General features: G+C 47.4%; 1 protein-coding gene across 3 annotated transcripts; it reads right to left on the bottom strand.

Annotated features, from left to right (window-relative positions):
* Positions 1 to 41,443: 41,443 nt before the first annotated feature.
* Positions 41,444 to 113,785, bottom strand: LOC135912236 (endothelin-converting enzyme 1-like). Of its 3 annotated transcripts, XM_065444616.1 has the most exons (11): positions 113,666 to 113,785; positions 104,779 to 104,988; positions 103,503 to 103,715; positions 97,887 to 98,072; positions 96,571 to 96,891; positions 77,631 to 77,809; positions 58,876 to 59,072; positions 55,881 to 56,191; positions 53,392 to 53,631; positions 49,928 to 50,218; positions 41,444 to 42,103 (listed from the first exon to the last, which is right to left on the bottom strand). In XM_065444616.1, exons 1-11 carry the CDS (start codon positions 113,699 to 113,701, stop codon positions 41,990 to 41,992), a joined length of 2,298 nt encoding a protein of 765 aa, XP_065300688.1. In that variant the 5' UTR covers positions 113,702 to 113,785; the 3' UTR covers positions 41,444 to 41,989. The 3 variants fall into 3 exon arrangements, with proteins under 3 accessions (XP_065300688.1, XP_065300704.1, XP_065300695.1); XM_065444623.1 differs by lacking the exon at positions 97,887 to 98,072 and having other exon boundaries at positions 41,447 to 42,103; XM_065444632.1 differs by lacking the exons at positions 96,571 to 96,891; positions 97,887 to 98,072 and having other exon boundaries at positions 41,446 to 42,103.
* Positions 113,786 to 144,179: the final 30,394 nt, after the last annotated feature.

Here is a 144,179-nt window from a genome sequence, read left to right as displayed (position 1 = left end):
AAGACTTAGCGAAACCTTTTTCGGGTTTTTTCTTGGTTTCAGACTCTGCACATTGCATTTTAAGGCGTGTTTTCTGTGTTTGTTGCTTTTTCTTTATGGGTAGGGCATGTCAGCATTTTTTACACCATTTCAATTATGTGGTGCCATAGACTGTTCTTAGATGGAGTCTTGGCCTTTCATTCTGTACAATATGATGTTGGTTTTTTGTGTCCAAGGCCGTTTTACAGCGTGATTGTAGCATTTTGCTAAGTTTTGCCTCTGTCACCCAAGCTTGAAAGATTGCTACCCACTGCTGGTGGCATGACACGCCACGTTTCTTTTTCAGTAAAAGGAAGTCTGTCCCTTATTCTGTGCACTGGTTGTCTTTTGTCTCTTTTAATTGCAATTTGTTGCCTATATTTGCTCTTTTGTTGCATTTCAGATTAGGAATGGCAATCATAATTGACATTTAACCATATTGCACACAATGTGGCGTATATGTAATTGCAATATATGGCCACCATAAATATATATAGAAGTTAATTATTCAAGAATAGTGCCTTTGCATGGTAGTGCAGCCATCAATTATGGCTATAAGGTACCAGCGCTGCAGATAGCACTGCTTGTGCAGAATATAGTTCGACTCTACTACTTTCAAACATCATTGTTTTTATCTGCATTTGTAAAGCTCCAGTTTCTGTGAACACACATCTGGTGGAAGAGTGGCTTGCACCTGCAGTTGGGTCCAATGAATAGCCAAATTTCAGCCCGTTTTTATGTTACTAGCCTATTAGTAAAGGCAGCCGTTTTTAAAGTAGCCTGTTTGCCCAGTGTAGAAGCCGCTGCAGGGTGTCAGGATCTCATACACATCTTCAGCTTTGCAGGGGACACAGCATCTGGCACATAGTTTGTCACAGGCCATGTATTCGTGGCAAGTTGAGTTCACTCGCTAGCAAAGGGAGAACCAATTGAGCTTGTCAGATATGAAGTAAACCGCCTATATACTCAGTGGCCTTCTTCATTTCGTGTGACATATGTGGTTTTAATGACCCTTGTTTTAAGCACTTCTTGTCCAGCAGCGGTCGTTTGCTTTTGAAACACTCATGATAGCTTTCAGCAAGATGGACATTAATAACACTGAAAAACCAGCAGATGTTAATTCTAGCACTTATCATGCAAAGCTTCGTACAGTACGATGAGGGCGTAAATAAGTGAGGGTGTTCCTCAAGGCCTTCTAGCACCTGTCACGAGTTTGGAGCAACATGATGTATAGCACTTGTTTGATCGCATGCTATACGTTCAGAAGGTGAGGCCATGGTTGAAGTGCAGTGCAAGGTCAAGGAACCAGATATCGATGAGCAGCACCCTGGTAAAGGAGACTCTGGGAAAACTAGTGGGAAGCCGGTTGAACATCTGGCTGACCCACTTGCTGGCTCCATCAGGCAAAGTATGATAAAGAGAAGGAAGTCATCAACACATCAGAAGATTTTTACAAATAAACACTGTGCTAAGGTCATAACATGCCAAGAAGTCTTAGTGCGCAGGCTATGCACGACCAACTACATATGCATTCTGTTCGGACATTGCTCATTGTTACTAACAAGGATGGAGTGGACAAAAAACAGCAGCTCCATTAGTTTGGTTTCACTGGTATCAACAGTGTTTTGTAAGTGTACATTGCCATGCTCCCCAATGCCTTCTTGGGTGACATCAGCAAGGACCAGCTTGAGTCAAGGGGTAATAGACGCCTCTACAAGCTAAAAATGCAGGCATGCATGGAGAGCACATTGTGTGCAAAAAGTAGGCACTTCACAGGTGCACTGGAGAAGGAACAGGTTATTAGCAGTGGGCAAAGACAAGCTACTAAACACCCAACACTGTTGCCACGTAACAACCTCTTACTTACTCTTACTCAAACCTCTTACTCCTCTTAACAAACCTCTTACCTAACAACCTGTTACTCAAACAATCCCTCTTAATGAGGAAATCACCTTTGTGTATCCATAAAGAGGGCAGATGGCCAAAGCCCCTTCAGTAATGCTGCCAGCTTCAAAAGCCCATTTTGCACATCCTGAACGCGTCCTTCTTAAGACTTTGCTGGGTGCAATTATTCCACAGTCCAAAAGCTGTCACTGAGAGCACTGTTGGTTTGGTGGCAATAAAGTTCAGAAGCAATTGCAACAAACCTCCCTTCCTAGTTGGCCTGGATGCGCACGGTGCTTATGAAGCAGCACCATGAGGCAAGCAAGGTGAACTGATGGCTCCAAGCCCTTGTTCGTTTATCACACTGTTCTGTTCGTAACAACCACGAGACTTGAAACCAACAAGCTCAAGTTCGGCACTCGCATAGTTACTGCGGAGGATACATAAAAAGCACAAGAACAGAAAACTCAAGAGAAAGGATAAAGCACTATTTAACACTTAGTATTGCTACAACGCACGGTCTTCTATTATTTTGTCTGGTCGTGCTACATCTTTTTTCTATAGATAGGCATGAACTTAAGTGATGTTCCCAATCAGTGTCCAATCAGTGTCCAGTGACCAGCACAGTGTCCAAGACTATGTGCTGGTTCAAAGAAGTTCGAAACACTGCAATGGAAGCTTCAAGTAGAAAAGGTGCCCGGAAGAAATGAAGAAAAGCTGTGCTGCAACCATCTCGACAACATCTTGCCCCTTTAATAAAAATTGTGCTTCCTTATTAACTTGAGCCCTCCAGTTTAGAGTAAAGTACCAGTGCACTTATGAACAATTAATCAATTCTCAAAGAGCATGTGCAGTCCAGCCAAAAGCTTCTGGAACATGTCATTCTCAATCGGCTTCAACCTTACCTAGAATCCAGCGACCTTTTTCCCGAAACAATGTTCGGATTCCGGCCCCACCTTTCTACCCACGACATACTTCTTCAGCTGAAGGAACACGTCCTTGAACACGTCTCACCGCACAACACCGGAGTGATTTTAGCACTCGATCTCAAAGGCGCTTTCGACAATGTGGCTCACCATACCATCCTTACAAACCTAAGCCTCACGAACTGTGGTCGTAATACTTACAATTATATACGCGCCTTTCTAAGCAACCGCACGGCCACAATAGGCATTGGCTCACTCAGAACCCCGACGTTACCTACCCGCAACACAGGAACCCCACAAGGTGCTGTTCTATCACCCACCCTTTTCAATATTGCTATGATGAAATTACCTGACAAACTCAACGCAATACCAGGAATCAGGCATGCAATATACGCCGATGACATCACTATCTGGACCACCGCTGGTTCCGAAGGAGAGAAACAAGACGCCCTTCAACAAGCGACCGACGTCGTCCAGCAATATGCAAAATCAAGTGGTCTCCAGTGCTCCCCCGAGAAGTCAGAACTATTAGTCGTTCGACAGAAATCCCGAAGAAAACTCAATGAACTACCAAACATCACACTCATCCTCGACGACAAAGAAATACCCACAGTAAACCGCGTCCGCATTCTCGGACTCCACATACAACAGGACGGCGGAGGCGTATACACCATCCAACGTCTCAAGCAGACCACCTTCCAGATCATGCGAATGGTGAGCCGTATCACCACCAAACAATACGGACTGAAAGAAGACGACATAATACAGCTCGTCCAGGCCTTGATAATTAGCCGCATTGCCTACGCTGCCCCGTACTTGCCCCTCACTCCCAAGGAGATAGATCAATTAGACGTACTTCTTCGGAAAGTCTACAAGCAAGCGCTCGGCCTACCCCCGGGAACAGCGACACTCAAGCTTGAAGCCCTAGGAGTGCATAATACTATAAGAGAAATTATAGACGCCCACCTCACAAGCCAACGAGAACGACTAGCCCTCACACCAACAGGAAGAACCGTCCTAGCGCGCCTAGGCTACCCCACACACAGCAAATGCCACGAACAAGCAATCCATCTGGCCCCCAACTTGCGAGAGCACATCAAGGTAGCCCCTATCCCCAGAAGCATGCACCCGGAACATCATGCCGATCGTCGCCAAGCTCGCGCAAAAGCTCTACAGACAAGATATGGCAGTCTCCCCACCACACTATACACAGATGCCGCGCAGTACCCCCAAAAAGCAGCCATGACGGCCAGCGTTGTCGACTATAACCTACAAGAGGTGGTCTCGATGACTGTCCGCACTGCCAGCGCCCTCGTAGCGGAGGAGACAGCCATCGCCTTGGCCATCACCTCTAGTCTGACCAATGAGTACATCACAATTATTACCGACTCCCGGGCAGCTTGCCGTAGCACGCGAGAGGTCGAATACCTTCAATCGCCCACCGACTCCTCAAACAGGCCTCCGCATTCCCGGACGTTGAAATAGTGTGGACTCCAGGACACGAGTCCCTCCGTGGAAATCAGCGTGCGCACGCTGTAGCCCGAGCTCATGCCACCCGGGCGCCACAAGAGAGGGATACGGACGCATCCATGGAGCCCGTACCTTTACAATACAACGCCATACTACAACACCACGGATTGAACAGACGACAATACCCACCTCCACACAAGACCCTCTCACGTGAAGACGCCGTAACATGGAGACAACTACAAACCAATACATACCCACATTTAAGCAGACTACACGCAATCCACCCTACACTATATTCATACAAATGTCCTTTTTGTAATGATTACGCCTCCCTATATCACACCACATGGGCGTGCCCCAACGTGAAGGCGGCCCCGCAAATACCCTACCCCACACCCGAGCAGTGGGAGGCCGTGCTGACTAGTTCGGACCCTCGTAACCAGCAGCAACTGGTGCGGCGGGCCCGGGAGACAGCAAGAGCCGCAGGAGCCCTGGACTAAGGGCGCCTCCCGCACAAGCGGAAAGACACCTGCTTGTCCTTTCATTTTTTTTAATAAATGTTTCTCCTCCTCCTCCTCCTCCTGTGCAACATCTTGTCCCTTTAATAAAAATTGTGCTTCCACATTAACTTGAGGCCTCCAGTTTAGAGTAAAGTACCAGTGCACTTATGAACAATTAATCAATTCTCAAAGAGCATGTGCAGTCCAGCCAAAAGCAGGGGCAAGAATCCGCATTGTGCTCCTGCATTGAAGGCGAATAACACGTACCATAATGGCGAATGTGCTTAAGTAAGCTACCCTGCAATATGAATTTGTAATGCACAAAGAATTGTCAATGAAGCTTACCACAAGCACAGAAGCACTTGAAAATTATGTCACAGTTGAAAATAATGAGCACAGTGTAAACCTATGTGCCCTTTCCACTCTTAGTATGCTTTAGTGCACGATGCTTATTTACACCTCTGTATGGCAGTGTAGCAAGCTACAAAAGAAACGTTGCATAATGAGGCTTTTTACGATTATCTTTCTCGCAATACACTAATATTTCGCGGTGAAGCATACTAAAAGTGAAAAGGGGCCACTGCCACTGGACCATAATAAGAGTTCTTTAATTATATACTCGCGCACCCGCCGCCTCTCAGGTCGCCTAAGTGGACATACCATACTGGCTGATAACGGCCGCCTCCCACTTTTAGTATGCTTCACCGCGTAACTACAATGTACTGCGGCGAAGAAGCCGTACATTTGTATCGAGTGAATAAACAAATAGTTTTTACAACAATACAGAAATAAACGTGCACCATGCATCAGTCTACCACACGGAAGAGCGTCACAACATACGGTGGCTGATTCACACAGGCCGTGCAGACAACTTATTGGTCGCAAAGGGTAGTATGGTAATTCAAAATTTCAGACACACGTATGTGTTTATGTTTACGTTCGCACTCCTTGCGTAATAAAATTCCCAGAACTTCCACAATAAAAAGTAATTTACAACACACAAACGCAAAGAACACAGACATATGTCTCGCTTTCAACTCGGCCGTCATGCCAATGACATATAGCGCGGAAAAACGTGAACATGCTGTGTGTTAGCGTCGTACACTTCATACTAGGCAAGGAGCTAGCACACCACAATCCAGCGACAGCCGCTAATGAGACCAAAACGGGAGCACGTCTGCGAACGCGCAAACGGAGCACCAAAGCCACTCTGCTCCTCGGCCACCCCCGCTGCATGGCTGCACCATTCGTTTCAAGCACAGCACACCAAACACACATTCAGCGCTTAACAGTGGGCGGTCGACGCAGTTGCATTTACATGACTTATAGCGAGCAGCAGATCCCTCGATGTCCGTTAAGCAAAGTCGGACACGGCGACGCGACATCGTGGTTCGCAGAACTTCGCTGCCGATGCGCTAGGCCACTTCGATATTTCAATTGTCACCACCGCCGGGTTCTCAAGAAAGCACGGGTCACACAACCCAGATATTGTACTGCCACAGCTCACCGAGGCCAAAGCCGCAGTGTCGCACCGCTACTACTCGCGGCTTTCCGCCAAGTAACACAGAACCTGCAACCAACACACAAGCAACCCACGTATATTAACATGAGCAATGTTGAACAACGCGCGGTCCAGAGAACGATCACGCAGAGGACGAACATGCCACGGCGTCGCTGGGCGCCAGCATCGCGCCTTCTCAAAAATCCCTAAACTACGCTGTCCCTAGGCACCTAGGATCAGGTCACGTGAGGGAGTTTTGTACGACAAATAGACGCATGTGTTTCAGTCGCACGAGGTTGCCAGACGAAATATTTGCGGCCAACTCTCTCCGCTGAACACCCACAAAAATATCGATACAATACAAAACATACCTGGTAATGTGTATAGACATATTAGTGGGCTATTGATTGCATAATTTATAATTAAAACACAAGCAAACAACATATAAGCATTGTTCGTTCATTTAGTGGTAGCCAACACATTTTTGCCTTGTCCGGCGACACTGCGGCGGCATTCGCCGGTCGTACACCTAATGTAGCCTGGCCGGCGTGCCGCTAGTGCGGTTTCTTTTTTTTTTTTTGGTGCGCGGTAATCGCAGGGGAAAAACGCCCCATGTAGCCCCCGCTTGAGAGTGTCCGCTCTTGTTGTATTCATTTCTCTATGACGAAACTGACAAAAGTTTCCACGCCGGCCAGTACACGCAGTGAACGCTTCTCGATAACAGCACATAACGAAACATGCAACTTCATGCAGCGCGCTAAATTGGCGCCGTCCCGGCGCCGCGCATGCGTCCCGATGACAGCAGCTAACGAAAATGAAGCGTACGTAGCGGGCTAAGCTGCGCCGGGCTGCTGGCGGGCGCGTGGAGACAGTCGATGGTGAGGGAGTTACGAGGGAGTGATGAAGGAGGGCGATCTAAGAGGAGTTGTTGAGGGGAAGAGCATGGTTACCTGGACCCATGCGCGCCGATCTAGGAGGCCATGCAAGGGGAGCGGGTTTGGGTTTCTGCCCTCCTGATGGATGACGCCAATTACCTCTGCCACCGAAGCCGCGGAGTTGCCCTGGCCGTGTTAAGTCACAAGAGGGGCGTACCACTTTAAGAAAGAAAATATTCAATGATAAAGCGGCTGCCCCGTGTGTATGCGTTATTACCGTGGGCAGCATTTGACGCAGCGCAGGCATTTTTTTTTTCTTTTTTCGGAACAGTGAAGAAGCACGATGTACGGGGCGTGGCTAACAGTGTGATAAAAGACGGAGATAAAAACTACGCTAATTCCGGTCCATCGTAGTTAATCGCAGTCGCCGCCAGCCTGTTCAATCGATTTGCATCGCGAGAGGAATCGCTCTACTGAACGGAGGGAAAGCGAAAATGATGCTGACAAACTTCAGCCAGGAGTTCAAGCACATCAGCAAGGGCACGACGATCGTGTACATTGTGCAAATTGTGAAAAACAGCAATGCGTTTGTCCTCTCGGATAGTGCCGCACCTACTACGACGACAATAGTTCTCGAACCAGACTTCGACATATAAAGTCTCCCCATGATGATGCTGCAACACCTCAGAAGTCTGCTCCGAAGTTACAAAGGTTGCTTTCGGACGTCATGGAGAATTCGACAAGCACCACTCGCAAAGCATTGCATAATCGAAAAGTGCACTCGACCACTCCGCCAGAGCTATTATTGGGTTTCGAAACGAGAATGTGAAGCTATTAGACAACAAGTTAACGAAATGCTCCACGACGACATCATCCAGCCATTGAAAAGCCCGTGGGCATCTCCTGTAGTCTTGGTGAAGAAAAAGGATAGGACCCCATGTTTCTGCGTCGAATATCGTCGACTGAACACGATCACGAAGAAGCACATATACCACCTCCCACATATAGACGACGCATTGGATCCGCTCTGCAACGCTAAATACTTCTCGTCGATGGACCTCAAGTATGGCTACTGGCAAATAGAAGTCGACGAAAGAGATCGCCAAAAGACCACGTTCATCAAGCCTGACGGCCTCTATGAGTTCAAGGTTTTGCCGTCTTGCCAACGTTACAACGCGTGATGTACGCCGCTTTATCAGCATCGAAATGGCAGACGTGTCTTGTTTGCTTGGATGACGTCGTTGTCTTCGCCGCAAATTTCGACGATCACCTTAGACTACTTGGGACAGTAGCATTATGAAACATAGTTCCAGCGCACACTTGGAGACGGAGGAGGAGAGAAAGACAACATGAACGCCGGACTTCAACTGAATTTTATTCATGGAAAACAGGGCTTTATGTACACAGGGGGAGGGGGTGGGGGACTGCTAGTGCGCAGGACCACTCAAAAATATTTCCTTGGTCTAGGCAAAAGTCATCAGAGGTGTCAAAACAAAAATGAAAAAGAAAAACTGGGAAAAGTTTTTCTTTTTTCTTTTTGTTTTGACACCTCTGATGACCTTTGCCTAGACCAAGGAAATATTTTTGAGTGCTCCTGCGCAATAGCAGTCCCCCACCCCCTCCCCCTGTGTACATAAAGTCCTGTTTTCCATGAATAAAATTCAGTTGAAATCCGGCGTTCGTGTTGTCTTTCTCTCCTCGTCCGCGTCCAAATGTGCGCTGGAACTATGTTTCATAATGCTAATCATAACCAACTAGCCCAGCTGTCCATACTTGGGACAGTACTGGCGGCCATCAAGTCATTAGGGCTCACTCTGAAGCCGGAAAAGTGCCGCTTCGCTGACGATGAGCTTCTGTTCCTAGGCCACATCATCAGCAAATATGGAGTCCGCCCCGACCCGCAGAAGACAGCTGCCATCACAAAGTTGCCGCAGCCCATGGACAAGAAGGCAGTGCGTCCATTGCTTGGCATGTGTGCTTACTACAGGCGCTTTGTCAAGGACTTTTCACGTATCACTGAGCCGCTGACAAATATAACTAAATGTGATGTCGAGTTCAAGTGGGAAACGCCGCAAGCCGACGCATTTCAAGAACTGAAACGACTATTTCAGTCACCACCAGTACTGGCGCACTTTCACGAGGTCACCGATACCGAAATCCACACTGACGCCAATAGGCTAGGCCTCGGTGCCCGCATAGTCCAGAGGAAATACGTATTTGGACGAGTGATAGCGTACGCTAGCTGGTCGCTGTCAAAAGCGGAAGGGAATTATTCTACGAGCGAAAAGGAATGCATCGCCATCATTTGGGCTACAGCGAAATTCCGCCCGTACCTATATGGCTGGCCATTCAAAGCCGTCAGCGACCATCACACGTTGTGTTGGCTAGCGAACTTAAAGGACCCTCCACGACGGTTGGCGCGCTGGAGCCTCAGCCTGCGAGAATACGAAATCACTGTAACCTATAAGTCCGGACGAAAGCACTCCGATGCCGATTTCCTATCAAGCGCCCCATTCACCCGCCGCCGCAACATGACGAGGATGACGACGCCTTCCTTGGAAGAATGAGCGCGGAAGACCGCTGAACAGCAACGGGCAGACCCGGAGCTAAAAAGCCTCTTAGAGTATTTGGAAGAAAACTCCGACATTGTCCCTAGGGTATTTTGGCGAGGATTGTCTTCGTTCTCGCTTCAAGACCACCTACTCGTAAAGAAATTATCACCAGTTCGCACCAACTACATTCGTGTTGTTCCTTCAGCGCTGCGTCCAGAAGTACTGCACGCCCTACATGACGATCCGACCACTCCGCACCTTGGATGCTCCTGAACGCTATCGAGGATCCAGAAAAAGTGTTATTGGCCACGCGTGGCAGCCCATCGACCCTCCTTACCAACCATTTCAGCAGATCGAGATGGACTTGGGGTCTTTCCGACGTCAAAAACCGCAAATAAGTGGACTGTCGTGGCGATGGACTACCTCACCCGCTTCGCCAACACGAAAGCTCTGCCGAAAGGTAGCACAGCCCAAGTGTCAAAATTCATCGGGCGATATGGCGCCCCAGAAGTCCTCATCACCGGCAGAAAAATTGCCTTTACAGTGCATATCACCCAGGCCATTCTGCAATACAGCCAGACAAGCCACAGGAGGACAACTGCCCACCACTCGCAGACGAATGGTAATAAGGAGCGCCTGAATAAGACCTTCGCCGACATGCTAGCAATGCACGTCGACGTCGGACACAAGACCTGGGATGCCGTGTTGCCGTACGTAACCTTCACTTACAATACTGCGGTGCAAGAAATAACACGGATCACGCCGTTCAAGCTGGTTTATGGTAGGAACCGAAAGATCACTCTCGATGCCATGCTGCCGCACGTCACCGTCGATGAGAATCTTGACATTGCCACCTATCTGCAGCGCACGCATGACGCCCGACAGCTCACCCGCCTGCGGGTCATGAACCAGGAGATGACTGACAGCCGACACTTTTACCTTCCATGACGCTGCGTCGAATACCTGCCGGGTGACTGTGTTTGGGTTTGGACCCCAATACCTCGACGAGTACTTAAGGAGAAGCTTTTACGCCGCTATTTCGGATCCTACAAGACCATGCGACGCATTGGCGTACTCGACTATGAGGTCGTACCAGACGGCATTTCGCTATCATAGCGGCGCCGCTTACGAACTGAAATCATCCACGTTGTGCGACTTAAGCCGTTCCACTAGCACGCACGAACTTTGAACTCTGGACCTTCATTTTATGGACTGTGTTACCTAGGGCTTTCCTTCTTTATTGTTTTGTTATTTTTGTTCAATAATTGTCCTTTTGCGTTTCGCTTTCTTATATTTGTAGCATAGGGATGATGCTTTTTAAGAGGGGGGTACAGACACGTGTATTCGTTTATCTTTATCGGATGACCACGTTTCACCACCCAACAAATGTTATCCCACAGAGCAGGACGCGCTTGCATGTATCGGAAGTTTCTCTAAAGTTATCGATGATTCTATCCGCTCTCTCTTGTCACCAAACCTATTGTAATCTGATTTCATCGTGCGACGCGAATGATGTAGAACTTTCTGGAAGACACGCGGGCACCAGCGATCACTCTGGAACCTTCGATGACTCATGCATAAAAGCCGACTCGCTTGATCCGCCGATCAGACTTCGACGATCGCCGACTGTGTTTGCCGCTATCATTGTTCTATAAGTGTATCCTGTTTTTGTGGGCACAGCTTCATACAATAAAAGTTAGTTTCGTCTTTCACAGTATTGCTACTGTGTTGTATGCCGTTAATTCCACCATACAGTAGACATACGTCCCATATATTTACTGCAAGGATATGGACGCTCGAGATGCATTGGTGCCCTAGTCGGCGCCGTCGAGCTGTCCTAGTAACGATGATGCAAGCCCAACTTGCACGTGTAGAATTAGGTGGGCTCTATAACAGCGCAGTAGGTTTGGCTGTAGTAGCGACGAAGCCATGTGGACGTCCTTTGACTCTCCATTCAATCGGCTCTGCCGGAGACAGACCAGCGTCCTAGCCGGACTCCGCTGCTGGCATGCGCCTTTCGCACACACAGATTAGCGTTTCTGCTGAGCAGCTCTGTAAGACCACACCGTGGTAAATATAGTGGTATGAGCTGAACGGGCAGTAAAGATCAACGCAAACAGATCTAAGCCTTTCTTTGGATGGTAATAAACACCGATGCTTTCTTTATGTTGCATGTCACGGATCTTTTGACGTGGACGCCTGCAGCATCGCAACGGCTCTACTCATGAGGCCCGCACTCTAATAAGTGTTAAACGCAGCGATAAAACTTCCGGCTACTAATACGACCTTGTATTTTTTTATGTTTATGGATGCGCACATTAGTCTCCCGCCACCCTCAAGATGATGACCACTATAGAGCCCTTAGACACTGAAATATATACACAAATAAAGCTTAAGGTTTCGTCCTTCGAACGAAAATTCCTGTGCTTCGGATATTTGTCGTACGTCAATGTACATACATATTACCTACATTCTTCCCTCTACAAGCTTCATACGTCGCTTTCGTTGTCATGACACAGACAGCTAAGACCTACAAGGGTCGAGGTCTCGCCCTACTGCTGCCACCTCGGTGACTCAAAGATGTTTCACGTCATTAAGATTTAATATTGCAGCGCACTTTGAAACCAGGACGTAACACAGAGTGACCAAATACGAGCGCTCATCGTAAGCGCTCATATCTGTTCACTCTACCAAGTAGCCCCCCAGCATGAGTTCAGCAACGTCATTTAGATTTGCGTAGGATGCTGCGTTCCTATTACAGCCACCCAAAACCTCGTAGCTGAGGGGGCATGAAAGGAAAATATAAGGACTGTGTATGGAAAGCTCAAACATTAAAAATCATGCAAACACTCCACTGGAGTTGTCTAAGTACATGTAATAATTGTTCTAATTGATCATATCCGTGCAGTGAGTTATCATTATCAATCTTATAAAACATGTTCCTACCAGCTCTCAGTTATCGGTCGTTATCAACCTTATCCTACTTGATCCGACCCTTATCAACCCTTATTGGTTATTATCAACTTTACCGGACTCGATGCGACCGTTATCAACTCTTATTGGTCGTTACCTACCTTCTCAAAGTCGATGCGACCCTCATCTACCCGTTTATGCCCTTATCAACATTATCAAATATGATCCGGTTCATACCAATTCTGTCAGTTTTTATCGAACTCGATGGGATCCTTTAAAAACTTACCGGTTTTCATAAACCTTATCAGGATTGCTACGACCAATATAAGCCCGTATTGCTCTTTAGCACCTTATCAATCTGCGTCGAACCTTATCAACCGTGATGACCCCTCATCCCTCCTCACCACACTTATCAACTCAATGACTGCTTACCTGTCTGTGTTGCGCTACACGAACCGCGTGAGCCCTGAGATGGGTGCTATTTGGGTCGATGATGGAATGCCGCAAAGCAAGGTGTGCTCGCGACCACCGAAATGCATTAAAAACGTGGCGTAGTTTGCAATAAATTACGGCAGAACCGGAATTTATCTGATGTTTACATGGCCCTAAGTTAGGTCTACATGTGGTCCTACAGATGGATTTCATTCCACCATCACCAAATATTTCAACAAAGCCTTCGTAGCAACATTTCTCTTAGACACTTGGCTTATACCACCGGTACAACACATTAATATTGTCCAGATATGTTCACCTTGTGCAAGCAAGGTGGTTTATCCGGCAATATAGAAAAAAAGTGAGTGCTTAGCCAAGTTCGCAAAGCACTCGACATTTAAGTGTGGGATCCTAGGTTCGAAACCCGCCAACGTTTCCCTTTTGACTTTAATCTGTTTTTCTTTTCTTTATGGCGCGCATCGTGTTAGGCATGACGGACCGAGAGACAGACAGACGGACGGACGGACAGATTTCTTGAGTATTTCTCCTAAGAATGCTTACTCATTAAAAAGGAACACGATATTAGGTATTCTGGTGATGGCGTGCTGAAAGTGTTTTATAAGTGCCGAAAAACGGGCAAATTGTGAGCCGTAGTGACCTCTAATCGGCAGCTGGAACAGCGAAAAAACCGGTGTTGCCGATGGAAAACCGACGAGGTAGCAACCCTAGTCGAAGAAATGCTTACGAATAGAAATAGTAAAAATTATTAGCCTCATATTTATGACAATGGCAGATTTCCTCTTTTACAGGCAATAATTTCTATGATGTTTAGTTTATAATTTCCTGCCTGGAAGAATATCTGTAACCTACTTTTTCTGCGGGATGCTGTATCGAGCAAGGTAATTGCACAATGACACTATCTGATGATTATTAAAGAAGGATTCCTTCATCAAGAAAAAAGTTTTTTTCTAGGAGACGTCGCTGAAAAAGAAGCACAGGTGGAAGTGAAACTCAAATTTTAAATATAGTAAGCTAGACCTACAGGAGTTATTCTCGGAACTCTTTCTAAGTGTCTTCTGAGCATGGTCTGCTAATGTGAAAGACGCTGCATTTTAACAGCTCTGACGCTTCACGATGCTCAGCAGTACGTACCTTCTGGAACATCTTCAGTGTAAACTTGTACTTGCCGAATACTGGAAGTAAAGATTTGTGCACCATAGCTGCAGCCACTTGTGCCCCTTTTGCTTTTTGAACGATTCCTAGCAGAGGCACGAAAATAGGATGATAAAGGAGAGACCCGAACAAGAAGTAAGGCAGGCGACAAATAATTCAGAAGCTGAAACTTCGCTGCACGAATCTTCGTTCCAATCGATAACACCACGTAAAACTGATAGCGACGAAGCTGAAACCGCGGTAAACGATGGTTTGATTATTTAGACTGTTCATAATCAGTACTTTCGCGAGTGTCGTCCAATATTCCCTCTCTACTGAGGTTAAGACTGAAGCATAAAAATGCTAGATTTATTTATTGTGATTTCTGACGGAATTTTCAATATAGCTAGAGAAATGGCAGCTTAATAAGTGTAAGAAACATCAAGCTTGTTCTGCAGAGCCGCTGCCGTAGGCAAGTGGCTAGGACGTTGCTCTCCTGAGCGCAAGGTGGTGAGTTTAGCCCAAGCCGCGGAGGCTTCCCTCTGGTGGAGTGGAATGGAAAAACATTACTCTACCGTACATTGACTGCACAGTAAAAAATTCGTCAGGGACACTTAAGAGTGATTACCCATGGTATTGCGAAAGAATCAGAGTTCCTTTGGTAAAATGTTTTCTACTGATTCTTTCTACACGCATTAAAGTTCTTTCTGCTGATTCGGTGTGTGCGTTTCCATATATATTGGCCACATACCGCTTCATTTTACACACTTATGACATGTTGTCGAGCGTCAATCGCAGTAGACCCAGTACCGACAAAATGCGAGCAGCAAATGACGCGTGGGAAGCAGCGCGCTCATTTTACAGGCTCAAGACGTGACGCCAGCTCCTCTTCATTGACACTGCCTTCACGTGGCCCCTCACGCACGTACCAGGCCACACTTTTAGTCAGCCAGGCTGCGAAGCGATCTGGGCAATGACATGCGCATTAGGCGCACCCGTATCCAGCTTTTCTTGACACGAGGGTTTAGTCCGCGTGAGTGCTACGATGTGGCGTACCGACCTAGAAACTTCCCGCGGAGACGCGGTAATGACGTCAACAAAAGAGAATTAAAAGAATTAATAGCTTTTCCTGCGCAATGAACTTCGCTACAATGCTTGCCCCACCAGCGTTACCAGTGTTCTTGATAAAGCGTACCTGCTCGTCGGCTGAAAATAACTTATCATCCTAGAGTGCGTAGATGCGACGAGCGTTGATTGATTCTGGCCTGTGATATGGTTCCTCTTTTTTTCTCTTTTCCTTTTTTTTCCATTTCATGCTACGGAGTAAACAAGGTAGGGTAATTGTCCAAAACACTCCGTGGCAGCCTTTCATCAGTCGGCAGGCATTCTTAAAATCCGAACATCGTCTACGAGAGACGCTGTCATGGACAGCTTTTCATTTTGACCTTTCGATCTCGTTAATGTGCATCAAATTATTTCCCTAGCGACTTTTATCCGCAGTCATGGGCTGCCACTGCTGCTGCAAATTGAGATGTGCTTAAGTATTAATGTATAAACATGGTTATGTTAGTTTTGAGCTTTGAGGCAGAAGGCACGACACAAGAATTCTGCAAACTGTCACTTTGTCGTTGTCCGTTAGCATGCTATGGCCGAAGCTGCTCTCAATACTGCGTCAAATTTACTGGCGAGTCGGCCATGTACATCTTTTTGGTATGACATATGCTGTAGTTGCAGTTAGTTCGAAAAGTAGTCTCTTGTCACGGTTGACCACGTGCGTGAAGGAAGACCGCCATTTAAAGTTATTGTCCAGTAATATATGCGGGATTTGGCTGTTCTCCATATTTTCTACCATGTTGCCGTTCCGCCTTTACATTGTAGCCGCAATGTAGACTAGTAGATATCGAATGCCGTAAAGGCTACCCACATGCTCAAAGGCCTCGCGCACAGCTCCTAACACTTTTATTCAAGAGTTGGGCGACTGCCAAGGACATCCTTAAGGAGTGTTAAATAATAAATTATGGAGTTTTACGCGACCTGGAAGGCATGTATGGTTGTGCCAGTTTCAGTCTGCTCGGAAGTGGATGCCTGCGACCGTGTTTTCCACTACGGGAGCACGCATGGTTACACTAGAAACAACGGAGAGACCGCACCGGCGCCACGTAGACCAACTCTGGCCACGGCTCGATGTAGCTCCGAGCAGCCAGTAGCTCATCAAGGTACGGACGCACGGAAAGTCAGCTCACTCTTGAGCAGCTGCTGCAACTAAACAGAACGCATTCTATCCATCTGGTTTTTATACTGCAGCTCGAGATTCTCGCGATTGCTGCTGTCATCTACGGCAGAACATATCTGCGTGATTTCGCTCTGGCGCCTGCATACGCCTTCATTCTATGTACTGCCTGGCAAGGTGCTGAATCAACGGCTTTCCTGGAGACGTACGGTGCCTGTGCTTTTTGGGCTGGAGAGGCAATAATGGGGGACCATTCTGGCACCAGCTTCATTTCTGAGCGGCAGCTGCAACTACACAGGACGCATTCTAACCATCTCCTATTTCTACTGCATGTCAGTTTTTACACTTTTCACTGCTTCCTACGCCATTGTTGCGGCTGCTGCTACCAAGTGTGTCTCTCATTCTTGGTCTCTCTTCTGTGATGCCCACCAACACTGAACTCGCTAAAAATTGGGCATGTCGAATCACTGCTTAACAATAAAGTTGATTCACTTGTCGACAATCTGGCTGCCAAGATTGGGAAGAGGTTTGATGATCAGGGAATTGGCAACCTTGGTTATCACGCTGTAAGTGTGCGTTTCATGAGCGAACAGTATGACACCTTCAAAGCGGCAATTATTGAACTGATAACTACTAACAAAGTGCTAACTTCTCAGAATGAAGCATTAACAGAAAGAATCTCCGACATGGAACAGTACAGCAGGATGAATAACATTAAAATTAAAGGCATTCAGTAATCAAAAGGAAAGGAATGCTCTGCGATCTTGAAGAATGTTGCCGATGCAATTGAGTGCCCAATTTCTTCTGCAGAGATTGACATAATTCATCGCGTGCCTAGCAAGATGTCAGACTGGAACATCATTGTTCGTTATTGTTCACGTGGCAAGAAAGCTTGTCTGTGATGCTCCCAGACTGGCTTTTTTGGTGGTACAGATAGTCCCATTTACATTACCGAACACCTCACAGTGGACAAGTGCTTATTCAGCAAGGCTCTTGCATGAAAGAAAGAGAACAGATGGCATTTTTATGGACTGAGAACTGCCAGAATAAAGCCCGTAAATCAACCGCTAGCACGGTCTTCCGAAGAAACTCGGAGTAGATTTTCGGATGTTCGCGTAGGCGCAGGTTATTGCTACCTTTCATGTCAGCGGACTGATTGCACACTTGTCCGCGAATACTTTTCATCATATATTTACTATCACCAGATGGAGTGAAACCATTGCTTACATCTTCTAAGACCTCTACTTATCATATCAATGCGTGAAGCTTGCGCAAGAACCATGATACCATTTCTGTATTTACTGACTCAGTTAGTCACCCATGTTCATTTATTTGTGCCTCAGCAACATGGCTTGATAATGCGGATAGCAATTTATACGGTTTTTGTCCATACCAAGCAGAATACTGGCATGGTATTTCGGATCAATACGGTGTTTCCACGATATTTGTTTCACTTCACGGCCCTCAATTGGACGAAAACAGAAATACATAAATTGGCCACGCTTATGCGCAAACGTGTCAGAAGGGGAATCGGTGTTCCAATTACGGCTAGCACAGAGAAACTCATGATGTTGGGAGTACACAACACAACTTCGGAGGTAATAGAAGCACGAAGATCAGCACAAATTATTAGATTATCAAACTCCAAAGCAGGCAGAAGACTGCTGGATGCGGCAGGCATCCGTCCTAGCTTCAATCAGGGGGATACCACGCAACTTGATATTCAAACAAGGTACTCCTTTATTGTACGCCCTTTTCCAAGAAATGTCCACCCCCAACAAAATAAAAGTGGAAGGTTAGCGAGGACTAGAACTTTATTAAAGAACATATCTGGAACGGAGACCTTTGTTGACGCGGCGCCACACGCCAGTGCCAACATGTTCTCCATAGCCATAGTAAATGACAGGGAAGAACTCCTCTCGGCAGCCTCGCTGAATACCTCCTCGGTCGATGTGGCACAGAACAGGCTGCTATAGCTCTCGCATTACTGGACTCAAAACGCACTACGGTGTACATATACTCCCGAGCATTCGAATCGGGATTGAAAGCCAAAGAAGCAGCCAGGATTCTGAACGGCAAACACCCCTCTGACATTGTTAACCACATTGTCTGGTTCTCAGCTAACATGGGAGCAGACGTGTTACCGGGTCACCTGAACCCCAATGAAATAGACCACGACCGTGCGCGAGATTTCATATGCCGCGACGGAATGGTGTCTCGGGTGAGTTCGGGAGAGCCCGTGCACAGTGACCCTCTAATCACTTTTCATGAGATCACATCGCATTACAGAGGGAATAGGCAGAGTTTTCCTTTCCCTTATCATAAGCTCAACAGGCCACAAGCTAGCACGCTCCACATGCTCCAGGCGGGGTCCTACCCCTCTAGGGCCTTTCTGAACATGCTCCACCCGGACATTGATCCTCTCTGCCCAGATTGTGGCACTGAATGTAGCTCATTAAGCCACGTGCTCTGGCAGTGCCCTGTGTTACAGGACTTTAACCGAGAAGACTGGACAAAAGCCATCACAGACTCGAAACAAGACGTCCAGCTCCTGGCTGTCCAGAGGGCCCATAAACGAGCAGAGAGGCATGGTCTCTCTGTTCCGACATTGAACTAGCCAACGGCTTGGTAGGGACCTACCTAGGAGGCCCTGCCTAGCTTTTCAGGACCCGAATAAAGTCGTTTACTACTACATGCCTCATATTAAATATAAGCGTAGGCTTCATCTTTCTGTTAATGTAAATCGCTATGAATCGGTATGAATTGAAACTTGCTTACAGCGGAATTCTCATAATAGTAATAGTTCTCTGCTTGGTTGGATATACCTCTCCCCTTCTTGATCTATCCCTCATATTGGGGTGAACTCTCCATCGTTTTGAAAAAAAAACATTTTCCTTGAAAATTAACAAGTCCTAATTGCCGTTGACATTAAAATCAACTTACTTGACGTCGAGAACGGAAGTGTAACAGCTTATACAGACTTTTCCTGGTGTCGGACTGCAATCATTAATTATCTCTCCTATTAGGTATACTACTCATGGTAACAACATGCTTCTTGAACATGCTCTAACTAACATCGCGCCAACTCCAAACTCTTCTTTCATAGACAATCAGATCACAGTCCATTTTCTAATATTTGTCTCCTTTCAGGCCGAAATACCTCAGTACGAGCCTTGCTATTTTTCTTCCAATTTCTACCGCGATAGTTTTCAAACCCTCTAACGAATACTAATTGGTTTGTAATTAACTCTCTGCATGATCCCGATCAACTGTTGAAAAGTTTCGCTCGAACTTTCTAGAAGCTGTTCGCGCTCAGACAACTACCATCAGATGCAGGAAACATTTTAAGTTTCCCAGTAACCCTTGGGTAACGAAAGGTTTAATGACTAGTAGGAGAGGTAAAGAAAACCTATACAAAAAGACAAATAAGAAAACTTTTAATGTACGCTTAGCGGCACGCTACACTCTAAAACAATATTACACCATTTGGGTTGTATCTTGCCACACAACAATAAACATCATCTGTTCTGTCCGCATTTCCTTGCTTTAACGGTACGAGCCCGGTACATTCCAGTAACGAACGGTATGCGCGTTATCAGCATGACAAAGCACTCCCGACACCAAAGTAGTGGGCGCGGTGTTTTCAAAAAATGAAACGCAAGCAAGCAGATGGCGATTATTGTTGTGTGTCAGATATACATCCCCAAGGGTGTACCTTTGGCTAAGAGTGTATAGAATTTATTGTAACATTTCGAATAACTTGCTAAAGTAGTCTAAATGACAGTCACACGATAACTAACTTGCAGAACACAAGAACAATGCCAGAAATCAATGGCAACTTTTTAATGCTTTCATTAACTTACCTAAGTCCGGTAATACTGCTGATAAAATAAATTACAACAATAAAACTCATACTGATTCTTCTAGCATAGCAAGTAGTTTCAGTGACTACTTTTGTACCATACGCTGTAGTTATCATATCACTACTGCTTACCCGCTTTATCACTGCAATCATTCTCGTTTTCTCTTTCCCGTAACATGCAGATGAGGTATGTTCCATGGTATTTGCTCTAAAGAATGCTAGCCCTGGCTTAAGTAACATTTCTATATTTCATCTATAACTTGTTGCGCCACCTATTTATGATACACTTTGTATTATAATTATATGAACGGATGCGTCGGTAGGTGTAGAGTGCAGACGCTCGATGAGTGCTCGCAGCGATAGGTCTCGGTACTGCTCATCGGCAATGTTAGCGAAGGCAGACACAGTGCAAATGCCGTTGGCGGTACTACTGACGGCGTCGGCAGGCTCGTCAACCGGGTAACAAGACAGGCAATCGGCGTCCTTGTGTAGTCGACCAGATTTGTAGATGACAGAATACAAATAATCCTGGAGGCGTAAGGCACAGCGATCACGCCTTAATATAGGATCTTTCAGTGAGCATAACAAGCAAAGTGCTTCATGGTCTGTGACAAAGGAAAACGGTCGGCCATATAAGTATGGGAGGAATTTCGCAACCACCCAAACTAGGGCCACATACTCACGCTCAGTGATGGAATAGTTGCGCTCCGCGGGTAAGAGTAGCCTCCTGGCATAAGCGATAACAGGGTCGTTGCGCGCTGGTGTTGTGCCAGTACTGCGCCAATTCCGTGACCGCTGGCATCAGTACGGACTTCGGTAGGCGCAGAAGGATCGAAATGGGCCAGAACGGGAGGCGTTGTGAGAAGTCGATTAGATGCGAGAATGCAGAGGCCTCGTTGTCGTCCCACTAGAAAGGGCCGTCTTTTTTCACAAGCTTGGTTAGTAATAGTGCTATGGTGGCGAAATTTTTCAAGAAACGAGAGAAGTATGAACAAAGGCCGATGAAGCTGCGCACATCCTTGACATACTTCTGAAGAGGAAAGTGCGGAATAGCATGATCTTGCCTGGGTCCGGCTCCACTCCGTTCGCGTCAACGAGATGCCCAAGGACGGTAATCAGGCGACGGCCGAATAGGCACTCCGATGCGTTCAGTTGCAGTCCGGCTCGACGAAAAACGTCCAGGACTGCCGAGAGGAGTTGTAGGTGCGTAGCAAACACTGGGGAGAATACTATAACGTCGTCCAAGTAGCACAGGCACGTGGACCATTTGAAACCGTGAAGAAGGGAGTCCATCATGCGTTCAAAAGTGGCAGGAGCGTTACGTAGACCGAGTGGCATCACTTTGAATTGATAAAGGCAATCGGGTGTTAAAAAGCAGTCTTCTCGCTGTCGAGATCGTCCACGGCAATCTGCCAGTAGTCGGAGCGAAGGTCAATAGAGGAGAAATAGCGAGCACTGTGGAGGCAGTCAAGGGCGTCACCAATCCGAGGTAGGGGATGCACGTTATTTTTAGTAACCCTGTTAAGGTGCCGATAATCTACGCAAAAGCGCCATGATCCATCCTTTTTTACCTGTAGAAAAGGTGACAACCATAGACTACATGACGGTTCAATAATGTTCTTGGCAAGCATTTTGAGAACTTCTGCGTGAATAACTTCACGCTCAGCCGGTGATGCTCGATACAGGCGGCAATGAATAGGAGGGGCATCGCCGGTATTAATGCGATGGGCCAAATGACTATCGTTAAAGGAAAAAAAAATTGTGGTAGGAAAACAGAACGCGGTAGACCTCGCGAGCGTGCTCCGACGCCATGTCGGATGCTATAATTTTCTCCAAGTCAGAGATTATACAAGTTGCCGACTGCGATAATAGAGGGTGATCGTATGAATTGTCGTCTACTGCCATAGATGCTACTGAGTAATCCTCGAATGAGGAAAGCTGGGTAAGAGACATCCCGCGTGGCAGCACTTGTGTCGTCAAGCCAAACTTTACAACTGGCAGGCAGAAGCAATTCGCCGTAATAGATAAAACTTTATGAGGTACTGTAATCCCGTGTGTAAAGAGGACACCTTGCATAGGAGCCGCAAAGTAGTGACCGTCGGGGACCGGTGGGGATGACACTATGTCAACGTAGGTCAGTGCCGAAGGTGGCAAGCGAACGGAGTCAACGGAACTGAGGCGACTGGGGTGTGGTTCAGCGGGATCCAGAACAGGCAGGTCAAGGCGGAGAATACTGGCGGAACAATCGATGAGAGCAGAATGTGCGGAGAGGAAGTGTAAGCCGAGGATGATGTCGTGGGGACAGTGGGCGGTGACTGTCAATAGCACGATAATGGAGCGACCGGCGAAGCAGTCGCGGGCGGCACACACACCAATTAGGGGGGGCTGTTCCGCCATCGGCGACACGAACAGGCGTCGTGAAGCGAGCGCGTGGAGCCGCCATCTTGGAGAAGGGGCGCGCGCACAGAAGGACGTGGTGGCTGGGGCGCAGCGTTCCAGGAGAAGACGGCCGTAGATCGCCTCTCATACGGGGTCATTCGGGGTCCCCTCCCCCGATAAAATTCAAGGCATAATGCTGAGGAGAAAGCCATGGCGACCCTATTGTAGGACGCAAAGGGGATCCTGCTCATTGAGTATCCTGAATACAGTAGGATGGTTACAGGCGAATCCTACGCCAACGTTCTTTCAAAAACTGTATACAGATATTAATGGCAAGAGGTGTCCTCCCCCTGCATGAAAATGCCCCGGTTCAGAGGTTTCGTGTTGCGCAGGCTTCCATTCGAGAGTGTGGTTTCGAACAGCTGGACTCCTCACCCTATAGTCCCAACCTGGCCACGAGTGATTTCTATTTATATGCGAATTTCAAGAAACACATCAAGGGAACACGGTTTGATGACTGGAACTTACTTCAAACGGCCACAGAGGAGTGGCTTGGCAACCAGGAAGAATTTTTTTTGCAAGGCATCAGAAGCTTTCCAGGAAAATGGGAGAAGTGCATTAGTGTGAGGGGAGATTATGTTGAAAAATCATTTTTTTCAGATGTCCGGCAGTTTTCCTGATATGCGAGCTGCAAAACATTTTGATCACCCTTCGTGCAACAACCTTGGACGCAATGATGTTGCCTAACACATGCACAATTGCTTTCCCGGATGCAAACTACTCCACCGAACGTGTGCAAGAAGCTCGCCAGCTTGCGAGACTGCGTATTCAGTACGGGAACACTTTAATGCCGGTCGTTAGAACGTTGGTGAACGAGAGATACTGTGCAACCTTGGTCGTCAGGTCTGGCTGTGGAGCCCGACACGTCAACAAGGCCTCTCTGCACGTGCACGTAGTTCAGAAGAAGCCCTATTACTCACGATGACTACCTATTCTGCAATCTCGTATGGTCGCTACTTAGGCGCATTTTTCCCGTGCTTTACCTTTTTCTCTTCTCTACTTGTCGTTTTTGTAACCACACTCAATAGTGTATCGGTACTATGCACAATTTAAGGGAAGGAATATTGACACGCGTGTTTACATCTTCATTCGATAATCAACACAATCACATACAGAGGTGTAAACGATTCTAATAATTGCTGAGTATGAACTCTTCTGACCTCACATAGACAATGTAGTCATTACAGTGATCCGGTGAATTAATATGTGATGATTTCCTCTATCGCACGCTTTTACCGATACCATTACAGAATTCTAGCATTTGCACATAAGAGCGATGGTGCAGCAAGTTTTACAATAAAGTTTTTGTAAGCGTCTCTTGGCCATGTTTGTAAACAATTCTGTATCCAAATGAAAAATTATTTTTAGCAGTCGACAATGTTTTGCTCTTCATTTAAATTACAAATATTCTTTTCACAAGTTACAAATAATTCCTTCAGTAGGTGGCATTTGAGTTTATTCATGAAGTTTACGGGAATCAATCTAGGTAGAAACCTTTACCGTGGCCGTAAAATGGTTCAGTTTCTTTTAATTTACGCTATTCCGGCTTAGAAGAATATTTGGTTATAGACAGTCATTGGGATTTATCTGCTGAGCAGCCATAAATATTGTTCAAAGTGGGCTTTGACTGTTGAATCAGCGCGTTTTTTTTTTCAGAAACCGACAGAGCTAGCATAAAATGTCGCAATTAGGGCGAAAAAACACCTTACCAACTCTTTCCGCGCAAACGTCGAAGCTTGGTTTCCTCTTAGACCGCTGTTCTTTACCAGGAGTCGTCTGTATCAGAGTCGTTCCTATAATTAATACGCCGATACTCATTAACTCTACGAAATGCCGCATGTTTCGATGTAGGTATGTAGGCACGATTATCGCAAGGATGGCATGGGCTCTTTTATAGTAGGTACAGAATGCGCCGTCTTCCTGTATGGCCCTCATATTTTGAATAATGGTTGTCAGCTCCCTGTCCGGAAACTCTCGGCAAATAACGCCGCTCGTTTACAGCTGCTAGTCCTTACTCACGGAGCTAGAGGGGAAAAAAGATAGGGCATCAAAACACGAGCAGCTCGATAACCATAATAATAGGGGATATCTTTATAATAGTGACACGGCTGCCGAAGATATATGAAGCATTGAAGTGATGTGATAAAGGAAATTGAGAGCACATTATGAAAAATATAGCGTCGTAGGTGTCTGTGAAATGTGGTCATACTTTCTTCACTAAGGTTTCTTCTATTTCTAGTGTAAAAGTCAATAATTACCGCATTCTGTGGTGCATATGTCAAAATTTTAAAACGCAGGCTACACAAAATCATTTTTGAAAAAAAAAAATATTGGCGCTACTGGAAGGAATGGCGTTAAAGCACTGTGTTTCTTGTGTTGTGCAATATGAGCTGAAAATCGCAATAGCTGGATCGAAGCCCTGGTGAACTGGATAAAAAAATTCCACCAGGAAACACTGACTTGCACACATAGAAGGGATACACACTACGCACGTTGGTGAAAATCCCATTTTCCTGCTCTAGCTAGATACACATTAGCAATAAAATCAGGTGACCCCTCTTTCAGAAGAATCATTCACTATATCACGGAAGTGGAACGATTACTCTAATGAGCACGGGCAGCTTTCGAACCCCGATCTGAAATATGAGTCAATAAATATGCACATTCTTTTGTTAATTACGATTTTCCTCAATGTAGGGATAGAGGTAGCCAGCACGCGATACATGAGCTGCTGCGTTGTTTAAACAGAACCGCGGATGCTGTCAGATGCCGTAAGTGTAAACAGACGCGGTGGTGAGCGCGTTTTTTTGGGAAAACTGCGTTGTTAGAGCTCCGGCGGCATTGCATGAGCGCGGCAACACATTTGTTGGAAGGGAAGCAGACGCGCCTGCTTCAAGCGCACTCATCGAGCAGCATGTTTATGCTCCAAACAACCAGGCGATGAAAAGCGATCAACCAGTTGGCCAATCGTTTTCCTTGGGCTCATCTTTCCAACAGTTTCTAGCGATCCCCCTCTCCCGCTTGTGCCAGCGACTCCTCTCTCCAGTCTGCGTCTCCTCCTGCCATCGTACGAATGTCCCTCTTCCAGCTGTTACCAGCGCACAAACGCACAAAACGGCAACGAGGCGCGAACTTGACATGTGCCAGGCAAGACGCGTGATGGGCATTGCATGAGCTACATGCGCACAACGAACCAATCTTCTGTTGGGGCTGTGATAATGCACATTTGCGAAAAGAATGAGAGCGGAAATATTCCTGCAGAAAACGGTGAAATCGACAAAAGCGACACACTGTATTCCACGTCAATTTAATTTTCACTACTGGGTGTTCTTTATCATAGACCAAAATCTAAGTACACGAGCGTCGTTGTACTCCGCCCAATCGGAACATCGGCTGCCGCGGTCGGGAATCGCACCCACGACCTCTTGCGGAGCAGCAGATGCCATAGCCACTGAGACATTTCAGTGGGTATCTGTTCAGGAGCGCATGCTAGAATTATGACGAGGTTTCGTGATCTTTCTCATAGGACTTCATGGGAAGGGGTTCTATAGCATATGTGGTTAGTGTCGTTTCTTTAAGTACGATGGGTAGCTCTATTTATTATTCAATGCGGTGAGCGAAGAAAATGAAATGTGGTAAATGCCGCGAGCAGACAAGTTCTAAAGACTGGAGGGAAATTGAATTGAATTATGGGGTTTTACGTGCCAAAACCACGATCTGATTTTGAGGCACGCCGTAGTGGGGGACTCCGGAAATTTAGGCCAGGTGGGGTTCTTTAACGTGCACCTAAACTTAAGTACACGGGTGCTTTCGCACTTCGCTCCCATAGAAATGCGGCCGCCATGGCCGGGATTCGATCCCGCCATCTCCATGCTTAACAGCCCAACACTATAACCATTAAGCAACCGCGGCGCGTCTGAAGGGAATAAAGCGACGAAAATAAGGTGTGGTGGCAGAGTATGTCGCTATTGAACTACGTGTGCGCTTTGTGCAGTCCAATCAGCGATGGTCTTCTATTAGCTCCAAAGGCGACAGCACCACTTTTGTGGAGCGTATGCGCAAAAAGGTGTAGTGGCAAGTCAACCGGGGGCAGGGGACAGAACGTTGCAGAAGAGAGGCAGGGGCCAACGACAACCGACGCGGCTGAGATTCATGGAAACACCAACGGTCCGCAGCCAGTGACCAAGACAGCCAACCAGGCACCGCAGGACATGATCGACGCCCGAGGCCACCTGTCATTTAGGGACTAGAAGTCAGAAGCCGAAATCCAGTGGGGCTGCATGAGCGAAGACTGCAGTTCACCAAGCCCGGGAGCGTGGGGGAAGGAAAGAGCTAGGAGGGAGCATTACGTCACGCACCCAGCCCTGGCAAGCGAACGCTCCGTGAAGCCAAAGCGTTTTCCCAATACGTCACCTCTTGTGTCGAGATCACGGAGCAAATTTGCGATTTGCTGAGAGGTTTGTTTGCCGGTAATTTTTATTCGGTGCGCGCTCGGCCGGCAGCTGCTGGCTGCTCAAATGGAGGCATCCATGGCTGCTCAGCTGCTCTGCCTCTATCTCTGGTCACATTTATCTCTGAATGCTTGTTTCGCTTAAGAAGTTTTCTGCAAAGCATGTGTTCCGCACTTTGGGCGAGTTGTGTTAGGTTCACATTCCAACGTTATCGCATTTAGCTTACATATATAGTTCTGCCGAAGTAGAGGCCGTTGCGACCGATAATAAGCCATATGTATTCAGCACAATTTCGATTGAGGCCTTGCTCATGTGTACTTTTCCCTGTTGCGCGAGCTTTATTGATTGGCATTGTAGCTGGATCAGTGGCATCTTACACATGATGGTTTGCATGCATGCGATATATCGCATTGCGGGAGCGGAGGAGTTGTCCTTGCAGGCAAAACGCGGTGATACTTGTTGCCTCAGATGACTCCCGCAAAAAACGGTGGGATGCTGCGCGGAGTGAGTCGGCCTCCCGTGTACGACCCACCCTGCCGGATACCTCGAGTGTCCGACACTGAGTGAGAAGGTGGCGAGGATCAGAGCGCGTATCAGTTATGGTGCAATGCGGCGGCATGCTGGCCGCGAGGATGGAATGGGCGATATAGTGGTGCTAGAGTGCAGTGACAATGTGCAAGAGAGCTAGATACACATATCGAAATGAAGAATTATGTGCCTGCACAAAACAGAGTACATTTTTTCGCACTTGGCGCACCAACATTTACGTGCTGGTGCTCCGATTCTATTTTTCCGTTTTTTACCACTGAGAAATATCGGCGGGTATCTGTTCAGGAGCGCATGCTAGAATTCTGACGAGCTTTCGTGATCTTTCTCATAGGACGTCTTGGGAAGGGGTTCTGTAGCATATGTAGTTAGTGTCGCTTTTTAAGTACAATATGTAGCTCTATTTATTATTCAGTACAGTGAGCGAAGAAAATGAAATGTGGAAAATGCTGCGTGCAGACAAGTTCAAAAGGCTATTCCAAAGATTATGGGGTTTTACGTGCCAAAACCACGATCTGATTATGAGGCTCGTGTGCTCAACGCCTGCTTGCCATCCTGTTACATGCTCTATGGTTGGTGGATGGGCGCCAAAAATGTTTTGACGCAGACCTATAAGCTGCGTTTACGTGCATGCGACAGCGGGGCTTCGCTTTACCCGTACGCTTTGCCTGCAGTTACCCTGCAGCCTCATTATCAAGTAGTAATGACGAATACCTTTACAAATGTGCACTTGCGCCGCAGCGTCTCCTAGTCGTCGACTTGTTGTCTGATCGCTACTGTCATCGCGCACCATGATAGAACTGCTTAGTAAATTAACGATGCAGTGAGCGATTCGGCTTTTGGAGCGTTACCCATTTTGAACGCATCACCAACGCTAATGCTGTGGCGCCCTCTGCTAACCGTAAATCAAACCAGTTTTACGGGTTGGCGCCATGTCCGTAATGCTAGCAGCGTGAAGACAAAGCCGATCTCAATTATTATGACAAAACATACCAAATGATTTGACCTCACCTTTAGATGAGACTTATCGATGACGGATTTTGCCGCTTGTTTCTTGTCGACAGGGAGGAGAGGCAGTACCAAGCGCGAATTCGGATCGAAACGAGTGGCTGGCAGTGTATGGGCGCTGCTATTTTTCCACGGTTAGGGTGGCTCCTACGGTTACAGGCGAGAACTGCCACAGTAATCCTCGTTATACAACGTGCACGCGCAAAGGTCCTAGCACGTCACCTATTGCTGTACCGTATCATGCAGCGAGAAAAAAATGAAACTCTCTAGTTTAGCCAATAATCAGCCAGTCACGCCCGGAACCATAGACCGCTGCGTAAGGATATTGCAAGAATGTACCTTCTCTGTAGTAAATAAGACGGGACTTAATACGCAACTGATTACACCTGCGACGTGATCGCACGCGCAAACTACGCGTGGCAACTCACCCGCTTCCTTTTACAGGCCTCACAGAAGCATCAGAGACGCATCTACAATTGCCACCATGGTGACATGCACTGTTCTCCGGGGTTTGTGGTACTTCTCTAGTCACCCATCCACCGTGTGTGCCTTGCCGGCAAGCTGCTACAACCTTACACTGGTCCATACCGTGTGATGCGACAAGTGACCGATGTCTCACCTGAAACCATTCCCGCCAACTCTTCATTGTCGTCAGCAGCAAGCGACAGCATTCACGTAGCAAGACTTAAGCTATATCACACACCCTTCACCACGGATGTGTAATTTAAACACCGGGAAGGTGCTTCTGCTGCCGGCGGTTGATGATACGGAGCAGCCGCCACAACATGCCCGCACTGAAGAGGAAGACGGTGCGTTCCCGATTGATATAGGGTCGCCATCTTGGCCAGCATTGGATTACGCGTAAATATATTATAAATAGCCTTGTGCATCAGCTACGCGTGTATGCGTCGAACCTTCGGCAGCACTGCAGCCAGCTTGTTAAATGGACGTGCATTGAAGCTTAACATGGAGAATGTTCTTAAAAAGCCACTTCAGCGGCGCAGTTATTGTAGAGCCTCCGCGTCTGGGGCTATTTTGATTTTTCGAAATGGTTGTGTTTCCCTAAAGTTAATTTTTCTATTCGAGTCATCACGTAAAGCGCTCGCTCGTCAACACGATTAGAACAATCATATTCTGGCTATTGTTTCAAGGACGAAATACATGTTTGATACCTTTGTGTCACAGATGCGTGGCGTTTCCTGTATTTTTCTTTATTTAAACATTAGTCACTGACATACCCAGCACGATAATCAAACATCAAGCTGTAGCCCTGGTTTGTACAGGCGCACAAGCCCGCTACCAAGGTCACGTAGGCGCCTCTTCCGTACGTCATTAATCCTAGCATATTTTCCCAGCACGACTTGGCTACCTTTTGACACCAGCTGCTGCAACCAAATAGGCATATGAAAATGAATTAGGAGCAAAATTACGGTACGCATGTAATTTTATAGTGAGTTTTGATGCTGCTGGCTGTGCAGAGGAAAGAAGCATGTCATGTCTTCCCCTAAACCATTGTACGTTGTCAGGTGGAATGTGAATAGCAATAGAATTCAAATGTAATAACGGGTTTTCCTATGTCCTGAAATCATGGTCTGATTACAGGGATGCTGTAGCATGGGGCTCTGGATTAGGTTTGACCACCTGAGTTTGGTTAGCGTGCCCGCAATGAACCCGGTACACGAGCATTTTTGCACCCCGCCCAAATCATGAAGCGGCCGTGGTGGGCGACATCGAACCTGTGACCTCAAACTCAGCAGCTTGAATTCCAGACAACACAAAAGACAGCAGAGCGTAACTTGGAGTAGATGGTCGTGAATGGCTTCACAACCAACGCAAATTGCGTAGAACGCAACAGAAGCACCTACAAAAAATGGTTTCGTTGCACTAAGCCGGTATGTAGCGAGTGCAGTCCCTTACATGCGTACAAATTTCATCAACAAGGAATTATCAACTAGCAATAGTGGCTCTTCAGTAAAACTTTAAAGGATATGATGCTCGCTCAACGCAAAGGTGTGTACCGTGCATTCGATCCACGTTGGAGAACCTCATGTGAAAATTATTGTGGTGACATCTCGGCGGCGGACCTCATAATAATATTACGGTTCTGGCATGTAAAGCAGTAGAACTTGTTTAAGCATTAGCGAATGAAAAATCATCAACGAAAAAATGCACAGGTAAATTACTATTGCGGATAGAATACATTTCTAGGAAGCGTGGTTTCTTCATGGAGATGAAAATTTTCGTGCCTCCAATATAAGGTGCATCTACCTGGAACCCAATTTCTTTTTTCCTTTTTTCACTTAGCCCATACTAAACACGCGCTAACATATGCAGTACCTGTTTATGCATTCCTGTGCTTAAGCTGTCACACGTGCGTGTACTTGTCGTTATCTTGTGATTATCGCACATGCTCGTAAGTATAATGTGCATCCATACGAAATGTGACAAATATTCTAAGCAGAAAGGAAATGTGAGCTAGAACTGAGCTTGAATTCGCATGGCGTAAGTTCACCCCTTTGGCAATCACGGGGTGTGTAGAAAGTGCCGAGTTCAATGTGTCAAGCGTACCCACTTGTATAGTGTGCGACCGTTTAACCTGTAGGACGACCACAGGCGCTAAACGAAGCATCGAGGACATTACTGCGCTTGCGGAGGCGCAGTCCGGAGACAGAGGCAGCATACAAAGCTCAACAAAGCGGTACGGTCGTTTAACCAAACGAGCGTGGTACATTCATTCAACCTTTGTTCCACAGCCTTGTGACCATGGTTTTGCGCATTACTGACATAAACCAGACGCCAGCACTGGTTTCTCATTGCGCACACAGAATGAGCAGACGATGCCGAGACACTCGCAAACCACGTTTTAGTCACTCCAGTCCTGAAGGTGCACTTCTGTCATGCCCTCTGCAACTACAAATACGACAGTAACAAGTGAGAACACTGCTTCGAACTACAGATTTAAGGACACTCGTCATTCGTCTCTTAGCAGAAGAAACAAAGTGAAGGTATCAGCAATGTGGCCACACTGGGCGACGTAGGTGCGGGTAGCGTCCTGTGGCCGACAGCCATGAGCGTCGTGGGTGATGCAATTCTTGCTGTTCTGCTTAGAAATTCGCTTTATGCGGCGGCAGTTGCCGTTACAAAACTCGCAGTTCGTCGTACTACTCTTCAGCGCGAGTACTGTTCGCCTATTGATATCTGTTTAAATAGGGACCTGTGCTTTCATCCTATAATAGAGGGTTTTAGATTTCAAACATATAGTCTAAATCTCAGGAAGTTTTAGAAAGATCGAATTTAATGTTCCTGATTGTTTAATGTAAAAGTAGGAACACTTATTGCCTAGTTTTCAGGCAACAAAACTTCAGATAAAGCTGCTACCAAGCCAGTGTTAGCATAAATGTTTTTCGCCTCCTATCGGCTGCTACGAAAGCAGCCATTCCAGGAGGGTTGCCGCCCGTTTTCTACTTTTCTGCAACGCGGGACAACACTCCCTGAACGACTACTTTCCACAGAGACCAACAGATGGTGAAAGAAGTTAATCCTAGCGTTGTTTCGGTAGGGGTTTGCTTTCCCCATAAAAAAGGCAAGTTTCGGGCTTTTTTCTTGGAAACAAGCTATTTAGCTGTGTAAATTCTGATATTAAATACCATTTAACAGAACGTGTTGCTGAGGTAGTTGGTTTACAACTTAAAATGGTCCGGAATATAAAACGTGATCTTTCTGCAGAATTTCAATAACAACAGCCGAAGAGCAGGAAAGAAATCATTTTTATTCAGTTTTGAGAGAAACTCTGGTGAAGTTGTTACGCATTCCCCCAAACTTATGTTGGGACGCCAAGAAATTTCTAATTGGAACCACTTCTAAATTTCAAGTTGGCCCACCACCAAATTTCAAGTTTGTCCCACATCCATATTCAGTTGGTCGGCCCTCAAATCTCAAATTGGTGCACCCCCGAATTTCGACTACATCTCATATTTCAGTTGGCCCACCTCAAACTTCATGTTGGCCCACTCCGAAATTTCAAGTTGGCCCACCCCCTAATTTTAGGTTGGCCCACACCAAATATTTATTCGGCCCGCCACCAAATTTAGGTGGGCCCACCCGAAAATTTCATGTTGGCCGAGTCTCAAATTGAAGCTTGGAATGGGTTAAAACAAGTTCGCCCACCACCAAATTTCAGTTGGCCCACCCTGAAATTGGAAGTTTCATTATTCAAAGAGACGGACAATACTAGCACGAGGAATCAAATGCGTAATCAAATACTTAAAAATACAATAATTAAGTTGTCAATTACGGCACGTATTGCAATTTACGAATTGTAGACGGTGATCTTGCAAGGCGTTTCCACTTGAAATTAATTTCAAACAGGACACCTGTTCCGAGATATTATTTCCCAATGTGTATAACAAAATACGTGGGTGTTCGATTAACTTTTGTTGAATGCATAAAGGAGCGCATTGTTAAAAACATAAGGGAAACAGTGTGTATTTAAAAGCGTTTCATTGCGCATATCTCCCAACTGACGTCATTCACTACAAACGAATACGCCCTGCAAATTCACAATTTACAATTCCTAAATTTTAATATGTCCAGTAAAGTAATTAAAAAATAGTCTTTGTTAATTCATTGGATATGTGTTTCTATTTCATGTGTAAGTAACGCCCGCCTCTCAGAATGACCCAGCTGAACGACTAGAATTACCTTATCTGCAACAGGCTATTTTTAAATGTTCCATAAAGCTTAAAAACGATGACCCTGTACTTGTGTGCACACTCTTAAAGAAATGTAAACTCTTTTTGTCGTATGTTGCCACACAACGGTAATCATCGTCTGTCCTGATTGGGTTTCCTTTATTGAAAGCGCTGCGCTCATTACTTTCCTGTCGAGAATGCTCTGTCGTGCTGATAACGCGCATGCCGTTAGTGATTTGGAAGTGCCAGGTTAGCAGCGTTAAAGAAAGGAAATGCGGACAAGAAAAACGGCGATTATTTTTGTGCGGCAAGATACGACCCAAAGGCTCTACTTTTGCTTAAGAGTGTATGACACTTACACCCTGTTTAAGCATAAAGAAACACCCTTGCTTCCAATCGGAGGGTGGTAATAATGTAAGCAGCTTACTGAAAGGGTGTATAGCACCACAATATATAGGAAAAGGGGTGTAAGAAAGGCTTTTAAACGAGAATGCACCCTTTTCACTCCCTTATCCTATAACATATTTTCCTGATTAATTACAGCACGAGCGCTGACTTAGAAGGGAAGCTTATCCCACCCAAAGCCTCAAAAGAAAAAAAACTATTCTAACAAAGTTCGGCAGTGGTGCACGCTCGGTAGCGGTGCAACCACTGGCGGTGCACAGTTCAGCAGCGCTGCACGCACAGCACGGATCTGATCGCCATTCATTATTTGCCTTCGCAGTGCTACAGATAGCATCAGATTATCAAGGCCCATCTTCGCCGAAGACTGCCATGCGTTCATCGGACGGTGCGCCTGCGCTGAAACCTTGGTCCCGTGACTACCTCAACAGCAACGCCCCGAAGACAACGCACGCTATAAAAGAGGCCACACAGACTGCATTGCACAGTTCGGCAGCGGTGCACGCACAGCACGGATCTGATCGCCATTCATTCTTTGCCTTCGCAGGTGAGGAATTTTGTGGCACAGATTTTGTAAATCCTTGTAGTGCACTGCTGCCGAACAATCTACTGTTGTTGCCTGTGCTGTATTGTGCATGTGCTTTGATGTCTAATGGCGGTTAAAGATACTGGAAAGAGCACTGTAAAAGGGGGCGGCGTGCCTTCGGAACAGGACACGACAAAAGATTTGCGTGAGATAACAAGGGCTCTCGAGAATTTGAGGCGTGATTTCCGGGAAGAAATGCGGGAGCTTAAGAAAAGTTTGTCTTACTGCACTGATATTTGCAATGATGTCAAAGATACTAGTAATGAGAACAAAAACTTGACGCTTGAAATGCAGGCATTGCTCAAACAGAACACTGAACTGAAAGGCGAAAACGCCCGATTATCACAAAGATGTGAAGAGCTCGAGCAATACCAGCGCATCAACAACCTCGAGATTAAGGGCGTCCCGCATGGAAAGGACCCGCTTGCAATAATAAGCAAAATAGTCGCAAGTGTTGGAGTAACCATTGACACGTGTCACTATGTGCGTACATTCAATGCTGATGTCAAGAACATAGTTGTTCGCTTTGTCAGACGAAATCAGCGGAATGAGCTGTTATCAAAGTGCGGAAAAAAGGAGATGGACAGCTCTATGCTTGGTCTTGAAGGAACAACCCCGGTTTTTGTGAACGAACACTTGACTCCGAAAAACAAGGCACTGCTTTCAGATGCGATTAAAAGCAAAAAGACTGCCAAATGGAAATTCACCTGGAGACTGGAGGCAAGGTGCTTGTACGTAAAGGTGAAAGCTCCGACTTAATTCACATGCTCATGAAGGAGACTTAGATAAAATCAATTGTTGAAGACTAAATTGAATGTGATTTAATTGCATTTCCTGTTCATGATGATGAACCCAGAGGAGAACAGCAGATACTACACAGTTGACGCTTTTAATCGTGAGTTTTCTTGTGGAAAGTTTTTTTCTGCATTACATGCAAACTGTAGAAGCATTCGACGCAAGGCAGACGACATTTTTGTTTTTTTTGCATTCGTTATCAGTTAACTTCGATATTCTAACCTTTACTGAAACATGGCTTTCAGATAATGACACAAAACCAAACATTTCACTTTATCGGTCTGAACATCTTTGTCGTAGGAAAAAAAAGGGTGGAGGGCTGGCTATCTACTTTAAGAATACCTTTTCTTATGAACTGTTTAGTGATTTCTCGGTAATGAATCCCGATTTTGAATGTTTGTGCTTGCGTATCGACAAAATAGTGGTGGTCGCTCTTTACCGCCTCGGCTAGGGCACAAAGGTCGTTTCGTAGAGTTTGTGAACTTACTGTTGGCTTCCCCTGTCCTTTCAAACGCATCTTGCATTATTATGGGGGAGATGAATATCGACTTAAGTTCCAATGATGCTTACGTAGAAAATTTTGAGACACTGTTATGTACGTATGGCTTCGCAAACCATATAAATAAACCTACAAGACTTACAAAACAAACTGCCACTGTTTTGGATGTTTGCATAACAAACTTTAGTCCAAGAGAGATCTTGAGCGGAATATTTTCGTATGCCCTTAGTGATCATCTGCCAGTTTTTTTGGCTTTTGTCAAACACTAAGCACTATGACAAGCCCTATATTAACAGAGAAGGTAGACGAGCCAAAAGCCTTCCACGACAAAAAGAATTTTTCCACTTGGTCAGTCTGATTGACTGGAGTGAGGTTTAAAATGACGAAAATGCAAACAGCGTTTACGAGAAATTCTTTTCTTTACTACACGCTTCATACAATGCCGCATTTCCTGTATTACAGCCGACCGGTCGTAATAGAAGAAAACACAAGAAACCTTGGATTAATTCAGAGCTTTATCACCCTATCAAAATAAAAAATATGTTATTCCATGATATTATCCGTTGACGGGATCGAAATACATTCACAGAGTTTAAAAATTATCGGAATGCTTTAACGACTAAGTTAAGAAAAGCAAAACAGTACTACTATCAGAATCTTTTTGAGAGCATATATAATAATCAGCGACGAATATGGGAGGTTCTAAACTCCCTCACTTCAAGAACAAAAGCTAGGGATAGGATTACGCAGCTCGTAGTTGATGGTAGAACACTCATCGGTGAACGACCAGATAATACAATGAACACACATTTTGTGGATGCTGGCTCCAACAATACCATGAGCGAAACTGTCCGCGACGACAGCATGCCACTAGACACCGTATTGAATCACTCTCTTGTCCTGAAGCCTACTGATCCTAGTGAAATTTCAAGTATAATTGTCAAGCTGAAAAATAATACATCTCCATGGGTGGATGAACTTCGTCCAAATGAAATAAAATTAATATCGCCTTTAATATGTGACGTTCTTAGCTACATTATTAACCTCACTCTAACAACAGGCGTGTTTCCTAAGCTATTAAACATCGCCAAAGTCGCCGCAATTTTCAAAGGAGGTGAAACAAACAATTTATCTAACTACCGACCTATTTCAGTACTTCCTACAATATCTAAAATATTTGAATGCGTCATTCGTGAGAGGCTAGTTTCATTTTTAGAAAAGCATCACGTGATAACTCAATGTCAATATGGCTTTCGCAAGCATCGGTCGACACAACACGCTCTCGTACACATCAAAGACATGATAATTGAAAACATGGAATGTAGAAAATATACACTACGTTTGTTTTTAGATATTCAGAAAGCTTTTGATTCCACACAGTTCGATTTATTACTTAACAAATTATCGAGATACGGTGTCCGAGGTATTGCACTAGGTCTTCTATATGGTTATCTGAATGATCGTTATCAGGTGGTGAAAATTATTGATGTGGTATCAACACTCGCGAAGCTAAAACAAGGAGTACCACAAGGATCAATATTGGGCTCATTACTATTTCTTGTCTATATCAATGACATTGTCAAAATTGACAGTTCTGCTGAAACCACAATGTATGCTGATGATACCAATGTCTTTTTCTCTTCGCATAACCTATTAACACTTGAATCCTCTGTAAATGACTACCTTGTGCATCTTTCAAACTGGTTAAGCGGAAACAAGTTAAGATTAAATGCCTTAAAAACAACATATGTCATATTTCGTCCTCCCAACAAACCTCTACATCACAAAATTAACGTGAAATTTGGAAACACCCTTATAAAAAAAGTTCAGACACAAAAATTTCTAGGGGTTTGGTTTCAGGAAGACTTGAGCTGGTCAGTACACGTTAGAAACCTAAGTGTATATCTTGCCCGCACAGTTGGATGTCTATGCAGGATATCTGCGCTCATACCACTCTGGCTAAAAAAGAACATTTATGATTCACTTTTTATTCCAAATTAACCTATGGCTTAATGGTTTGGGGCACTACTACGCAATACAAATATACTAAACTTATTACTTTGCAGAAGAAAATTCTGCGCTGTTTTGAATCTTATTGTGGCAATGCGCAGGACTTAAGAACCGCTCCTCTGTTTAAGAAACACGGCGTCCTAAAGGCAGACCAGTTATACTATTTAAAAGCGCTGCAAGTAATCCATAAGAAGAAACTATACGGAATTATGGACTTTGAAAATGCTGAATACCTTTTGAGGCACCGAAAACACCGAACACCAAAAATTCGAACAAATTATGGAAGGCCAACAATGGCGTATCAAATACCTGCGATCTTAAACAAATTTGAAGGTAAGCTAAAGTTTGAATGCAAATTAAAAGCATTTAAAAGCCAACTTAGGGAGCTATTGTTATCTTGCCTATTCAACTATAGCCAAAATTGAAGTGTTTTTTCATATTTTACAGTCTTCTCACAAAGGATACATAAAACTCTATATAACACAAAATGCCTCTAGAAATTGCTCTTATCTTACTTTTGTGTCGTTTCAAGCAACATTATTCAGTTTCACTGACAATTATGTTTTATTTGTATGTTTTTGTACAACAGCTGTTTGTGCTGATTCATTCAAGTATATTGCTTAGCGTCCTATTATGTATAATTTGTTATGTGTCATTTGTGTGCAACCGTATATGCAATACGTTTGTGTACAGGTGTCAAATGCTGCGTTTCTTTTACTTTATTTCCTTTGTTTCTAAGATTTGTGTGGTATCTGTAACCGCTGTAGACTGTTTAGGGCCATAGACCTCGTCAGGCTCCATCAGCCTTTAGCTTCTGTCCCTGCATCAGGCTCTGTTTTTGTCTGATGCTGAAATAAAAGAAATTAAAACGCATGCGCGAACACATGCGCGGACGAAAAGTTCAGAGGGCTGACTGTAGTAGATGTTCTCAAGACGCTTACAGGGCTCAAGGACTTGGCTTGGACTTCTCGCAAGGACAACTTGATCTAATACTTATATTTTCAGATTGTGTACGTGACATTGACGTATTCTTGATGTATTTGCCGCTGTAACGTGAAAGCTCTCACATTTCAGCTCTGGACAGTCCCAACTAGTAAAAACACAAGAATGCTTTTCGTGCGTTTCCTAGGCTTTGTATAAATGCTTTGATCACCGAATGCAGCGCAGGCATTTATCCTCAGGATGGAAAACTACGGAGAGCAGGCTGACAAAGGAGAAGACGGTAAAAAACATGCCGTTTGCGGGAATTCCCTATGTTAATGTGGTATCGCCACGTTTAAAAGATGCAGCCGCCGCTGAAAATGCTGATGTTTTTTTTTCAGCTGAGAATAAGTTTAGTGCTATCTGCACGGCTTTGCAAAATGCCTGAGCAGAAAAAGGAAACGAGGACTCACTCAGTGCACTACTAAACACGCAATGCACTTTGTTCTCTGTAGATATCAGGTCGTATCTGACATTCCTTTATCCTATGAACTGCATAATATCGGACACACAGGTTGGTATATTACCATTCTACTCAGAGCCCCACTGCTCGCTCAAAGGGATAGAGTTTTCACCTTGCGTTACACCGATGTGAATGCGGGTGTGAACCAGTTTTATTAGAGGCCTTGGTAATTTTTAAGTGCAGTGATCAAGCAACACTTGAGATAGTCAAAGCCTTCGTAATCCATAGAAATAGTGACACGTTCGTAAGCCGACTGTTGTCGACTCTAGCCAAGAGTACAGGGAATATGCTGACAACATGCGCTGTGTTACGCCCTGAAGCCTTCATCTGCGTATATGCACTCGTATTCGTTTTCTTGCTGTAGTTTTCAGTTTCCACTCTCATGTGTAATACACTTCAATGTGAAGTTGGTGCTCATCCGGTCCTTTCTTCACCCTGACTTCACGTTTTGCGCGCTGTGCAACCATATCTTCTGAATTTGCCCTACCCGCCATGGTTGCTCATTGGCTATGGTGTTGGGCTGCTGAGCACGAGGTCGCGGGCTCGAATCCTGGCCACGGCGGCCGCATTTCGATGGGGGCGAAATGCGAAAACACCCATGTGCTTACATTTAGGTGCACGTTAAAGAACCCTAGCAGGTCGAAATTTCCGGAGTCCCCCACTACGGCGTGCCTCATAATCAGAAAGTGGTTTTGGCACGTAAAACCCAATAATTTAATTTTTTTAAGTCGCCCAGGCTTCGAAAATTCGTAGCACGCATATCGGTGATCCAAGCGACGTATTCAACGCAACGACAGGAAGTAATATATAGTGTGGGATCCGCGCGGTCCCTCAGTCCGCGCCAGCAGACCCCGGTCATCGCCAGCCGCGCCCAAGAGCGCCGAGCCGAGCCTCGAACTACCGCTCGCGCTCACGAGTCACTTTGCTCTCCACTCCTTTGACTGATGGCTTCGATGCCGGAGTTCCCATAACATGTAAATCAATCCTGCACTGGTGTAACCCTAAAGCGTCACATGCCTTTTGTATATTGTGCTTTATTCGATAACGTTATAGGCCATCGCACGCTTCAGTGGTATCTTGAAAAAAGTATGCGGTCATCCCAAATGCAGTGTGGTCTAATATAGCGTCTAAAAGCGGGAGGTGTCAAGAAGGGACACCGAAAGGAACTGGCTCGTGGCACACGCGCCCGACGTTTAAAAACGGACACGAGGGAACCATGCGTGTGATAGCGGCCTAACGGTTCAGTGGGCGGGCGAAATTGTTCTTTAAAGACACGAGGTGTAAAAATGCCAGTCTGATAATCTAAAGTGTGCAAGCTCGCCCACGATGCGCACGCAGCTGTTCAGACAGTAAGATAACTCCATTTAAAGTATGCCTGATAACACTTAGGAGCTAGTGGTGCTAAGTTTAGTTTTATTTGTTGACTTGTCTACAATATTTATCTGGCACTTCTCTGCTACGTCTTGCTGTGCAGCCTATTGTGTTTCTCTTTCGATGGGCAACGTCATTATACTGCTGATAAGTGCGTTGGTGTAGGGCTGAGGTGAAAAATCGCGTTGCCTTCATGGACATGTAAGGTGTTTACAACAGGTGAAAAATCAATTAAGCAATCGGCATGGCTTTATTCATGGAGAACGCATATCTGTCTGTTTAAACAGCTTAAACAACAGCACAGCTCGCACCAATTATCTAGTGCCCATTTTTTTTATTCGTAACTGCGTTTTATGCGTGGGTGCATTAAGATCTTACGTTTTGATATCTCGGCCAAGAGCCACCATTTCCTACTTTTGCAATGTTTGTTTGCAGAAATCGACAAAGGTTCACAATTATTTATAGAAAAATACTCCAGCGCCGGCAAATATCTAGGTAGTCTTCATTATTGATATAAAATTTTTGGCTAGGCAGCCAGAATATCTAACAGTGCTTTTTACTATTTATTAATAAAAACAACAGAATAACTAATACTAGCTGTACCATAATGTAATCTTGCATTCCTTAGTCCTATATTTTTTTATCCTAGTAGAACACGCGCATACAAAAGAGAATGTCCGAACATGTAGACATCTATCAGAGCATCCCAATCAAAACAGAAGAAAAGCGTTTTTCTTCGTGCTAACTGGTTTAATATTGTAGAGAAAATAAGTACCTTAAGGCGTCAGAGAACACGAAGAGCTTACATATAGATTACGATATTACTTTTTGAGACATTCCTAAGCCTTTTGAAAAACAGCGTCATTCTAGCAGAAATACGTAGCCCAAGGCTTCATTTATGTCTTGTACTCATCGAGAAAATGTCATGTACAAGAAAGCAACAAATAGCGTCAACGAAAGTCACAGGATGAAGAATTTTTGCAAACTTTTTTTTATTTCAATCCCGATTCTGACTACAATTCTACACAATGCCCAAATGCCCACACGCATCACTTGCAATCAAAAGCTATCTTCTGCTGCACAACTTCAAACTGCAAGAGGTTCAGGTGTTTAAAGTAATTGCGTTGATAGTATACCTAAGAAAAGAATGATTAAAAATTGCAATAACACATTTCTATAAGCGTCCTTGCCATTGCTGCTGTATTTCTGCGATTCCTATGCCAACGCGCATTATCAATAAGTATATAATGAGCTTATACAAACGAAACAAAGATGACGGTAAAAACTGACCCATAAAAATAAACAAAACAAGCACAATAGGTCCCCTATAACCACATGGAAAATGTATCAAGACAATCGTTCTTGCAAAGGAATAAAAGGGAGCCGAATTAAAGAAGGGACAAGGTGCTCTCCTGAAACCACAGATGCCTCTTCACCATATGTGGCACTTGTAACGTGGATTCATTGGTGCACCGAGCGGGCACTTGAAGACGAACGAGAAGTCGACCAGGTTGCGCAGAGGAACGTTGCACCGATCCCTGGCAGCCTGCGATGGAATATTTCATTACTTATCCGTTCACGCAGCAGGAGCTGTATGTTAGTCGGCCTGTTGCTATTTTTTCCTGCAAGAACGACCGACATAGTACCTGCCGTGGTTGCTCAGTGGCTATGGTGTAGGGTTGCCGAGCACGGGGTCGCGGGATCGAATCCCGGCTACGGCGGCCGCATTTCAATAGGGTGGAGAGAATGCGAAAATACCCGTGTAATTAGATCTAGGTACGCGTTCAAGAATCCCAGGTGGTCCGGACTATTCCGGAGACGCCCACTACGTAGTGCCTCAGAGCCACATTGTTGTTTCGGGACGTAAAACCCCGTCAATATTTTTTTTTATTAACGAACATAATAGGAGCGGAGTTACATAGAAATCTGTGCCGGAGGATGACGAAATGTGACACTATGCGAGCTGTGACAACATATAGCTGCGTTGCCATTCATGAGGGCAGCAAAACATAGGCAAAACCGGCAGCATGCGTTGTCAGACGTTGTCGTCAATGAGTGCAAAAAATAATAATCCACAACTCACAGATAAGAGACACACTGACAGCTTCACTTTTTGATATGAAACGCCAAAGATAGTTTGCTTATGCATAATCCTTTTCGCCGTTTTATTGCGAAAGCGTTATATGCCCCATTAGGTGAATATCTGGCGTCGTCGGCGCCGCGACCGAGGGATCTTACCAAAAATGACCGACGGCGCAAAGTTGAAAAACGAACACATAGAAAAAACTATGATTATCAAAATTATCGAGGACATTCCTGTACACAAATTAAATCAGTGGCCTTGAAAATATTATTTCGTAAATTCCGGTGTGGGTGGAGACGAGCAGGCTTCCCCGACGCCACGAAGGCTCCACGGTACTGGCTGAATAAAGATGTGCCTAATGCGTGCATTATTGCACAAGTCAGGTCGCGTTGAGACTCTTGGCGCGTTTTGACTCGGTCTTACCGTGATGCACGTAGGACGCACGCGATGGCTTGCGTGGACAAGGCACGCGTGGAAGAAAAGAAACATTTCTCTAAAGGGACTCGAATGCTTTTGCATTCCTTGTAACATTTTATCTAACTGAAGATTTGACCGTCATAATCGGCTTCAACAAGCGATACGAGTCTGACATAAACGAACATAACCGGTGCACATATGCAGGACACCCTACACTTGCCCAACCTCATCATAAGCCTTAGTGCTGCAGCATTTAAATATGCTTTGCTACACTGAGGCAACCCTCCGTGAACACTCTGTCTTCAAGGGTTGGCTCATTCATATTTTTTTTAATTGGAAAAGGTGCATCATCCTGTGACGGATACGCACGCATAGAAAAAAGCTCACAATTTTTTATGAACGAGCGAATAACTCTAATGTTCCAATAAGAAAGACACGTACATGAAAGCGCAAAATTCTTTCTTAAAGCTAGATATAGTTCATCCCCTGAAATCAGCACGGTGGATGCCTCGTATCCCTATCCTCTGGACGGTCGTGTTCTGGTACTCTATACTGTCGTAGTAAAAGGCGGTATGCGTTATGGGAGGAAATAGCTGGTGGATTTAATAATAATGCTGCCGCAGAAACAGAAAAAAAATGTCCCAAAACTCGCATCTCTTTTCGTATTATTTTTAAACGAAGAGGTCTTTCTGAATGACTTCAGTCGCGTGCGTTCGCGTATTTATGCACAATTTTCGGGGAATTTCCTACACGTAAAACGAATTATCTTCATAATTTCATGACTGTTTTTCTTTAACTGGAGAGCATATGTGCTTCACAGTTTCACCAATATTAAGATGGCTCTAAAGTGAAATAATAGATTCGTTTAGAATGGAATTGCTTAAGCGCACTATTTCCATTTTCTAGGGGGAAAGAGTGAAGACATGACCAGAATCGCTTGCTTTTCACCACCACAATAGTTTCGCTTCGACTCTCATACATCTACTACTCGATAAAACTTTTCCTCCCCCAAAATCGAATACGTTTTGTCCCTTTGGGACACTATCCACGACAACCTTGCACTATCATTCTAATGACTAAAAACTTCTCCGCTCGTTGCAGATGTTTATTTGCCGCTGCCTATGGCATTGTCATTCCTTTTAAAAAAGAAATAACAGTAAACCTGTCATTCCTTTGAAAAAAGAAATAACGGTAAACCTGTTAGATTGTTTCTATCCATGTCGTGTCGATGTCCTGTGCCCCTTTCCTAGTCTCCGTTACAGCGACGTCAATTTCCAAGCAACCTAAGCCCGTGTGTCCGAGCGCACAAGTAACCATTTCATTCTTTATAGCGCAGGCTACGTCTTGCTCGCTCGGGTTGCTGGCCGCAAATTCTCCACATGAAATCTTAACGGGGGTACCAGCGGCATGCAGTGTTTAGTCGCAAGGGCCAGCCAGAAAACCAGGGGCAAGATAGTTGGTCCAGCTGATTGCAGTACAAGAGGAGGTCGTGTTCGGTGGATTGCTTGCATATTTCCTAGAGACGAGTGCACGTGGCCACAGCATTAATAGGAAAAGCAGCCACACTTCAAAAAAAAAAAAAAGCGTCGGCCTTGGCACCACCATCGTTTGAGCGAGCTTTACCATTTGCTTGGCCGTCCAGCCAAGGCTCGTCTACTGGCATGCAGTCAGCGGTGCACCAGACATGCTTGAATCTTTTAAAGTTCACTTTTTGGGTTCAAGAGGTCATATCTGCTGTTCCCATACGGCATAATAATAATATATATAATATTTGGGGTTTTACGTGCCAAAACCACTTTCTGATTATGAGGCACGCCGTAGTGGAGGACTCCGGAAATTTTGACCACCTGGGGTTCTTTAACGTGCACCTAAATCTAAGCACACGGGTGTTTTCGCATTTCGCCCCCATCGAAATGCGGCCGCCGTGGCCGGGATTCGATCCCGCGACCTCGTGCTCAGCAGCCCAACACCATGGCCACTGAGCAACCACGGCAGGACCCATAGGGCATGATCTTCTCCCTACGCAATGCTTAATAGAACTGAGTACGCCGCTTTCAATTGCTAATTCATATTTATCAATGGTTCTTTAACAAGGAGCGAGAAATTGCACCTCATATTGAATTGGAAGAAAGAGTCTACATTTTCTTTTCAATGACAAAGAAAATATGAAATTGTGGTTTAGGAAAATGCTTTCCAGAACGTGTGTTGCACATAACCAATGAGACAGGCACAGGCCGTTGTAGGAGTATGCACGGGCGTCATTCGCACGGTCCGTTCGTAGCGACGACATCTGAAGTGACCAACGTATACATAGGAGCCGATATTACCAAAGAACTGTGCAGTAAGCTTGAGTAGCTGCCCAACGAGGCCCTGAGAGTCATTACAGGACTACCGAGGCACGCACAAGCAGAACTTCTCGAACGCTACGCCGACCTACCGGCCATGTAGAGGAGCATATCTCGTCTAGCGGAGCCAATAAAGCGATTAGCGTACTACCACACAACCAGACCGACACCCCGTTCTTGCTATGCGGAACGTCACCCACAACTACATTATACTCTCTATCCATCTCTATCTCACTCTGTATACACACGCACACGCACACACACACACACACACACACACGCACACACACACACACACACACACACACACACACACACACATACATATATATATATATATTGCAACTAACGGTGGTCTGCTCCGCACCATTCTCAGTTGCCTGTTGCAACAGGTTGCCATGTGTTGAATGCGGTTAAAATCATGGATGCGGGTATTCAGAGGGCTGCAAAATAATGCTGACGCATGTCTCTTGCGTATACAGCTAATCCGTTAATTTTTATTCGAATGTCTTCCTTTATTCAGAATGTCGAACCATAAAACTAGACACACTGTCTCGCTATGAGCACATGCATTCTAAGATCATTATCTTTTCAGGGTTCCCCATTTGCTTCGTTAACTGTAGAGCCGAAACTAATTCCATGATGTATTATATTGTTCTAGAGGACGGAGACACTAAAATTGGTCTCCGTCCTGTCCGCTCCATAGTTCAAAATGCGTAGATATACAAGAAAGGTAATGATACTTCATAGCATGCATTTCATTATGCATCATAGACCATCCAATCAAGAAAAAGTTTAAGGGATTCCTGGACACTAAGGCTACATCGGCAACGATACATGGTGGCAGTGTAGTTTGCTCCGATAACGGTCCATCTTCTTTCCAGGCATATTGCACCCACATGGCAGGGACTTGTAGAGTATTTCAAGCTGTTGCCATGAGAACACAAGGCTAACACTAGAGAAATAGGCACACACCTGTAAACGAGCCCCTCCCCCCCCCCCCTATTTTTATTTCTAAACGGCCTCATAAGAGGCAGCGGAGTGCTGATTTACATGGCAATCAAACGGGCGTTTATAAAACAAAAAAAGAGCCGACCAATAAGGATGAGGCTCCGTCACAGAGTCGTCTGCTCGAGATGAGGAGGTGCCACATACGACGTGGGGCACATTTCCTGGCTTTGCGCAGCTACATAACCGATCAGGTGAAAGCCCAAATGCGTATATTTGGGCCACATGAAAATTTGGACCGGAAATTTGGATCACATGGCGTTCTTCAACATGCAGCTAAGTCTAAGTATACGGGTGTTTTCACATTTAGCCCCTCAGAAATGCGGCCGCCGTGGCTGGGATTTGATCCCGCGACCTCGTGCTTAGCAGACCAACACCATATCCGCTAAACAACCACGGTGGGTGCTGAGGAGAACTGGAGGAGCGCCAAGGGACAGCATACAGTGTGGTGCAGGAAGAGTTGAAGGTGTGCAAGAACGGAATAGTCAGACCATTATGGCCCCTCTCTGAGTGCCGTAAGTCTCTCGCTGAGGTGCTTGTTTCGCAGCGCGTAGCAGCAAATAGCAAAGTACAGCTGTCTAGATAACAAGATGGCGGTAGAACAAAGCTGCGTTTTATTGGTTCTACAGCACAGTACGGCACGCTCACGGCTACAGCGAGAACACGTGGCCAGTGTTCACCGTAGTTGTAGTAAATGGGGCAGCCGTTCCGTCCCAGTATGCAGGGTCTCTAGTCGCAGTCGAACCGACATATCTTTTGCAAATCCACCGCAAATGAAACCCAGTTCGCATTTTTATTTTGCACGGAACTTGCAAGTAATGCATAAAAACGTTGCAACCAGCTAAACTTCCCGCAAAATAATCCCTCTGTACGAAATTTAAATGGAAATCAGCACACTGCTCTGTAGAAGGACTCATATACATTAGGACACTTTACTTACACATCTGTGTAGAATATGTTTATTGCCAGACAAGATATGTGGTAATTCGTATGGTGGAGGAAGCTTCGGGAAAGGGAAAGAACAGCCATCCCCATAAGGCGCTGCTGAAAGCTACCGACACAAAGAAAGAACATCCATCGGGTGTCACATTGTTCGGCTAATTTCGTACTCTTTCTTTTTCATTATATGTAGTGGGTGAAATCGAGGGTTCGACGGAAGCCCGTCTGGTCGGGATGAAGCATTGAAGAAGTAAAACCAAGGACACCGACCAACATAGAAGTGCTAAAAAATGAAAAAATCTAAAAGACGTTTCGGCTTCGCTACGGAAGCCTTGTTCACAATGGGCTGACGGAAGGTTCAAGGAAGCTTATGTATGCTTTAGAACGTGACGTAAGCAGCGCGTGTATGACGGTGGGAGGGTTCCCTCATTTCGATTAAGCGTGTGACGTGTTTTTTGTATCTCCAGTGACTCCAGATACAGACGCGATTTTGGGTTTCTTTCTTGGCCGATAATTCTTGAGCGATCCCAGTCGATATCATGGCCCGTTGCATCCACATGCTCGGCAAGGGCATTCGACACTGTACGCTTCTTTTCGACATCTTTCTGATGCTGTCTCAGTCTCTGTTTGAAGTTGCCGGATTCACCGATGTATGATTCGATGATTCACCGAAGTGGGTGTGCCATTGCAGCATGTTCAAACGGGAATGTAAGTGCAGGCAACAAAAATAGGAAATTGCTGTGGCGCTTTATCGTCTATAGCACTGCGCTGCCGAGCGCAAGGTTGTGGGATTGAATACCGGATTTCTGTGAGGGAGGAATTCAAGAACGCCTCGTCTACCGTGCGGTTGGTGTGTCTTAAAAAATGCAGGAATGTAAAAATTATTCCGGAGCACCCTACTACAGCGGGCCTCACAATCAGATCGCGGTTTTATAACAAAAAGCACCAATATTTTTTTTTACTTACGACTGGTTTCGAGCTATTGTTCACAATAGTTCACTGACTGTAATGAAGTGACCAAAAACATTTTTAACGAACTTCTGCTTCGCGTCTCCTCTTCTCCTCCAACTCTTATCATTTAGCTCTCGCGTGGAACGGCATTGCCAGAATCCAAGCTAAGCGTCCGGGTCATTTTTGACAATTCTACCTGGATAAGCATACTTTCGCTCAACATCAGTAGGCCGACTACAAATGAAGAACACTGGCTCTCGTCCGGCACCATCGAACATTACCTTTGTTTTCTGCGTATTCTTAACCTGCACCTTGCAGGTTCAAGTTCATTATGATTGTTACCGCTTATCTGCAACTTGGTGAAGGGTGCAATGTATTCTGCTAACAGCGGATCACTAATGCATCCTTGGATCTACGGTCACAGGCTGGATCCATATTTATTGTATAGGGTCACGAAATCTGCACTCTTCGCGATCGTTCGTCCAATCACGGCGCAATTATTTAGGCTGATGACGTCCATTGTAGTAGTGGATAACAGCGCTTCTTGTAGTCGCCATTTAATGGTCTAATCATGCCAAAGCCCCACAAAAATTAATTGCGCAAAGGGACAGTTCGTTTAATTGCGCATTTTCGTGACTTATACTGCTTGCCTTACGCCATCGTTTATGGACTGTCTATAGACTTTTATGTTGCGGAGCTGCCAGTTTAATGTTTCGCAGTTGAGGTACTAGGAATATTTAGCCAATAGAGACTTTTAGCGTGTCCGCTAATCCGGCAAACTGGGTTGGTATGGGCGGATTACCGGACGGCCGGGGCGTAAAGCTGACCGGTGCAGCCGCCTGGTGGCGTAGAGCTTAACGAGACAAACACAGAGCTAAAATTACAGTAATCTACTGTATTCTACTTCGCTGCTGGTGCAAATTTTCGCAATGGCATAATTGTGAACACCATTACCTGTTGTCGAAAACTTACACCAGCAGCAAAGCAGAGTATAGTGATTGGCTCTGTGCTTATGTGGTTGAGCTTTGCGCCACCAGCTGGCGCCACAAATCTTGCCACTTACGTTAACGGCCCCGCTCATCCGCTAAACCGCCCGCGCTTGTCGGCATACCGGACGCACTAAAATTCTCTGTTATCAGCGTTCACCGCTGGGCCTGTCCATAGCGAGATGTAGTCGGCGCCGTTGTTTTATTTTGGGAGTCTCACCTAATCGAGTTGTGCTTAGAGATATGCTACTTTTCTCGTAAAGAGAAAGCAGAAAGTGCTCAAGATATCTACTTTATATTTTATCACGCTTTATTGAATATAATTTAACCAATTTCATTACAGACGATGAAATAATGAGCCCGTCTTGGCTTTTGTGGATCACTTGACCATCATTTGGATTGCAGGCGAAACAATATTGCGTCGCTTCCCGACGTGCCATTTCTCCTAGGAATTGCTGGTGAAGTCCCCATTATACAAAGCCCTTTCTGCACCTGCCCTAATGCCATAAATACAGAAATCATCTGGCTCTGATTATTGGCATTTCCGTTAATAAAGCGCCCTATTTACCATTACTTACTGCAATGTCTCCTTGACAACCGTGGTACATGAATATGTGTATGGGAAAGAGGTAATGCCGCACCTGGTCCTTGGGATCATTGACGCAGTGGGCGTGACAGAATGCGATGAAGAACGTTTGCTGCGGGTCGAATTCCCGCAGACTCTTCAGCTGCCGCTCCTTGGTTTGCGAGGGCCGGAACGCTCGGTAGAGCGAGCGTATGGGTGCCGTGTCGCCGAACTGGCGTCTCCGCATGGGCGCCAACCAGCTACTGCCGTACGCCGACTTCAGGCAGCTGTGCACGTGCGCGTACGCCTTCCGAGACTGATCGGACCACAGGTCCAGTGCCCCTTCCGGCCCGTATGGGTCGAAGATCTGCGATTTGCAGCGACCACCATATTTAGATTACCTTTAATTAGCAAAGCAAAAAAAAAAATCCGACGACACCTAAGCACTGCTTATGACTTGTGAATGTGAAATCGTTACTGTCCAATTGAACGGCACCGAGCGGTCTTTCGAGTTCTGCGCTGCGAGTAATGTTTGCGCTAATGCTCCTTCCGCCCGCCGTGTATTGGGGCAGTTGACGATAGTAAGATTTCGCTGACTGCCTCTTCGCTCGTTATGCTGCGTTCTTCGGACCCCTACATCGTCTGCGGTGCACTGGCATGGGCGAACACGTTTCGCTACTGCCCGGGTTGCGGCCATCGACGATGCAGATGCGTCACACTGCATAGCGGTACGAGCGCTATGGTACGAGCGCTCGTACGAGAGCTCCATAGCGGTAAGAAAGGTACGTAGCAGTGAACTAGGGTGGTTGCTTGGGCTAGTTGGATCAAGTACGTAGCAGTAGGTAGGTTGCTTGGGTTGCTTGGATCAAGTACGTAGCAGCACGAGCACGCTTCGCGAGGTCGTGACGCGAGCGTCGCAGCCAACGGGAAGTTAGCGATCGTTTTTTTGCTGTTACAGACACCGCTGGGTTTTTCGTTCGATGGGCGATTTGACGCTTTTCTATCATCGTCGTCGTCGTCGTCATCGTCGTCGTCGTCGTCGTCATCATCATCATCATCATCATAATCATCATCATCAACAACAACAACAAAAACAACAACGAAAACAACAAAAACAACAAAAACACCGGCGGACAACTGTATCAGGGCCGTAAGAGCTGCAGTATCCACGTATAGTAATGTATTTTTCACTAGAACTTCTGGCGATCCACCAACGACTATGTTGTCATGCATGAACCTTGACAATTCGTACCAATTATGCACCTACAAATTAGCATTAGGTGATTTGGTTTGAATGCGGATAGTGCTTGCTTGCGCATTTCCAAGATTTGTGATGACACGCTAAGGTATCAAAATAAAGAATGCACTACATGAGGAACAGCTTGTAAGCCCTACAATGACAATCATCTAATACAAAGTCAAATGGAATATTTTTTTGGACTGTGTTGAAAGAAATATTTGTTTTACGGCTTGTTGACACAGGTTGAAAATTATCGTTTGTGGTTGTTGCTAAACAATAGGGATCAGTGATTGCTTCTCCAAATGAATTCAATAATGGCTCAAAGAGCACAAGTGAAAAGTGTGCTTGGTCTGAATTTAGAGCGAAACTGTCTATGGCGATCTTTCGGAAAATTCGTGGCGGCGAACAGAAAACGGCTTGCGGCAAAGCCAACTTTCTTGCCAGTGCTTCGTAGCTCTCAATGTAATGTAGCTATCTCGGAAAAAAATGAATCTGAAATTGGCTGCTAAGACGAATCATTTATTATGCGGTTTAATTTGCTTTTCGCAATTAGCTCCTAGCGAAGTTGTAGATGTTACAAAATTGCCGTCTGCTGCCAAATGCATTGCCATCTACGAAGGGAGTGTTGTTACAGAAAACGGCTGTAACTCTTCTTTTATCGAGACTATCCCAAAACAAATTATGTCAATTAGCCGCTAAGACGACCCTAACACTACACCAAGTTTCATTTACTTTTCCTAATTACCTAGGTCAAAGTGAAGTTGTAAATATTTCGGAATTCCCGTATGACGTGAATACACTGGCTTCTACAGGAGGGAGACTGACAGCTGCATGTTTGCCCCCTAGAATAAAACTCTAGTGCTTCCATGTTTCATTCAGGTAATTAACTAGGAAGTATGCTCAATCGCTAATTGCAAACAAGCGTGTTTTCTTTCGTGCACTCCTTCGGAGGGCGCCGCAGCTCAGCGCATATCGTCGCTAGCGTCGAGGGTTGGTTCAACGGCCACCTGCGTATAAACGGCGCTCCGTCGCAGTGCCGTCGACAACACCTGCGTCTTTAGGGCGTCGTCATAAAGGTCCTTCAGCGGTAGCCCTGTGTAAGTATGACGAAGTGTGTGAAGTAGTGCGCGCCTGATATTTCTTTGTAATCGCTTAAATGACACATAAATAATTGCACGTATAATTACACACCAAGAAAACTCTACACGAACATAATTTGTACCACCATAGCAGCTTCGCTGGTCCACCATCTTCACAGGGAGGACGCCAACTCCTTGCGGTATAAATGTGTTAGTGAGGCTTCCATACATTTGTACCGCAAGGAGTTGGCGTTTCTAGGCTTGACTACATGATAGCGGCATTGGTCTTTGTGGCTGGTGCGCATGCGTTCTGTTGTTGGTAGGAAGGAGGCGTAGGAGCATTAAACCAGTTGTTAGTCTACGCCTGTGTCATGTAGTTCTTTCTTTGCCTCGTTCTGTTTTGCGCAGTTTTTCTTTGTTCTCAGAATATAGAGCGCCTACGATTACAAGACCAAGGCAAATGTTACCTGTTCTTGAAGTTTATTACAAATTATAGAAGTTACTGACTAACGCTGATTGCTTATGCCCCCTTATGCTCACATTTACGGTTCGCTGCATCTGGTTCCAAAAATCTCAGTGTGAAAGAAGGGCAGCGCAATTATGGTGCACAATGCGCAGAGCAACTGAGGTGCGCTGAATACCACGAGAAAGCTATGTAATGTGTGCTACACACAAGCGCATTTGTTCCTTATTTGAAGGCACAAAGTTACCAAAGCGTCCACGTAGCTGGAGGTTTGTATACGCCAATGGTACATTCGGCATTTGCCTATGGTGCTTCCACTCGGATCGATAACTCTACTCTAGATTGGAACCTGACAGAGCGCGCCCGAGGTTAACTTTCAGCCACGCTCAAGACCAGTCGCATTCCAGAAGCGAAGTCCGTCAGCTCCTCTTCTGTTGTATAGAAATGTGGCTCATCAACATAGTGTGCACCTGCCGCCTCGCTAAGCGCAGCTGCCACGTGGCCCATACATGGCCTTGTCAGGGTAGCGCTCCAACGCTGACGATGATGGCGCGTCAGAGCGCTTCCCGCTAGAGCGCGGCGCTCTAAAAAAACAACAGACTCCGTTCGGAGCGCTGGATTTCTATGAAGCGATTGTAAAGCAGGATGTCAGAATACTCTAGAGTGCTTGAAAGCTACTGTATGAACGTACCAGAAATACATGGGCGCGTTAGGAAACTGCACCTATAGGCATGAATTTTGTTTACGCCTTTTCGCACCTGCATTAATCCTCGGGCGATGAGTGCTCCCAGGCCGGCGTAGTTGACGGCCCTAGGCGCCGAGTGGTGGAAGTACGGCATAAACATGTCGTGCACGGATATGAGCAGCGTGTCCGTGTCGGCGCTGAAGCGTACACCGTGCCAGAGCGGGTTGATGCAATATACGTCCGCGTAGCCATCGGGGAGAATCAGGTGCGGCCGCATGGCTTCCAGAGTTTTCCTCCACGAGGTGAGGAAGTCCTGCGTACACATAAAGTTGCATATCGAAGTCGTGTCAGTTAACACCATTATAGTGATATAGAAAGTGCGTAGCTAAAAAGACGAACGTCAACGATAGCCAGACGCAAAAGAAGAACAGCCCAATAAATGTCACGCATTGGACGCCCGTGATACATTAAACATTCTTGCTCATTAGTCAGTTATAAAACATGTTTTGTCATTTCTTATCAAATGTAACATTTTGAAACTTCTATGGCGTATTTGTTGTTTAGCGATATATAAAAATATTTAAGTTATGGGGTTTTACGTGCCAAGACAACGATGTCGTTATAAATCCCGCCGAAGTGGAGGACTCACGAAATTTTGTCCACCTGGGGTTCTTTAAAGGGGCCCGAACCGCTTTTTCTCGAAGTGGAAAAATACATCTGAAGTGAAGATAGGCTATTTCAGAACCACTTTGCCGCAAAAAGTACTTCAGTGCGTTCAGCAGAAGCGGAGCTATCGGCAACCAAACACGGTCTCAGCTGTACTCCCATTCCTTCTCCAATGCCTTCCACTGCGAAGGATACGGCGGAGACGTCACCATGGCGTGCAGTTCAAATTTCCGATTTGGTGCCTATGCCACGCTAAACGCAAGCCAAACGTGGCTTTCCTCAGAGAGCCACAGTGCGCTTAGCCACTGGGCTCGTGGCGGCACCTCACGGCGGCCGCGGTGTGAAATAAACAACGATGTCGTTATTTATTTCTCCATTCCTCCCCCCCCCCCCACCTTTTTTTCAGCCAGTGTGTCAGACGCCCTTGACACGCTAGCTAACGCGCGTGTGTTGACAGACCGGGGTGGAGTGGAAGGGGGGGGGGGGTGCCATGGCTTTGACCTTGTACACAGTGTTCCTTCACTCTCAATTCGACACGCTAACACATTTCCCATCGTTTCCACGTCCTCCCACATCACACCCTCTCCCCTTTAGAAGAGTCCCACCTATATATACTGTGGCGAGGAAAGCGTACGTCGCCTTGAAGAAAAGTCCACTTGTCGAAACGTTGGCTCGTGCATTCACCTTGTTCACGTTTTGCTTATCGTCTCCAATACCTTAGACATTTATTGCAGTTGAGGGATTCTGTCGGAGTCTTATAGCCATCAGAACGCAATCGTCGCCTGCGGGTAGCCGAGCGGGATAGCACCTGACATTTTGTAAAAGGGATAAACGATGCTTTGGTGTGGCTTAACAATTCAGCAGATCTAAACTGTGGCTCATCTACGGCAGTGCAGCAAGGCCGTAGTGCAAATTGAGGAGAGAGTTGTGCCATTCATTGATACGGGAAAATGGGAAGAGTGGTGCAGCTAATCTTTCAACTTATCGACGCGCATTTTGGACTGCTCATGTGCTTTTTAAAAGTGAATAGCTTTCATTGGTTCTTCCGGCCATTTTGTAGTTGGTTTGTCTGTGGTGGTCGATGATCGCACTCGGTAAAGAAAACGCTTGTTCCTGCGTTCGTCCGCTCTCTCACTCGCTCGATCCCTATGTTGCTGGGTTTCTCTTTCTATCGTCCTTTGGTTTGTTCATTCGCTCGTTCGTGAGATCTATCCGCTTACATTAAACGTAAGCGTTGATGACTTGCATGCATATTTTTTTTTTGGGGGGGGGGGGGACGGTGTCATTTCAATTCGATCGTCCGAAAACGTGACGAGACAAGCAGTCCACTTTAGCGATTGGTATCAGTAAATTTTATTACACATAACTTAAGCCATATTTCAACAAAAGTACTGGCATATCTGTACCTGTAGAGCAAAGGACATGAGAAGGGAGCAGGCAACACCACAACTCATAGCCATAATAAAATTATTTTGCAGGGGAGCTAGCTGTCTTATAACTAAAAGTGTAAAGCAAGGAACATTGCGCAGTAAATGTGGAATTTGTGCCTATGAATATGATAATGCTGTATAGATGATAGGCAATTGGAAGTAAAACAGTAGCTGAGAACAAATATGGGAAAGAGAGCGTGACTGAAAAAAAAATGATGGCTAAAGGACTGAGCAAAGTGGTGTTTTGCGCGAGCTATGTCACCGCTGTATATTGTGCATTGAAGCTGAGTGGTGAGGGCTGTCGGTACTCGACCAGTATATTTTATATCTAGGACGCATAACTGGTGCAGCACGCATGCATGAACACTCGAACTCGAAGGATTGTCGCAATACTTTGCGAGGGATGTGTTACAACGAAATGGTTATTCAACACTCGCGGGAGCGATGCCTTACTGCGCGCACGTACAGACGTAACGGCGGGGACGTCGGCGTAGAGCATGGTAAGAATCCTCTCGGTTTCCGCCTCCCGGGCCATTCCCAGCACCACCTTGATCTTGGTTAGCTGGTTGAGGGCCACTTCTTTGCTCCCGGCGTCCATCCACTCGCTGTCACTGATGCTATGCTGGATCGCCATGGAAACGCTATACAACAGCGAGTCAGCCATGTCGCGTGTCTGCAGTATGATCCGATTGTGGATCTCCGGCCAGAAGGGCACGACGCCCATCACATTTACAAGAACCTCCATGCAGCGCCCCATTTGCACGGTCATCAGCGTGCCTGTGATAAATAAACACGAAACTGATTTTTTGAGTATTCACAGGCGAGGTTGTATACGGTCCCAACGGACCAGCATAGAAAGGATAGTCATTGTAGAAGTAGCTTATTCCTTTAAGATAAAGTAAATTACGTAGTATGGTGCGCCCTTAGAGAAAGGGTAATTACAAATCCAGAGCACCTATGTTTTAAAATTCCGTGCGCGAAAATTGAATGAGCGCTTCGTAGCTTTTGTCTGGGACACAGCGGGTGTGGAGCACGCATCCGCATCAGACAGACGCACGCGTGCTCCAGTCCGGCAGTGCCTGCGATAAGGGGCAATATATGTTCAGAAATTGCGAATAATGGTCATGCCTCTAACTTAGCGCACTTGTATCTTCAAAAAAAAAAGAATGCTTAGTTGAATTCAGAGATATAGCGCTCCGCAGTCCGAAAACTGATTTTCAACTGATACAGCAAGTATTCCTATATTCACAGGTTCTGCTACGTGCCAACACACCTTAATATTAGCATATATTTTGGGAAAAACATTGGAGCACTAACATGCTAGTGCTAACACTCTTAGATGTAATATTACACAAGCTTATAATCCTAACGCAACCCATCCAAGAACGGGGGCGGTAGGATGGCTGGTGTAGTAGAGCCTAATTGATGTAAGTGGTAAATGCGGGTTCTGTTCCATTGTGCGGCGTTAAGTTATCGCTCATTTTCATTTCCATTTGCCCAATATTTCCGTGTTTCCAATAAATATAGCACGTAACTTGCCCAATGCTATTTCTGTTTTCACTGTCTTTTAGTTCATGTGCTTGTCCCTAACGAAAAATCCAGCCGCTCAGATTTCTTTATTCTTCCTACAAATGTCTTACGGTATTCCTAAGTGTTAATGCTTTACATGAAGTAAGGACTTTAAAGAACGCCACTTCTTTGCTTTCTAGACCTACGAAAAGTCTCAGCAGTGGGAAATATTAACTATACACCATTACAATAGAAACTAAATGCACTTTCCAATATTTACGCTCTCCGGCTCAGATCATCTCCACAGTGATTCAAGCGCATTGAAAGGAGTGCCAAGGTACGGCACAACCTATAGCGACTCACTTATGTGCAGCATTGCAGATTTTAATTGCGGCTTATAAGGCAAACTCATTTTAGAGTTCCAACTAGCTCCTAAACTTACGCTTTGAATAGGAGAAAATGAGACATCCCACAAATCGCAGCAATTGCTACAAAGGAAACCCAACTCGCTCCTCGAAAGAAAAGCTTCCCTGCTGAAAAAGTTCGCCCTGGTCCGGGACTCGAACCCGGGACCACCGCCTTTCCGGGGCAGCCGCTGTAATATTTGAGCTAACCAGGCGGCTAGCAGATGGCAAGGCGAAGTCGAGGCATCTCGAAGCAACTGGAAAGCTATTTTATTACTGCTCTCTAGCTTGCGGGTTTGCGCAGAAATATTACGTCGAACGACTGCACCTTGTTGAATCGTGGTGCGTCAGAGACGCAGACACGCATCTTGCTGACGCCATCTTTCGACGTCAAATAAAGCACATCAAAACATTGATGTAAATAGCCTCTTTTACATATCTCCTGCTAAAAGGTGTCAGTAAAAACTACCATTAGCTTTCGCTGATCTTTTTTGCTTCTGCGAAAATAATCGCGTAATTTTTTTTTCAGTTGTGGTTGAGGAAAGCGTCACAAGATGTTGATACCACCCCTCGCTCTAACGTGCGGCACAAGAGGGGATTGTAACTACAATAACAGCATCCGTCAATGAGCTCGCGTTCCGGCCTGTCCCCGGAAACACCAAAATTCGACGACATCCTCGCATATGTGAGCGTAAGTCATGCTCTGACTGGAACCCGCTTATGTCCTGAAAACTGATGAGAAATGTTATTTGCCTCATGTATATAAGTCTCATGTTTCATAGTAAACTTTTTGTTATTTTTTTTTTCATTGTCCTCTGGACCCTACAATGGCGGCGCCACGTGATTTTGACCACACGGGGTAGGCCATGTGGTCAAAATCACGTGGCACCGCCATTTTAAGGAAGACATCGAGCTGTAGGCCTGATTGCGAAAATTTCTGCCAACGGGGTAAATAAAAGAAGATGGAGCCGAAGTTTGTCCTCTCTGATGCATGCAGAGACTGAGTAGCTGTCCAGCTGCCTCAGGCCCTCTGCCGCACCCGTGGAACAACTAAGCAGCTGCTGAGATGCATCTGGTCTATTAACCACCGATGCGCGGAGAGAATGTGTCTATGAATGGCTTACTAACGTATGCGCATTGTTCGCATGCTATATGTTACGCTTCTATAGTAGAGCCAGTATGCTCGGCGCTGCACTCACGATTACACAATATGAATTGCAAGGTGACCAAGTCCACCGATTCATTCACTGCGACCATAAGCTCTGCAACCCCACGCGGTAAATCATGAAATATTTTAAATTCCAAAGCGCACTCAATTCGGGAAATTACTACTTCTCTTCCTGCTAGCCAATATGGTCGCGTGTAGGGAACATTATATGCATTCTCTTTTATGCCGGCACGCGTCTGAGTTGTGTTCTTTGCTTGTGAGGGCTAATTAGCCCTGCAAGTTCGAGTACCTGTGTTATTATGATCAGTTTTTCCCACAATGGTAAGCATATGAGCAGGTGGTGGCAGAGTTTGAATCGCCCCACGGCGCAAATCACTAACCGGTATCGTTGTCAAATGCAGGCACCAGAAGCTCCCGGAAAGAGGGGCTGACGGAGGGCGCAAGTTTCTGTAGAACGTACCAACCAATCAGCAGGTTGGACTCGACCCACGTGAAGTTAGACAGTAACAACGCGGTGCTTTCCAGTGCGACCGGATCCATGACGTACGCTATTGTTTCTGGTGTGACTTTGAAGGACCTGCACGAGATATGCGTGGCGATATAGGATAGACACTGGGTTGCCATTATTTGAAGGACGCCAAATACTGAAAAGACAAATATGTAATAACATTGGAAATTATCAGCTCTTCTATTATTTTGTCGGCTTTCCCGTCAGTCTTTGAAGGGTTGCCGATTATATTGTTGGCCTATCTGATAATCTGAAATATGCGCTGTTTTCGCCACATACAGACAATAACGTCAGGAGTTCTGGATGTATTACTGAAAATTGCCTGACGGGCTTGTTGGCTCGTGATCCGACAAAGAACTCGTGGGTCCGGAAAATTCATATGGGGATGGATTACCACTGAAACTGTTTAGGCTACATAAATGGGCTGAATACATAGGTTACATACATGAGGAAATCGTACATTTTTGTTTTTATATGGCAGCACAGTACGCCCACACAAGCGTCGCCGTGGTCACTGCGCGTACATGTTTTCCGCACGGCACCACATGGATGGATGGACGGACGGACGGACGGACGGACGGACGGACGGACGGACGGACGGACGGACGGACGGACGGACGGACGGATACTATGAGCATCCTCTTATGAACGGGACGGTGGGTTGCGCCACCATGCTATTATTATGCGGCCTGATATCCTATCTATCTCGAAAAAAGGCGAATAATTCCTACCATCATGCTTTCTGAACCCCAATTGGGAACTTTGCTTTTATGCCTGCGTTGTATGTCGTTTCCCTACTTCTGCCAATCTTCCAATTCTCTCCTATTAATCTCTACTGCGAACGTGTTTGTTTTCCCTCTGTTCTCGATGAACCCAAGAGCTTTAAAAAGGCTAGCGGTACCTAAGTCGACCGCGGGGCGATATGTTCATATTGACACATGTACGTATCTTTATCGGACGACCAAGTTTCGCCGCCTAACAAATGCTGTCGCACAGCGCGGGACGCGCCTGCGTGTATCCGAAGTTTCTGGAAAGTTATCAATGCTTCCATTTGCTGTCTGTTGTCGCCGAACCTTATGTTATCTGATGTCATCGTGTGACGCGAATGGTGTAGAACTTTGTGGAAGGCACGCGGGTCCCAACGATTAGTCTGGAACATTCGATGACTGCTGTATAAAAGCCGACGCGCTGGACCCGCTGATCAGATTTTCGACGATCGCCGACTGTGTTCGCCGCTATCGTTGTGCTATAAGTGTAGCCTGTTTTGTGGGCACAGGTTCGCCCAATAAAAGTTAGTTTTGTTGTTCACAGTATTGCTACTGTGTTATTCAACGTCACCACCACGTGACATCTGGTGGAGGTGTTTTACGTTCATGTACAGGACGCCCCCGACAAGCCGTAATTCAAGCCCGGACCGCAAAGACAACACCAGCGCCGTCCCGGAACATCGAGCAAGCCGCCGGCTACAGCAGCTGCCCCCGGAACACGAAATTCTACCAGAGACGACCAAGAAGAGCGTCAGAGAAGTTCGTCCAGAGACGACCAAGAAGACAGCCCCAATGGCAGCCGGAGCAGCCCCAATACTTCTGCAGCAGCCCAGGGAGCCACCGACGTTCCGCGGTTCCACATTTGAGGACCCGGAAAACTTTCTGGAGACGTATGAGAGGGTCGCTAAGTTTAACAGTTGGGACAGCGACGACAAGCTGCGGCATGTGTATTTCGCATGGGAAGACGCCACCAGGACGTGGTTCGAGAATCGGGAAGCCACCTTAACGACGTGGGACCTGTTCCGAAGCGACTTCTTGCAAACGTTTACAAGCGTCGTGCGAAAAGAGCGAGCCCAAGCTCTACTAGAAACCAGAGAGCAGCTGCCAAACGAGACGATCGCGATCTTCACGGAGGAGATGGCCCGTCTTTCCCGGCACGTCGACCCGGAAATGTCGGAGGAGAAAAAAGTTCGCTTCCTGATGCGGGGCGACAAGCAAGAACTTTTCGCCGGACTTATTCGTAACCCACCGAAGACTGTGGCTGAGTTTTCTGCAGAGGCATCGATGATCGAGAAAACTCTGGAGATGCGCACCCGGCAATATAACCGCCAGGGGCACACTCCGCAGTATGCCATCCAAGAACTGGGTTCGGACAACCTTCAAGAGACCATCAGGGCCATTGTGCGCGAAGAACTGCGCAAGGTCCTGCCTTCGTCGCAGCCTCAAGTAGCTTCCATCGCTGACATCGTGAAAGATGAGGTTCAGCGATCGCTTGGGGTTCCTGAGGTGCAACCTCAATTAGCGCAGCCCCAGTCAGAAGCGATGACCTACGCCGCCGCCGCACGCCGTCAAGGTCCCCCTCCGCGACCACGCCAGGGCCCTGCAACGACGCAATTCCGTCGTCCGCCACCGCCAGCACGCCCACCCGTCGCCCAGCGCACCTACGCGAGGAAGACGGACATTTGGCGAGCCCCCGACCACCGCCCGCTCTGCTATCACTGCGGAGAAGCCGGCCATGTGTATCGCCGATGCCCATACCGGGAGATGGGAGTGCGAGGTTTCGCCGTCAACGCTCCGCGCCCACAGCAAAGTGAACGCCCTCGCGATATCGCCGACTACCTCGCCGCTACTCAGTGGAGCCCTCGACGACCGTCCCTTTCGCCGTCACCAGGCCGCTACCTGTCGCCGCAGCGCCGACCATACACCGGCCCAGCCCGGGGCCGCTCTGCCAGCCCATATCCAGAAAACTAAAAGCAGCAACCGATGGAGGTGCGGTTGCTGTTCGTCGGTTGCTAAGTACTTCTCCTCGATGGACCTCAAGTCTGGCTATTGGCAAATAGAAGTCGACGAAAGAGATCGCGAAAAGACCGCCTTCATCACCCCAGACGGCCTCTACGAGTTCAAGGTTATGCCTATTGGACTGTGCTCGGCGCCTGCAACGCTCCAGCGCGTGATGGACACGGTTTTAGCGGGATTGAAATGGCAGACCTGTCTCGTTTACTTGCATGACGTCGTTGTATTCGCCGGAAATTTCGACGATCACCTTAGGCGGCTTGCCACAGTACTGGACGCCATCAAGTCATCAGGGCTCACTCTGAAGCCAGAAAAATGCCGCTTCGCTTACGATGAGCTTCTGTTCCTAGGTCACGTCATCAGTAAATCCGGAGTACGCCCCGACCCCCAGAAAACAGCTGCCATCGCAAAGTTCCCGCAGCCCACCGACAAGAAGGCAGTGCGTAGATTCCTTGGCATGTGTGCCTACTACAGGCGCTTTGTCAAGGACTTTTCACGCATCGCCGAGCCGTAGACACGTCTAACTAAATGTGATGTTGAGTTCAAGTGGGAAACGCCGCAGGCCGACGCATTTGAAGAACTCAAACGACGCATGCAGTCGCCGCCGGTACTTGCGCACTTCGACGAGTACGCCGATACAGAAATACATACTGACGCCAGTAGCCTAGGCCTCGGTGCCGTTCTAGTCCAGAGGAAAAACGGAGTCGAACAGGTGATATCTTACGCTAGCCGGTCGCTGTCAAAAGCGGAAGGCAACTATTCTACGACCGAAAAGGAATGCCTCGCCATCGTTTGGGCTACAGCTAAATTTCGCCCTTATCTTTAGGGCAGGCCATTCAAAGTCGTCAGTGACCATCACGCGTTGTGTTGGCTAGCGAGTATAAAGGATCAGATCCTTCAGGACGACTGGCGCGGTGGAGCCTCAGACTACAAGAATACGACATCACTGTAACCTACAAGTCCGGACGAAAACACTCCGATGCCGATTGCCTATCACGCGCCCCCATTGACCCACCGCCGCAAGATGACGAAGATGACGACGCCTTCCTTGGAATGATAAGCGCGGAAGATTTCGCTGAACAGCAACGGGCAGACCCGGAGCTAAAAGGCCTCGTGGAATATTTAGAAGGGCACACCGACGTTGTCCCCAGGGCATGTAAGCGCGGATTATCTTCCTTCACGCTTCAAAACAATCTACTCGTGAAGAACTTTTCACCAGTCCGCGCCAACTACCTTCTTGTTGTCCCGTCAGGACTTCGTCCAGAAGTATTGCACGCCCTACATGACGATCCGACCGCTGGACACCTCGGATTTTCCCGGACACTATCGAGGATACAAGAAAAGTATTATTGGCCGCGCCTGACCGCCGACGTCACCCGTTATGTCAGAACATGCCGAGACTGTCAGCGACGCAAGACACCGCCGACAATGCCAGCCGGACTACTACAGCCAATCGAGCCTCCTTGCCGACCATTCCAGCAGATCGGGATGGACTTGCTGGGACCCTTTCCGACGTCAACAACCGGAAATAAGTGGATCATCGTGGCGACGGACTACCTCACCCGCTTCGCAGAAACTAAAGCACTCCCGAAAGGTAGCGCAGCCGAAGTGGCGAAATTCTTTGTTCAAAACATCCTGCTGCGACATGGCGCCCCAGAAGTCCTCATCACCGACAGAGGAACGGCCTTTACAGCGGAGCTCACCCAAGCCATACTGAAATACAGTCAAACAAGGCACAGGAGGACAACGGCCTACCATCCGCAGACGAATGGTCTTACGGAGCGGCTGAATAAGACCCTCGCCGACATGCTAGCGATGTACGTCGACGTCGAACACAAGACCTGGGCTGCCGTCCTGCCGTACGTAACATTCGCTTACAACACGGCGGTGCAAGAAACAACACAGATCACGACGTTCAAGCTGGTCTACGGCAGGAACCCAACGACGACGCTCGACGCTATGCTGCCCCACGTCACTGACGAGGAGAACGTTGACGTCGCTACCTATCTCCAGCGCGCCGAAGAAGCCCGACAGCTCGCCCGCCTGCGAATCAAGAGCCAGCAGAGGACCGACAGCCGACACTACAACCTCCGACGACGCTTCGTCGAGTACCAGCCCGGCGACCGTGTCTGGGTATGGACCCCGATACGCCGGCGAGGACTCCGTGAGAAGCTATTGCGACGCTATTTCGGACCCTACAAGGTCATCCGACGTATTGGCGCTCTGGACTATGAGGTCGTGCCAGACGGCATTTCGCATTCACAGCGGCGCCGCGCACGATCTGAAGTGGTCCACGTGGTGCGCCTTAAACCATTTTACGGACGCTGACGAACTTTCTTATTTTGTTGTTTTCTTTGCTACGAGTGCTTTTCTTTGTTACTTTCGGTTGTTTGCAGCATCGGGTCGATGCTTTTTTAAGAGGGGGGTAATGACACGTGTACTTATCTTTATCGGGCGACCAAGTTTCGCCGCCTAACAAATGCTGTCGCACAGCGCGGGACGCGCCTGCATGTATCCGAAGTTTCTGGAAAGTTATCGATGCTTCTATCTGCTGTCTGTTGTCGCCGAACCTTATGTTATCTGATGTCATCGTGTGACGCGAATGGTGTAGAACTTTGTGGTAGGCACGCGGTCCCAACGATTAGTCTGGAACATTCGATGACTGCTGTATAAAAGCCGACGCGCTGGACCCGCTGATCAGATTCGACGATTGCCGACTGTGTTCGCCGCTATCGTTGTGCTATAAGTGTAGCCTGTTTTGTGGGCACAGGTTCGCCCAATAAAAGTTAGTTTTGTTGTTCACAGTATTGCTACTGTGTTATTCGACGTCACCACCACATGACAATATTCTAGTAAAACATGCTCCATCGTTTCCCTAGCTTTACCGCAGCAAGCACATGCTTCTTCGTTGTGTGTGTTCTAAGGCGACCTGATCTTGTTACTAAAAGCAAGGAGCTTCCTTTTGAGTTATTATAAATTGTTTCTTTCGTGATTCCGTTTTTTTCCTCTTAAGAAGTTACGCATAGCAGGTTTCTTTTCAGGTGCCTCCACCAATGAGATTGTCTCAGCCTCCGACTTCCCGCTTGACGTTCTTTGTTTTCATGTTTTCCTCCCCTGTAAATCAACGTTCTTCCTCTACGAATACCTGAACCTTTCCATCCCATTTACTTACTTCGTTATAATCTAAGTCATTCTTCATAATAAATTTTACTCTCACCTTCCCTCACTTCAAAACTTGTCCAGCCCATATGACCCTGCTCAGCTTAATTTCTTGTCTTCCCGTGAGCGTCCAATGTGAGGCGTCCCATTCCCCTATGGTTATCATCGAGTCGCGATTGTGCCCGTGATTTCAAGCAAGCAATTGCATTTGCAAATGCAAGTCCTGGGACTATTGCACCTTTTCACATATCCCGAAGCACCTCGTACCTACTGTATCCCTATAGCGCCCTTTGTTTCATTTTGACCGTATTTCTCTACCCTTTTGCTGCTATTGCTTTTACCTGTGTTTCCATGTATCTCTTTCCATGTATCCGTCTACCGCCCGTGTCGTTCTTGTGTTCCCTTCCCCTGTCCCCGTCTTTATTTGCGGTCAATATGATATGCAGCAAACACCAACTAGGTCAAACTGAAGTTCTTACATTGTCTTCATTCATCCATAAACCAATGTATCTATATATATTGTTTTACCCGAGGTATTTCCCCGCCCTGAAGTGAGACTCTCTGTTCGCCGTTTTCAAGACAATGTGTGCATTGTCTTAAATAAATAAATCAATAAATCAATAAAGAAAGAAAAAAAGAAAAAAGAAAGAAAGAGTAGCATAACACCTGATTCTTTAACGCTAAATTTCACACCTAACTTCCTGTCTTATCGTCCTGTCCACAGGTATTAGCCAGGCATTGGATATCACTTTGCTTCTGAGCTAGCAACGCAATGACGTCCGCATAGGACAAAGCTGGAAGCTGCTGCTTTCCGCCTACTTAAGCTACTGTCCCCGCCTATCTATATCACTGATTAAACACATTATTACATCTTTCTATTGCCCTTGCCATCCTCACCATGCACATCATAAACAGCAGTGGGGATAAAGGGCACCCCTGTTTCAGTCTCGAGTTGATATCAACTTGCTCCTGATTCCTCATCTCTTCCCATTCAACGCATACTGTAATTTCTAGGTAAATCTCTTTCAAAATTTGTATACAGTTGTTGCCTATGCCTTCCCCTTCCAAAATATTGTTATGCAGGAAGACACCGACGAAAAGCTATATACAGATATATTGACAACGCACTACGCCTCACATGCCAAAGAGGCAACCACCCGCGCTAGCCTCTAATCGTCGTCGTCGTCTTCACCCTGCTCGCTTCTTTGTCATCGCAAATACTGTTTCGTAGCACTACCCCCGGCGGCAAAAGCGCCGTCCCGGAGCCACAAAACGCCGGACTCGGAAGCAGTGCAGTAGGCCTTGAGCCTACTGACGTGCACAGCATCACTAGATGACAGAGTAGAGAACGAGGTTGAACGCACAGGAGCAATTTCGTATGTGACAGGCGTCACGTGGCGCAGCACGTGGTAGGGCCCTGTATATCGGGAAAGGAGCTTCTCTGAAAGTCCGACGTGACGAGTGGGCGTGACGAGGGCGATGGCGTCGCGCGCATACTCTCTTGTTGAGATCGCAGCAGGACGAAGTGCCGTGTCAAGGGGCAAGGTCGGTTCGCGACCGTACAGTAGATAAAATGGAGAAAATCCGCAGATGCCATGCCAGAAAGAATTATACGCCAATGTGACGTGAGGAAGGGCAACGCCCCCGTCGTGGTGGTCCTTAGAAACGTAAACGTACTTGGAAAGCTATCAGTAAGAGTACGGTTTAACCGCTCTGTCAGGCCATTGGTTTGAGGACGGTATGAAGTAGTCAGTTTCTGTTGAATGGAGCAGGAACGCACAATGTCGGCGATAACTTTCCAGAGGAAGTAACGACCACAGTCAATAAGCAGCTCTCGCGGGGTGCCATGAAGTAAGATAGTGTCAGGAAGAAGAAAGTCCGCGACGTCAGAGGCGCAAATAGTAGGGAGAGCCCGCGTGATAGTGTATCGGGTGGTGTAATAAGTTGCGACGGCTAAACATTTGTTCCCAGAGGATGACGCGGGAAAGGGACCGAGGTGGTCTAATCCAAAATGAAAGAACGGTTACACAGGGACGGTGATCGGCTGGAGATGACCGGCAGGTAGCACCTGAGGTGTTTTCCGACGGTGGCAGGGATCACAGGCAGCATCATAGCGTCGGACGGAACGAGCGAGACCAGGCCAATAGAAGTGGCGGCAGATGCGGCCGTACGTGCGGGTTACCCCAAGATGTGCTGCTGTGGGTGCGTGATGCATCTCAAAGAGCATAGTCTGTCGTATATGTTTGGAACGACAAAAAGAAGATGAGAGCCGTCAGAGAGGAAGTTCCTTCGGTCCAGCATGCCACCCTGGAGGACATATCGGCGAACGGATGCGTCGGTAGGTGTAGAGCGCAGACGCTCGATGAGTACTAGCAGCGATAGGTCTCGGTACTGCTCATCAGCGATGTTAGCGAAGGCACACACAGAGAAAATGAAGTCGGCGGTACTACTGTCGGCAACGTCAGGCTCGTCTACCGGGTAGCGAGACAGGCAGTCAGCGTCCTTGTTTAGTCGGCCATATTAATAGGTGACAGTATACGAATCTTCTCGGAGGCGTAAGGCCCAGTGACGAAGTCTTCCTGTAGAATCTTTCAGTGAGAATAACCAGCAAAGCGCGTGACGGTCTGTGAGAACGGAAAAGTGTCGGCCATATAAGTATGGGCGGAACTTCGCAACCACCCCTACTAGCCCAGACACTTAAGGGCCGTTTATAGTCCGAAGTAACGCCCGCGCGCGCGCACGCTACGTCACGTTGGAGAAAACGACCCCTCTATAGTTGGGCGCGCCGGCGCAGCCAACGTAACGGGCAGCTTCCGACGCGCCCCGGCGGGCCCGGCGCCGATATGGCTCCTGAGCCATTCGCGCGTCGGAGTCAGCGGAACTCTAGCACCACAGTGCATTGCGCGCGAAGAAAAAGGCGCCATCTCCGCAGACGGCTTTTGCGGACGGTGCGCGATATGCTCATCTTCGTGTGTGCGATACCAAACTCTAGGTGTGCCACCGAGGTAAAAATACGTTGGCGAGCATAATAGTAGGGTCCCACCAGTTATTGCGGCTGACTTGTTCGTACAAGCTGATCCAGTAGTCGATGCCTTCCCCATCTTTGCCCGAGAATACGCCAGGATCACGGGGAGTGGGGAGAGTGATGTAGGTCGTCGAAGTGGCAGCAGGTGTCGGAGCCGGCGGAGTCGAGTTGTCGTCGCCGGGAGCCATGAAGGAAGGCTCCGGCGACGACAACTGCGTCCACTGCGAAGCTCCGTGACGAGATACAGGGAACGTCCACCTCCACCAGATATGTTACGTAGGAAGACGCCGACGAAGAGCTATATACAAGTATATTTACAATGAAATGCGCCGCACCTGGCCAAGAGGCAACAGCCCACGCTAGCTTCTAATCGTGGTCGTCGTCTTCACCCTTCTCGCCTCTTTGTCATCGCAAATACCGTTCCGTAGCAGTATCACGCACTATGTTGCGGTTGACGTTGTTATATGCTTGGTTGATGTCTAAAAAGCCACATATTGGGGTCTCCTTTCTGGTCTGGGTATTTCAATAAACTGAGTAAGGACAAACAAGTTACCCAGACATCTACCGATTCCGAATCCATACTGAAGTTCTCTCAATATGCCAGCATTCTCTATCCATGCTGGAAGTTTTAATTTGATCGCCTACATTGGTAACCTGCATAGCACACCACACTACACCAACACAACCACCGCCACGGTCACGCACCCCTCACGCATCGGCCGCAACCGCTGCTGAAGCCTCGCCAGCGCCTCCGACCGCGTGACGTTATAACCACAGAATCCCAGGTCACGTGCGTAGGTGCTGTCGCCAAACTATTTCACATTGTCCCCTATCTGTTTCAACTGCTGCAGAGGCATCGCCACACTCTTTCACCCTCTCCCCTACCGGCCTCCATAGCTGCAGCACCATCGCAACACTTTTCTCCCTCCCCCCTTCATGTCTCCGTTCCTGTCGAAGCGCTGTCTTCACCATACGAACGTCACTCGCCCATGATACCTCCCCACTCCCTCTGGGGATGCATGCGGGGCACGCATACGGGGGTCAGAATTAAATAGCTTCACTGTGACAGTGAATGCATCGCTACCGAACGGGAAGAAAAAAGACGGCGCACACAGAAACGTTAGGCCCTTGTGTCCTCAAGCACTTGCACGCTAAGCGTCGGTGTCTCTAACCACTTTTTCTCCGACTTGCGTCAATGGAAACTACATGGTCTAAAAGGTTAACCAGAAGAAAGAAGTTCACCGAGGTGCCCGGTTTTATTAAGCATATCATAAGAAGCCAACAAACATTGACACCAAGGACAACATAGGGGAAATTCATCATCATCATCATCATCATCATCATCATCAGCCTGGTTTCGCCCACTGCAGGGCAAAGGCCTCTCCCATACTTCTCCAACAACCCCGGTCATGTACTAATTGTGGCCATGCCGTCCCTGCAAACTTCTTTATCTCATCCGCCCACCTAACTTTCTGCCGCCCCCTGCTACGCTTCCCTTCCCTTGGGATCCAGTCTGTAACCCTTAATGACCATCGGTTATCCTCCCTCCTCATTACATATCCTGCCCATGCCCATTTCTTTTTCTTGATTTCAACTAAGATGTCATTAACTCGCGTTTGTTCCCTCACCCAATCCGCTCTTTTCTTATCCCTTAACGTTACACCTATCATTCTTCTTTCCATAGCTCGTTGCGTCGTCCTCAATTTGAGTAGAACCCTTTTCGTAAGCCTCCAGGTTTCTGCCCCGTAGGTGAGTACTGGTAAGACGCAGCTATTATGCACTTTCCTCTTGAGGGATAATGGCAACCTGCTGTTTATGATCCGAGAATGCCTGCCAAACGCACCCCAGCCCATTCTTATTCTTCTGATATGTTCTGGCTCATGATCCGGGTCTGCCGTCACTACCTGCCCTAAGTAGATGTATTCCCTTACGACTTCCAGTGCCTCGCTGCCTATTGTAAATTGCTGTTCTCTCCCGAGACTGTTAAACGTTACTTTAGTTTTCTGCAGATTAATTTTTAAACCCACTCTTCTGCTTTGCCTCTCCAGGTCCGTGAGCATGCATTGCAATTGGTCCCCTGAGTTACTAAGCAAGGCAATATCATCAGCGAATCGCAAGTTACTAAGGTATTCTCCATTAACTTTTATCCCCGATTCTTCCCAATCCAGATCTCTGAATACCTCCTGTAAACACGCGGTGAATAGCATTGGAGAGATCGTATGTCCCTGTCTGACGCCTTTCTTTATTGGGATTTTGTTGCTTTCTTTATGGAGGACTATGGTGGCTGTGGAGCCGCTATAGACATCTTTCAGTATTTTTACATACGGCTCGTCTACACCCTGATTCCGTAATGCCTCCATGACTGCTGAGGTTTCGACAGAATCAAACGCTTTCTCGTAATCAATGAAAGCTATATATAAGGGTTGGTTATATTCCGCACATTTCTCTATTACCTGATTGATAGTGTGAATATGATGTATTGTTGAGTAGCCTTTACGGAATCCTGCCTGGTCCTTTGCTTGACAGAAGTCTAAGGTGTTCCTGATTCTATTTGCGATTACCTTAATGAATAGTTTGTAGGCAACGGAGAGTAAGCTGATCGGTCTATAATTTTTCAAGTCTTTGGCGTCCCCTTTCTTATGGATTAGGATAATGTTAGCGTTCTTCCAAGATTCCGGTACGCTCGAGGTCATGAGGCATTGCGTATACAGGGTGGCCAGTTTCTCTAGAACAATCTGCCCACCATCCTTCAACAAATCTGCTGTTACCTGATCCTCCCCAGCTGCCTTCCCCTTTGCATATCTCCTAAGGCTTTCTTTACTTCTTTCGGCGTTACCTTTGGGATTTCGAATTCCTCTAGACTATTTTCTCTTCCATTATCGTCGTGGGTGCCATTGGTACTGTATAAATCTCTATAGAACTCCTCAGCCACTTGAACTATCTCATCCATATTAGTCATGATATTGCCGGCTTTGTCTCTTAACGCATACATCTGATTCTTGCCAATTCCTAGTTTCTTCTTCACTGTTTTTAGACTTCCTCCGTCCCTAAGAGCATGTTCAATTCTATCCATATTATACTTCCTGATGTCAGCTGTCTTACGCTTGTTGATTAACTTCGAAAGTTCTGCCATGTTCTATTCTAGCTGTAGGGTTAGAGGCTTTCATACATTGGCGTTTCTTGATCAGATCTTTCGTCTCGTGTGATAGTTTACTGGTATCCTGCCTAATGGAGTTGCCACCGACTTCCATTGCACACTCCTTAATGATGCCCACAAGATTGTCGTTCATTGCTTCAACACTAACTTCCTCTTCCTGAGTTAAAGCCGAGTACCTGTTCTGTAGCTTGATCTGGAATTCCTCTATTTTCCCTCTTACCGCTAACTCATTGATCGGCTTCTTATGTACCAGTTTCTTCCGTTCCCTTCTCAGGTCTAGGCTAATTCGAGTTCTTACCATCCTGTGGTCACTGCAGCGCACCTTGCCGAGCACGTCCACATCTTGTATGATGCCAGGGTTAGCGCAGAGTATGAGGTCTATTTCATCTCTAGTCTCGCCGTTCGGGCTCCTTCACGTCCACTTTCGACTAACCCGCTTGCGGAAGAAGGTATTCATTAGCCTCATAATATTCTGTTCCGCAAACTCTACTAATAACTCTCCCCTGCTATCCCTAGTGCCTATGCCATATTCCCCCACTGCCTTGTCTCCAGCCTGCTTCGTGCCTACCTTAGCATTAAAGTCGCCCATTAGTATAGTGTATTTGGTTTTCACTCTACGCATCGCCGATTCCACGTCTTCATAGAAGCTTTCGACTTCCTGGTCATCATGACTGGATATAGGGGCGTAGAGCTGTACAATCTTCATTTTGTACCTCTTATTAACTTTCACAACAAGACCTGCCACCCTCTCGTTAATGCTATAGAGCTCCTGTATGTTACCAGCTATATTCTTATTAATCAGGAATCCGACTCCTAGTTCCCTTCTCTCCGCTAAGCCCCGGTAGCACAGGACGTGCCCGCTTTTTAGCACTGTATATGCTTCTTTTGGCCTCCTAACTTCACTGAGCCCTATTATATCCCATTTACTGCCCTCTAATTCCTCCAATAGCACTGCTAGACTCGCTTCACTAGATAACGTTCTAGCATTAAACGTTGCCAGGTTAATATTCCAATGGCGGCCTGTCCGGAGCCAGTGATTCTTAGCACCCTCTGCTGCGTCGCAGGTCTGACCGCCGCCGTGGTCAGTTGCTGCGCAGTTGCTGGGGACTGAGGGCCGGGGTTTGATTGTTGTGTTCATATAGGAGGTTGTGGCCAAGTACGGCACCAGGGTGGCCAGTCCTGCTCTGGTGAGGGAGTGCGTTACCGGTTCTGGTCACCGGGATCAGGGCACACTCCAGGCCTGTTTGTGCAATTTTAACAACACGCGGATTTTTTTTTTCATTCGGTGGAAAATTGCCGGCACCGGGATTCGAACCACGGACCTCTTGCACGCGAGGTGGGTGTTCTACCTCTACGCCACCGCTGCATTCCTTATAGCTAATTACTTATAGTTAATAAATTACTTATAGTTAATAAATGAATCAAATAAATCATAAATAAATTGCAATGAAAGTGTACGAAAAAACAAGTTGCCATAGGTGGGGAACGGTCCCACGTCTTCGCATTAGGCGAATATCTGTTGTAGAGCCTCGCACGCGTAATGCGAAGAAGTGGGATCGTTCCCCGTTTGCGGCAAGTTGTTTTTTCATCCACTTTCATTTCCAGGCCGGCGAGCCCCATTTCGCCCCATTTTCAAAGTGCCGCGTGATACAGAGAATACGCGCCAGTCAATATATCGCGAAAGGAGTACACGTATAGGGCTGCGCTCAAATTTTGCATTAGGTAGTATTGTAAAGGTCCATGAAATTTTTTTCGATTAACAATTAATCAGTCATAATTTTAGTCTTTATTCGACTAATCGCTTTCGATGCACGGCTTTTAATCAAATAACTGGTCAATACAAATTTTTGCCAGGCAGTTTTAAGAAGGTTGAAACAGCTATCTCTTAGGATGGGGCCACTGCGCGGGAGACGAGTACTAAGAAACATCGACAACAGATGCGTTGACTAAACCTTAAAGGATAGTCACCGCATGTGTTGTCGATCATTGTTTGTGCTTGTCCTACGCGCTGTCTCTTCGAAATGGAAAGCCAACTAGGCCAACGTCGATCCTTTATGCAATTATGTACTTTTGTAAGACCCTATTTTATTGTTTGAGAGGTAGAAACAAGTTTAGAAGACAAGAGCATAAACGCTTGATGAAGAAAAATCTTGAGCTTGTTAAAGAGTGAATATAATCGGCACTAGTGGCTTTTGAAAGGATAAAAAAATATACTAGTACAGTAAATGTAGCCGCATGAGTGGAAAAAGGTGAAATGTGAGCAGAGGGAACGAACAAAAGAGGAAGGAAGTTTTGCCCTGTCTTAGGCCTGCCTTGAAGCCTGTTAAATAATCCCCACCAACAAAACCCCGTTTCATTCTAATGTGGCAGTTTTTGTGGGGGTCCGGGGCAATTGAAGTAACAACGAACCCGGAACCATTTATTCTTCGCTAGAGTCTTCGCCTCGCCTGACTATTACCTTCGCCTGCCGACATGTCCTGCGATGGAGACGCTTAGAGTCCGATGTCTGCCGCTCCGGGATCAATGTCTGTTGGCACGTGGCGCTGCTACTGAGAACCTCGGGTTTTCGCTGGGAAAGCAGTTGAAGATGTGTACCACTGGCTGAGACATTACCAACGAGTAAGCAAGTACAACGACTGGGACACTATCGGTCAGGTAATCAACGTTGTCTTCGCACTCATTCACACTGCGCTGATGTCGTTAGAAAATCTTAATCTCATGGATCCCTTTACCCGCTCATCGAAAGTAAATCGTTGGATCATCGTAGCTGCCGACCATCTGACCCGGCACTGCGAGACGGCTGCTTTACCACCGCCATCCAAGTTTCCCTTTTTCTGCTACACTCGATCATTCTCTGCCACGGCACTCATCAAGTCATTATCAGCGACTGCGGCCGCCAGTTTACTGCACATGTCGTAAAAGAGCTTCTTCGATTGTGCGCTTTCAGCTTTTGCCACTCGTCACCGTATAAGCCGCAAATGAATGGGCTGACTGAGCGTACCAACAGCACACTGGTGGACATGTCCATGTACGTCACATCGGACCATAATGACGACTTTTTGCTCTTGATTCAATACACCAAAAACACTCCAAAGCGCGGAACTACTGGCTACAGATCGTTTTTCCTCCGCTACGGCCGTCCGCCGCGTCACACACTGGACACCATATTTTTTTTCTCCACCCATGAGGATCTCTCAGTCTCCGAGGCTATGTGTCTCGCTGAAGAATGTCGGCGGTTTGCCTGCATGCGTTCTCCGTCTTGACAACACCGGTAAGCACGAAACGACCGGCACCATGGAGATGTCACCTATTCTCAAGGAAATCTAGTCTTGGCATGGTGTCCGTTGAGCAAACGTGACCTGTGTCCGCGAAACATCTCGCCAACTGTATTGGCCCGTGCGTTGTTGTTGACCAGCTCCGTAATGTAAACTATCAACTGGAGCGTCTCATAGCAACTGGACGACGCTCTGCCAAGACTTAGGTTTTACACGTCGTTCGTCTGAAGGCCTTTACTCCGAGATCTTTACAGACTCGACCGGCGGGCTTTGTCCAGGAGGGGAAATTTATTACGGTAAACGTAGTCGCATGAGTGGAAGAACAAGTGCGAGCGTAGGGAACGAAAAAGAGAAGAAGTGCGTTTTTGCTCGTCTGAAGCTCGCCTTGAAGCATGTTAATAAAACCAGCTTCTTTCGTGAGGCAACGCTTGGTCAAAAAATGGCACTTAGTGTAGAATGAAATAAGACACGTGGCACTAGTGAATCCCTGTACAGCAAACTTAAACAAGAAACAAGAAAAAAATGGCAGAAGTGAAACGTGTTGTCCAATTTAAATCTGCGAGAAATTTTATTATTCATCGGGGAGAAGAAAATTTCTGGTTTAGCAATCTAAGGCACAAGCTTTTTTTCTACAGCGCGAAGAATTACTAATTGGATGAGATGTTTGGGTGAAACTGATACCCCCATTAAATGGCTGCACAACCAGCAGGCGACAATAAATGCTCGGACGCTATACGTTTCCTGGAATCGACATGAACTCCATCGCTATGTCAAATACATGCTCCTAACCGGTTGCCATGCTGTACAACGTCTTTAGTGGACTGCGAGTGGCCCGATGATCAGCGACTCGACTGCTATAGTGTGCTGGAATTGCGAGGGCATTTAAAACGGCCGGCTTCAAGCGGCGTGGTGAGGGAAGAGAGATAAGCGCTCTTCTCGGCATCACTCGCCACTCGGAAAAAAAGTGGACAGTCGCACTACCGCAGCCGTACACTCACTGCTCGTGCACCACCATTCCAGTACGATTTCAAAATTGTCGCACCACTCATGTCAAACTCTCGAAAACGATTAATCGATCAGGTCTAATCGAATATGTCGATTAAATTTAAGGTCGACATGGATAAAGAATAATAGTTTTGCGAAATACAGTGGCTTGATTAATCACTGATCGATATTAGCAACCATAATACGACGTGTGAGTGAAGTCCTATAGCCGTCTAGGTGGTGGGCAATGTTCGCGAGTCTACCGGCAAGACAGCTTAAAGCGACGATAGAGAAAAATAAATTGCTGACCTGAGGTAGTAAAGTACCCTGCTAAATCAACAAACAAAAAAGCCACTCTTTCCGCGAGAAGAGGCCCGATAAACAAGAGAAGACGCATTTTAAGAGAAAGACTTGTGGTGATGCCACGTCGCAATTCCGGAACCAGCAAGCCGCGGCGTCATAGCTTTGACGGCATTTGCTCGTTCCAAGCTACATTTTTATCACTGAAGGTGGTCTACACTGACATGTAAGCTGGTCATAGACGTACCTCGTGGCGCCTTCGACCCATCGCACATGCGCGCATCTCGAGCTCCGTTTCATTTAATCACCTTCGCTCCAGTGCGCACCACTGGGACTTGCCGAGGGTACCTTTAGCAGTGTTCAAGAAGGTTAACTGGGGCACAGCCTCTCCACAGAAAAAGAAGGTATCGTGAAATCCGTGAAGTTACAATGACATACAAGTGGTGAGGTTTCGGGGCCAAATTTTAAATAAATGCTACTTTCGCCTTCACTTTTTATTTCATTATTTAAGCTATTACCACAGCATTCACTAATATAGAGCTTCAAAAATACATTTTATCAGTACTAAATTTATGTTGTGTCCTTTTATATGTGACTGAATTTTCGGAAATCTCACTTGTACATTAAACAACCCAAAATAGTCAAAATTATCCCAGAATTCTCCACCACAGTGTGCCTCAAGGTTCTATCGTGATTTTGCGCGAGAAACGCAAAAACAAAGATACTTTAGTGTCTCTCTAAATATTACCTCAGTAATGTGAAGAATCCGCTGTATCGAGCAATCTCCTAGCATAGTATGTAATATTTCATGCGCGATTGTGAATCGGTGTGCATTGGTGAGGGTGGTAGTTACTGCAGGCGTCTCAAGCAGCCCAAGAACGATGCCACCAAGGGCCCCATGCTGACGAACACCATCGCAGTGCAAGCTCCGAAGACGTTAGGAGATAAAGTAAGACAACGCGCTCATCGGAGCCACAGACATGATGCCGGCAAGTGCGCTTAACCTTGAATTTTTCGTCATTCTAGCCACCACCTAACTAACAGGCTAAACCACGCCTACTCCGAAGTTTAAGTTGTGCGTCAAAACAATTTAAGGCCTTCGGCGCTACTAACTTGCCATTATGAACAGCAGACCAGAACATATCTTGAAACATCACTTTATTCGACTATGGCTCGTGGCTTGGTTCCGTCCTTATAACATAAGTGCAAGAAACTTTGACACCTTTGCTACGGGTCGTTCCTGTTCCGGTACCTAATGAGACGTTATTTCTCCTGTTTATTGCTTACGTGATTTCATATTGTTCTTTCAGAGTTTTATTATTCATCATATCTGGGTATGGTAATGTACTGCGTGCGATACCAAGTGCAATGCTATGCCTTGTAAGATAGTCTGCCGATGTTCCCCCGTCGCTTCCCGAACACTCACTAGGCATCCGTTCGCTTATGTTGGCATTTTGTTAGTGTTTGCGTGAGTACTTTAGCCTAGAGCCTATGCTTTCGTACCGGCTTAAAACCGAGACATTCATTTTCAAGAAGTATTGTGGCATGTACAGCGACAATGCTCCGCTGCTAGAGAAAACATTATTTCTTAACTTCCAAAAGCAATGACTCGTGGGCGAGCTGGAATGAATGCACCGCTGTAAATTTCTTTCTTCATATTGACCGAGAGCCAGGCTCCTGTAGACCCATAGCTGAAAGGAATGCTAGCAAAATATATTTGTGAGAAACTACAGGCTATGCGTTGCATTCCGACATGGAAATATCAGTATGTCTCAGTACCCGATGCCAACACTTCCAAAAAAACAAACAATTCTCTGGTTTGAAGTGGCAAATCCTTGATAGGATTATGAGAAATGCCGTAGTTGGGGTCTCAAGAATAATTGACAATCTGTGGCTCTGTAACTAAAATCTAACACTTGCGAAAATTTGCGTAGTAGCCACGCTTACCAGTGCGTGTTAATCGCGTTCACCCATCGGTCCACGCTGAGACCAGGCATGTATCGGCGCTGGAGATCCTGTAGCTCATACTTGTCCAGGATACCATCACGGTACGTGTGCCACGCCCCCTTGTGCTTCATCAGAAACAGCTCGCAACGTGTCAGTGCGTCAACCACAATGTTCAGTGCCTGCAGTGAAATATTTATGGCAACAATGATAACTTCGCTGACCGGAGGGCGCATAAATAAAATATGAGAATATTTTTGCTTCTGTTGTGGAGATTGGATGTACGACCCGCCGGCTAAGACTTTGCGAAGCTACAGTTAAAATTTTAATTCCCAAGTATGTCAAGAGCGTAGCGGTTAGTGAGGGCACGAAACAGGAAAAAAAAAACTCAGCCATCTAAACGGTTATATGCAATTAGGCGTCACTAAGGAAACAATGTGAATACTAGGCACTGGGCTCTGCAACATTGGATAACGGTCAATTCATGAGAACCCCCTTATCTGTTTCGGTAAAATCTAGCCTGCTTTAACATCGTAGTGTGAAGGGATGCATGTAGGCAGGAAGTGAGGTGATAACTACGAAGTTAATGAATGCAAACTCTACCTTGGACATATTAATGCCCACGATGGAAGAGGGAAGAATACGAGTCTCCTGCACCAGCGTGCACACTAAGTCATTGGTGCTTCAGAGCGCAAGACACCATGAAACCTCGACAGCTCCCTGCCCCCCCCCCCCCCTCACCACTTCCTTCCTGTTACACGGCGTCACCGTGCGCTCTCGATCAATCCGCGGTCAAGTTTGGAAAAAAGATAATTGGCTATGCGCACCCCTTCCATCTTACAAAGCCATAACCATGTGGTAAAAAAGTTGACGCAGCAACAATGGGGACGTAATGTTACAAATACCACGGCTGCATTTCGACGCACGCTGTTGAAATCAAACCGGATAACTTTGATGGTGCCATAAAATGGCAAAGACAACAACACAGGAGGTATGCCTTATCACGTGCGTCTCTTAGAATACGCATATATGTGAATAATTGAACAACATTTTTTACGTACGCCTGATCAACACAAGCGACGTTTCCCTTCCCATATACTAAGCCGTGAATGATTTTGCATCAGACTAAATGGACAGACGTTTTCGTCTTGTTTAGGCAGCGTGATATGCAACGTATGGGTACCCAAGAACGTGAGCCCACGCAATAACGATATATCTTGTTGTTATTCGTGGTTCTTAACTTCTTGTCTGTCGGCTTCAACTACGCTTGACACGGTATTGTTTTTCGCGTCATCGTTTGACGTTCTTCTTGGCACGGGCAAAATAAATGCAATGGCAGTTGCTGCTGGTGGTCATATGGATTCATAAGAATGACACATTACGGGCATTGAATTGCATTTATACAGTTATATTGGAAATAATGAAACCGCGGAAAGACTGTTAGCCTATAGATCATTCTTAAGAACGAAACTCGAATACGCATCTGCCATCTGGGATCCGCATCAAGGATATCTCGCCAATGCCCTCGAGGCAGTTCAAAAGCGCGCCACTAGGTATATTTATTCCACATACTCTTACAACGCCAGCATATCATCTTTAAAAAAAAGAATCTTCCTCATCGCTTCTATCCCTTCATCGCCGCATTGCCACCCTTTCCCTCTTCCACAGGTCTTACTATTCGACGCTTAATCCACCACCATACATTGTTCCTCCAACGCGCCGGTCCCGATGCATTGGCCATCCCCAGCAGGTAGCACAACCACATTCACACACAAATACATTTTCAGCCTCATTTTCCTACCGAGCATCTAAAGACTGGAATTGGCCTTCCTCATCAAATCGCTGCCATCACCTGCTCTTCACAATTTGTTCAAGTTGTAACAACTTTTTATCTACAGAATTGAATGTATTATAACACTTGTTTGTATATGTTGTATTCCCACCCCTTAATGTTATACCCCTACTAAGGGGTCATTAAGGAAATAAATGTGAAATGAATGAAACAAATTACAACAATCATACAATCATGATTGTTGTAACAGCTTGACAATCATACTTTGTCAAGCATGCGCGTTGAATTGTTATTTGGCTTAATCTCCAGATACCGGAATTCTCTGTTAAGCCTAATTCGCATGGAATAATGCTGCACTGCATTTTTGGTACGTACAAAATCTGCACTTGCAGAGCTCAGATTCATGTTTCACATGCACCAATCGTGGTTGACAAAGGTTTTCGCTTTTACGAAATCCTAGTCGAATGCTGAGTTATTTTCTGCATAGGCTTATTCATTGTCTTCGAAGAATACAACGAGAAACATACTAGAAACATCTAGAGGCGTAGTAAATCTTCGTTGTTATTGCTTTCCCGACCAGGCCACACTAACAATACCGCGACAAAGTTCAGCACTCCGAACATTAAAAAGTGACCTCTTCGAGGGGTCGCAAAACATCTGCTGCACCTGCGACCTCGCACGTCCAAGAGAGTGAGTAAAACAGCGCTTACGAAACAGGCTTTAGACATCAATAAGCACACGACTATTACACATTCTTCTGTTTCATGTGTCATTTCCTAGGCCTACACGACCTCTAGAGTGCCCTGACCACAGTAGCGGTACAAAACTGCGCAATTTTACATTTCTCGCTCGCAGCAAAACCTAGCAGAGTGCAATATCGACCAACTGTCTTCTGAGGCCTTTCCACACAGTTTCATTTTTTCATCGCCATTCACTGAGGCAGCGCCTTGTTCGACTTGTAGAACTATTTCCGCGAGGTAATCAAACGGTTTGCAAAGTTTGCCTGCTGGTTACTGTCTCTTAATTTGGGAGATTTAATGTTGTAAACGACATCAGCATATTATTAGAACTTGATAATTTATTTTACCCTTTTGTATACAATGATTTCACTAATAAAAAGTACGCTTCAGACAATCTCTCAAATTGGGCGTTTTATTTGGAGAAAGATAGAAGTGGGCTGTGTTCATTAGGCGGTTTTGGGAAAGGTTGTTCTTGCGTCACAGATGTAATTCAGTATGGAAAATTATAGGTAAACATTCGTTTAAACAAAAGGCTAAACATATCATGCAAATGTTACATGTTTTAAATTCGACAGAACATGGTTCAATTGGTTTTTCAGGCAAATAGCTCTTCGCAGCTTGTTCTGTTACAATGCCTGAAGCAGTAAACTGAAGTTATTCAAGTACCGTCTTATTGGCAAATTTACCAATCAAGTTGTCACCGGCGTTCAGGCTGCACCAAGAAGGCATTTTACAAAAGCGATCCTCGCCAGCTATCGGTATTGCAAGACAAAAACTCACGTCTTTAAAATATGGTGTGCGTTAGTAATAAATACATGTTGCGAACTTTAGTAGCGCGAATGAAAGAGCACGCTGCTGCAGGATGGGCAGTTCGCCTTTAGCTCGTCTCAGATCATTTTATTTCCTACTATCTACGGTATTACTAAACACACCTAAATATCTTCTGCTGAGCGGTGTCCTCCCAGGGCTTAAGTATTTCAGTGTATACGAGAAACCTTAAATGTGGGCCTGCTTACGTAGTATTTATTTGCAGTTATAAATAGCTTTCAGTAACAGCAAAATTACCACTGCTGACGTTAGACAAATAAATAAATAAATAAATAAATAAATAAATAAATAAATCAAACATTTACTTCAGTTAGAAGTACAGTGTGCAATACAAGGCTAAGAGAGAAAAAACAGTCTATACAACCGCTTGACAAAATTTTAGAACTTATTTAACATTGAAACTTGCAACAGGAGAAAAAAAAAACGCGAAAACGTTCAGCAATACTACGTAGAATGTATGTATAGCTCAATGAAGTACCTCGGACGTTGTGAATACAATAGTTACATGGATATTTATACACTGACATATGGAACTTCAAATGCAATTATACCATGTAGTTAATACCCGCAAGTTAAATACATAGTACGAAACCTATTTGGATTAATGTGAAACAGCGTAAAACTATAACAAAAAAAGAAAGTCAAATGCTCTCGAATTTAAGGTCAACAAGAGCTAAGACTCGAACGGGTCTCAAATAGCAGGAAAGGGCGTATGGCATAACTTATCATAGAATTCAGTTTCTAAACATTTAGGTAATATATACATCAACATTGTGAAACCATGTTTCATTGTACACCGAGGTAATGTATAAGTATGTCGTTTTCTAGTTTCATATGGAGTAATATGCGGGGTGAGTTTTACTTTGCCTTTAAGGAAGGCATCATTTCTTGCTAGCGTTTTTCATCAGAACAGGCGAACATGTATTCAGACAATTTATTTACACCAACAATTTCATATTTTAGGCGTAGTGGAAGTATAGCGGCATCATATGTGGTATTAACAATTATGCGGATAATTTTTTTTTCAGAAGAACAAATAATTTTTGTACATTCGAAACAGTGGTGTTACACCACACCAGAAAGCAGTAATTCAGGTATCAGTCAAAAAAGCGTAGTAGAAATTTAGCTTACTCTGGGGGGGTAAACTATGTCTGTTGCGTTAAAAAGTTCCGATAAATCCGAAAAGAGTGATGCAAGTTTTATTTATGCGAGTGTCTCATGTCACAGTAGTATTAAAGACTACACCAAGAGAAGTAAATTCATCAACAATCAATATTACTATCATTTGAAACAAGATGAGGTGGATTAGATGTGTACTTGTGCTTCGGGTTAAAAATCATTGCCTCCGTTTCACCTGCGTTAATATTTAGTGAACTGTGCCATAACCATTGCCCCAATAATAGAAGAACCCGACTGACAATGTCAGTTATTTTCAAAATGTTATCAGACGAAAAAAAAAAAGAACAGAGATGCACCATATGCATACATAATGAATTTTGCCTTTTTAATGATGTTGTTACGTAGGAAGACGCAGACGAAAAGCTATATACAAGTGTCTTCACAATGAAATATGCCGCACTTGGCCAAAAGGCAATAGCCCGCGCTAGCCTCCAATCGTCGTCGTCGTCTTCACCCTGCTCGCCTCTTTGTCATCGTAAATACTGTTCCGTAGCACTACCCCCGGCGGCAAAAGCGCCGTCCCGGAGCGACTAAACGCCGGACTTGGAAGCAGTTTAGTAGGCGTTCAGCCTACTGACGTGCCCAACATCACAAGATGCTAGAGTAGTGCACGAGGTTGAACGCACAGGAGTAATTTCGTACGTCAGAGGCGTCATCTGGCATAGCACGTGGTAGGGCCCTGTGTATCGCGAAAGAAGCTTCTCGAAAATTCCAACGTGACGATACGGCGACGACAGGAGCATGAGCGCACCAGGCGAAAACTGGACGTCACGATGGCGGGCGTTGTACTGACTCTCCTGAGTGGTTTGCGAGGCCGTCAGTCAAGTACGACGAAGCTGGCGTGCATGGTCGGCGAGGACGATGGCGTCGCGCGCATACTCGCTTGTTGAGATCGCAGCAGGAGGAAGTGCCGCGTCAAGGGGCAATGTCGGTTCACGACCGTACAATAGATAAAATGGAGAAAATCGGGCGGTGTCGTGCAGGGACGAATTATATGCAAATGCGACGTAAAGAAGGGCAATGTCCCAGTCGTGGTGGTCCTTGGAAACGTACTTGGACTGCATATCGGTAAGAGTACGGTTTAACCGCACTGTCAGGCCATTGGTTTGAGGATGGTATGAGGTAGTCAGCTTGTGTTGAACAGAGCAAGAACGCACAATGTCGGCAATAACTTTCGAGAGGAAGTTAGGACCAGGGTCAGTAAGGAGCTGTTACGGGGCGCCATGAAGCAAGATAATGTCACGCAAGAGGAAGCCCCCGGCGTCAGTGGCGCAACTGTTAGGGAGAGCCCGCGTGCTAGCGTATCGCGCGGCGTAATCAGTTGCGACGACTACCCATTTGTTCCTGGAGGATGACGTGGGGAAGGGACCGAGGAGGTCTAAGCCAACACAAAAGAATGGTTCCACAGGGACGGTGGTCGGCTGGGGATGACCGGCAGGTAGCACCTGATGTGTTTTCCGACGCTGGAAGGGATCACAGGCCGCAACATAGCGGCGGACGGAGCGAGAGAGACCAGGCCAATAGAAGCGGCGGCGGACGCGGTCGTACGTGCGGGTTATCCCAAGATGTCCTGCAGTGGGTGCGTCATATATCTCAAAGACCACAGTCTGTCGTAGATGGTTTGGCACGACAAGAAGAAGATCAGATCCGTCAGGGAGGAAGTTCCTTCAGTACAGAATGCCGCCCTGGAGGACATATCGGCGAACGGATGCGTCGGTAGGTGTAGAGCGCTGACGCTCGATGAGTACTTGCTGCGATAGGTCTCGGTACTGCTCATCGGCGATGTTAGCGAAGGCAGACACAGAGAAAATTCCGCTGGCGGTACTACTGTAGGTGTCGTCAGGCTCGTCTACTGGGTAGCGAGACAGGCAGTCAGCGTCCTTGTGTAGTCGGCCAGATTGGTAGGTGACAGAGCACGAATATTCTTGGAGGCGTAAGGGCCACCGACCAAGTCTTGCTGTAGGATTTTCAGTGAGCATTACGAGCAAAGCGGGTGATGCTCTATGACAAAGGAAAAGGGTCGGCCATATAAGTATGGGCGGAACTTCGCAACGGCCCAACTAGGAACAGGGAAATGTGTAAGAGCATGGATCTTGCGTGGGTCCGGTTGCACTACGTAATCTGTCGACGGCCGATTTAGCACTTTGATGCATTTAGTTGCAGACCGGCTCGACAAAAAACGTCCAGGACTGTTGAATACTACGTCGTCCAAGTAGCACGGGCACGTGGACCATTTGAAACCATGAAAAAGGGAGTCCATCATGCGTTCAAAAGTGACAGGAGCTTTACACAGACTGAATGGCATGATTTTAAATGGATCAAAACTGTCGGGTGTTGCAAAAGCAGTCTTCTCATGGCCGAGATTCTCCACGGCAATCTGCCAGTAGCCGGAGCGAAGGTCACTAGAGGAGAAATAGTGAGCACCGTGGAGGCAGTCAATGGCGTCATCAATGCGAGGTAGGGGATACACGTCCTTTTTGGTAACCCGGTTAAGGTGCCGATAATCCACGCAAAAGCGCCATGAGCCCTGCTCCTGTTTCACCAGTACAGCAGGTGACGACCATGGACTACATGGCCGTTCAATAATGTTCTTGGCAAGCATTTTGCGAACTTCGGCGTGAATACTTCACGCTCAGCCGTTGACACTCGATACGGGCGGCGATGAATAGGAGGGGAATCGCCGGTATTAATACGATGTTTAACAGCTGTACATTGTTCCGAAGGAAGATCGTTAAAGTAAAAAAAAATATCGTGGTAGGAAAAGAGAGCACGCTCACGAGCGTGCTCGGATGGTAAGTCGGCCGGAATCATTTTCTGTAAGTGGTTGATGGTACAAGTTGCCGACTGCGAGGGTAGAGGTGTATCGGCTGAATTGTTTTCTACTGCAATCAATGCTACAGAGTGATGCTCGAATGAGCAAAGCTGGGCCAGAGACATCCCGCGTGGCATCTGTTTTCAGGCGTACATTGTTCGAAAACTGGACTCCAATCTACAGATGCAATGCCACCCCTATATGTTTCAAGACGTCTATACGAAATTATCTGGCGCCTTGATTTCTCAAAAACATCAGGAAATAGTTTTTTTTACCTTGTAAAAATACAGGTAGGTGACAGCTTATATCCACTGCTATACATCCACACTGGGAAGTTGTTGCATGGTTTGTTACCATTAAGTCCAGAGTTCAAGTTGTGGCTGTTACGCGCGTTGGGTGATTTATGACATTATTAAAATTAGCCCTTTGAACCGTGACAAAGTCAAAGTGTTGTGACGAGGTCAAATTCGGCATCACCATTTATAAATATGCTCTGTTCAAGCCATCAAAAATGCAAATAGAGTGTAGGTGCGCGACTATCACTTCCAGAGCCGGCGAAGAAGACGGCTCACATGCACGACGCGCGAGAATGGAATACGCTGGCGCGCTCGACCTTTGCGGACGGAGTATCAGCCACTCCATTTATCTAGCGGCACCATGGCTGGCCGGCCTAAATAAACTGCAGCTACGGCGGCTACCTCATCGCGCCGCCTCCCGCAAATAGGTGACACCGAACGACCAAGCCCAGCCATGCCAGCGTCACCCAAGGCCATGCCGTTTGGACCAAGGCGAGAGTGAAGTGGTCTCACGTGGTCCGGTAGAAATCCCGCGGTTGTAGAAGGTCCGGGAATTCTACATCGACATGCACGAGATCTGGTTGGTCCAGCTGGACTGCCACTTCGATATTAACAAGGTTCCAGGCTCTGGCTGCGTTCCAGGCTGTGTCTGCCAAGCCCTAGCCGCAACATCTACAAAGACATGCGGACAGCCGTCCTTCTTGTCTACGTCACCTCGAGTGCTCAGTCTCCTCCAAGTGGCCCTCCGTCGCAACAGCTCTTATCATTTGAACCGTCGCATCTTTCCGCATCTTGTCCCAGATCGCCTGTGTGCGCCGTAACGTCGTCAGCACGCGCCGGCCGCAGCATCATACCTCTACTCCATCCGTGAGCCTCCTCCCCATCTAGGAGGCAGCGCGACAACTCTTTCCAGGGAACTCTTTGGACAAAATGCAAGCAATCTAAGCTTTTGTACCGCCCACCGGTCTGGTTTCTTGCTCGTTCCCGGAAGCTGTCCGCTTTCCATTCGGGGGCACCTCAATCATCACTGATTCAGCGGCCCTCCTGCCACCTTCACTAAACGCAAACTTCACTCTTGCAGGCACGCTGACAACACAAGCACAACACTCACGATACCTTCTGCGACCACCGCAAGTCTGATGTTATCGGCATTTGAGATTTCGCCACATGTAACAGCAGGAGAGCCTTCCGATGTTCTGTGCTCGCACATTCCGAGGATGCGTGGCCTACCGAAATTTTCGAGGAGGAGCTCTGTCATCTGGTTTCTGCAGCTCGAGAATCACTTCTGCAAGAAGCGAGCTCCCAGACAGACTAATTTCTGAGCTCCGACCTCTATCACGCCCGGGCATCTACGAGAACCTACGCCAGTTCGCGATTTCGCACTACGGCGTCAGTGTTGCTCCGCCTGCCTCACAAACTGCGCTGTCAGTACTGCTTGGTTCATCTCTCTCAGATTTCGTGAACCAGACACTACAAACGATGACAGCATCTCCTTTCCGCACCACTCTGATGAAAGCTCAGGCAAATTATGCGCCAAACAAGCGGTGGCTGGTCTGACCACGCCATCTGGAGATCAAGGTCTTGCTGGTAGTCACAATACGCCGCTCTGCACAAGCGTACCCACACCTGAAATGGCAACCGCCCTGGACGCGCAGACGACAACGTAAGACGACGTCCTCAACGCACAAGTCACTAGACAGCTTTAGGATAGCGTTTGTCGCCCTACGTACGTTAAACGTAAGTACCTTTGCGCGACGTTACGGTGCGTATACTTTCAAGTCTTTTTGTTTACCTTACGGAAACACAAACGTAAAGAAAACGTTATAAAACAGGGGGCCGTCTGGTGCCTCGTGCAAAACGTATCCAAGCCCAGACGGTCCATTAGCGACCATCCCGCTGTTGCTATGTGGACGCGTCTCGTAAGGTGTATGGGCGCCGGAATCACCGAATGATCTCAGAAAAGGGGCGCACTATGCGCCCATAACTAATCTTTAGGGAAACTAATCTTTAGTTTAGGGAAAGCGAAAGGTCATTACAATAGTCAATGCCGATCAACGCGAGTTAGAGCGCATCAATCACGAGAATTTACGCCATGGATGCCGCCATAATTGAAAACGCTATTTCTTAGCGTCCGTAAACATTACGGACGTTTAACTCGCCAAATAACGTACGTTATCAGCCCGCGTAAACCGCAGCAACCGAATAACTTTCCGAGCAGGCACAGTGAAGACGGCGTTATTTATTTATGCACGTGTTGCTTTTACGTTTGGCTGCAAACACCAAACTAACACTGTCTAATGTGCCCTGTATCCAGACACTCCGCCAGCCCAACCAGAGAGGTATACGTGCCCTTCACTGCAATACGGAGTTTACCTGGGCTTCTTAACGGACGCTACAGATTGTTACTCATGCTTATAGTCTTGCAGTCTCACTTCTTTCTATACGCCTGGCTTTTGCTCATATATCAATTCCGCTCCGCATTTGTAAGGGGGCCCTAAAGGGGCGAGACAATCGCCTCAATATCCGGTGAAAAAGACGGTTCGCGTGCGTGTAGCACGAGAATGGAATCCTCTAGCGCGTTCGATCGGAGCGGCTGCGTCACCATAGTTGGTCGGCCTAAATAAACCACGACTACGGCAGCCACTTCTTCGTGCCGCCTCCCAGGCGACTGGTCAATAAACGCACACGTACTACCTGAAGTCAGTACAAGTTACTTACCCTGCGTTGTCCTTGGTGTCTTCCTTTGCTAGCTTCCTACAATACGATTAAAAAAATTGGGCTCTTTGGTTGACCCCCTTTCTCCTTGTCCATTACATAGCGAGGGTCTCCAATCCGGAAACAGTGATGCCTTCAGGTAGCACATGTGGGTTTATGAGCAGTTGCCTTCCCCCAAAAAGATCATGTACTCGTGATGCCTGCGGCTGAAAGGATGTTCTACATCCGCCGCCAAGGTTTCTGAGTGGTGGCACTCGCTAACCCTCCCCGGGCTAGTTCTATAGCCACACATAAATGCCCGAGAAAGTAGATCGGAAGACGGCGCCGCGGCAGCTCAATTGGTAGAGCATCGCACGCGTAATGCGAAGACGTGGGATTGCTCCCCACCTGCGGCAAGTTGTTTTTTTCGTTCACTTTCAATTCCAATAATTTACACTTGATTTACTTAAATTAGTAAATATAAGTAATTTCCCTGGTGTTGTCCTTGGTGTCTTGATTTGTTGGCTCTTATGAATATATATATATATATATATATATATATATATATATATATATATATATATATATATATATATATATATAATATTGCCGCGACGCCATCTGTGCCCAACCACGCTGACGACGTGGACGACGACCTCGTGTGTGCAAGCGAGCGTGCTAGAGAAGAAGCGAACACTGAACGCTTGTTCTAATTGTCAAGATTAAAATAACACTCTCCGCTCTTGTCTCAAGTGAGCCGTGACACTGGTGGACTTGCTGGGTATCGCATCATCGCCTAATGATAGGGACGACTCCTGCGAGTAGCCCTGCGTCCAGCCCTTCAAGACATCATCCACGCGTCGAGACACCTGTGCACCGTGCAAGCCACCGCCTGCAAGGTCTGTGCCCGGAATTCGGTCTTTTGCAACGAACTTCGTCAGCGACCTCAATGACTCAGGAAATGGCGATTGCAAGTCCAACACAGGTGACTATCCAAAACAATCTAGTCCCCTCAAGCTTCTTGGCGACACGTACGAAGACGCCGAAGACTGGCTGGACCAGTACGAACGCGTAGCTAAGGTCAATCAGTGGCGTCCGGACCAGAAGCTTTCTAATGTGTACTTCGCTCTTGAAGGCAGCGCAAGGACGTGGTTCCAAAACCGCGAGGCACATTTGACAACGTGGGACGAATTTTGCCGTCGGCTACTTGACACCTTCGGAAGCACTGATCGCCGAGATAATGCTCAACGACTTCTCGAGTTGCGCATTCAGAAGCCCAATGAAAGTGTCTCCATGTTTGCCGAGGACATGTCTCGTTTGTTTCGTCGCGCGGATCCTAACATGCCGGATTAGAAGAAGCTGAGCCACCTCATGCGCGGCGTCAAAGAACAGCTATTCGCTGGTCTCGTGCGTAACCCGCCTACAACAGTGGAAGAATTCATTAAGGAAGCCACAGCAATCGAGCGGGCGCTCCAGCAGCGTTGTCGGCAATACGAACGCCTGACTAACGATGCGCCTGCAGGAGCCGCAGTACTCACAGTGACAGACGAGACCTCACTGCGTCAACTGATAAGAGACACTGTGCGCGAGGAGATTGCGAAGCAAACTGTGACACCGAAGGAGTTTACTGTTGCTGCGGTCGCTGAAGTTGTTCGCCAAGAAATTCGGCAAGCATTAGCACCTCCTGAGCCGCTGCTCCCTGAAATGAGTCCCGAGCCGCGCTTCGAGCCACGCGCATATAGCTACGCAGACGCTGTCGCCCGCTTTCTACCATGCCGGTACAGCAGTACCACCAGCGGCTACCTACTGCTGCCTGGACACAGAGGGAGCATTTCAGGCGACCCCAGCCTCGCAGGACCGACGTATGGCGCACTGCTGATCGCCGACCATTGTGTTTTCACTGTGGCGAACCAGGGCACATTTATCGTTTTTGCCCTCGTCGCCAGCGTGGCATCCAGGAAATGTCACCTGCCACTCCGCGCCAGTTTCCAGAGAGACATCCACGCTTCGACGACAGTGTCAGTCAGGAACAAGGCAGCTCAGCTAATCTGCGGTCGCGCTCGCCGTCTCCATTACGTTATTCTTCGCCGAACCGTCGCAGTTTCGCCGACGTGGTACGAGGCCGCTCTCCAAGCCCACGGCGGGGAAACTGAAATCAGCGACCACCGGGGGGAAGGTTGCAAGTCGTCGAACTGCCGAAAATCCCCCATTATTACTGAGAAACGAGCACAGCAACCCGGAGAAACGGGACGCCGACGAATTTGTAAGTGCCGACCTACTCTTAACAATTGATGGGCACGACGTGACAGCTTTAGTCGATACTGGTGCAGACTTTTCGATAATGAGTGAGCAGTTGGCAGACCGGCTTAAGAAAGTCAGAATGCAATGGACGGACCCTTATATTCGAAATGCCGGGGGCCAGATAATGGTACCTACAGGAAAATGTACTGCACGGCTCCAGATAGGAAATACAGCTTTTGTCGCCACTTGTATGATTTTAAAAGAGTGCTGCAGATCACTCAACCTTGGAATGGACTTCTTGCGGGAGTACGGCGCCGTGGTTAACATACGGGACGGCGAGATAACCTTGTCAACTAGTACAGACACGAGCCAAGACGAAGAGCACCGACGTACATCGTTACGTGTCACTGACGACGACGTCTGCATACCACCACTATCATGCAGTCTTGTCTCCGTAAGTTGCGGAGAACAGTTTGACAAGGACGGTGTAGCCGAACAACTAACTGCACTTCTGTTCCATCAAGGTATTGCCATCGCTCGGGGTATCGTCAGCCTAATCGGCGGTCGCACAGAGGTACTACTGACAAATTTTACCAATGAACGCCGGCACATCAGTAAAGGCACCGCTGTGGCGTACTTTGACGAAATGGACCACGTCCAACACTGCTTTGCTGTACAACAGGAATCAACCACCGATACGATGCCATCTATACCCGTCGTCGACGTTGACCCAGGTTTAGCGCCGCAACAGCAACAAGGGCTCAGAGAACTGATTGACCATTTTAAAGACTGCTTCTCTACAACGTCCCGAGTGCGTCAAACACCACTGACGAAACACCGCATCATTACGGAGGAAACAGCAATACCCATCCGACAGCATCCGTATCGCGTGGCTGAGAAAGAGCGTGAAGCAATACAGCAGCAAGTCAAGAAAATTCTGGACGATGATGTTATCCAGCCGTCGAAAAGCCCTTGGGCATCGCCCGTGGTACTCGTTAAGAAGAAGGATGGCAGCCTGAGGTTTTGTATCGACTATCGCAAGCTCAATCGGGTCATGAAAAAAGATGTGTATCCCTTACCACGCATCGACGATTCCCTCGACAGGCTACGGCATGCACGTTACTTCTCATCGATGGACTTAAAAAGTGGATACTGGCAAATAGAGGTCGATGAGCGGGATCGGGAAAAGACTGCGTTTGTGACGCCTGATGGGCTCTATGAATTCAAAGTTCTTCCTTTTGGTTTGTGGTCCGCCCCAGCCACGTTCCAAAGACTAATGGATACTGTTCTCTCAGACCTTAAGTGGAAGACTTGCTTAGTGTACCTAGACGATGTGATTGTTTATTCTGCCACATTTGATGAACATCTCAGTCGGCTACGGTCAGTTCTTCAAGCCATACGGTCCGCTGGGCTTACCTTAAAACCTGAAAAGTGCCACTTTGGCTATCAAGAACTACAGTTTTTGGGCCACATTGTAAGTCACAGAGGCGTCAGACCTGATCCTGAGAAAATCGCAGCCGTCGCAAAGTTTTCAAGGCCTACGGACAAGAAGGCAGTCAGACGCTTCCTGGGCCTATGCTCATATTACCGGCGATTTATTGCGGGTTTTGCACGCATCGCCTCACCGCTCACCTGCCTAACCAGAGAAGATGTCACGTTTATGTGGGGCGAGGAACAGGAGGCGGCATTTAACGAGTTGCGGCACCGTCTACAAACTCCGCCTGTTCTTGCCCACTTTGACGTGGATGCGCCGACAATGATCCACACCGACGCCAGCAATGTGGGTCTAGGTGCCGTCCTTGTTAAGCGGCAAGACGGCACTGAGCGAGTCATCGCTCACGCGAGTAGAACACTGTCACGTGCCGAGTCGAACTACTCCACCACAGAGAAGGAATGCTTGGCTGTAGTATGGGCCATTACCAAGTTCCGCCCGTACATATATGGCCGCCCATTTCAAGTCATAAGTGACCATCATTCTCTCTGTTGGTTGACCAACATGAAAGATCCATCTGCACGTTTGGCACGCTGGAGCCTACGGCTTCAAGAGTACGACATGACAGTGGTCTATAAATCGGGAAGACAGCACTTAGACGCTGACTGCCTTTCCAGATCACCGATCGAGTCGTCAGGCCGAGATGATGACGAATCCGCAGGCTTTTTAGGAGTTGTTGGTGCAGCTACCATCTCTCAACAACAGCAAGATGACCACGAGCTCGCTTCACTAATTGATTTCTTAGAAGGCCGCACCACAAACAAGCCCAGATTGTTCTCAAGGAACTTGTCATCATTCTGCATGCGAAACAGTGTTCTTTTTAAGAGGAACTTCTCTTCAACAGGGAAGAGATATCTACTGGTCATCCCTCAAACTCTCCGCAGTGAAATCTTGCAGGCCTGTCACGATGAACCTACGTCGGGCCACCTCGGCTACACAAGAACATTAGCACGGATCAAAGAGAAATACTACTGGCCACGGCTCGCAACACACGTGAAGCACTACGTTCGAACGTGCCTTGACTGTCAGCGACGAAAAGTGCCACCTACGAAACCTGCCGGACTATTACATCCCGTTCAAGTGCCGGAAACACCGTTTGCACAAATTGGGATGGACCTTTTGGGCCCATTCGCAATATCAACTGCAGGAAATAAGTGGATCATAGTTGCGACAGATTACCTTACGCGTTATGCAGAAACCAAAGCACTTCCGAGCAGCACAGCAGCCGAAGCCGCGCAGTTCTTCATCGAAAACGTCGTCCTTAGGCACGGTGCTCCAGCGGTCATCGTAACCGACAGGGGAACCACATTCACGGCTGAACTTTTGCGAACTGTAATCACGCTCAGTGGCTGAGCACACAGAAGGACGACAGCTTATCACCCGCAAAGCAATGGACTTACTGGCCTCAACAAGACTCTTGCAGACATGTTGTGCATGTATGTCGATGTGGAACACAAGAACTGGGACCAAATATTACCCTACGTAACGTTTGCTTACAATACGGCTCGGCAAGAAACAACAAGAATGACGCCATTCAGTCTCCTCCACGGTCGAGAAGTGACTACAATGCTGGATGCTATGCTTCCTCATGATTCCAGCGATTCCGAGAATGACGCCGCAGATTTTACAGAGCGAGCCGAAGAAGCAAGACAGCTCGCACGCGTTCGCATAACTAGCCAGCAAGACCGTGATGCGCGACGTTACAATCAACGCCATCGATGCGTCGTCTACCAGCCCGGCCAGAGAGTCTGGGTTTGGGCTCCAGTGCGCCGCCGAGGCCTCGCGGAGAAACTTCTGCGCCGATACTTTGGACCGTACAAGGTTCTACGACGCCTTAACGACGTCAACTATGAAGTCATTCCTGACAGCCAATCCTGCTCGAGGCGCCGTCAGGACCTGCCTGAGACTGTGCACGTGGTGCGCATGAAACCTTATTTGGCTGAATGACATGGACACTTGCTGGTGGGCTGGACACCGGGTGCTACCCGCCAAGCATCGGGACGATGCTCCTTCTGAAGGGGGGCAAATGCCGCGACGCCATCTGTGCCCAACCACGCTGACGACGAGGACGACGACCTCGTGTGTGCAAGCGAGCGTGCTAGAGAAGAAGAAGCGAACACTGAACGCTTGTTCTAATTGTCAAGATTAAAATAACACTCTCCGCTCTTGTCTCAAGTGAGCCGTGACAATATATATATATATATATATATATATATATATATATATATATATATATATATATATATATATATATATATATATATATATATATATATACGCGGCACGTTGTGAACGCACCCACTCCACAGATACGCATCGCCTGCTTTCTCTTCCCGCCTTTTCTTCCGAGTCTAACTTCGCGAGGATGTCTGCATCTCTATGTTCCTACCAGAATTTTTTTTGTGGCTCAGCAGTAGCACTTATTGGTATACCTATAATACACCAGCCTTGAGTTTCACTTCATCGAGGAGGTCAAAGACACAATTTCGCCCATGGCCGAACTACTCACACGTATGTCAAATGAAAAAAAACATATGTTACTTCATGTGCGTGTACTCTAAGGCGCATTGGTGATGCTATTTATTACCGGCCACAGATCTCTACTAAAACTCCTTGACAAAAGGTAACTGCACGTGCAGGCCTGACATAAAATCCGAATAAAAATATGCAGCTTAATTTCTCAAAGGAATGATTGGTTAATCCGGGAGGCTGACCGCAAACAATTTGTGGGCAATTGAGTTTTGTTATCGAGCACATTAATCTATGTAGAGGGAAGGGTTTGCGTTTTGTTGCAATATAAATGTGACCAACACGACCTGGGATAGAAGCTTCGACCTCATGCTGAGTCGCAGGAGGCCATAGCTATTGAACTACCGCGGTCGGTACATACATATGTAACATCCAACTTGCGCGCTAAAGTGATACTGTTCAGGTGTGCATATCAGTGCTACAAGGACAGAAAGAATTAGGAATGAGGGAAAAGTAAGAAACATACCGGTTGCTGAACTGAAACTGCTTTTTCCTGAGAGCAGTGTAAAAATAAATAGCAAATGCGCATGTGTGCTATGGTTATGTCGAAAATTCACAGCCACGCGTCAGACAGCGGCATATGATTCCCACAAGGACAAACGGAATTATTGAGACTTCAATTCCTGCCTTCCTTTACTTGATATGAAATGCCTCCGACAACTCCCGCACCAACGTGTCAGCACCCCTGCAAAGTATTTTGATCTCACAAAGCTGTGGCTCACATTTGCAGTTAATACAATGCGCAGGTAAGTGCGCATTGCCTTTGATCTTTAATTATAGTTCGTGCTTAGTCACTGACACAGTGTCCAGTTTGTGCGACTGAGTTTTTCTGACATGATATTGGCATTTCAGCTGCGCTTGTCGCGCATTTGACGTCAGGCCTGGCATGATTTCTGGCATCCGAGGTTCTTTTCAAAGCGGCTGATGCGCGTATACAGTCCAGCAAGTTTTTGTGCATCCGAGAAGACTACAGGGAAACCAGATCTAATGGCGACTCTTTTTAAGGTTATCGGTAAACGTGTAAGCTTACGGCGCTGCACCTGAGTAGCGTCGTTATTGGACAGAGGTGCTAATTTCCCACTTCAGACCCTCCATCTTTTGGTGGAGGGTTTTACACATATTGCTATGAATGTTAGACGCAACCGTTGTACGCATGTGCATTTGTTGTAATTTTTTACACCGCTCTCAGATTAATTCATTTTAAGTTCACTGCCCTGCTTTGGTACTCCCTCCTTCCTTTGTCTTCCTTTCTTTGTACCGCTAATAGCTATGTTGTAGTGAACAACGAACTCCCCCAGCAACAAGTGTAAATGATATTATTCAATTTAGAAAGTAATATGTACACATGCGGGGCGATCATCAAACATGCAGTCAGGTGCCAAAGCGCCAAACTTAGAAACCTGACCAATAAACACAATTCTAGAACTTGACCTGCATGGTTAAGTGTAATTTGATACGGTGCTTTTCCATTGAGGAAACAGGTTGTGATGTGTTTTACCTATGGTTAACTCTCAAGAGTACAGTATCTATGGGACCGGCACAGCGTTCATAAGTGCACATTGTCTGATAATTCACCGTTATACAAAATACATTGTGCGGTAAGAACAAAGGGCACGTCGAGACAGGACATGCGCCGACTTTCAACTAAGATTTTATTGTGACTCCTCAGCATATATATATACACGCGCATATTAATCTTCAAACGATAAAATCCGCTAGAGACGATGCAGGATCGAGTCACCCTGCCCGTGCGTAGACGGCATGTGGAATTTTCCTTCCTCTACGTGCATTCTTTCGATTCGCAGTTTCAGATAGGTGTATATATATGCTCAGGACTCGCAATAAAACAGTTGAGAGTCAGCGCTGGTCCTGTCTCGAACCGTCCTTTCTTGTTACCGCGCTATTTCATATAACGACGAATCACCAACATCCAAGCTTATTCCGTTCTGATTATTTAAGTGTTCCGAAGCGCTGATTGTCAAGATATGGCTAGAGCGTTGCCAATCGGTTGCGGAAACTTGCTCGAAGCGACCAGCTCATGCTTTTCAGCCAAAGGCACTGCTACTCTTTTTCCGTTGTAGTCTTCGATGTGTTAACCGCAAGAGACCAGAAGATTGAAAGGTATAAGTTTGTAGAAGTTAAATAGGAATAGGCCGATGGGAATCACTTATCAAAGCTTTTAAACGACATCATAGCACTCGACATGCAAATAAAAATTTATTGAAAACTACACCTGTCTTTGCCCAAATAATAGATAGTACTTAGCCATCTGCAGTGGCAAAGGAGATAACCCTAAGAGCCACACGTAAGGCCAATAACTCTGTGCAGTTCCTAACTCACCGTCTCGTTTCTGTCATCGGAAAGAGCCTCGTAGAAGGAGCGCACATATTCCCCGTACACTCCCCGCTCGTGTAGGCGCCGAAACACCGGTTGCCACCAGTCCATGGTGACAGTGTCGAAGACGGGGCTGCGCTTCTGCGACGGCTGCACGTAATCATCGGCGCGCACGTCGAGCAACGTGGGCATCTGCCACTGGATGCTTAGCTCTACCAATTGCCGCACGGGGTCGATGTCACCCTCGGCGTGCGGCCAGCGGATGTGCATCTCCGGCAGCAACTCGTAACGAAGCTCCGCTATCTGGTCATCGCCTTGAAGGCAACCCTGCAGAGGGCGCCATTGCAAGCACAATCTCCTTATGTCCAATCATTGACGCAATCGGGAGTCCGCATTCTGCATACCGCCCTATGGCGGTCTCTCATAAGAGGGAATTAGCACTCTTTCATTATTTCGCGATTTCTCCTTTCAGGTAAATACCGCCGTATTGGGAGCGTTCCCGATAGGCCTGCATGCAAAATCCTTCACCGTACGGTCCAATTATCACATACCAATAAGACAGATTTCGTACAGCAACCATATGTTGGTAAGCAGGAATACTCAAAGAATACGGTTCCAGCCACTCGCCGCCAATGTCTAGCCAGAGGTAGGTTGAATCACTAAACACACGTCCAAGCCAAAGTTGTAGGCAACTTGGGTTGCTAAGAATTGGGATGCGGAGAACACTTAGGATTACCAAACGCTGTGAACTAGGAGCACCGTTATGAAACTAACTTTATGGCAGGATATATTTATTAATTTACTTAATTATCTATTCAGAGTTCCTTACTGGCCCATCTCGATATTGAGGGAGCAGAAATGCGCGCGCATGTGAATGCAATAAAACAAGTTAAAAGTGTCCGGTAAAGAATAAACACTGCTTGAGCTAGACCGCATGTCTATAAAATCATCATATACTGCAACATTCTGCGCAGAAATATTATGGGTATGTTTCACATTCATTTACAGACGGCTTTGAAAGTATATACCACCTACTTTGACGGCACGCTTTTATGTTTTACGAAGCCCCACAATTTTCACAAGTCCACATTCTTAGACCCATCACCTGCTATGAACGAGTAATTATATTATAATGCTACGGGATAGTATTTCCAATGACGAAGAGCCGAGCAGTATGAAGACGACGACGACAATTAGAAGCTAGCGCGGGCTGTTTCCTCTTGGCCAAGCGCAGCGTATTTTCTTGTAAATATACTTGTACATAGCGTTTCGTCTACGTCTTCCTACGTAACATATCTGGTGGAGGTGGACGTTCCCTGTACCTCGTCACGGAGCTTTGCAGTGGACGGTACGTCGAGCCTTCCTTCATGGCTCCCGGTGATGACAACCCGACTCCGCCGGCTCCGACACCTGCTGCCACCTCGACGACCTACATCACTCTCACCGCTCCCCGTGAACCTGGCGTATTCTCTGGCAAGGATGGGGAAGACGTCGATGACTGGATCAGCCTGTATGAACACGTCAGCCGCAGTAACTGGTGGGACCCTACTATTATGCTCGCCAACGTAGTTTTTTACCTCGGTGGCACACCTAGAGTTTGGTATCGCACACACGAAGATGAGCTCACCGGTTGGGATTCACTTAAGACACAGCTTCGAGACTTGTTCGGCAACCCCTACGGTCACCAACTTGCCGCGCAGAAGGCGCTTTCCGGCCATGTGCAGACGTTAACAGAGCCCTATGTCACGTACATTCAGGACGTCTTGGCTCTGTGCCGCAAAGTTGTCACCCACATGACTGAGTCCGACAAGGTTGCCCACATCCTCAAAGGCATTGCCGATGACGCCTTCAACTTGCTCGTTTGCACCAACGTAGCGACGGTGGATGCTGTTATAAAAACGAGCCGCCGCCATGAACTCGCTAAAAGCTGACGTATTCACCAGCATGTTGCCCGTCTGCCCAACACCCCAGCGACATCGTCCTGTACCGACACTCCTCGTCCCAACAACACTGCCGATGTTACCAGGATCGTCCGGTGTGAGATCAAGGCCACCTGTCCGGCTGCCTTTGACTACAGTCCCACCAACACATCTGCAGTTACGGTCTCACTGATCCAGGCAGTTGTAAGCCAAGAGTTCGAAAACATGGGTCTTCACACCATCTGCTCGGCCCATCGTCCTGATACCCGCCCGGCTTCTTCGATTCCGCCCCGTCCCGCATCTTCTTACCCACCACGTTTCCGCAACCCATCTGAATGGCGCACTGCTGACGAAAAGCCCATTTGTTTCCACTGCCATCAAATCAGGCACATTTCTCGGCACTGTCGCAGTCGCTGGAGTTCCCCGACCCGGCCTACTTATACTGCCTACTCGCGCCCCCCAGGTGGCCCTTCTGATCCCTAAGCCGTACGCTACGATAACGCCGCCGCTGATTCTCCTGCAATGAACCGCTCTTATTCTCGTTCGCCTTCGCCCCAACGACGACAATCTCGCTCTCCCCAGCCCCGTCGCTCCCATTCGCCGACTCCCTTCGGACGCCGCTCCCAGCCGGAAAACTAGACTATGCAGCGCCTCGAGGTGACGCTGCATTGCTCCCTACGCCGCCAAATCCTCTGCTGACGTTGCCCACTCATCTGAACCTTCTTGACGTGCAAGCCGACGGTGTTTCTGTGTCTGCACTCATAGACACTGGGGCGCATTTGTCCGTAATGAGCGCTAACCTTCGTAACCGGCTCAAAAAAAATATCTCACTCCCACCACGACGCCTGTTGTCCGTGTCGCCGATGGCGGAACAGCCCCCGTAAGTGGTATGTGCACCGCCCACGTCTCCTTCGCTGATCGCTCAACAATCGTGCTATTCACAGTCATCGCTCACTGTCCCCACGACATCATCCTCGGCTTAGACTTCCTCTCCGCACATTCTGCTCTCATCGATTGTTCCGCCAGTACTCTCCGCCTTGACCTGCTTATTCTGGGTACCGCTGAACCACACCCAAATCGCCTCAGTTCCGTCGACTTCATTCGCTTGCCACCTTCGGCACTGACTTACGTTGACTTAGTGTCATCCCCACCAGTCCCCGACAGTCACTACATCGCGGCTCCTATGCAAGACGTCCTCCTTACACACGGGATCACAGTACCTCACACAGCTTTGTCTATTACGGCGAATTGCGTCTGCCTGCCAGTGGTCAATTTTGACTTGACGACATAAGTGCTGCCACGCGGGATGTCTCTGGCCCATCTTTGCTCATTCGAGGATCACTCTGTAGCATCGATTTAAGTAGACGATAATTCAGCCGATCCTCCTCTACCATCGCAGTCGGCAACTTGTACCATCACCAACTTACAGAAAATGATTGCACCCGACATGCCTTCCGAGCACGCTCGTGCGCTCTACCGCGTTCTGATTTCCTACCAAGATATTTTTTACTTTAACGGTCGTCCTTTGGCCCAAACAACAGCTGACAAACATCGCATGAATACCGGCAATGCCCCTCCTATTCATCGCCGCCCGTCTCGAGTATCACCGGCTGAGCGTCAAGTTATTCACACCGAAGTTCGCAAAATGCTTGCCAAGAACAGTATTGAACCTTCATATAGTCGATGGGCGTCACCTGTTGTACGGGTAAAAAAGAAGAATGGATCATGGCGCTTTTACGTGGATTATCGGCACCTCAACAAGGTTACCAAAAGGGACGTGTATCCCCTACCCCCGGATTGATTACGCCCTTGACTGCCTCCACGGTGCTCGCTATTTCTCCTGTATTCACCTTGGCTCCGGCTACTGGCAGTTTGCCGTGGACAATCTCGACTGCGAGAAGACTGCTTTTCTAACACGCCGCGGTCTTTACCAATTCAAAGTGATGCCGGTCGGTCTGTGTAATGCTCCTGCCACTTTTGAACGCATGATGGACTCCCTTCTTCACGGTTTCAAATGATCCACGTGCCTGTGCTACTTGGACGACGTTATAGATTTCGCCCCAACATTCGCTACGCACCTCGAGCGCCTCTCAGCAGTCCTGGACGTTTTTTGGCTAGCCGGTCCGCAACTCAACGCATCGAAGTGCCAATTCGGCCGTCGCCAGATTACCGTCCCTGGACATCTCGCTGACGCGAACGGAGAGCAACCGGACCCAGGCAAGATTCATGCTGTTACGCACTTCCCTGTTCCAAAGTGTGTCAAGGATGTGCGCAGCTTCATCGGCCTTTGCTCGTACTTCCACCGTTTCGTGAAAACTTTCGCGGCCATAGCGCGACCACTAACCGAGCTTTTCAAGAAAGACGCCCCTTTCCAATGGGGCGATAACGAGGCCTCTGCATTCTCGCTTCTAATTGAACTTCTCACAACGCCTCCCGTTCTGGCCCATTTCGATCCTTCTGCGACTACCGAAGTCCGTACTGATGCCAGCAATCACGGATTTGAGGCAGTACTGGCACAACGCCAGCACGGCCACGACCGTGTTATCGGTTACGCCAGCAGGCTCCTCTCTCCCGCGGAGCGCAACTATTCCATCACTGAGCGTGAGTGTCGGGCCCTAGTTTTGGTGGTTGCGAAGTTCCGCCCATACTTATACGGCCGACCCTTTTCCGTTGTCACAGACCATCACGCGCTTTGCTGGTTATAGTCATTGAAAGACCCTACAGGAAGAGTTGGTCGTTGGGCCTTATGCCTTCAAGAATATTCGTATACTGTCACCTACAAATATGGCCGACTACACAAGGACGCTGACTGCCTGTCTCGCTACCCGGTAGACGAGCCTGACGACGCCGACTGTAGTACCGCCAACGGCATTTTCTCTGTGTCTGCCTTCGCTAATATCGCCGATGAGTACTACCGAGACCTATCGTAGCGAGTACTCATCGAGCGTCTGCGCTCTACACCTACCGACGCATCCGTTCGCCTATATGTCCTCCAGGGCTGCATTCTGTAACGAAGGAACTTCCTCCCTGATGGCCCTGATCATCTTGTCGTGCCAAAACATCTACGACGGACTGTGCTCCTTGGGATACATGACGCCCCCACTGCAGGACATCTTAGGGTAACCCGCACGTACGGGTAACCCGCGTCCACCGCCGCCTCTATTGGCCTGGTCTCGCTCGCTCCGTCCGACGCTATGTTGCTGCATGTGATCCCTGCCGGAGTCGAAAAACACCACAGGTGCTACCTTCCGGTCATCTCCAGCCGATCACCGTCCCTGTGGAACCGTTCTTTTGTGTTGGATTAGACCTACTCGGTGCCTTTCCCACGTCATCCTCAGGGAACAAATGGGTAGCCATCGCAACTGATTACGCCACCCGATAAGCTATCACGCTGGCTCTCCCTACCAGTTGCGACACTGAGGTAGCGGACTTACTCTTGCGTGACATTATCTTAGTGCATGGCACCCCGCGACAGCTGCTTACTGACCGTGGTCGTAACTTCGTCTCGAAAGTTATCGCCGACATTGTGCGTTCCTTCTCTATTCAACGCAAGCTGACTACCTCATACCATTCTCAAACCAATGGCCTGACAGAGTGGTTAAACCGTACTCTTACCGACATGCTGTCCAAGTACGTCTTGAAGGAACACCACGACTGGGACGTTGCCCTTCCTTACGTCACATTTGCTTATAATTCTTCCCGGCACGACAACGCCGGATTTTCTCCATTTTATCTACTGTACGGTCGCGAACCAGCCTTGCCCCTTGACGCGGTACTTCCTCACGCTGCGATCTCAACAACCTTGTATGCGCGCGACGCCATCGCCCTCGCTGACCATGCACGCCCGCTTGCCCGTGCTCGACTGACGGACTCGCAAACCACGCAGCAGCGTCAGTACAACGCCCGCCACCGTGACGTACAGTTTTTGCCTGGTGCACTCGTGCTCCTGTGGTCGCCCTCTCGTCACGTCGGATTTTCAGAAAAGCTCATTTCGCGATACACAGGGCCCTACCGCGTGCTGCGCCAGATGCCGCCTGTGACGTACAAAATTGCTCCCGTGAGCTCAACCTCGTCATCTACTCTGGCATTTACGGATGTCGTGCACGTTGGTAGGCTCAAGACCTACTGCGCTTCTTCAGGCTCCGTCCTTTAGTCGCTCAGGGACGGCACTTTTGCAGCCGGGGGTAGTGCTACGGGATAGTATTTCCAATGACGAAGAGCTGAGCAGTACGAAGATGACGACGACGATTAGAAGCTAGTGCGGGCTGTTGCCTCTTGGCCAAGCGCAGCGTATTTTCTTGTAAATATACTTGTACATAGCTTTTCGTCTGCGTCTTCCTACGTAACAATATTTTCCACGATAAAATTTCTTTCACGTCCATATAGAATCCAGAATTTTTATTCCTTTTCTCATCCTCCGCTGCTCCATGCGGTAACTAAACTTGCTTCACGTTGTCGTTCACGCTGGACCAATTGAAATACACGAAGCAGCTGGAAGTCTGATTACCCATGGTCATTCCCAGGATAGGCATGATGTACGGCATATCTATTGCCGCTTTCAGAGAACAAACAGTCCTGAATGTAAGGGCAAAAGCGCAGCACGGTAAATATTCACAAGGCTGTCCGTTTAGCAAGAGCGAGCCAAGCTAGCTATTATACTCTGACATAGTTTCAAGTTTTGTTATTATATTTTTTGAAAGGGGTTTTCCCTCTTGTAATGGTGCAATGGGGGCTTGTTGGCGAAACGATTTACCACTTGTCACCTTACCCATCTTCATGTTGCTCCTGACAGTTTCCGTGTTACACCTTTACGCAGTGCGTCTAATCTTGATCCTTTTGTGATGGCTACGACGATGTACAAGTTCACTGAAATTATCGGTTTCCGTCCTAGGCTAACTCCTGGTGATAACTATGGTGCATCAGTGTACCTTAGACGAAAGGTTCTGCGTCAGTCATGCGAATGCAGGGTGCATACATTTTAGGTTCATTAGGTTGCGAACAATATGGCATGATTCTTACCATATACAAGTTGCTAGCCTTGGCGATGGCAGTCTGATTTTCGATGTCCAGCATGGGTTGTACCATGAGTCGCTTGCCGGCTTCTTCGATGAGTACCACCGTGATGCGGGACGCCTCGGATGCATGCCCCGGGTTGGCCTTTGGCCAGTTCCCGCAAGTGAACTCGTAGAAGTCGCGGCACGGATTCGCCGACAGGTTGAGTGATGACGACACCTAACAGGTTGGTATCAACAGCAATGGCATGAGTCTAGATAAACAACAAACGTTTGGAGTATTGTGGGGTGAAAAGGCGGGAATAGATTCACAGAACCGGTGCCATTAGAGGCCAGTGTGACTGTACAATAGAAATAAAGAGCACGCATATTAATATAATCGGAAAGCAACACCACTTGGCAAGTTCATTTAAAGCTTTCTGCGTCTAGTCTTGATGCAGAATTCAAGGCAGGCATTCGGCTCAGAATAGACGGATACCCCGCAAACGTAGAAATATTTAAAATAGCGCTGTTTTGCAGCTGATACTTATCTGTAAACATGCCCACACTGTCATGAGATATTGATATGAATCAATGTAGTACCTGCCAAACATAATACGCATATGAGAAGCCGAAGATATCATGAAGTGTAACGTCATAAAGATAACCGTTCGGGTTTTACATGCTGCAACGATGGTGTGCTTGTTCGCAAGTTAAGAAATTGTAGTTACCTATAGACAGCGATATCAAACCTAAATGGCACACATCTGTGTACTCAGCAAATCAGCTTTGACGATCTTTCATACACAACTATTTTCTAGCACGCGTAAGTGGAATTAGGATCACAATACCCTCAGCTAATGGCTACACTAGGCACGTTTTTCATTTCCTCTATGAAAATTAATGCGAGGTGGTTGTGCGCAAGCCACAGAAGCGGACGTTCAAATACTCCTAGAAATGCGTGATCTACTAATTTTACTGAACATTACATTTACACTGGGCGACATTACTCTGTACACCACCAAGGGCCGTAGTTGTAGATCGCCCGTGTCAAAAAAAAGAAAAAAAACTAGCTAAGTTCATAACATAAAGGGTGTACACAATAGGCGGAAAAAGATTTCGCGTATTACCAGAAGCTTTAGGATTCCACCTACGTTGGCGAGTTTTAGACGAATGAGGCGGCAGCTCGAGACAACTCCATAGCTTCAGAAGCTAGTACTTTATTGGTATTGGCTGGCTTGTCCGCGCTTGTTTCTTTTCTTTCACTCTCCCGTATTTTGCGCTTCTGTCACCATGGTGCGCACCTGCTCGGCGAAAACTTTGCATTCCTCGGTGATGCACAGGGAGAGGGTGTCCCTGCCTCGTTCGCTCTGGTACACGATGAGCAGCACGGCAGCCACCAGCACGCTCAGCACGATCCCCACGGAGGCCACGTAAGCGAGCAGCTCGCGATGATGCGGCGCACGCTCGGGCTTCGTGGTCAGCGTTTGGCGCAGCGACGTCTCCGTGCTGAGCTGGAAGCGATGGTACGCGTCGACAGTGCTCGTGAGACCTCAAGGAAAATACGGTCGCGAATACGCAGCGAATCGCACTGTCCTTCGTGTAAGAGTGACATATCTTAGAGGGCCTGAAGCCGAAAAGTCTTTTATTTGAAAATACTTTGCCTTGTCGGCGACGTATGTTTATTTCTTTTATTGTCAATGACCTTGATTAATGAGGCAGGCCTAAAAAAGCTTGCTGTCGTGAAATAAGACTGCCGTACCGGAGCGGAAACTCAATATATCCTAATATATTTTACATTGGTCAACACCGCATGTATTGTTGAAAGTGACAAAACAAAGATTGCAAGCTGAAAATGTTTACTGAAAGTGAGAGAGAACACATGTCCTTGTGAAGAAAGAACGTCGAAAATGAGTTTGCAAGGTCAAGCCGCATTTATACTTGGGTCAAAATCTTATTATTAATTTCCTTTCTTTTTCGAGTGCCAGAGAAGGAAGCGACTTCTGCGAATAAAGTTAATGATCTATGTGATTTCAGGGATAGTGAGCGATGATAATGATTATTTATAGGTGTTATTGGTGCAAGGACCAGATATGGCCATGTGTGATTAGTGGCGTCAACTATAACACCAGGAAAAGTTTGTCGGTGACGCGTCGTGTTGCCTATCACAAGCGGGTATACTTGATATTTCGTTGAGACAGTCAGGTCCCAGTAATCGTGTTGCAGTGTATTAGCAATAAATCTAACCTCTACATCCGTACACCTGCGCGCCCTTACCCTACGTTCCCTTGGTGTTTTGCAATTTTAATCGTTTACATACGTGCGTTGGATTGAAGGTTTCTTGAAATATTCCTTTGGTTCGATGTGCCAAGGCTGATCTTTAGACAATGTTTAATCCCAAGCGGGAACTCATGTGCCGAGTTTGTGAGGACTGCAGTCTTCACTACTATTACACAAAAGGCGCGATCGGTTCTCCCATGCCTCATGGCAGATTACATGCGAGGATGCCCTACAAGGGGGGTAAAACCTTTATTTAGCTGACTCTGCTCAGTAGCTGAATATTTGAGTTTCCTTAATGACATGATCGTGCTTGAACCAGTACTTGTGGAATGTGCTGAAGAACTACAGCCAACATTCAGCCGTTTTATTGTTGACACCCATCGCAAACACCTGTCTGATGCTGCTTACCACGCGTTGGTACAAGTGTCTGTGGCAGAATAAATACTTCGATCGTCGGCAAGAACAGTGCGTAAACCGCAAGTTCAGCGTAAGCTCGAGTCAAATTTATTTAACGTCCCCGAATTGTCGTGCATAGGCTTTGTTGTGGAAAACATTGCGATAAACAAACAGGGCGCTGTCTCAATGACAGGTTACGAGACTATAAGGACGTTAAGAAACGTCGTGGAAATCCGACGCACATTTTGGAATATATGTGAGGCAACGCTGTCGTTAAAAGCAAAATAAAATGCGTTAAATAGGGCCATTTCATTCCCGCGTTTCTTTTTGTGTGTGCATAAAAATGATTAGTGCGTGCGCATGCAGTTTCCCGCGCCCGTACTGCGACATCTGACACAAGCGCCGATCATCGCCTGTTGGTGTTGGCACAGTGGAGGTTTGCATGCCATTATAGTATATTGGTTAAAGCGCATCCGGCCACTGTGCTGCTTCATCTTGCTGCTTCAGCGACACTGATCTTGAGATCAGTCCTGCTATCGGGCACGTAGCGCAATTTTGTTTTAATGAGCAATTTGCAGATGTATCAGTCGATCAAGCAGCAATAGTCAGGAATGTCTGCGAACATTTGCAAAGAAATCGTGGCTTTAATAAAATTTAACTTGGTGGTTGTTTGGCGTTGTATTTCAAGCTTTGTTTTGTGCCCGTAACTTCAATAGGCCTGGTAATACCGAGTGTGGTTTTAACCAGTCACAGCCTCCTAAAATTCTCAGTGCCTGCACAGTCGCTATGAAATGCATGGGAACCATTGTTCCACTTCGGCGGCACCACATTCCCAGTCACTTAACGATCCTGGTTGTTGCTGGAGCTCGGGCCACTTTAGCCTGGCCAGAGTCCTTCCATGTTTTTTCTGGTCACGAAACTGCCGCCTCAGTTTCATATAGCGCCAGCGCCTGCCGCTAGAGGCGCAACCGTGCATGAGAGGGCATGCGAACGCCGCTACCGCTGTGGTTGTGTGTGGGGCAGCCTCGGTATTCTAGCTTTCTCAACTTCCTCAACGATCGCTTTAGTTTCACGTAACTATTTTTGACATTGAATATAATTAAATTACTGCCTGAGCGTGTCTTCTGCGACGATATGAGCGCACGGGACGAAAAAAAAAAAAAGCCGCTCATAACATGGAGCTTGCGGCGGTCTCAGACCGAAAAAAAAAAGATCTGGAATTTTAAGAGCCAGAACCGCGATACGATTATGAGGCACGCCGTAGTGGGGGACTCGAGATTAGTTTTGACCACCTGGGATCCTTTAGAATGCATCTACATTTAAATAAACGGGTGTTTTGCATTTCGCCCCCGTCGAAGTGCGTCCGCTGTACACGGCCGGGCGGTCTCGGTCCGGATTTCTTCGTCATCGCCGTTCGCCTCAACGCTTCGGTGGGCTCCTCTTTTTAATATTTGCCTTAAATTAAACACCGCGCATTCGCAACAAAACGCCAGTGGTCCCTCTTATCACCAGATGAGTAAGCGCCAATTCTCCGTTGCGCATAGCGCCAGATTGTTCGCCGAGCACAGCTGTTCAGTTTCTGTTAAACTGTGGCAGAGAAGGACTCTGTGGGCAGTATCTTATAAAGAGATCAAAAGAATGAAATTGCTATTGCAAAGGGCTGCTACCGTAGAATACTTAATGACAAAGAAAAGGGAACTGAGCTGCTCCATGCGCTTAAGATTTCTTGCAAAGCGATGCCATTTCTGAATTAGATTTAGGTAGAATTAATGCAAGACGAACTTCGCTACTGAATGTCTTCGGTGCGGCTTTTAACAACGGATTAAGGCGAACCTGAAGTGTTGGGACCTGCACAGTTGAAACTAGCTGTAATTAGGCAATTGCCTTAGCAAGCAGTCGTTTAGAAGCGTCAGTAAGCCCAGCACTTATTCACGCTGCTCGTGGTTTCGACGCAGAAACGACGAGACAAGGTATTTTGGTTCTTAATTCGCAACAATTTACAACATGTTAAAATGTTGCAATCACCGGTCCTGATATTCTTATTATGGTCGAAAAATGAAAAAAAAACTCTTTATAATTCGATTAAGAAAAGAAATAAAACATGTTGGTGCAAAAACAAAATACAAGCACGATCATTTATTTATCATGTAAAATAAGCGGAGCGAAATACAGATAGCACAGAGGCGTCCGGTCATAAATGGTTCACCATTCACAATGCAAGAAGTTTGTTAAAAGCATGACACTGATATAATACGCATAAAGAAATAAGATCAAACGTGAGAGGTATGCATTGGGAGACAGGAAACAAACACCAGCAAACGAATGGCAATAAGTACAGAATGCATAGTCAATTGTTTCTATAAACAAGAAAGTGTTTCATAACACACGAAACAAACAAAACAAGAAAGCATTTCAAACCACACGGCTAAAGAACTCTCAAACGAACACAAGTAGCTACATCACAAATACAGCAATTTTTTTTTAAATGGCTTGTTAGAGATACCACCTTTCCACTTCTTCAGCTGTTACTTAAACATGCACACAAAACTTGCACTTTCCTGCCGCGGTATGGCCCGCTTCCATTTCTCGCGCTGCTCCTTGTTATTAGGTAAACAGAACGACGACACCTTTTCGGTCGTGCCCTTGTAGCCGGAACGGCACCCAGGCACGCAACACGTGTTCGGCATCGTTGTCCCACCCCACCACTTCAACCAAACAGCCCAACACTCGAAAAATAGGACAGCACATGCACAGAACGCACCCGATCAGTCAGCTCGCCTCGCACTGCGCACGCATTTCGGTACGCGAACGATTCCCTCTGTGGCACAGTGGCGCCGCGTCGCGGCACCTTTGGGCAGCATATGAACCTCTCCCATAGCGTGACGGCGGAGTTTCGTGACCAGAAAAACATGGAAGGACTCTGGCCTGGCGCTGCTGTCCCTCCTTGCCTGATTGGTCAGAGCTTTGCCTTCTGTATTACGGGAGATCACGTGCCAGGAAAGATGTCTGAGGGAATACCCTAACCATTGCATGTATTCTATTAAGGCTCGAATTGCCGAAATGCCTCCACCTTTGACATACTGTACACAACCGGAAAGTGGCTTCCCGTGATGATTATATACTGCTGAAAGAGAAATTCCACCATTTACATGGACATTGTCGAGCCTATATTTTATTGCCGAATAGCTGTTCATAACTCAGCACACTATTTCTGTCTTTACAGAACATTACCGCGTAGCTGGATCACGTATGCGCTCAAGTTATCACCTGGATGTTCGATAATGTGCCAGATATATTGCTATTTGTCGTCATTACAATGCTCGCGTAATACGTGTAATAGGGTCCGCGCGTAATACTAATTCAACAGTTCGTGAAGCGTAAGAAAATATTACATAGCTAGCTACCAGATAGCCTCCGAAATAGCAAGCGTGACGTGTTGTTCCTGACTGACGAGCTCAGAGACATATGCATGCTTGTTCATCATTCACGCATCTTAAGCAACTCGTTCGCCTTCGTGAAGGTGAAAACTTAAATTAGAGTTAGAGAGTATCTTTTTTGTCGCTGATGCGTCGTTCGCCTAATGTCCTGGTGGATCTCCAATAAAAGGTATGACTGGGCGATACAGACCTACACTACGAGAAGGTGCGGTCACGCTGTATTCGGAAGCGATTTTCGCATGGCAGGCATCCCACTTCCGAGCCGGCGTGCCTACTTGAGCAGCCGCTAGGTTTCGCGAATGCGTGTGTGGTTCTAAGTGTGGGTGCTTATTCGACGGTTTTAAACGAAGGCAACGCAGTGTGCCGGCGAGTTGCGTTGCCGGAAAAGACGGAAGCTGCTCAAGTTCTCACAGATTTCTTGTTGATCAAACCATCGCAAGCAATGAACCCACATGGTAAAAGGCGAAACTTAGATTCTGAGAAAACGTCATCGCTTATGCGACACATTTCGTAAGCGTTAAACTTCTGTGTTAGTTTGCGTGACGTGAGTTAGCCAACAAGGCGGCTTAGGATCGTCAGTGGTGCGTCATTACAATTTCGTAGCGCGCGGTGAGAGAGCTAGATTAGGCTTAGCCTTGAATGTAGGTTGAGCGAGTAGATGCACCTGAAAACATGTCACATTAGCACTTCAGATAGCTTAGTACACGTACGCATACGCAGGCAGCATTGTCACATGTGCGTCAATTGCAGCGCGAATGTTATAAACGCGCTTAAGCGAGTGAATAAATTTCTGCGCGTAAAATTAACTGTACGGAGTTGGTCAATCACGCAAGCGCTAATGAGAGCACAAATCCGGTGATGCTTTACACCTAAGAGCAGGAGACACGTTATGGTCCGGCGTCCGACTAGTCCGCTCTAACAAACACCCAAACAATTTCCGAAAAAGTTCTGGAAAAATTCCGCGTCGAATCAGACGCCGTCCGAACGACTAATTTCTCGGATATCGTTACAGTATCACCGCGGCCAGCTGCGCAGATTGTGCTGGCCTACGCACCCTACGTCACCGTAGGGCCGGTATCTCGCCGGTACCATCACACAGCAGAAGCGATCGCTTGCATCGCCGCTCACGGTGACATGAAAATTGGTTACAGGTTGTTTTTTACGCAAAATAGTACATAATAGACAATAGACAGATTTATTTACACGTACGTAGAGGCTTCACGCACGCAAACGTGAAAAGTCTACGTACCTTACGGGCACGCCATCTGAAACGCTTTTAGCTACACGTACGCGACGAACGCCAAGACGTAGTGTTCCTGTATATGCGGGAGCATATACAGGAACACTACCAAGACGGACCCCGTAGCTCCATCTATCGGGGAATGTCAACACGGCGGTAGCCAATTCAATTCTGTCGCCGTGTTTCGATGCCAGCCGTCTGCGCGCGCGCGGCCCGCTATCCCTTGTTTGTGAACTTGCGGAACTCTCGCGCGAAGCTGTCTACGTGCGCAAGAAACGCACGCAAAGAATTGAATCTCACGTACGTCCGTGAGGCGCGCTCGCGCCCGCTACGTTTTACGCATGCGCACTGCTCACACGTAGAAGCTCTACGTACGCAAAGCCTCTACGTACGTGTAACTAAAACTGTCTAGTATTACGTGGAACGTGCGCGCCTAGCCTTTCCGTAAAGCAGCGCCCAGTACTGAACCACTGGCGTGATCGTGTGGAGCTCTCCGACGGCATTTCGTTTCGCAGACGGAACGCAAGCGCCGACCATCACAGCGAGACGCTCGGGTGGCTTCCAAGTAGTATGTTTGGTTTATTTATTTATTTATTTATTTATTTCACGTACTTTCAAGGCCCGAAGGCGTTACAGAAAGGAGTGGAGTCAAAACAAGAAGTAATGCAGTAAAAAATAAAAATACAAACAAGTATTAACAAAAAATTCACAAAAGATATTAACAAAAGGCATTCTGAACGGCGGTTTTGAAGTTAGTAGGGTCGGTGATGAGTGCGATTGAGGCGGGAAGGCGATTCCAGTCCGTGCTTGTCCTGGGGATGAATGAGTCACTGTACCGGTTAGTACGGCACAATGGAACCCCGATTTTAAGGCTGTGGTCAGTGCGGGCAGAAATATATGACGGAGGGGTAAGAAGGGTCTCTTTTAAAAGGGGGTTCAAGTGAAAAACTTTGTGAAAAAGGGAGAGACGGGAATATTTGCGGCGTGACGAAAGATCAGGTAAGTTAAGAGTTCGTTTCATTGAAGAAATACTTGCATAGCGAGAATAATTAGATAATATAAAGCGTGCACTGCGGTTTTGAATACTTTCAAGAGAAGAAACTAATGACGACTGAGTCGGATCCCAAATGGCTGAAGCACATTCCAATTTGGAGCGAACTAAAGTTTTATAAAGGGTTAGCTTCAGGGAAGAAGGGGCAGAGCTAAAATTACGGCGTAAGTAACCAAGCATGCTATTAGCGTTTTAGAGCGCAGCTCTTTGGCGTCCGTTCCTGGGTTTCGCGTCGTCGTCGGCCTCGTAACCAGCTCCGCCCCCCTTTCATCCCCCCAGCGCTAGCAGCGACCGACTGATACCGCTGGATGCCGCTGACGCCGCTAGAGAGTCAAGATAACGTGACTGCATAGAACACCGTCGCCCCCCCCCCCTGTTCTTGCATAGAGAGTGAAGATAACGTGACTGCATAGAACACCGTCGCCCCCCCCCCTTTTCCGCATCGGCGGCGTTGTCCCTGAAACCAACTCCGCAGCTGGGGTTGACTCACTATCGGCGTCAGCGGCATCAGTCAGTCGCTGCTATCTCTTCCCGCCTCCCTTTATCGTGTTGTACGCTTGCTGCGCGCGCTTCTGCCCCCATCGTTTGCCGCTGGGTGTACACGCCGCCCCCCTCCCCCCTCTTCCTGCGAGTCTCGCTCCTCCTCCAATGCAACCCCTGTGCGGTGGCAATCAGAGAGCCAGATCGGTGGCGGCGGATCTGTATATGTGCACCGCCCGAGCCGAAATTGCCGCTGCCGTTCGCCACTGCGAAATTATCTGCCAGTTCTTTCTGAAAAAAAAAAAATCTGTGATAGCGCATACATGTGTTGCTCGATTTCTTTGCCTCAATCTATCGAAAAGGTGAAACAGCTTATTTGCTGCGCTCAAATTTCGCATTAGGAAGTAACGTAATCGTCGGTAATTTTTTAGTAACATAGTCAATATGCGAGTGCCAAGAAAGGTTATTTGATATGTGAAGGCCGAGATACTTGTAAGAGCTAACTGACGTCACAGGTGCACCATTGGTTGTGCTATTCGAACCGACGACCTCGAGGAAAACAGTCTATGCCTAGGTTAATCGTGCTGCCAAAAAATAAGCCTACTACGACTAGCTACGGAACAATCGAAGGTGTCGTTGGCTGTGATCGTGGTAGTCAGCGAGCGTCTGTACAGTCAGCGTCAACGTCATTACTTTAAAGAAATCTCAAAGGGCCAAATGAATGCGGAGTCCCCAACTAGCGCGTTACATATTCAAATGGAAGTTCGGGCACCCCCCCCCCCTCACCCCCTTATCCTGCTCGCAAGGGAAAGTGCAGTGCTTGCGTGCGAGCGGAGGCGACGAATGCGGGCAGAGCAAACGTGACGGCGCGTGTCGTTTCCAACAAACATGGCGTAGGTCTATAGCAGTGTTTCTGCTCACAGACAGATTAAAAATCATGGAAGTAGATCTCATACATCACGTGCGGCTTAAAAAAAGAAAACGGTTAAATTGAAAAATAAACAAATAGCCTCTCAGGCAAGTGGTTAGCTGAAGTCCACCCTTTATTAAAACAAGTTATAGCGGTTCAAACCCACAAGAGATTGCAAGCCTTCGGAGTGCGCGAAGTGCAACTCAAGGCAGCCGACTGGGCACGTGCTTGCTTTCCGATAGTTCTCTCAGTTAAAAATTCGCTTTTGATAGTTAAGGAAGCCACGCACTGAAGTACGACCGAGTTGCGCGGCTTACCCGATATACGATTGCTCAATTCAATTGTAAGAAGCACGGCGTCAAAAAAGCATGGCGCAGGGAGGGCAGAGCATGCTCACCCGTCCGAAGACGTCGACAGAAGCCACTGGCAACATCTTGGAAGACTTCTTTTCTACAATAGCAGGGCGGACGAACCAACACCTATCGGGCTTTCTTCTTCTGCTTCATCTGTGGAACGCGGCCCACGCGCGAAGGAGCGATCTTTTTTTTTTCGTTTGGGTTGCCCGAGCGATTCGCCACAAAGCAGCAATATAAGAAATGTCACAGATGGGTTGCAAATAAATCTTTTCTAGGTATATTTTACTGACAGTCATGCACATACCTTCCGCTGTGACAATTTACTGGTCGTACGAGTGCTAAATACCGGGTGTTTCAGAGAACACTACTTTTTATTTAAATTGCCCGTCACTCACCGCCAAAGCATGATAGAGGTAGGATAGGATAAGGATAACTTTAATGAAGTGCTGGCAAACGACGATTTAACGAGTCTTTACGCTGGCCAAGCGTCGACCCGTGGTTATACTCTACTCTGCACTAGTCCACTTGGGCCCGTTTGTAGTGGGTCATGAGGCTTGTGCTTTTCGAGGGCACTCCGGGCCGGCTGGACGGCCCATAGTTGTGAGTCCTTGTCTGCAGACTGCAGTGCACTTTGAAGTTCTGGCGGGTAAGTCCTGGAGGTAGCTGTCGTCGGGAACCTGGCACAGTCCCACAGGATGTGCGATTGGTCCGCCGGACCCGCTGCACAAACACCGCACAGCCCACAAGGATAGAGCTTTGGGTGAAGCACGTGCAGCATTGCGGGGGCGAGGAGTGACGCGGTCTGTATTTGTCTGAGGATTACGGCCGCCTTCCGACTGAGTGCCGGGTGGGGAGGCGGCATTGTCCGTCGAGCTAAGCGGTAGCACTTGGTTACTTCGGCATAACTAGTCAATCTGTCCTTGGTTTCGAACCACCACACGGAACAGTCACTCTCGGGGGCGCGGGAGGTGGGCGCTCGCGCCGCCGAAGGGGCCGTCTCGTTGTGGTTCGGTGAGCATGCACACTCGCCGGCATGCGCCGGGAACCACTTGATACGGACGGTGCTGCCGCGGTCTGGAAATTGGAGCTTGCCGTTGATGGCGGCCGCCGGCGCACATATTCGCCTCTTGGCAAAATTGCGCACGGCATTCCTCGAGTCGCAGAGCACGGTGCGACACTCGGGCTCGGTGATCGCCAGAGCGATGGCAACCTCCTCAGCGTCTGTGGCGTTCGTGCACCGCACGCTCGCTGCCGTTGCTTTGGTGCCGTTAGCCGCCGCAACAACCACTGCCGCGAAGCCTTTCCGCTTGTATTCCGCGGCGTCCACGTACCGGGCGTGCGGGTCTTGGGCGTGTTGTTCGGTGAGGGCCTTGGCCCGCGCCTGCCGCCGTTCTTGGTTGTATTCTGGGTGCATGTTCTTCGGGATGGGGTCCACGTAAATGTGGGCCCGCGCCTCATCTGTGATCTCGCACGGTTGCCGGCTGGGAGCTTGGGGGTTGTAACCCAGGGACGTCACTATACTGCGCCCCGTCTTGGTGGTAGAGAGGCGCTCGAATTGCGCGGTGAGCTGCGCCTCGGCTATTTCTTCTAGGGTGTTATGGACGCCGAGCTGCAAGAGCCGAGCCGTACTCGTGGTCTCCATTAAACCCAGCGCCGTCTTGTAAGCCCGTCTGATGAGCGTGTTGATCTTGGTCCTGTCAGTGACGTGCTAGTTAATGTAGGCCGCAACGTAGGCGATGTGACTGATCACGAACGACTGGACAAGGCGCACGAGACTGTCTTCACGCATGCCCGCCCGTCATATAGAGACTCGATGTATGAGACGGATGGCATCCATTGCCTTGGTGGTAAGCTTGTTGATGGTCTCGTCGTTGCGGCCGCTCTTGTTGAGCAGCAGGCCCAGTACCCTGATCTTGGGCACCTCGGGGATGCGTTGCCCCGATGCAGTCACAATTTTGATGTGATCACACTCCCGAAGAGGAGCGCGCTTCCGTCGCGGTCGAAGCGGTGTGAGGACGAACAGCGCGGATTTCGCGGGCGAGCACATTAGGCCTGTGCCATCAAGGTGCTGCTCGATGGCGGTAACCGCCGCTTGCAGCTGTTGCTCAATGCTGGCGTCGGTGCCGCCGACCGCCCACAGGGTAATGTCGTCGGCGTAGATAGTATGCCGGACGCCGGTCCCCGCTACTGCCCTCGCTACCCCGATCATGACGAGGTTAAAGAGCGACGGCGATATGACCGAACCCTGTGGAGTACCCGTACTGCCGAGCTTGTGTTCGGGGAGCTTGAGGTCTCGGGCGTGCAGTTCTACCGTGCGGTTGGTCAAGAAGTCTAGAATATAATTGTAGCTCGTTACCCCCATGTTGAGTCTTGATACTTGTCCTAATATGGCTGAGTGTTTGACTTTGTCGAATGCACTTTGTAAATCGAGACTCAGAATTACTTTGCTGTCTTGTGTCTTGTTGTCGACGACTTCTTGTTTGAGCTGTAACATGGTATCTTGTGTGGTGAGTCTGCGCCGGAAGTCGATCATCGTGTCAGGATAGAGGCCTTCCTTCTTTAGGTATTCCTGCCACCGGTTGGCGACCACGTGCTCCAGCACCTTGCCCACGCAGGACGTCACCGAGATGGGACGCAGGTGGCCGATGTCCAGTGGTTTGCCCGGTTTCGGAATCAGGATCGTTCTTGCCGTTTCCTCGGTCGGGGGAGCTTGCCCTAATGCCAGCATTCATTGAAGTAATCGGTTAGGGCTTCTATCGAAGCGTCGTCCAGGTTGCGTAGCATCTTGTTTGTAACGAGATCTGGGCCGGCTGCTGAGCGGGTGTTGAGCTCTTGCAGCGCTACCCGTACCTCTGATATGGTAATGTCTCGGTCGAGCCACGCGTTGGGTAGCCCCCCGTACGGCGGGTGGGTTTCTGTTGGCGTGTCTGGCAAATACTGGGCTTCCAGGGTCCTGATAACAGCGTATTTTCCTTGTTGTGTGATGGTGTGCATGAGGCGGGCCAAGCGGTCGCGCTGGTTTGACTTAGTCTTTGTTTCGTCTAGGAGGTGTCGAAAGAGATTTCATGTACAACTGCGATGCAATTCCCTGTCAGCTCGGTTGCAGATCTCGTTCCACTGTTAACGTCACAGGAGCCTGCAATGTTGTTCAATGGCCCTATTTAAGTCAGCCACCTTCTTCCTTAATTTGCGATTCAGTTGGCGCTGCTTCCAACGCGCCTGTATCGAACGTTTGGCCTTTATCAGATTATCAGATGGGCCAGGTGGCTGTCCACGATTATGACGTCCTCGTCTGTTTCTATGGTTTTTGTGGCTGAGCGCACTGCATCGCGGAGTTCCGCCGTCCACGTTTCGATCTCTGTGATGTCTTGTGCTGTGGTGAGGCGCCCCTTATGGAATTCGTCCCAGTCTGTCCACTTATGTATAAAGGTATCGCTCCGTAATTGGTTGGGTATCGTAATTTCGAGGATGTAGTGGTCACTGCCCAGGTCGACGCCTGTGTTGTGCCGTGTTACTTTGCCCGTGTGGTCATTTTTTATGAACGTAAGGTCTGGTGTGGTGTCTCGTGCTACGGAGTTGCCGATGCGGGTAACATAGAGGTAACAACAAACTAGCACAATTTGAGCGCGGAGACAAGATGATGAAGAACACAATAGCTCGACTGATGACAGAAATTGCCGAGATCAAGAAGGGCAGTAAACCCGTCATGGCTGACAACCAGCCAGCCACTCATCAGTCAATGGAAGTCCCCATGGTTGAGAAGAGCGATACGGATAAGCAACCGGCCACTCCCAAGCCAATGGAAGCCCCCATGGTTGAGAAGATCGACACAGAGAGGCCCGCTAAAAAGAGGGCAATACCTAACGAGCAAGAAAGGGCACCAGGCAGGGCCAAATCGGAGATTCGCGAGTTGCTCTCCGCTCTCAGTGACAGCGTTACGCAGATAAATGAAAAGTTCTCGCTCTTCCACAGCAACATGGCTTCCATGGAGGAGCGCACTAATCAGCGGATCAGCAAAATTGACTCCTTCTTAGAAAACGTTGTAGCGCCTCTGCTGCTACCTAAAGCTCCTACACCCCCAGCAACAGCATCGACTAGTGACAGTTCGGGGGCGATCGGCCCTCCAAAGGTTAGCACAGCCCCTCAAGAGCAATACGATGGCCACTCAAACTAGCTCATTCAAGATGTGGCAATGGAATTGCAGGGGTTTCCTTCCAAAGAGGGCTCCCCTGCAACAAAATATTCGCTCACACGCACAGAAGCCAAATGTTATCATTTTACAAGAAGCATTAACATCTAACGTCACGCTGTCTGGCTACAGGCCCGCAGCAAAGCATGAAGAAGGACGGGGTCACTGCCCAGATCGCCGTACTGGTTAGCAACAAGCTGACCCACATCACTCGCGACCTTAAGATGACCGCAAGTAAAGTCGAATACATCGTGATAGAGATCATCCCTAGCCCAACTAACCGCAAAAGTATATTCATCCTGAATGTCTACAGTAGTCGCAAAGCTCCAAGACAATTTTTTAAAGCCCTAATCCCCAAGGCCACGCAACTAACACGCGACTCCCCATTGATCATAGATAGTGACTTCAACGCGCAGTACCGCACCTGGGGCTACCTATATGACACTAACAAGGGGGAGGACCTCTGGCGTGAGGCTATAAACCTAAACTTGATGCTAGTCTCGGATCCAGCGTTCCCCACCAGATGCGGAACATCGTCGAGCCGTGACACGACACCGGATCTCACCTTTGTCAGGAGCAATGCAGCGGTCAAGTGGATGAACCTCTGGGTAGACTTTGGTAGCGACGATTATATCTTGGCCACGCACCTCCAAGTCGAGCAGAAGAGACAGCGCATGTTCCAGTACACATATTGGGACAAATTTCGCAAAATCAGGGAAGAGCGAACGGAGAGTGAGGACAAGCCTAGCCTCGAACAATGGGTTGTACAGGTTAGACAAGACATCAAAGCTACCACCAAAGAGGTTTGTACCGACCTCCCAGTGGAAAAGATGGACAGGCGTCTGGCTCACCTGTTGGAGGCCAAGCAGTCCCTCCTCGCCAGGTGGAAAGGACAACGGCTCAACCGCAGGCAAAGAAAAAAGATATCAAAAATCAACAGAACTATAGAGGAACACTGCAGAGCCCTCTCTAAACAACAATCGGATGAGGTGTGTAACTCGATCGACGGTAAGATGGGCAATGGGGGCACCTGGAACCTCATAAAGCATCTCCTCGACGAGACGAATACTAAAACCAACCAACGCAACAGACTGGCGCGCACTCTACACACAGCCAAGCGAGAATATTCGAGCAAGGAAATTTTATCCAAACTAGTGAAAAAGTACCTATCAGCCGCATCGGGCCCTACACCACCTTCCCCTGACTACGAAGGCTCCTAGAACCCCGAACTAGACGCAGAATTCGGGATTGAGTAGATCAGGCCGGTGCTCCATGCCCTCAACGGCAGATCGGCTCCGCGTCCGGACATGATCACAAACAAAGCTCTAAGGAACCAGGACGAGAACTCCATCGAATACCGAACGGACATCATTCACCAAGGATGGAGCAGCGGTAAAGTCCCGGAAATGTGGAAATCGGCCAACACCATTCTCATCCCCAAGCTAGGCAAGCCGCCTAGCCTCGATAACCTCCACCCAATTTCCCTCACATCGTGCATGGGGAAGGTTGCTGGGCACGCATTCCTAAGCAGGCTTTCACGCTGCCTGTAGGACCACCACATTTACCCACACAACATGATTGGCTTCTTTGTCTGACTCTTGACGCAGGACGCGATGAAGCTCATCAAGCATCACATTATTGACAGTAATACGCGGGACACAAGAGCCACACTAGGTCTATATCCGGAAAAGACCTTCGACAACGTTCTTCACTCGTTCGTTTGAAACACAATCTCGAGCCTTAACCTGGGGAAGCACTATCATTCCTACACGATATCTTTCCAGTCAGACAGGAGCCGCCTTTAAGGTCGGGGTCCTGATTTCAGACATAATCGAGCTGGGGTCTAAGGGGACGCCACAAAGGGCAGTCATATCCCCAACCCTCTTTAACCTCGTCATGATTGGTCTATCCAGGACACTCCCTGCTATCGACGTTATCAGTCATACCATATACGCAGACGACGTTACCATCTGGTGTACGCGAGGTAGCGACGGACTCGTAGAGACGGCCCTGCAAGGGGCGATTGATGTTGCCGAGAGATACCTTGAGTGGACGGGCCTTCGGTGCTCACCGCACAAGTCGGAAATGCTACATTACCGACCCAAGCGCAGGTGCCCGAAACCAAAGGGATGGAAACCACTCGCCGAATGCGACATAAAACTGCGCACAAACGACGGAGACTATATTGCGAGAGGATGCTATCCGGATTCTCGGAATGATGGTAGAGTCGAGTGGTTCAAATAACCAGCCAGTACTGCGACTTACTAAGAAGACGGACAATGCCATCAGACTAATCAGAGGAGTGGCCAACTGGCAGCAAGGCCTCGGAGAAGATAACCTCTTGAGAGTGGTACATGCGTTCGTAATGTGTCATTTAATTACTATGCACAACTGCTATGCTATGCTATGCTGTGCTATGCACAACTGGCAAAGATCGGAGCGGGGTAAGCTCAATGCAATAATTAGGAAGGCAATCAAGAGAGCTATCGGCCTCCCCCTATAGACTCACACGGAACGCAACTTGGCATGCATAACACGCTAGAGGAAAAAGCGGAAGCACAGGAGAGGGCCCAGTTCATCAGGCTATCTACCACACAAGCTGGAAGACACATCTTACTGGAGCTGGGCGTTCCTCGCACAGTAATCAAAACAAAGTTCTGCAGTATCCCTCGAGAGCAGCGGGACCGCATCATTGTCGCCCCGATCCCACGAAACGTCCATCCAGAACACAAGGTGGGAAAACGTCGGGCGCGCGCGAAGGCTCTCCTTGAAAAGGCTCGTGAATGGGCTTCGGATAACAGTTTCATAGATGCAGCGCGCTACGCCGATGGACAGGCCTTCGCTGTAGTTAGCGTAGATCATGAAAGGGGAATAACGAACGCAATCTTGACTCGGGCGGCATCCTCTGAGATCGCGGAGCAGGCTGCGATAGCGATGGCCTTATCGGACGACAAGAGGACATCAATCTACAGTGACTCGATATCAGCTGTTAGGACATTTGCCAATGGAACCATATCCGAGCTGGCCCTAGGTATACTAGGTAGCAAGGAGATCGAGCCACAAACATTGATCTGGTTTCCAGCCCACATGCGACAGATCGAGGGTGCCCCGCCCAACCTCAATGAGTCAGCACACGGAGCTGCGCGAGGGATCATCAACCACGTAGCTACCGGGCAGCGTGACGCCGGGGGTACTGAGCATTGGTACTCTCCTTCCTCGTACACGGAAATTACTAAGCACTTTTACTTGACTCGGAGTATCTACCCCCTCCCACATTGCAAACTCAATAGACCTCAGGCTTTGACACTAAGGCTTCTACAGACGGAGGCATACCAAACCCCCTGCTTCTTCACTAGATGTGCCCCGAAACTCCGACAACAAATGCATGTGCACTATGCAGTGACTTGGCGAATTTACCTCACATGCTCTGGCGATGTCCCGCGTTACGCGGTGATGAAAGCAACACTTCTTCACGTTGGGATGCGGTCCTACACAGTCCCAACCTCGAAGAAGAGTTATGGGCTGTCCAACGGGCCCTCGACGCGGCGGAGAGGCTTAGCTTCTCTGTCCCGACGTGGGAGCGGCCTGCTGCGCGCTAGTTCGCGCCCTAAAGGACCCTAATAAAGTTTTTCATCGATGCATCCATCCATTGCCCGCGGCAGGTATCACAACTGTAGTCCATGGGCTGGGCTACTTGAAGGGGCGGACATTATTTGCGCAAAAACCTAATTGCATAATCAACTCAGTTTCGAAAATTCCGTAATTAACTTCTTCACAAATTGCCTTATGGCACGTATTGGAATTTAAAAATTCTAGCCAGGGAGTTCGCGAGACGGATTAATTGAGAACAGATTCTCAGCATGACGCCAATGTCGAGAAATTAATTAACAAAATTTGTGGAGTAATTCATTGGCGACTCAGTTACTTTTGTGCTTCAGTGCATGAAACGACCTTTGGTTAAGAAAGTATGTGGAACAACACTGCATTTTTGCAGCAAGTTTGGCGGCGAATGTCTCGAAAATGGTGTCATCCGCACAATTCTTTCTGTCATCCGCGGAATCTGCTAACTACAATAAATTTAAGAAAAATGAAATGTCCAGCATAGCCACATCTAAAATAACGTTATGACTGTTGAGCGAGTTGTTTCCCAGTTATAATTTAGCATAAACCTTCTGACAGGATAATATGGTCAGCGGGTTTCACATGTTCGTTCATGCCCTCTTGTAAATAATCTAAAACATAGCATGGAAACTAGGAAGTCTGTTCAGAGCATCTCAAATATATCCAACGTTTTCATGGTAGGCTATGCAAAAAAAAATTGGAGGACGCTTAAGCTTCGCCTTCAAGAGTGGGACGCGACAGCGTTCCCGTCGACCCGCCAAGGGGTATAAGACAATGCGCTACGGCACAGCAATCACTTACGATGCGCCCCGCATCGGACTTAGCGCCCACCTATCACGCGGTGAACGTCGAGCAACGCAGCGTTCGGCGCGACAACGAAACGTGCGCCTGAGCGAACGAAACGAACCAAAGAACTCGGTGTCTCGGAGGGGAAACGATCTACGCCAGCCAAACGTCGTGATCGGCACGGGCAGAGAGATAGATAGTAATCTAAACCGGAAGCACGGCGAAGCGTCGTCAGGGGAGAGGGAGTCCCGCGACGCGCCTGGCAGCGGTCCCAATGCGCGCGCGGCGCGCCTCCTGTCGGGGCAGCGCCGTACATTGAGAGGAGGGGGTCTTCTGTGTTTGCCGCAAGATGGCTCTGCGTGTGCGGAAAGCGCAAAAGAAATGCGGCGGAAACGCACTTCGCAACTCGTGTAATTGTGACTTCTGTACGTTACATGTTCATAATTACCGATATACACCGCAGTATAACTTTCCACGGCTGGTTTCGAAGGCAACACCGCATTCACTAGAGGCGCGTTTGCACCGCTTGGAAGCATCGAACTCGTGGCTGAGTGTTTGCTGTTTTTATCTGGGGTTCCACTTGGGAAAGGGTCAGCCGTACCAACTTGTTTCGTCCTGTTCGACATGGTGGTCTTGGATTGTCGCATTTGTTCTTACGACAGATTGTTTCTCGTTTTGTCTTCTTACGAGATCAAAGTGATTCATTCTTGCGTACGATGATCCAGATCCGTTTGAAAAGCGTTTTGCCTGAATTTATTGTGTCTAGTGCACAGCCTGTACACTACCGGCTTAAAGGCTACTTGCGAGAGGTAGTCGACTCCCTTCGAATATTAAAAGCTCGGTTTTCCCTTCAGTACCTGAGCACAGTAACAAGAAAGAAACTTTACAAGGATTTAGTTGACGTTATGATGCCAGTGCCATTGTACCGAATGAAATACTATGGAGGCCCAGGACAAGATGTTTTAAAAAGAGTTAAAAAGATGCCAGTGAGAGCAAGCGTAAAGTCGTTCTTCTTTAAATTGCATACATCTACCCTTCCGGTCAAAACATGGATAGCCGACAAAGGAATATCTGTACCATGGACGACCAACTGTGCGCTATGTAACAAGCCGGAGACCATTGAGCACGCTTTCATTGAGTGCTGGGATGCAATTTTTTATTGGGATGTCTTGCAAAGAACTCTTAAAAAGGAACTGCCGATAACAGCACAGGGTATACGTTTCCTGCCGGTAGACAGCCATCAGGGCTTTCCGTATGACATGATAATGCTCCTGGGCCTCCATAGTCTTTGGAAGACACGGATGGCGGTAACGCACGCCGATGTGAATGCGCGCCCAGCGCGAGAAAATTTTGTTGAAAGCATTATTTTCATACGTGAGATATATCGTGTACAGGCAGATCCGCCTGACTGGTTGGGTAATCTTGATGAATTAGTGAATTTCAAGAAATTTTAGCTTGTCACGTTGGTCCAAGTAGTCCAACGTGTTTTTATGTATGTCATTTTGTGAATAAAGAAAAAAAAAACTCGTGGCTGAGTGGTAGCGTCTCTGTCTCACACTCCGGAGACCCGGGTTCGATTCCCACCGGGCCAATCTTGGAAGTTGCTTTTTTATTTATGAAGCGCCTGCCGTGATTTATCGCTCACGGTCAACGCCGCCGACGCCGACACCCGACGCCGACGACACCGGCTTTTCTGCGACACGAGCTCCTTAACGCTATCGCGTTAATACATTTCGCTAGAATAGCAGCTTGGGCTTGTTGGTTTTCCATCCTGCTAGTAACAGCGCAAATATAGACAAGGGACGAGACAGGAAGACACCACAAGCGCTGACTTTCAACAACGTTTATTCCGAAAGAAACAGGGCTTTTTATAAACATTGCCTCATGTGTCGCAGTCACGTGATTGCACATCATGTGAAACAAGCACTTTTTTCTTTTATGCACTCAAGATAGCGGTTGCACGTGCAAAAGCTCAAGTTCTTTTTTTGTCAGTAACAAGGACGGCGTGCTAACGCATTGATCACGAAGTCTGGTAATCTCGGCTGCCTCAATTATCTCCCGGACCAGCTGGTCATTGTGTTTCTTCAGCACTTTACAGCGTCTAAATTCTGCGGCGCAATCTTTTGAGGGGCAATCCCTGATATGTATGCCTAGATTCCTGTTAGCCTGCTCGACGCTAAGTTTATGTTCCTTCAGTCTCTCATTTGTGCATCTAGAAGTTTGCCCTATATACCTTTTTCCACATTTCAGAGGTATTGAATACACAACGGCTTCTGCGCACTCCACGAAACGATTCTGGTGATTAGTCGTGCACCCTTCCTGCTTTATCGGCTCTTCAGCATTGACGCGTCGGCAGAGGCTTTTTAGTTTTTTCGGGGCAGTAAGCACTACATTGACTCCAGCTTTTCGCCCAATCTTTTTCAGGCGGTGAGATAGGTTGTGTACGTATGGCAGGGCCACGGTCCGTCGTTTTTCTTTTGGCTTCTCGCTACCTGGCTCGCCATGGGCACGCTCGAGTTTTAGGTTCTTGCTCATTTTTTCCGCTACGGACACAAGAAGGTGCGACGGGTAACCAGCCCTAGTAAGCCGGTCAACCTGCCGACGAAAACTTTGTTCCATTGCGTGGATGCACGATTTTTTGAGCGCATTTGTTAGACAAAGGTTTGCAATTGCTCTCTTCACTAGTTTTGAATGCGCTGATTCGAATGGCAGTGGCGCCTTGTCGCCTCTGGGTTCATAGGCCCAGCAGACCTTCCCTTTGGAGAGCTCGAGCCGGAGATCAAGGAATCTCAAAGACCCTTGCGTGGGGACCTCGTGGGTAACAGCAAGCGGCTGAAGCGCATGACTAAAGCATGTTAGTGCCTCCGAAACTGCGTCATCTGAATTCGTGCCAGAGCCATCACATAGAACACGCAGAAACACGGACGCCTGGAAGCAGTGTCCATACCAGCGGAGTCGAGGCTCTGCCTCACTCGATCCTGGAGGTTCTACGTCATGGACCGAAATTTGCCGTCGAGCCGAGGACTTCTACACCGGAACTACTGGCAATGGTGCGACGAGTTGCGCGCGCAGGGCCAGAGTCTGAAAGTGCCAGGTGCCTGTCCGACGGAGTCGACGTGGTTGCCCGTTGCAAAATGGGCACGAACCGCCTACCTGTGCGACAAGTGGTGACGTATTTGAAAGAACATTCCCTCTCGTTGCTTACTTCTGACAAGGAGGGGGCTTCGCTGTGATGCCGAAAGAGGTCTACCAATATAAGGCGTTAGAGGCCATAAGTTCTGTTTTTAACAGTCATGAAAAGTCTGTTCTGCGAAAAGCAAAGTCAGCTGCAAAGAAGCTTTGCGGAAATCTAAAACTCGATCGCCTTGTGCGTAGCATCGAAACTAGCAAAAAATCATCCCTTGACATGTTTTTCACTGTTAAAACGCATAAACCTGAGTGGCCCCTGCGGGTTATAGTATCTGAGAAGGGCACTTGGCAGAAAACGATTGCCCTATTTTTGCAAGAAAAACTAAAGCTACTAACTGTTGACGATCCTTTCCAGGTGAAATCCTCAGACGCTGTAATAAGGTTTTTAAAAGACAATTCTAGCACTGACTTTGCAGCATGCTCTGTAGATGTTAAAGATTTATATTATTCGATCCCCCAACATGAAATTTTGGAGTGCGTGGAAGAATGTATAGATGCACACGGTGCTGTCGCTTTTCAGAACGCCTCCGGGGTTTCAACCGGTGGGTTCCTGGAACTCCTTTCTGTATACTTGAAATCCACTTATGTTACGTGGGAAGGGAATGTGTACCTCCAGAAACGCGGCGTCTGTATAGGGTCATGTATTGCGCCAGTACTTAGCGATTTGTTTCTTGCCCAGAAAGATAGATTACTTCAGAACGCCCTAACCAGAACAAACGTCCGGGGAGTCTTCCGGTATGTTGACGATTACTTGGTTCTATGTGATGGCTCTGGCACGAATTCAGATGACGCAGTTTCGGAGGCACTAACATGCTTTAGTCATGCGCTTCAGCCGCTTGCTGTTACCCACGAGGTCCCCACGCAAGGGTCTTTGAGATTCCTTGATCTCCGGCTCGAGCTCTCCAAAGGGAAGGTCTGCTGGGCCTATGAACCCAGAGGCGACAAGGCGCCACTGCCATTCGAATCAGCGCATTCAAAACTAGTGAAGAGAGCAATTGCAAACCTTTGTCTAACAAATGCGCTCAAAAAATCGTGCATCCACGCAATGGAACAAAGTTTTCGTCGGCAGGTTGACCGGCTTACTAGGGCTGGTTACCCGTCGCACCTTCTTGTGTCCGTTGCGGAAAAAATGAGCAAGAACCTAAAACTCGAGCGTGCCCATGGCGAGCCAGGTAGCGAGAAGCCAAAAGAAAAACGACGGACCGTGGCCCTGCCATACGTACACAACCTATCTCACCGCCTGAAAAAGATTGGGCGAAAAGCTGGAGTCAATGTAGTGCTTACTGCCCCGAAAAAACTAAAAAGCCTCTGCCGACGCGTCAATGCTGAAGAGCCGATAAAGCAGGAAGGGTGCACGACTAATCACCAGAATCGTTTCGTGGAGTGCGCAGAAGCCGTTGTGTATTCAATACCTCTGAAATGTGGAAAAAGGTATATAGGGCAAACTTCTAGATGCACAAATGAGAGACTGAAGGAACATAAACTTAGCGTCGAGCAGGCTAACAGGAATCTAGGCATACATATCAGGGATTGCCCCTCAAAAGATTGCGCCGCAGAATTTAGACGCTGTAAAGTGCTGAAGAAACACAATGACCAGCTGGTCCGGGAGATAATTGAGGCAGCCGAGATTACCAGACTTCGTGATCAATGCGTTAGCACGCCGTCCTTGTTACTGACAAAAAAAGAACTTGAGCTTTTGCACGTGCAACCGCTACCTTGAGTGCATAAAAGAAAAAAGTGCTTGTTTCACATGATGTGCAATCACGTGACTGCGACACATGAGGCAATGTTTATAAAAAGCCCTGTTTCTTTCGGAATAAACGTTGTTGAAAGTCAGCGCTTGTGGTGTCTTCCTGTCTCGTCCCTTGTCTATATTTGCGCTGTTACTAGCAGGGCGTTAATACATGCACTGAACGTCGATTACATCAGGCATTCTTGCTGTATTTTAACGTTATCCTTAAAAAAATGACTACACCACCACCTCTGATACCCCCATCTTTCTGAATGCGCTATAGCCAAGTGTAATGAACTTACTATCATATATTTATTTCATCACGCAGCCATATCCTGATTAACACTACAATATCTAGATTTTATTAGGTAAAGAATTTTTGAGCCATTCCACTCTGTGAAGGTGGATGACCAGCGAAGCTGATGCGATTGGCTTTGAGCTTCGGAATATGCGCCGCTACATGCAGGTACACGTATCCATTCATTATTGAGAACCGTCGAACCGCACACTTTAGCAGATCCTGTTTATACGCGTTGTATTGAACTAAGGCACGTTACCCTTTATCAGCGCCTCCTTACGCCGGCTGCAGACTCGAAACTCCCCAACGTTCTCGCCGGGAAAGCATCCCGTCAGCACATGCACCGCCTTCTGCTGCCGCAGTTCCGACGGTGTGCCGTTGATTTCGTAGAGGTCGTTATCGAACCATAGGCGATCACATACTCGGCGGTTTAATACGAACTTGCAATCGAGCAAATCTCTTTTGAACCTTGCATAGGCGCCGTCGAATCCCGCTACCGCGCCCTTTCCTTGCGGTATTCGCGGCGTAACGATATGCTTCGTCGGCTCTCGCTCGTCGCCTATGTATCTCATCGCGAGCACGCTCTCTTTCGCGGGCTGCCGGGTTCATCGACACTACATCCCTCGCGCCGCTGCTCTTCAGATATACGGAACACGCGTGGCCTTCCCATAGGAACGGTGGAGCGAAATGGTACCAACAATTCCTGTTGGTCACTTCATCAGGCGAAGACTGCGTCACACATACGTCATACATTCATAGATACACAGCTGCCACGGAGCGCCGTTTTACACACAGGTGGCCGTAAAACCGAGCTCCAACGCAAGCTGCGATTTGCGTTTGCTTTTGTTGTCGGCTTTTTCACTCCAAAAAAATAATAAATTATGAGGTTTTACGTGGCGAAACCACGATCTGATTGTGAGTCACGCCGTAGTGGGGTACTGTGGAAGTTTCGATCACCTGGGGCTCATGAACGTTCACCTAAATCTAAGTACACAAGTGTTCTCGCATTTCAACCCCATGTAAATGCGGCCGCCGTGGCCGGAGTACAATCGCCGTGGCCGGGATGCGAGAGTTTTTCACGCCGACGCCACAAAATCCTTGATTCTAGCCATAGACAGCTTCGCTGTAAAAGGACTGCTCAGCATCTTGCCGGAATTGCTGCCGCCATATACACTGGTGAAGCAGAGCTTATCAGGCGTCCTTATAGCTGTCCCAAAAGGCAAGTGTCGCCGAGCAAGCCGTTATCGCCTTTGCCCTGCTATACAGTCGTGGGTCCGAGATCTATAGCGATTTCAAAATGGCACTTAGGGTTTTTCAGAAGGGCTGCATCACCGAGCAACAAGCTCGTCTTCTTAGCGTCTTGAGTCCGTATGCTCTCCATCATCATTCGATTCACTGGTTTCCCGCTCACGTAGGGTCGGTCGAGGGTGCTCCCCTGAACATCAATGAGTGTGCTCACGAGGCTGCGCGTGACCTCACCGACCGCGCCCCCTTCTTAAGGAGCGCCGACTCTTATCCCCCCTACAGCCCCTCCCCCTGACTCCCTTTCCCGAATCCCTTCCCCCCCCCCCTACGAGGTTACGAATTTTTTCTACATGCCTAGAAGTGCATTTCCACGCTCTCACAACAAGTTGAATAGGGCGCAAGCCGTTTCTCTTATACTCTTACAGACCGGCAAATATCCGTGTCTGGCCGTTCTACACGAAGTTTACCCCAACATATATCGCGATGACGCCTGCCCGTATTGCGGGCAGACCTCCACGCTAGCACACATGCTCTGGGAGGGCGGGTCGAGGTACCAGAAGTTTAGTAAGGAGGAGTGGGACTCGCTCCTGCGTAGGCCTGCTCTGGACAAGAATCCCCGCTGTCCAACGCACCCGCAACGGGGCAGGTGGGCTAGATCTGGCGGTCCGGACGTGGGAGTTGGCCGTACTCGTCCGACCTCTGATGAAGTTCTTTCACTCAAGACACGTGACCACGTCACTGAGGTGGAGGCGATGTCTGGACCCTTGATGCGCGGAACGATCGGTCGGTCCCGACTTTGCATTAAGCAGGTGCCAATGAATGCTCGCCATGTGCGTAGCTCAGGTCCGCCATAGTTGTCCAAGTCCAAGTTCGTAGCTCAGGTCCGCCATAGTTGGCCAAGTGACGCAGGCGCTGGTGGAAGCTTGGTTTCAGAGAAGCGCTGCAGCCTGCAGCATGAGAGAAAAGTACTGGTAAGCATGTTGCCGGAATCACTGCCGCCACGCCCAGCGCTTGCGTCGAGGTTGCTAGAGTATTTTGTGTCCCACAAGCGTTACCAACAACCTCTCAGTTTTTCGTGTATAGACGGTATCAGACACACTGTCCGAGCAGGTGCGCCGATGCCGCAGCATAGCAATGATCACGCGCCCCGTGATTGATCGAATTTCACGTTAAAATCGCAGCACTTAAGCACTCGTAAATAGACAGAAAAACAGGATATTTAAACGGTATAGACACATCTGGCAGTCCTTTGAATGCGCATGCGAAATAAATATAAGTAAGGGCTTGTGCTTACTGCTATGCGAATGTTCTAATGTACTTACATATGAAAAAAATTTTGGCTCTTAGTTGCAGTCTACAAACTGGGCAGGTCATCTCTTTCTCAGCTGAGTGATTGATAGCACACGGATGGACGAGGTCTGCTACATATTTCTTTCTTGTTTCGAACAATTTGTAGCCAGATCGTCTTGTTTCCGGGAGAAAAAGCTTTTGTTTATTCTTTCCTAGCGCATTTTCTGCCATGCATATGGTCACGTGGACAAATCATGGGCCCTTCCACTCTGTGAAGGTGGGTACGTAGTGAAGCTGTTTAGCACGCTAAGGAGAGATGACACAGAATTTTGAACAAAGTAACAAATTTGTTGTCTTAATCGGTGGTCATCGTGACGATAGGTACACATACGCATTCTCGTATCACCTCTGTTATTAACGCTATAGCGTTAAGGAGCCAGTGTCGCAGAACATACAATGGAAGCGCGCGCGTCCCGCGTTCGGCGTCCGACGTCATATCAGCAACAAGATTTTTGGAACACACATACCCAGGCCGTCCCTGTGATGCAATGAATTCAGAGAACTATTTGAATTTCTCAAGCTAAAATTCGTGAAAAAATCGTAAGCTACGACTTACACACAACCTACATACATGATAGGTCTCGGGTTGCAATTTGAATATGCGATAAAAATTATTCTATTACGCAAAAGCTCAAACAAACCCCTATTGCAGTGTTTCTACAATGTACGGACCGGAGACGGCGTCTGCAGTTTGAGCACGCCGGCGCGTACATATCTCAGAGTCCACGGATGAGAACGCCCACGCGCATCCTTGAAATGCTTTGAGGTGGCACTAGCCTCCGCCGCATCGCGACCACTGAAAAAGACCACGTTTCGACCAACAAGCTCGCCTTCGTGCATACCATCCACCGTGACCGTTTCTGGGTAAACATTGCGGTTACATGCACTGCAGTTGCCGGCAGGCGTTGGAAGCCGTCCAGGATCTCTGAAAGCTATCGCGTTCCACTCAAACAAACAAAAAAAGGCGAAGCTTGAGCATCCTCCACATTTTTAATATATTAATTCCATCATGTTCCCGTCAATTCCGGACTCTCGAGGAGCAGCGTACCTAAGATGAGCGACAGCAAGAACAGAGACGAGAATGCAATCGTCGCCAACGGCTGGCAAACACCACCGCAGAAGATCGTGCGCAAAACACCAAGCGCATGCGGGACGCCGCTTTTCATAGGTTCCTTCCTCCTCGGGAGTCCGGAATATACGCGGCCTCCCTATTACAACCACAGAAGAGAAGTGAAATTCAAGATTGGAAATGGGAACTTGTCAGACTTGGTTTTACAGTGAAGCTGTATACGGCTAGGGTTTGATGAAACATGTGCCCGTGGGCAAGAACAGCGTAGAATGGAAAAAATACATATATAGTCGTCCAACTGCTTCCGCGAGATGTTAGTTACCGCGATCCCTCTGAATGCTATCTTATGGACCATGTTATGGCGCATGACCTTCATGGCCATATATTGAACGTCGGATGTCTGCGCTTCTACGCTCCAATTGTAGGGTCTAAAAGTATAATAAAGCGCAATAGTGTACCCATCAATCGTCGACTTTAACGTTGACCTAGCGCGCTCCGACGGCAAGTGAATTGCGTCCTTCCTGTTAAACCGGTTACCCATTAATCGTCGACTTTAACGTTGACCTAGCGCGCTCCGACGGCAAGTGAATTGTGTCCTTCCTGTTGGACCGGTTTGGAATTGAGTGCTACACGGACGTCAATGTGCCGACCACGCGTCACCGAACCTTTCACATGAACTTATCTAGCATAGCAGTACAACCGATCGCAGTGTACCACAACGACCACAAACCTATGGTCCCTCTGGTAAGCAATGAGGCAAAATTAACACGATAACAACCACGGAGTTACGCCTATGTGGGCTTATTCAATCAATATAGCAATAGCCATATAAATCTATATAGTTCTAAATATAGTCATCCAGATGCAGCTTCGCTGGTTATCCTGCTTCGCAGTGTAACGCTACTAAATTCTTTTGGATACATTCGCGTGCACAACCGAACAGCCGCCCCGAGGAGCCGGAGAAAAATAGACGCGCGTGACGTTTCGGACAGACTGGCCATGTGCATAGCAAGTCCGTACAATTGCCGCCATGTACACCACACGCCACAAGATCTTGGCTAGGCTTCGCACTACAAGCTGGTATCATTTCACCGTCGTCTACGAGAACCGGCTGGTTGGGCACACTAATCTCCGGCCAGACCTCCTCATACCACGGGGACAGGAGGCAGTTCTCATTGATGTGTGTTGTCCCTTCGATAACCTTCGAGCTCCCTTCGAGCTCGCCTTCACCGAATCCCGCAGCGCCAAGGTCGTCAAATACGAGCCAGCGCGACAACATATGACACGGCGGTACGGGCGCGTGACTGTTGGTGCTATCATCGTCGCTGACATGGGCTCTTGGGACCCGAAAAACTGACGTTGTAGTGCAAAAGATCTTCTAACGGTCCTATCAAAAACTGTTTAAAATATCGGCTTTGAGCGATGTCGTCTCTGTCTCACGTGACATTTACAATTAGCACCTAGCTAGCACGTAGCTCAGCGCTAGCGAACTCCAAGTCGTCTACGCTGAATGAAGTGTTGTGTTCCTTCTGATTGTTCTTCTATACCTCTTTCTTCCTTTTCGTTCTGTGTAACCCGCTGTTCTATTTTGGATGACACTGAAATAAAACATCTGTTGTTATCCTTGTGCGTAGGTCCTCTTTGGGTACCATGTCTGACAAGGGTAGTTGAAGGGCGCATTACATAATGCCGAGCCCAGCACCGGAGCCTACAGTGGTATACGCATTGTGTTTGGACCTTCCCTGCACGATAATCAGGAACGGCACACATGTTTGTTGACGCAGAGCCAAAATGCACGTAGCCCCAGCCATGAACAACTTCCCTGTAGAAGAAACCTTGCGCATGAAGTGAACACAGGGAACAACTTCATTTGCTTGACGCGCTCGCAGACGCCACATCCATGACGAAGTAACAGCACAGATTTAGCCGTTACGCCATGTAGCAAACAAAAAAGACGACACCTCGCAGATATGGGCAAGAAGGGCTTTCTACCTGAATGCATCAGTGGCTATGCTACCTGCAAAATTAAGTATTGAGTGCTCAGTCTGCCGAATAACAGTGCCGATTGCAAGCTTGGCAGAATGCCATAGCTGGAAATCTTCGCACCCTGCAGCCGCGCGCCTACGTCTGCGAAAAGTAGAGTGATCCTGATTTCCTGAGCAAGAACAGGAGGGGCTGTGCACGAAGGCACTGTGCTTGCCTTGCCAGCACCTTTGAACACGCGGTTCTATTAAGTATTCAGTGTCAAGTTTGTCTTGGCTCCTCACCCTGTGTACCGGGCCATTCATCTGCACCCGCTTAAGAATAACCAACAGACAGCACAGTCCCTTCTAAGCAAAGCAAAAGAGAAGATAGGGGCAGAGGAAAACCACGAAAAGAAAGAAGTGCAATCTTATCCGCCGCATTTCTCGAAAGACCGGGGGTGCATACTCCCGAATGACAAGCGTTTTGGTGTGGTCAATCCTGCAGCCTTGGCTTTTCTATCAAGCTCAGTTTCAACGCCTCACATTGAGAGATTGGGACCTGCATAAAACCGCGAACCGGCGGAGTCCATACGTACCATTACGCGCATTCCTCGGCTCACCCCTCTCCCGACCCTCCAGGCGGAAGTGCAGCTTAACACGATCGATGAAATTGTGCCCCAGCGTCGAAGCACTCGCCACCAAAACAGTCACGCTGTACCTACTTCGGCATTTTTAGCCCACTACTACAGTCCAACACTGCCACAGCCTATCGCACCCTTGCCAAAAATTCCGCCATGGCTTAAGACACAGGCCAGCGACAACCGACTACTGACTCACCTGCAACAGTACAACCGTCAGGTAGCACAGAATCCCGCCCTAACAGCCACCGGCGACTCACTACAAGTGTAGTACATAGACGCAGCTATCGATGGCTGCGTTTTGCACACAAACCTGGTATGTCCCATCCTACCCGACGAGCAACAAACATGCTCCTATATTTCAGAGGCACCGTTTCCATCCGTATTGGCGGAGCTCGCAGCTATGCGGGATGGTTTAACAGCCATTATACCTAAGCTACATTACTTGTCTCGGAATAGATTGCTTAGATACAAAGAGTGCACTCGGGCTGTTCGAGAGCTATGAAAAGTCAGCAGCTCTCTTGACACAGCCTCATACACAGCCTTGTCGATTCCTGCGCCTGTCCTGTGCGGGTAGCGTGGCCCCGTCGGTCTGCACCTGTCCAACTGGTCGCAGATACCGCCTGCCATCCAGTAGAAGTCCAAATCCCGCTGCCCGTACTTGGTCTGCTACGAAAGGACAAGTTTCTCCTGCACAAAGAATCACTCCGGCGCTACAATCGTGCACTCATCCCTCCGCGTGGATCGGACTTTCCCAGCGGCTTGACTCGCCGAAGGAAGTCGCGTTCAGGAGAATCCGCGTCGACGCTGGCATGACTCCTGCCATGCGAGCAACTGGACGTCCGGAGCACAGCCTCCGCCACTGCTCTGCCCTTCCTGCGCTGCCCCAGCCACAGAGGCAACTCAGGATCACCTACTGGGGACCTGTTCGGGCCTTCACGAGGCACGCACCCACCAGCCGTCTTGGCTTCCATCCAGGTCGGCCACCTGAACTAACGCGCTTGATGCACGGACCCCTGCACCGGTCGCTCCTGGACTTCATGCAGGAAACAGAACTACATTTCCTTGTTTATCTTATGCCATATGGCATACTGACGCATTTAAATAAAGGAATGCAAAGGCACGCAGCGGAAGCTCTGTAACGACAGCGAATATGCCCGGAGAAATTAGTCGAAAAAATTACAATATAACTTATCAACAATGTCTGTCGATGGTAATGCTATTAGTGTTGTAGCAATGTAGCTACACCCCATATTTATGAAGTCACGTTTATTAAACCTCTAATGGTCATTCTGATATTTGCGTTTCTTGGGATATATACGACATACTGTGATATCGCCCGACGTTACTATGGGACTCACTCGCCAAAGTCGGTCATGAGCATGGCGTAATGACAATGACTCTATGACACCCATGCAGTGTAAAAAGTATTGACTCCGATGAAACGACAAGGTGATATGGCAAAGACGGTACGACGGCAGTGAAATGGCAATTCCTAAATAATGACGATGGTGTAACGAAGACAGCGTGATGACGGCGACGACGACGAGTCTAATGACGATGGCGTTATGACCTAGATGATAGCGATGGCTCGACTAGGACGACATAACGACGGCGATATGACAATGAGTTAATGATAGCGACTATATGGGGACGACGCAATGACAACAATGTCAAGCCGACGGCGGCGTAATTACTACGATTGGACAACTTTCACGTCGAAAGATTGGCGAAGAGGGGCATGACGACAATAGAACGTCGTTACTGAAGTGACAACAATGTTAAAAGGAGAGCGCTAAAAATGGTGAAATGACAATGGTATAACGATGACCGTATGGCCACGATGGCATGACGACCATGGCATCATGATGGCTGTATGACGACACCATGGCGTCAGTTGGATGAGGAATTTGGCGTCATGACGATGGCACGACCAAGACAGCATGACGTTAATGGTATAACAGTTGCATTATATCGACTATATGATAGTGCGATCACAAAAAACGTCGCTTATACGATGAAGTATTTCGTAAGGGCCGAAGTATCGGCACAGAAGCTTTTTAGACAGTCCACGGCGTCGCACTGGTGTCCATATCCGCACCTTGTCACCGGGCTGATAATGAGCTTCCCTACGGCGCTCGTTGTACCGGTTGGAGCCAATGCGTTGTTGGTGGCGTATTCGGTACCTTACCATCTGTCGTGGCTCCTCGGCTCTTTGCAGCAAATCAAAGATGTCAGATGAGTTGCTGTTTTCTTCATCTAACGGCAACATAGCATCCAAAGTTGTGGTTACTGCTCGGCCGAGTACAAGTTCAAACGGAGTGGCTCATGTTGTTTCTTGAACGGCCGTATTATACGAGAAGGTGATGTACGGCAAAATTTCATCCCACTGCCTATGCTCAACGTCGACATACATCGAAGGTATGCCAGTCAGTGTTCTGTTGAGGCGTTCAGTTAAACCGTTCTGCTGAGGGTGGTACGCCGTAGGTCTCCTGTGAACAGTATGTGTCATTTGCAACAAGCATTTCATTAGGTCCGCAGTAAAGGTTGTTCCACAATCGGTAATAACAACTGTTGGAGCGCCATGCCTGAGCACGATGTTGCTGACAAAGAATTTCGCAACATCGACAGCCTTTGCACTGTACAGGGAATCAGTTTCTGCGCAATGGGTCAGATAGTGCGGGGCCACAACTATCCACTTTTTGCCTAAAGATGATGTTAGGCAGGGTCCAAGGAGGTCCATACCGACTTGTAGGAATAGGGCTTTTGGTGGCTCTATTGGCTGGAGGAGGTCTGCTGGTTTTACGGATGGAGTCTTGCGCCTTTGATACTCGAGACAAGTCTTGACATAGTGCTGCACTTATGCTGATAACTTAGGCCAGTAGTATTTCAGATTAATCCTGGCGAATGTGCGGCTCACGCCCATGTGTCCCGACGTCGGTTCATCGTGACATGCATGCAAAATTTCTTCTCGCATAGCTGTGGCTACGATGAGTAAAAACTATGTCTCGCTGTTCTCGAAGTTTCTCTTGTAGAGGACACTTCCTCGCAGACAGAACGAGGATAGCCCTCTAGAGAAAATATTCGGGAGTTGAACGTCGAGTCCCTCCAGGCACTGTATAAGTGGAAGCAATTCTGGGTCATCTCGTTGTTGTTAAGCGGTTTGTCAAGCGTCAACAATGCCAAGAAACGAGAAATCCTCTTCTTCTCAAACAGTTGTCTCGACTGGAGCGCGTGACAAACAGTCGGCATTGCTCTGCTTCCTTCCGGATCGGTGTACGACAGTAATATCATACTCTTGAAGCCTAAGGCTCCATCTTTCTAGTCATCCGGATGGATCCTTGAGATTCGCCAGCCAGCAAAGCGAATGGTTATCACTCTCTGCTCCGAATGCTGTACAATAGAGGTAGAGCCGAAATTTACATATTGCCCAAATGACTGCAAGACACTCTTTCTCGGTAGCTGAGGAGTTTGCCTATGCTTTCGAGAGCTTACGGCTGGCATAAGCTATTACTTTCTCCTGGCCGTTCTTCTACTGCACTAGTAGTGCACCGAGGCCGACGTTACTCGCATCGGTATGAACTTCAGTGTCGGCTGTTTCATCAAAATGGCGAATATACACTAGTGCAATGAGCAGAAGCCCCGCTCGCGCTCTTGTTGTTCGAATACTAAGCGGTAGGAACCTTCTTCAGGCGAGGCATGACGCTACGAGTTATTTCCTTGCTTTCTCCTTAATTCATGGCGTTTGCCCACTAAGCCGGCGATTAAACTGAATATTTTACAACGCGGAAGTAAATCAAGATATGGATGACATTTTCTAAATTAGAATCCAACTTACTTTACAGAAATATTCAAGCCTGCGATGCTTCTTGTAGTCGGAGTATTCCTGTTGAGCTGTCGCAGCTGCTTGCAGTAATGGCTAGTTGGAAACGGTGCAAGCGTAGGTGTCGAGCCCTGCTGCGCCAACCCGGTCCGCCCGATGCTCTATCCGGCCGATTACGGTCTACACAGTGACCCAAGTTGGCGGAAATTGGTTATATATATATATATATATATATATATATATATATATATATATATATATATATATATATATATATATATATATATGTATATATATATATATATATATATATGTATATATATATATATATGTAGATTAAACTGAATATTTTACAACGCGGAAGTAAATCAAGGTATGGATGATATTTTCTAAATTAGAATCCAACTTACTTTACAGAAATATTCAAGCCTGCGATGCTTCTTGTTGTCGGAGTATTCCCGTTGAGCTGCCGCAGCTCCTTGCAGTAATGGCTAGTTGGAAACGGTGCAAGCGTAGGTGTCGAGCCCTGCTGCGCCAACCCGGTCCACCCGATGCTCTATCCGGTCGATTACGGTCTACACAGTCACCCAAGTTGGCGGAAATTGGTTATATATATATATATATATATATATATATATATATATATATATATATATATATATATATATATATATATATATATATATATATATATATATATATATATATATATATATATATATATATATATATATATATATATATATATATATATATATATATATATATATATATATATATGTATATATATATATATGTAGATTAAACTGAATATTTTACAACGCGGAAGTAAATCAAGGTATGGATGATATTTTCTAAATTAGAATCCAACTTACTTTACAGAAATATTCAAGCCTGCGATGCTTCTTGTTGTCGGAGTATTCCTGTTGAGCTGTCGCAGCTGCTTGCAGTAATGGCTAGTTGGAAACGGTGCAAGCGTAGGTGTCGAGCCCTGCTGCGCCAACCCTGTCCGCCCGATGCTCTATCCGGTCGATTACGGTCTACACAGTCACCCAAGTTGGCGGAAATTGGTTATATATATATATATATATATATATATATATATATATATATATATATATATATATATATATATATATATATATATATATATATATATATATATATATATATATATATATATATATATATATATGTAGAATAAACTGAATATTTTACAACGCGGAAGTAAATCAAGGTATGGATGATATTTTCTAAATTAGAATCCAACTTACTTTACAGAAATATTCAAGCCTGCAATGCTTCTTGTTGTCGGAGTATTCCCGTTGAGCTGCCGCAGCTCCTTGCAGTAATGGCTAGTTGGAAACGGTGCAAGCGTAGGTGTCGAGCCCTGCTGCGCCAACCCGGTCCGCCCGATGCTCTAGCCGGTCGATTACGGTCTACACAGTCACCCAAGTTGGCGGAAATTGGTTATATATATATATATATATATATATATATATATATATATATATATATATATATAGTGTGTGTGTGAGCGAGAGTTTCCTGCAATTTCCGTGACGTTGCCTAAGAATGCTCATCTAATTATTAATTATCGTCGTCTTCCCCATAATTATCGTCATTATCGCCATGATCACAGTATTCATCATTGCAGATACCATCGCAGATGCTCTGAGAATAAACTATACGGTTTTTTATTAACATCAGTCATCTTCATTCGTTTCGCTACATTTTCGGACTGCGACATCCTCGGGATCGGCCCACAAACCAGGCAAGAAATAGATTAAAAACGGCGCTGCCATTTAAGCGATTTTGTCGTTAGATTTAGTGGCTTGTTCGTCCATTGGATAGGTACGATACGCAATCGTGAATTTGTGGCAAGTCTAGCACCCGCGCGGAAGTTCGTCCACAACTTTCGAAAAGAAGCAGCGGCCGCGATCGGTGGCGAGCTCTTAGGGGCGCCGTGGCGTAGAAGTATGTCGTGGAGAAGTCCGTGACGTCAGAGGCACAGTTGGTCGGGATAGCCCTCGTGAGCTTATCTGTGGTAATGAAAATCAATTCGTTACCGGAAGTCGGCGTTGCGAAAGGCTCCAGCTAGTCTAGTCTAATCCCAGAAGATGGGTTTCCGGTGACATATATGGGCTGATGGTGACCAATTGGGATCAAAGAAGGCTTCTTGCGACGTTGGGAAAGTTTGTAACACGTAACATAGCATCGGATGGATCGATATAAGCTGGGCCAGAAGAAATGTCGTCGCATACGGCCAAAAGTGCGAGGAACGCCCAAGTGTTCGGCGGTTGGGGCATCGTGAAGTTGCGCAGGCGCGGTCGAGCAGAGGTTTTGCGGAACAACAAGGAGATACTAGCTGTCAGGGTGCAGATTTCGGCGATATAAAATGTCGTGACGTAGCAGAAACAGGTGTAGCGATCGGTCACATGGAGTGGAAGAAAAGCGGTCGATCAAAGAAGGTAAGGAAGGATCCTTGCGCTGCCCGACAATGATATTGGAAAAGGAAGGTGGGTCAAGGACGACTCGCTAAGCATTCTGTGTGCGGATGCAGGCGGCCATATTTGTAGGTAATTGAGAAGGTGGAGCTGACAAAACTCTCTGCGGGGTCTTTCAACGACGACAACCAGCAAAGCAGTTGGGGGCCTGTAACTACCGAGAAATACTTCTCGTATAAGTCGGGGCGAAATTATATTCTGCCCAGACGAGCGCTAAACACTCCTGTTTCGGGATGTAGTAATTACGCGCAGGTGTTGATAGACGATGACTGGCCTAAGCAATGACTATTTGTTTGCCATGCTGCTTGTTGGAAAGGATTGCGCTTCTTGTATTGCCACTGGCGTCAGTACGGAGTCCGGACTTCTATTTGCGCCTACGGGTCGAAGTCGGCTAACATCTGCACAGTTGTGAGCGCTGCAATAACTTTCGAGAAAGTTTGAACCTGTTCAGGATGACAGAGAGAGGGGACGTCCGTCTTGAGTAGGTTAGTAAGCGGACGTATGATTTCCGGAGACCTTCTGTACTGCATCCTGACCTGTCTCAGCTGGCCTACAGCTGAACCTCAAAAAGGGGCGTTGCGCTTCCCGAAAATTAACTGTCTTGGGTCACGTTGTCTCGAAAGAAGGCATCCTACCTGATCCCGACGAACTTCACGCAGTCGCCGAGTTTCCGAAGCCTAGATCTATCAACGTTCTGCCCAGTTTCATAGGTCTGTGCTCCTATTTTCAAAGCTTCGTGCGGTACTTCGACTTTATTATCGCACCCTTGACAAAGCTACTTACCGCAAGCAAAGGCATTTCCGCGTGGTAATCAGCATGCGATGAAGCCTTTGACAAGTTACACGAGTTGCTGAATTGACCATTACGATCGGCCATTACGATCCAACTGCGCCGACAGTGGCTCACACCCACTCCAGTGCTGTCGGCCTTGGGGTGGTCGTGGCCGAACAGAAAGCTACGAATGAACAATACTTCGTGGCTTATGTTAGCCGTGGCGTTAAACAGAGCTGAGCTTACTTACACCGTTAGAGAGAAGGAGTGCTTAGCCATCATTTGGGTATTGGGCATGTTGAGTCGATATATATACGGCCGTCCTTTTAGAATCATCACTGACCATCACGCTCTGTGTTGGCTCTCCTCCTTGAAAGACCCGTCGGGGTGCCTTGGCCGTTGGGCGCTTCGCCTGCAGGAATATGACATTCGTGTCGTATACCGCTCTGGTCGAAAGCATTCCGACGCTGACGCACTCTCCCGCTCGCCGATGACACCTGATGTGGCTCCTTATTCCGTTCCTTCTCCGACCTCAGACCCGTCACTACTGACCACTATTGACATGCCCTCCGAGAAACGCAAGGACCCATCGCTTGCGCTGCTGCTTGACTACCTTGCCGCTCCAACAGCCCACTTTGCCGTGCGATATAACACACTCTACCGCAGCAACTATACGCCTGACGGTCGTAAATGGGTTCTGGCTATCCCTCGTCATATGCGCTCCGATATGTCCATGTACTTCCATGCTGACCCTCAAAGCGCCCACGCTGGCGTCCTAAAAAGCTTCACAAGAATGCGCCAACAAGGAGTCATGTGGAATGTATCGGTTTGAGCAGCGGTACGTTCGATCATACAGCGCCTGCCAACAAAGCAAAGCTCCCTCACTGCGCCCTCACAGCTCCCTCACCGCCACTTTATTCTGTGAACATGATTGAGCAGCGAAGCTGTGTTAGCTACAACGCCTGTTACGCTATGCAAGACAAACCTCCCAAGCAGTCTATATTGTAAATCTTTTGTTTCATCATTCTCTCACCTCATTTTGGCTTTGGCGTATATCGCGTGGTGAGCATGCTTTAGGAGAGATTCTTTCTTGCGGTTCTTCCAGAGCTTTCTTTTTTTGCCTGCGAGGTTTCTATTTGTGTTCTCGCGTGCGTTTTTGATGCTCCGCCTCTTCTTGCGCGCCTAGTTTTTAGAGCGAAGTTTGGTGGTAGACAGTTTCTTCCTCAGGAGTAGGTACTACTCGTGTTCTTCCCATATTTCTAGCTAGGGTGGAATGTGCGGAACCCCAGGGGTGATTCTTGTCATGGCTGCCATTGGCTGTTTTTAAGCAGACGCTCTTCAGACGCTAGCGCCAAGGTGCCCTGCAGTGACGGCTCTAGCAGGAGGGCGATATTTAGGTAAAATAGAGGCGCACAAGATTGTTTACGTTGTCATGGCAACAGGAACAGCAGAGGCATGGCATCTCCTCACCCTAGCGCTTTGTTTTTTCTTTTTGTTTTTAGTACGACGACCCGCTCCACTCTCTTTCCACCCTTGCCCATGCCCTGCGCAGCTTTACTTTTTTTTTCTTTTTGCTTGTCCGCGGCGCGTATTTCTTTTATCGCGCGCGCAATACAAGAGACATTGGCATTGTGAACTGGCGAGTGGTGCACCGTGGGTTCTTTGTCTTTGCAAGCACGCAGTGTTGTCCATACTTTCACTATGCCAGAAAATGCCAGACCATATGCATATTCCATTTCCAACAGAACAGATCTTTGGCCTTGTTTTATTGACTTCCGTTTCCGAAAACAAAGATTTTCGCATAACTTAGTGAAATACACACTCAGAAAATGAACAACTGAAGAATGCATGACATGTACATTACTACTAAAAACACAAATTTCACAGACATTGAAGTAACAAAAGAAATAAACTGAAGAAAACACGAATGGTGTTTGATGTACACATGCAGAAAAAAGACTTTTATATGATACCTATACACCAAAGTGTAGAACAGCTTCTGATATGCGCACTGAGAGCTGATATACTCACTGAGATATTGCACAAAACTGGACATGTATGGCAGTCATGACAACTAAAGGAAAGGAAAACACAGGTAATGGCAAAAACAATGACACGGAAGATAGCTAAAAAATAGAATAAAATGCTCAAGATTGTCTTATTGAGAGCCATAAAAAAACAATAACTTACTTATATACCTGCAAAAAAGTGTATGAAGTGCGTGACATGTTTATTACTGCTCAACAAAATTAAAAAGACATGGCAGAACAAAAATAATTTTCTACTAAAAGCGGAAATACACATAATCGCATTACTTTGCACTTGGCCACAACTTCGGTAACGGTGGCAAGGGGGAGCAGAATGTAGTCAGCTTTTGCGGCAGCACATCGAAAACATTCGCAGAAAAGTCTATTCCTCAATGAAAGACCAGATGGAATAAGCCAACAGCACGAGTTTTCTTTCACCACGAATGCAATAGCAGTAAAATTACCTCACTTAAGAAGAGTGAACTGCTGGGCTAGTTGGTTATCCGACATAATAAACGAGTTTTGCTCGAGAACCAGAAACACAAGAAAGCGCCCCTGTTGTCTCCTTTCTTGTGTGTTGACGAGTTTTCGCGCAAAACTCGTTTATTATGAATGACTGAATGAATGAATGAATGAATGAATGAATGCTTTATTTAGACAATACGTTGTCTAAAAGCAGCTAAAGGCAGTTGCAACTGCCTGACAAAGGCCCCCCTACCCGCACATTGCTCAGGGGGTGGAACATCATGAAAATACAGTGCAACAAAGAAACCAGAAAAAGTACAAAACGTATGCAGCAAGCATCAGGTACGCAAAGAAGTAAGAATGTTACACTTTATACAGAATATATCATCAGTAATACGCGAGAACATGGAAATATTTAAACAAGCGAATAATACCGATCAGTGTTACAAAACATTATATAGCAAATAGGAGAAAGAATGTAAGAAAAAACTACTAAAATAAAAAGAAAGTTATCGAGACAGCAAAGACAGTTAAGTACCATTAGGAACTTAGTAAAAGATAATTGCAACCCTTTTTCTTTATGCTGTGAGCAGATCTGCATTCCTGAATCATAGTAGCACTTTCTGGAATATTATTTAGGAAATCGGGTACTAGGTAGGCGACTGTCTGGGTACCATATTTGGTTCTAAACATAGGTGCTCTGACTCTGTTACGCCTAAGGTGATATTGTGAGTTATCGGACGACAAAAATGTAGACAGGGTATTTGGGTCATGCAGAATTTCTGGATGTGTATAGATAGCAAGCCTTAGTTGAAATAGATGATCTATTGTATGTTTAGCTTGGAAAAGTATGGTTGAGTGTGGTCCCTGCGTTGAAGGTT

Source organism: Dermacentor albipictus, chromosome 1 (genome assembly GCF_038994185.2).
Source record: "Dermacentor albipictus isolate Rhodes 1998 colony chromosome 1, USDA_Dalb.pri_finalv2, whole genome shotgun sequence".
NCBI classification, from domain to species: Eukaryota; Metazoa; Arthropoda; class Arachnida; order Ixodida; family Ixodidae; genus Dermacentor; species Dermacentor albipictus.
The sequence above is the reverse complement of the archived record's forward strand: the minus strand, read 5'-3'. Positions and strand labels throughout refer to the sequence as shown.

Excerpts from the sequence above, each read along its gene's own strand:
- LOC135912236 (XM_065444616.1), bottom strand. The coding sequence starts at position 113,701 with ATGTTGCCAGTGGCTTCTGTCGACGTCTTCGGACGG. Across the intron at positions 77,810-96,570 it reads CCGATGACAGAAACGAGACG|GCACTGAACATTGTGGTTGA; the intron begins GTGAGTTAGGAA and ends ATTTCACTGCAG. Across the intron at positions 50,219-53,391 it reads TCGCCCGAGGATTAATGCAG|ATCTTCGACCCATACGGGCC; the intron begins GTGCGAAAAGGC and ends TGCAAATCGCAG.